This window comes from Salmo salar, chromosome ssa06 (genome assembly GCF_905237065.1).
Source record: "Salmo salar chromosome ssa06, Ssal_v3.1, whole genome shotgun sequence".
NCBI lineage: Eukaryota > Metazoa > Chordata > Actinopteri > Salmoniformes > Salmonidae > Salmo > Salmo salar.
Window position 1 is genome coordinate 63,896,348 of NC_059447.1, and position 144,179 is coordinate 64,040,526.

At 41.5% G+C, this 144,179-nt stretch overlaps 6 protein-coding genes across 15 annotated transcripts; 3 read left to right on the plus strand and 3 right to left on the minus strand.

Moving 5' to 3' along the window:
* Nucleotides 1–3,406: 3,406 nt before the first annotated feature.
* Nucleotides 3,407–16,923, plus strand: LOC106607816 (clusterin-like). Its single transcript, XM_014205188.2, has 9 exons — nucleotides 3,407–3,586; nucleotides 7,171–7,301; nucleotides 7,417–7,565; nucleotides 7,723–7,893; nucleotides 8,094–8,541; nucleotides 8,633–8,764; nucleotides 15,928–16,154; nucleotides 16,242–16,417; nucleotides 16,556–16,923. The coding sequence occupies exons 2-9, from the start codon at nucleotides 7,211–7,213 to the stop codon at nucleotides 16,566–16,568; spliced, it is 1,407 nt and encodes a 468-aa protein (XP_014060663.1). The 5' UTR covers nucleotides 3,407–3,586; nucleotides 7,171–7,210; the 3' UTR covers nucleotides 16,569–16,923.
* A 189-nt stretch (nucleotides 16,924–17,112) lies between these two features.
* On the minus strand, nucleotides 17,113–41,565 carry LOC106607814 (ralBP1-associated Eps domain-containing protein 1). Of its 7 annotated transcripts, none has more exons than XM_014205183.2 (19): nucleotides 40,740–41,559; nucleotides 39,022–39,145; nucleotides 34,233–34,426; nucleotides 33,902–34,058; nucleotides 33,441–33,574; nucleotides 31,541–31,706; nucleotides 31,013–31,076; nucleotides 30,608–30,762; nucleotides 30,351–30,472; nucleotides 29,842–29,922; nucleotides 28,012–28,099; nucleotides 27,726–27,824; nucleotides 27,498–27,570; nucleotides 27,202–27,400; nucleotides 23,831–24,004; nucleotides 23,632–23,718; nucleotides 18,969–19,108; nucleotides 18,733–18,838; nucleotides 17,113–18,565 (listed from the first exon to the last, which is right to left on the minus strand). In XM_014205183.2, the coding sequence occupies exons 1-19, from the start codon at nucleotides 40,890–40,892 to the stop codon at nucleotides 18,497–18,499; spliced, it is 2,385 nt and encodes a 794-aa protein (XP_014060658.1). In that variant the 5' UTR covers nucleotides 40,893–41,559; the 3' UTR covers nucleotides 17,113–18,496. The 7 variants fall into 7 exon arrangements, with proteins under 7 accessions (XP_014060658.1, XP_014060657.1, XP_014060660.1 ...); XM_014205182.2 differs by having other exon boundaries at nucleotides 33,902–34,064; nucleotides 40,740–41,558; XM_014205185.2 differs by having other exon boundaries at nucleotides 33,902–34,064; nucleotides 40,944–41,553.
* Nucleotides 41,566–42,283: 718 nt separating this feature from the next.
* On the plus strand, nucleotides 42,284–56,025 carry abracl (ABRA C-terminal like). 2 transcript variants are annotated; one of them, XM_014204735.2, is made up of 3 exons: nucleotides 42,284–42,304; nucleotides 47,347–47,412; nucleotides 54,666–56,025. In XM_014204735.2, the coding sequence occupies exons 2-3, from the start codon at nucleotides 47,352–47,354 to the stop codon at nucleotides 54,848–54,850; spliced, it is 246 nt and encodes an 81-aa protein (XP_014060210.1). In that variant the 5' UTR covers nucleotides 42,284–42,304; nucleotides 47,347–47,351; the 3' UTR covers nucleotides 54,851–56,025.
* Nucleotides 56,026–56,232: 207 nt separating this feature from the next.
* Nucleotides 56,233–61,364, plus strand: heca (hdc homolog, cell cycle regulator). Its single transcript, XM_014205189.2, has 4 exons — nucleotides 56,233–56,875; nucleotides 58,167–59,261; nucleotides 60,364–60,518; nucleotides 60,789–61,364. The coding sequence occupies exons 1-4, from the start codon at nucleotides 56,713–56,715 to the stop codon at nucleotides 60,951–60,953; spliced, it is 1,578 nt and encodes a 525-aa protein (XP_014060664.1). The 5' UTR covers nucleotides 56,233–56,712; the 3' UTR covers nucleotides 60,954–61,364.
* Nucleotides 61,365–67,625: 6,261 nt separating this feature from the next.
* LOC100194707 (beta-taxilin) lies at nucleotides 67,626–90,023 on the minus strand. 3 transcript variants are annotated; one of them, XM_014205192.2, is made up of 11 exons: nucleotides 89,825–90,023; nucleotides 88,266–88,607; nucleotides 87,432–87,523; nucleotides 86,606–86,776; nucleotides 74,592–74,786; nucleotides 72,033–72,152; nucleotides 71,763–71,837; nucleotides 69,553–69,645; nucleotides 69,240–69,335; nucleotides 68,542–69,033; nucleotides 67,626–68,301 (listed from the first exon to the last, which is right to left on the minus strand). In XM_014205192.2, the coding sequence occupies exons 1-11, from the start codon at nucleotides 89,958–89,960 to the stop codon at nucleotides 67,984–67,986; spliced, it is 2,130 nt and encodes a 709-aa protein (XP_014060667.2). In that variant the 5' UTR covers nucleotides 89,961–90,023; the 3' UTR covers nucleotides 67,626–67,983. The 3 variants fall into 3 exon arrangements, with proteins under 3 accessions (XP_014060667.2, XP_014060666.2, XP_014060665.2); XM_014205191.2 differs by lacking the exon at nucleotides 71,763–71,837 and adding an exon at nucleotides 71,650–71,724 and having other exon boundaries at nucleotides 67,626–69,033; XM_014205190.2 differs by having other exon boundaries at nucleotides 67,626–69,033.
* Nucleotides 90,024–92,990: 2,967 nt separating this feature from the next.
* Nucleotides 92,991–95,786, minus strand: LOC106607818 (cbp/p300-interacting transactivator 2). Its single transcript, XM_014205193.2, has 2 exons — nucleotides 95,615–95,786; nucleotides 92,991–95,268 (listed from the first exon to the last, which is right to left on the minus strand). The coding sequence occupies exon 2, from the start codon at nucleotides 95,258–95,260 to the stop codon at nucleotides 94,556–94,558; it is 705 nt and encodes a 234-aa protein (XP_014060668.1). The 5' UTR covers nucleotides 95,261–95,268; nucleotides 95,615–95,786; the 3' UTR covers nucleotides 92,991–94,555.
* Nucleotides 95,787–144,179: the final 48,393 nt, after the last annotated feature.

Below are 144,179 nucleotides of genomic sequence, written 5' to 3' on the forward strand. Positions count from 1 at the left end.
CCTAGGAACAGTAGGTTAACTGGCTTGTTCAGGGGAAGAACGACAGATTTTAACCTTGTCAGCTCAGGGATTCGATTTTGCAACCTTTCGGTTACTAGTCCAACGCTCTAACCAATTAGGCTCCTTTCGCCCATAGAATGTCTCTGTGTCCATTGCCTGTGAATGTCAGTGGATATGTTGGAAAAACATTGACCAAGGCTATCATTTTACATCAAATTATATGTCTTTCATTGAGCATGATATTGGCCTGAAAAGTAACCTAACTGCACATCGTTGCCCTGAGGCAACAAAAAGAGAACTACATTTTTTGAATATATCTAAAAGAAAAATATGTTCATAACCTATCAAATATGCTTCTTAAGATGTTCCTACACAAGTGCATATGTTTTTATTGTCAAGTTCTTTATTTAAACCTGCAAAACAATCAAATGTATCTTACCCTTTGCTCACACCATGCGGTCATGTCGCTCCGTGATTGATACATCACATTAACTTTTGCACCTCATTGGATTGTGTACAGACATGTCATCATATATTGTTTAAGCCATACTATACAATCTTTGATTGAGCTTTACAACAATGTTACTGGCGGCCATCTTGTAATAACCTAAATTCCAATCCAGTTTCATGACTTTATAAACAGGGGCCATTTTGTTTCAATCCATAGCAGTTTTATGTTGATATAATTTGTTATCAAATAAATAACCCGGCCACTGATTAATGGGAAGATCATGACTGCTTTGGTTTTTCAGTGATGCAGAGAGATGCCATCTTGGCTCTAGTTTAGAGGCCACTATTTTTTTAACACTTTCAGTGTTTACATCCATACAGATGTTGATGCCTGCATGTTTCTAATAGCGGCTGTAATTCAGCTGTTTGTAGAGAGATCTTTTAATGATGTGTCTAAAGGTCAAAATGCAATCACCCCTGAGGTTCAAGAGCAATTACTGAAGTTGTCATATAAACTATGTAAATAGGACATTGACTTCCAGTTATGTAATGTTATGCAGTAGTATTGTAGGCTACATCAAAAAAGTGGTAGCTGGTAACACAATATTGAGCTAAACTGAGGGCATGTGGTTCTAAAGATTGAGAGTGAATATCAAGTTAGGATGTTGAGTCTTCCATTAGCAGATTAAGAAGCCCCAACAGCATTCAATTTGTGGAGTTGTGACTTGGGATAGACTATAATGACTTCAAAGAGATTTTGATCTCGATGCCAAACTTCAGAGACAGTGAAAAAAATTGCCCATGCAGTCATAAGGGACTAGGCTACAACCCAGAATGGTTTAAATGACTTGGAAGATAAAACAGAACAATGACGAAACAATGAAAACATTGAGAACATTGCTTTACTGAAAGCACTGAAGATTACATTTTTGACAAATTTTGGAGCATCTCTAACGTTTTGTATCTGGACTGCATCTATTTATCACACTGCAAAGATAATTGATCTACGTTTTGACACACCCAACATGTCCAGTCCTTCGTTTATAGCAGCAGCTACTGAGAACATAAACATCTCAGCATTTCTTACGTCAGATCTACTGCCACCCAGTGGACACTATGTAAAATTACTAGGAACCTTCTTGATTAATACTGCAGGAGGATACATTATGACGCCGAGAATCAGCAGAAAATATAGATTACTGTCATTTTTCATTGTCCTAAAATATTTTTTTGCCTTACTGTACATAGACCCTGATACTGATGGAAAACATCCTTGCCAAAGGCACTTGTATCACATAGACACCAGCCATCATAATAATCTTACATCCATCGAGCTTAAAGGCATTCTAAACCCACTGCTGTGGTCAGCAAATGTATAACAAGGCATGAACAATTAAAGTGATACAAATCAATAGCATGATTTGCAATCAGTGTTATTTTGAGAGTAATGCAATAGAACATTTCTCAGAGGGAGCAGCTGTTGTCATTCCCAGCAGCAGTTTATCACTGTGGGAGAGTTTCTACTGCATGTCTCAAGAGATCCCTGTAGTCACACGTCTGCCTCTGACTGTGTCTCAGTCTGTGAATGACCTTGACTGGTCACATGCACTTGGAAGGAAGGGAGGAGAGGAGGAGAAGGATGGAGGATGAAAGATGAGAGGAGGGAGGAGAGAAGGGAAGAATGGAAAGGGGAGAAGGGGATGGAAATGGAAGAGGTAGGAGGATGCAGGCCCAGGCACGTCTTGCTCTGCCCTGGTCTGGGCCTGCTGGAGGTCTGCCCATAGAGGGGGAGAGAGGAGGAGTGTCTGCCTGACTAAACACAACAACAGCATCTCTCACAAGGGCCAGACACCATCACAAATCAACCCTGAGCTCGTCTGGATGTGGATGACAAATCATGTCTGTGGACTTGAGCGTAGACACTAAACTTGGCTGAGTCCTTTTCTATTCTTCACAAAACCGAACATCAAGCCATGAGGACTGATGCCAAGGGCATTATTCAAGTTTGTTTATATATGATCTCATTTATATCCTTCAAACTGGTGTGTCAAGTTCGTACCCACATTCAAAATCAAAATCTGTCTTTGCATGAGAATAACACAAATATGAGAGAATTAATATAAAACTGGACCAACTGAGGTCTTGTTGCTAGGACGCTCCAGCTGTAATGTCCTGCACAAATGAACTTTCACCTTTCCTCTTATTTGAAACCACAAATCAGCCCCTAAAGACTGCTGACACAGTGCCAAGGTATGAGTGTGTGCACACAGTAAATATCACCCAAGCAGACATTCAACATTAGGGCCCAGAACTTGTTATTCTCTGTGTGTTTTAGGTGGAGTGTAGTCAGGAATCTAGCTTTTCCATTTCCTCCTTTTATCTAGTTTTATTTCTGAATGAGTTTATGTAATGATCTTGCGTCACAGGAAAAAATAAAGTATACTCCTAACTGGAGACATCTGGCCACTGGCCTGGCTGTAGAGCTCAGCTTGGCAACAGGATGATGAGAGCATAAAGTAAGAGGTTTACATTTGCAGGGCTCATTAAAGAACCCTTTTATAACCTGTTGGATTCAGCAGCAACACATCATCAACATTCCTGTACCTGTGCTTGGTCATGAATTTGTGTGAAGCTGGAGCCTGGGACAGTTGTGTTTGAGCCAAGTGTGGAGTTTAGGGATATGTTTTGAATTAGAGCTACAAGGTGTTACCATTATAACTTGAATTTGACTCCTTTTGGATGATCCATGTGTGTGCTTGTAATGATGCGTAGATGCACTGAGTCATGGAGATGTGTGATAATATAAGGATCGATCATCTTGAAAGCCCCTTCCTCCATGTGCCCAGACCATGTTCACTGACCCACAAAAATGACACAATCCTCCCTCTAGTTACATTGTCTCCCAGGAGCCAGAGAGTAGCCAGAGGGAGCTTAGTGACACACGGTGCGACAGTGCCCACTCCTGGCTGCTCCAGGAACTGAGCTGTGACTGGGAATTACACAACTTCTGGAAAAGTCCAAAGCCACAGGGCGTGAGTCACAGTGTCAACATCACCGCTAGGTTCTGTATAAATACCTAGCGGAAGACAGCCTCACTGCAATTCATCCGCTCTGAAGAGGCAAGATCAACAGGGAGGTGAGTGGTCCTCTTCTGCCTGGCAGCCCGGCTGGCTGGGAGGAAAATGCATATTGTGTGTCTTCAGGGTATCAGCCCTGTGCACAGCTGCCTTCTGCTACGCTAGACAGAACTGCAGTAGGAGTATCCTTGAAATGCTTGATTTGTCTTTAGAATTGTACCTGGGGGTGATGCTACTATTTTTTTGCCATGTTGTTTATTATGATAAATATTGTTTCTATTTGATTCTGCAGAAATTCTGCACAGTGATGATACTGTTATTCCTCATTCTTACTCATGGGTGACCTCTGTTCAAAACTGCTGCTGCCTCTGCCTGTGAATGACCCAGATATGTACTGCGTATATCGCAACATTTTAAGGCTGCAAGCTTTATCCAATGCATTTGCTATAAAGACTACACAATTGGATAATTCAATTCAACATCCTCAAAGGCACAAAGTCTCTCTGAGTTAGAGTGCTGTTATTGTGTTGATATTGTAGCTGCACAGGGCATGTTTGAGTGAGATGGACAGAGCAGAGAGCAATTAAGTCTGGACACTGCAGTTCTCAAGCCCCATTTTTTCCCCCTTGTAGGAGTATATTGGAATGTGAAAATCCCTTCTAATACAGAGCTCTGTCCATCTGCTTGATTGAGCAGAAATGTGGGTTCTACTTCTGGGTTCTATTAATGGTGTTCTACTTTTTCCTGCAAGTCATACAAGTGCTATTGGACCTTATTTATGAGTAGGACATTGTTTGAACTTGTAATTGACTTCTTTTTCTCCCATTATTATTTTCCCTTATATCCACCCAGACCTGTAAAATATGTAAGGCTAGTCCTGTGTCTGAAAATGTCAGCATTATGACGGTATCTTGCCATTTCCCTTAATGGCAAGATATTTCCTTCAATGGTGACATTTCAACTGAATATCTGGTACCACAATTGGAAGGATGTGTAATGGTTTCCAAATCTAAACATTGGGCTTTATTTTTTTCCCAACAATTCAGTGTTTTCTGGGAAGTTGCACAGTGAGCGTGTTGAATACACAAGGGATTATAGGGCTTCCTGGAATAATCACAGAGATTAGTGGAGAAGAATTTGTGTTTGTTTCGGTTCTATTCCAACAGGGATATCTATCAGATAAACGCCCACTAGGGGTGGATTCAATCTCTAGCGCCGAAGATCAGCGTTGTAGCGTGATTTAAATTTATAGGCAATGTTTCTGTGTTTGAGGAGACTGCATTCACAGTAAACGCTGCATATGTTGACTCAATCGAAAATGACCTTTACATTTCAACCGCGCTACAACGCTGCTCTTCGGCGCTAAGGGTTGAATCCAGCCCCTAATCTCCGCATTGTATCTGTGTCACAGGGCTTATCTTGAGCCTAATGTCAATACTTATATCAAATTTAAAAAGTATACAATAGGAGAAATGTCTATGATGTAATGCAGTATAATCCCACTTTATCGTTTGGAACAAATCAGCAAATGTCAGCATTAAAGGAAAAGGTTTCAAATGATGCTGTGTCACAGTATTGTCTTTGTTATATAGGCAACATTACCCTCTAGTGGGTAATATCAACATCACAACAACACCAAGGTCAGACGTGGACTATACAGGTATTCCCAAACTGGGGTAATACAGGTATTCTCAAACGCGCAATTCCGTCGGTGGTACGCCAAATAAAAATGTGATTCACATCTATTTTACACATTTTGAAACAGTCTATTTATATTTTCCAACGGGGCTATACATTTGGGTGTTTTTTTTCTCGCCTGAGTAGCCTCCTTTCACTTCCAAAAATAAAATGAAACCATCTAGTGTTCAGCGAAATAACAACACAATGTCAAATACAGGTAGCCTAGTCAAATAATTAACATCCAATCACATTAACCGTTACTCTCTCGGGGGAATTCCACTAACGGTCCGTATGTAGCCAAACGTAGCTGCTGCTCATTCCGTTTACTCGAAAAAGGATACATGGTTAAAGAAAAGTAAGGCCCGCGTCCATAGAGACACATACCAGCTCTACTGGTAACGTTAGCACCTGTCGACGACACAAGTTGTTCTGTTCCACGAGCACATCCAATGCTAGCATCAGTAATTCTACATTTGTTGTTAGCCCAGCTAGCATGGACACTGACAGTTGTGAATCCGATGCAGCCGAAAAGCTACTGCCCCCTTACCCGGGAAAGCACCGAACAACAGACAGGGACGTTGGACCATCGAAGAGGCGCAAATATGATGAGAAATATATTGATTTGGGGTTCACTTATATTGGGAGTAGTGCCTTTCCTCAGCCACAGTGTGTTATATGTGCAAAAGTACTATCTCACAACTCGATGAAACCTTCACTCTTGCGCAGACATTTAGAAACAAAACATGCCAATTTGAAAAATAAGCCATGGGAGTTTTTTGAGCAAGAATTAAGACGACTTTCGAGTAGTAAGACATGTATAAAAGCAACAGATACCATTCAAATGAGCTAGAAGAGTCATATGGTGAGCCCCATACTATTGTGGAGGACTTAATTCTCCCTGCTGCCGCGGATATGGCTGGGACAAAGCTGGAGGAAAAGGCCAAAAAAACGATACAGACAATGCCTTTATCAAACAACACTGTTTCACGACGCATCAGTGACATGGCAGGAGATGTTTTGAAACAATTACTGCTTCGCATACAATCCAGTGAATTCTATGGATTACAGCTGGATGAGTCAATACACATGGCGGGCCTGGCACAGCTCCTGTTATATGTCCATTACGTTTATGGGGGGTCAATTAAGGAAGACATCCTCTTCCGCAAACCACTGGAAACCAGGCCAACAGGAGAGGATATTTTTCAAGTACTGGCCAGCTTTGTGATATCAAATGGACTTTGGTGGTCAAGATGTGTTGGTATCTGTACTGACGGCGTAAAAGCCATGATAGGGAGACATAGTGGACTGGTAACGCGGGTGCAAGCAGTTGGTCCCGACGCCACTTTGGTACACTGCAGCATCCACCGAGAGGCTCTTGCTGCCAAGGGAATGCCTGACAACTTGAAAGACGTTTTGGACACTACAGTGAAAATGGTTAACTTTGTTAAAGCAAGGCCCCTGAACTCTTGCGCATTTTCTGCACTATGCAATGGTATGGGCAGCGACCATGTAACACTTTTACAACATACAAGACATGGACATGGACGTGGGCTGGTTATCAAGGGGCAAAGTATTGACACGTTTTTGTTTTTTTTTAATTAAGAGACGAGCTTCAAGTTTTCTTTACTGACCATAATTGACACTCATTCTTATGTTTAATAAATGTATCGTATAGTGTGTGTGTGGCAGGCTTACAATGATGGCAAAAAAACAACATTTGAGAGTGCGCTGACCCTGGTGCTAGAGGGGGTACACAGCTGAAGGTTAAATGTTTGAAGGGGTACGAGACTATAAAAAGTTTGGGAACCACTGGACTATGAGGTCATTTTGTAGTGCTTTTCATAAGAGGCGTTATGATTACATCCGAAATACCCTAAGCCCCAAGTAGCTACCATAGACGTTTTCCCCCATAAATGTTTTAAATCTCGGTTTTGCCAGATATTGTATCATGTCTGTTTTTCAGGTGTGTACTGCATCAGTCGCTTGGTATCTAAGAAACAGTAATGATGAGAGTCTTTGGGTCACTAGTGGGCCTTGCTTTGCTTCTGGTATCTACTGAGTGTCTGCTGCCTCCATCCAAGGAGGATCTAAGCCGTAAGCCATCATATAACTAAATATCTTCAAATTGTTCAGAATAGCGGTATACTGTATAATGCTGGATATTTTTAAGTCGCTGTGGAGATTTATTTTGAGCGATTGTTCTCTGCAGAGATTTCTCTCCTGGGGGTGAAGTACCTGGACAAGCAGATAGAGAATGCCATCAGTGGGGTGAAGGAGATGAAGACAGTGATGGAGAGGTCTGGAGATGATCACAATAAGTTCCTGAGTGCCCTGGAGAAAACTAAACAGCAAAAAGAGGTGCAGTGCATTTGAGCAACGCACTGTACCATGAGCTTTCATCACTGTTTTGGACAAAAATAAGTTAAAGATCACACTACATTTTGTGTTCAATTCATCAGCTATAGTCACCTAGTTCTTTTTAACCACTGACTCAGTTGCTGTGTTTGTTTCCCAGGATGCTCTGAAGGCAGCTCAGGAGATGGAGACTAAACTGAGTGAGGAGCAGGAGGTGTGCAACGGCACCATGCAGTCTCTGTGGGAGGAGTGCAAGCCCTGTCTGAAGAACACCTGTATCAAATACTACTCCAGGACCTGCAGCAGTGGCGCCGGACTGATCGGCAGACAGGTACCGCCTCAACTACACAGAACTATCATCAATCAATCTCCACATTGGTTTGCAATTGTAGTTCAAATATGTTGTGTGAGCTAGACGTACACAGAGACATGCAGGACAGCTGATCAATGTGTTTAAGCTATTGTTATACAATCCTTCCAAATAAAATAGGTTACTGTTGGTCTAGCTGCTTTCTCCTGTTTCTCTCTCAGCTGGAGGAGGTTCTGAACAGGACCTCTCCAATCTCCATCTGGATCAACGGGGAGAACATGGATGTTCTGGAGAGGGAGGACCAGGAGCAGAGCCAGAGGTTCCAGAACCTGGAGGAGCGTTACTCCGACGTGGCCGATGGGGTGGACAGTATCTTCATGGACAGCTTGAGGGTGTTTGACCACATGCGTTCCCTCAACCCTCCCATGTTCTCCAGCCCCTTCCACATGCCCAGTATCTGGGGTCAGAGTGAGAGGGCCAATGAGAGAGCAGAGATGGCAGAGGCGGGCGAGGTGCGCTCCCGTATGGTCAGGTCCGCTTTGCAGGACCCAGACTTCCATGGGTTCCACAACATGTTCTCTCCTATGATGGACATGGCCCGGAATATCTTCAGCTCCATGGGGCCTGTCATGGACGCAGACGCTAACTTTGACATCAACCCCTCAGAGGGTATACCTCAGTCCTAATTAGACAACTGTTATTATACAATAACATGGTGTTAACGTTTACATAAATGATCTTGGGCTTCTTTTTTCCACAGAGGGGAGTGTGAATGAGGATGTTGTTGTGACAAAGCCTTCCGGTATGACCTGCAGAGAGATACGTCGCAATTCTGCTGGCTGCATTAAACTGCGAGGAGAGTGTGAAAAATGCGTAGCGATCCAGGATATTGGTAAAGCTCATCAGATTTGTTGGTATTTTCTCTTTCGCACAATTCTGCAACATTCATATAACCCAGGTGATTCATAACTCAGAGGTCAGAACAGGTCTGAACAAAAACATGTAAAATTATCATTGGCACATCATAGGGAGTAGCATTCATCATGCAACAAGCACTGGCTTGTACACCTACACTTTCAAGTGTCTACGATACCACAAAGTCATGCCTTGGCTGAGTCAGGTATTTTTTTAATTTAACCTTCATTTAGCTAGGCAAGTCAGTTAAGAACCAATTCTTATTTACAATGACGGCCTACCAAAAGGCAAAAGGCCTCCTGCGAGGACAGGGATGGGATTAAAAATAAAAATATAGGACAAACACACATCATGACAGTAGAGACACCACAACACTACATAAAGAGAGACCTAAGACAACAACATAGCATGGCAGCAACACATGACAACACAGCATGGAAGAAACAACACATGAAAACACAGCATGGTAGCAACACAAAACGTGTTGATGACGTTGTATTGATTGTGACGACTGCTGTTCATCTAATTATTAACTGTTTATAATTACGTGATTCAATTAATCAGGTAATCATTAACTCAGTGACCTGGGGCACCATGGGAAAAGTTTGTTTTTATTGAGTTTCCGTTTCCCAAATTAACTCAAAGAATATCAGAATATAGATTTTACAGCAGTCGCTAATTAATTAATTTCCTCTACAGTCTCATCCTGAACGTCGCATAATTCGTAAATCTGCACAAACCCGAGTCTCACTAAATGATTCCGTACGACACCAATTGAGTTTATAATGTATTTACTAACATGCTAAAGGATAACATAAGATACACATACACAAACACACAGTCTAGCCTATTGATTAAAAATGTGTACAATGAAACAGGTTCCCATTTCACATGTTACACAAAATGGGGATTTTAGAAAGAGAGAGAAAGAGAGTGCACGAGAGAAAAGCACACTTGGATACATTTGTAAACTATGCTTAGTTTAGCCCTAACACCTTGCCCCGAACTGCTGCTCTTATGGGTCAGAATATAATAATCTCTTCTCTGATGGCGGCACTTATTTCGTTACTGGGTGTAAGTCTCTGATTGTCCACACGATGTCAGTGTCCTTTCTCTTAGTTGTCTGTTTCCTTGCCCTCGTTCTGAAAAAGGGTCTTCTCTTCTCTTCTCTTACTATTTCCCCCCTCTGGTGGGTGTGAGAGATATCTCTGTAGGACTGTGTTCTATGGTAACCTGACCCGAACAGGACAGTCATGACACATGGTACAAACGTTATTGGGCACAGACAACAGCACAAAGGCAAGAAGGTAGAGACAACAATACACATGTGAAGCAGCCACAACTGTCAGTAAGAGTGTCCATGATTGAGTCTTTGAATGAAGAGATGGAGATAAAACTGTCCAGTTTGAGTGGTTTTTGCAGCTCGTTCCAGTTACGAACTGAAAAGAGAAGTGACCCAGGGATGTGTGTGCTTTGGGGACCTTCAACAGAATATGACTGGCAGAACAGGTGTTGTATGTGGAGGATGAGGGTATCTCAGATAGGGGAGAATGAGGCCTATAAATAAGCATCAACCAATGGGTCTTGCGATGGGTATACAGAGATTACCAGTTTACGGAAGAGTATAGAGTGCGGTGATGTGTCCTATGAGGAGCATTGGTGGCAAATCTGATGGCCGAATGGTAAAGGACATCTAGCCGCTCGAGAGCACCCTTACCTGCCGATCTATAAATTAGGTCTTCGTAATCTAGCATGGGTAGGATGGTAATCTGAATCAGGGTTAGTTTGGCAGCTGGAGTGATAGAGGAAACCAAGTCTAGATTTAACCTTAGCCTGCAGCTTTGATATTTTCTGAGCGAAGGACAGTGTACCGTCTAGCCATACTCCCAAGTACTTGTATGAGGTGACTAAGTCTACTTCTAAAGCCTCAGAGGTAGTAATCAAACCGGTGGAGAGAGGGGCATTCTTCTTACCAAACCACATTATTTTTGTTTTGGAGCTGTTCAGCACAAGTTTAAGGGCAGAGAAAGCTTGTTGGACACTAAGAAGTCTTTGTTGTAGAGCGTTTAACAATCAGAGTATGACTGTATCATCTGCATATAAATGGATGAGAGAGCTTACTGCCGAGCTATGTTGTTAATGTAAATTGAGAAGAGTGTGGGGCCTAGGATCGAGCCCTTGGTGACAAGCAGTGGCTGAGACAGTAGATGTTCTGACTTTATACACTGCACTCTCTGAGAGAGGTAGTTAGCAAACCAGGCCAAAGACCTCTCAGAAACACCAATACTCCTTAGCTGGCCCACAAGTATGGAATGGTCTACCGTATCAAAAGCTTTGGACAAGTCAAAATAATAGCAACACAACATTGCTTAGAATCAAGGGCAATGGTGACATAATTTAGGACCTTTAAGGTTGCAGTGACACATCCATATCCAGGGTGGAAACCAGATTGCATGTCAGAGAGAATACTATAAACATCAAAAAAGCCAGTCAGTTGATTATTGACAACTTTTTTCCAACACTTGAACGCAGAACGAGGGGGAGCTCAGTATTGTTGTTTTTAAAAGTTTGTTGTTTTGAAAGTGTATTAGTAGCTAGCTACCTTTTTTAGTTTGGATCCCGCAACGCAGTTGGCATCAGTTGCTGGGACTGCTAGTCTCTGTCCAGTGATCCTGCCGACCAAGGACTGGTCTGAGGAGCTATTTGGCATAGCAGCTAGCCTATTCATATGAAATGGCGCCGACAGAAAGGGCTGCCGTGCTTCTAGCTTCTAGGAAACTTCGCAGTATTTTGTTTTTTTATGTATTATTTGTTACATTATTAACCCAGAAAATGTTTTGTGTTATTACATACAGCCGGGAAGAACTATTGGATATCAGTGGCGGTAACTTACCAGCACTACCAGCATTACGACCAGGAATACGACTTTCCCGAACCGGATCCTTTGTTCGCACCCCCCAGGGCAATTGGACTGATTCCAGAGGCCGACCCAAAACATTGCCGGCGGAGGAGAGGTACTCGGAGTGGTCTTCTAGTCCGACTTAGTAGGCGCGCACAGCACCCACCGCTTCGGAGTATATTACTCGCTAATGTTCGGTCTCTGGATGATAATATTGACGAGCTCAGGGCGAGGGTTTCTTTCCAGACAGACATCAGGGATTGTAACATACTCTGTTTCAAGGAAACATAGCTCTCTCGGGATATACAGTCTGAGTCGGTCCAGCCAGTTGGGTTTTCAGTTCATCGCACAGACAGGAATAAATATCTCTCTGGGAAGAAGAAGGGCGGGGTTGTATGTTTCATGATCAATGACTCATGGTGTGATTGTGATAACATACAGGAACTCAAGTCCTTTTGTTCCCCCGACCTAGAATACCTCACAATCAAATGCAGACCATATTATCTCCCAAGGTAATTATTTTCGGTTATAGTCACAGCCGTGTATATACCCCCTCAAGCCGATACCACGACAGCCCTCAAAGAACTTCACTGGACTTTATGCAAACTGGAAAAAACATCCAAGGCTGCATTTATTGTATCTGGGGATTTTAACAAAGCAAATTTGAGAAAAAGGCTGCCGAAGTTCTATCGACACATCGACTGTAGTACTCGCACTACTAAAACACTCGACCACTGCTACTCCAACTTCCGGGGATGACCACAAGGCCCTCCCCCGCCCTCCTTTCGGCAAATCTGACCACACCTTCAGTTTGCTCCTCCCTTCCTATAGGCAGAAACTCAAACAGGAAGTAGCCGTGCTAAGGACTGTTCAATGCTGGTCAATCGGAATCCACGCTTCAAGATTGTTTTGATCAGGCGGACTGGAATATGTTCGGGGTAGCTTCCGAGAATAATATTGATGAATATACTGATACAGTGACTGAGTTTATCAGGAAGTGTATAGGAGATGTTGTACCCACTGTGACTATTAAAACCTACCCTAACTAGAAACCGTGAATAGATGTCAGCATTCACGCAAAACTGAAGCATGAACCACAGCATTTAACCATGGCAAGGTGACTAGGAATATGGCAGAATACAAACAATGTAGCTATTCCCTCTGCAAGCCAATCAAACAGGCAAAACGTAAGTATAGAGACAAAGTGGAGTTGCAATTCAATGGCTCAGATACGAGAAGTATGTGGCAGGGTCTACAGACAATCACGGACTACAAAAGGAAAACTAGCCATGTTGAGGACACCAATGTCTTGCTTCTGGCCAAGCTAACCACCTTCTTCGCCCGCTTTGAGGATAACACAGTGCCACTGACGCGGCCTGCTACCAAAGACTGTGAGCTCTCTTTCTCCGTGGCCAATGTGCGTAAGACATTTAAGCGTGTTAACCCTCGCAAGGCTGCCGGCCCAGACGGTATCTCCAGCCGCGTCCTCAGTGCATGTGCAGACCAGCTGGCTGGTGTGTTTACGGACATTTTCAATCTCTCCCTATGCCAGTCTGCTGTCCCCACATGCTTCAAGATGGCCACCATTGTTCCTGTACCCAAGAAAGCAAAGGTCACTGAACTAAATGACTATCACCCCGTAGCACTCACTTCTGTCATCATTAAGTGCTTTGAGAGACTAGTCAAGGATCATATCACCTTTACCTTACCTGTCACCCTAGACCCTCTTCAATTTGCTTACTACCCCAACAGATCCAGAGACGATGCAATCGCCATCGCCCTGCACACTGCTCTATCCCATCTGGACAAGAGGAATACCTATGTAAGAATGCTGTTCATTGACTATAGCTCAGCATTCAACACCATAGTACCCTCCAAGCACATCATTAAGCTCATGGCCCTGGGTCTGAACCCCGCCCTGTGCAACTTGGTCCTTGACTTCCTGATGGGCCGCCCCCAGGTGGTGAAGGTAGGAAACAACACCTCCACTTCACTGATCCTCAACACTGGGGCCCCACAAGGGTGCATGCTCAGCCCCCTCCTGTACTTCCTGTTCACCCATGACTGTGTGGCCAAGCACGCCTATAACTCAGTTATCAAGTTAGCAGACGACACAACTGTAGTAGGCTTGATTACCAACAATGACGTGACAGCATACAGGGAGGAGGTGAGGGTTCTGGAAGTGTGGTGCCAGGAAAATAAATTCGTACTCAACGTCAACAAAACCAAGGAGATGAATCGTGGACTTCTGGAAACAGCAGAGGGAGCACCCCTCAATACACATTGACGGGACCGCAGTGGAGAAGGTGGAAATCTTCAAGTTCCTCGGCGTACACATCACTGACAAACTGAAATAGTCTACCCACACAGACAGTGTGGTCAAGAAGGCACAACAGCGCCTCTTCAACCTCAGGAGGCTGAAGAAATTTGGCTTGGCACCTAAAACCCTCACAAACTTTTACAGATGCACAATTGAGAGCATCCTGTCGGGCTGTATCACCGCCAGGAACAGTAACTGCACCGCCCGCAATCGCAGGGCTCTCCAGAGTGTGGTACAGTCTGCCCAACGCATCACCAGGGGCAAACTACCTGCCCTCCAGGACACCTACAACACCTAATGTCACAGGAAGGCCAAAAAGATAATCAAGGACAACAACCACCCGAACCACTGCCCGTTCACACCGCTATCACCCAGAAGGCAAGGTCAGTACAGGTTCATCAAAGCTGGGACTGAGAGACTGAAAAACAGCTTCTATCTCAAGGCCATCAGACTGTTAAATAGCTGAAATATATCATTCTCTCTACTATTATTCTGACATTTCACATTCTTAAAATAAAGTGGTGATCCTAACTGGCCTAAAACAGGGAATTTTTACTTGGATTAAATGTCAGGAATTGTGAAAAACTGAGTTTAAATGTATTTGGCTAAGGTGTATGTAAACTTCCGACTTCAACTGTAGTTAAGCTGCAGCTGGCTCAGAACAGAGCGGCATGTCTTGCTCTTCATTGTAATCAGAGGGCTGATATAAATACTATGCATGCCAGTCTCTCTTGGCTAAGAGTTGAGGAAAGACTGACTGCATCACTTCTTTTTTATAAGAAACATTAATGTGTTGAAAATCCCAAATTGTTTGCATAGTCAATTTACACACAGCTCTGACACACACACTTACCCCACCAGAAACGCCACCAGCGGTCTTTTCACAGTCCCCAAATTCAAGAAACCGTACAGTATTATATAGAGCCATTATTGCATGGATCTCCGTTCCATCTCTTATTGCTCAAATAAACAGCAAACCTGGTTTTAAAAAACAGATAAAGCAACACCTCACGGCACGCCTTTCCCCTATTTGACCTAGATAGTTTGTGTGCATGTATTGACATGTAGGGTACGTGTGCCTATCAATGTAGTTCTGTCCTTGCGCTGTTCTGTCTATTCATGTTCTGTATTATGTCATGTTTCATATTTTGTGTGGACCGCAGGAAGAGTAGCTGCTGCTTTTGCAACAGCTAATGGGGATCCTCATAAAACACCAAAAATACTTCTGATGAACAGGGAAAAATAGAAATTGGCCTATAAAAGTTAGGATCAGCTTGATCTCCGCCTTTAAATAAAGGACGCACCGTGGCTGCCTTCCAAGCAACGGGAACCTCCCCAAAGAGGAGACAGGTTAAAAAGGTCAGAGATAGGCTTGACGATAATAGGGGCTGGAACCTTAAAGAAGAAAGGATCTAAACCATCTGACTCTGTTTTTTTGGGGTCAAGTTTAAGGAGCTCCTTTAGCACCTTAGACTCAGCGACAGCCTGCAAGGAGAAACTTTGCAGCGGGGCAGGGGAAAAAGAGGAGCATCGGGTCTAGTCGCATTAGAAGGGGTGGGAGATGAGGAAATGTTGTACAGGCAATGAGGCATGGCTGAGTCAAATAGGAATCCTGACTTATTGAAGTGGTGATTAAAGAGCTCAGCCATGGGCTCCTTGTCAGTAACAACCACATCAACATTAAGGGACATTGGCAGCTATGAGGAGGGTTTATTCTTCAGGTCTTTAACAGTTTTCCAGACCTTCTTGGGGTTAGACCCACAGAAAGAGAACTGCTCCTTAAACTAACTTTGGCCTTCCGAATAGGTATAACAAGTTGCTATTACATCACACCAAAAGTTGCTGACATAGGGCTAAAGGGACACCAGTGACTCTGTTGACTAGAGTTGTGTATTACATGAAATGCGGTTCTCTCCTCCAGACTGCTCAGGGAAGAAGCCTCTGGCTGGTCCTCTGAAGAAGGACCTGGAGCAGGCCCTGGCCATGGCAGAGAAGTTCACTCAGGAGTACAGCAAGCAGCTGAGGAAGTTTGAGGAGCAGATGTCCAACACCTCCAGCCTGCTGGACCTTTTCAGCAAGCAGTTTGGCTGGGTGTCTGCCCTGGCCAACAACACCAACAACAAGGATGGAATCTTCAAGATCGAAACGGTGAGACTCCATAGTCTGCAATGCGTTGTATCCCATTTCTTTGTAACATGGTCTTATGAATAGACTTACGTCTTGAATTCCTCCAAGGTCATGTCCAAGGACACAGAGGACCCTGAGAAGCCAGGGGACACCAATGTGTCTGTCCAGTTGTTTGACAACCCTGCCATGACCTTCAGTGTGCCTGGAGACATCCCCTGGAATGACCCCAAGTTCTCTGAGGTGGTGGCACAGCAGGCCCTAGACCTCTACAAACAGACCACTGTGTGAGTGCTTCTGTGTCATTGGACCAATAATAATCGTACTAATCACACCAGGCTTCATAGCAAGTACATTTTAAAGTGAGATAGGAGACAAATGTCCTGAAGTGGGTTTAGATTTTTAATTGACCTTTTCCTTTCCAGAGTGGTGAAGTAGAAATCGGAGGACACCCCACCGTGCACGACTACACAAAGCAGAATGTTCAGGATGACTTCACACGGTCAACTAGAAATAGAAGTGAAACCTATCATCATCATCATCATCGAGCATATTATTACAAGTAATTGTATATTCTGTGTAACTAGAGCTCGTCCTGCTGTAAGAACCAAACAATAAATAAACACACCAAGTCCTGTTGTCTTGAGAAAGAATATAGTACTGCTGTTGCCCTTGAGTAAAACCTGCTCACGGCTTTTCACTTCATGTTAATTGCTACTGTTCCTTTTGTAGTTTTGTGCTCTTCTGCACAGCAACGTGCAATATAAATAAATGAGACCTGACAAAAACACCACCACTGTATCTCTGATTATTTGCTTGCCTAAGTTCTATGAAAAATGTTACATCAGCTGATGAAGGATCTTATCAGACTGGAATGCATAATTTTTTACAATCAAGAGTTAAAATGTATCAATACAAGGTATTCCTTGGGACTGCTTGAGTCAGTCACATCAACAATAACATTTGAACCAGAAAAAGGTGGTTAAAATATTGTCATTTTATTTTGTGTATAAATCACACAGCTGCTAGTTCATTCTGCAGAGATATATCCATGCAGTTAAACATCATCCCACAGCCATAATAAGCAATTAAATAGAATATTTGCTGTTAGTCAGCAATTAATGCAAATGTACATATGAGATCAAAAGGTGTGTATCATATACAATATACAACATAACCCTTTTACAGTACATCAACTTGAACAGCAGGGAAAAGAAGGTTCACCTAGGTTCAATACAGGGAGAATAGATTAAAGTGGAAACCTGAACACCAGGAGTAAGGTATTTGAGGACAGGTTAAGAAAAAAAACAGGAAGTTCCAGGAAAACAAAGACAGTTATACAATGTTTAGGTACCACCACAATGTCATACTAGGTAAGATATACAGGTAGAAATCAAGTGGTTTATTTTTAAGCGCAGTCTTCATACTAGATAAGAACATGAACAACATGCAGGTAAAAATACAAATGGTGTCAGAGGGGAAACAAAAATAAAAAACGGAGGGGGGGGGCAGTCTTTTCAGTCAGGTCTCACTTCCATAGTTGGTTATCATATCTCACAAGGACCTCTCTCACAGGCAGCGTCAGCATGAGCAACTACAGAGCCAGGAGCGAAAACTAAAAGGTGTTCCGTAATCTGGGGTTCGATCACTTCACAAGGTAATACAGCTCACTGTGTTAAGGATCAAATGGCAGAAGACTAGTGAAAAAAACTAAAAGAACACATACACTTGTTGCATTGTGCAGTTTGTAACCGTTGCCTGCCCACATACATCCACACACAGTAATAAACTGGAACATTAATAAATTCCTGTCACATGATCAGTCCAAGGTGCTCCAGGATAGAGCATCATCTCCCATAGACTCCTCCCCTCTCCTCACCCAATACCCTCGCTGGTATGATTATCTGTCCTTGACAGGGCCCGGGCGGCCAGGCCCACACACAGTACAGACAGACCACAATGTGCTCCTCTCATTCAGTGAACTGGGCACTTGTCATCATGGGGAAGAATGGGGAGGGAACTTGGCCTTCAGTACCCCATGACTCAAGTTCCAGTTCTATACCTGCCTGGCTGGCCTCGGGGGCCTGTCCATACCTGTTATAAGGGATTGACGTCTACAATAATCTTTATTTCTTTGATAAATAAAAGTGCCAATATCTGTGACATTCCCATCCCAGCCGCTCTGGTAAGACTGTACTCTGTCTGATGAGGGCGACTCAGGGTGTGTTGTTGTAGTCAGTCAGTCGGTGACAGAGTCCGTTTCCCACAGTAGAGACAGCAGAACACAGAGGGAGTGGACATCGGGAGAACAACATGTGCATCTCTCCTATCTGCTCTCATGGACTTGTCCTCCTCACACAAACAGGTTACAAATGGGAAAATGGTCTAAGCTGTTCCAGTTGAACCTCCAAAGATATCCTCTCTTCTAGCAAGTCCTATGAATGAAAAACAACAGGATAAACCAACTAAAATTAGGATTGAAGTTCAACCTTTTTAAAGGCTTTGATTTTTTTTTATGCCAAAATGTTCAAAATCAAGCCTCAGGTTCAGTTCACTAACAGATTGCTTAGTATGCATGTACTGTGTTCAAACACTCCCCTACCTTTAGCTGTTGCTGTAATTCACTATTGAGCCTGGCCAAGACTGTGTTGGTCTCCTTGTTTCTTCTGATAGAGGCTTGAATTGCTTTTTTATCTTTCCCAACCGACCTGCAATTTTTATTTTTTATTTAAAACTTAACATTTCTTCATTTCAATGCAATTAAGTGATCTAAGATATATAAAATCAACAATGAAAGACCAGTCACTATTCATATTCTTATGGAGCCCCTGTTCCTACCTGGGAATGGATGGCTGTGCAGCTAGAACAGTGGCTATGACGTTAGACTTCAGGGGGAGGGCCTCTTCCTGGAGTTCATCCTCAGACTTCAGTCTCCGGCGGACAGGCTTAGGTGGGGGGGCCATGATGGACCCTTTGGCCTGACAGGGAAAAAAATAAAACACACCGTATAAATCTGAAATTAACCATTTGCAGGAAAGGAGGACATTGAGGCCCCCAGTATTGGCATGAAATCAAAATGTTATTTGTCTAACGTGGTAAATACAAGTGCAGATTTTACCATGAAATGCTTACTTACAAGCCCTTTCCCAACAATACAGTTAAAAGAAAATGAACAAATAGATACAAATTAAAACAGTAACAAAATAACAAGTGCCTATCAAAAGTAGTCACCCCCTTGGCGTTTTCCCTATTTTGTTTCATTACAACCTGTAATTTAAATGTATTTTATTTGGATTTCATGTAATGGACATACACAAAATAGTCCAAATTGGTGAAGTGAAGAAAAAAAATAACTTGTTTCAAATAAAAAAAAATTTAAACCCGGAAAAGTGGTGCGTGTATACAGTTGAAGTCAGAAGTTTACATACACTTAGGTTGGAGTCATTAACACTTGTTTTTCAACAACTCCACAAATGTATTGTTAACAAACAAAATTTTGGCAAGTCGGTTACGACATCTACTTTGTGCCTGACACAAGTCATTTTTCCAACAATTGTTTACAGACAGATTATTTCACTATCACAATTCCAGTGGGTCAGAAGTTTACATACACTAAGTTGAGTGTGCCTTTAAACAGCTTGGAAATATCCAGAAAATTATGTCATGGATTTAGAAGCTTCTGATAGGCTAATTGACATCCTTTGAGGTGTACCTGTGGATATATTTCAAGGCCTACCTTCAAAATCAGTGCCTCTGCCTACCATCATGGGAAAATCAAAAGAAATCAGCCAAGACAACAGAAAATGTTTTTGTAGATCTCCACAGTCTGGCTCATCTTTGGGAGCAATTTCCAAACGCCTGAAGGTACCATGTTCATCTGTACAAACAATAGTACGCAAGTATTAACACCATGGGACCACGCAGCCGTCAATACCGCTCAGGAAGGAGACGCGTTCTGTCTCCTAGAGATGAATGTACTTTGGTGCAAAAAGTGCAAATCAATCACAGAACAGCAGCAAAGGACCTTGTGAAGATGCTGGAGGAAACAAAAGTATATCCACAGTAAAACGAGTCCTATAGGGGGAGGCTTGCAAGCCAAAGAACACCATCCCAACCGTGAAGCACGGGGGTGGCAGCATCATGTTGTGGGGGTGCTTTGCTGCAGGATGGACTGGCGCACTTCACAAAATAGATGGCATCATGAGGTATGAAAATGATGTGGATATATTGAAGCAACATCTCAAGACATCAGTCAGGAAGTTAAAGCTTGGTCACAAACGGGTCTTGCAAATAGACAATGACCCCAAGCATACTTCCAAAGTTGTGGCAAAATGGCCTAAGGACAACAAAGTCAAGGTACTGAGTGGCCATCACAAAGCCCTGACCTCAATTCTATAGAAAATATGTGGGCAGAACTGAAAAAGTGTGTGCGAGCAAGGAGGCCTACAAACCTGACTCAGTTACACCAGCTCTGTCATGAGGAATGGGCCAAAATTCACCCAACTTATTGTGGGAAGCTTGTGGAAGGCTACCCAAAACGTTTGAACCAAGTTAAACAATTTAAAGCCAATGCTACCAAATACTAATTGACTGCATGTAAACTTCTGACCCACTGGGAATGTGATGAAATAAATAAATCACTCTACTATTATTCTGACATTTCACACTTAAAATAAAGTGGTGATCCTAACTGGCCTAAGACAGGGAATTAAATGTCAGGAATTGTGAAAAACTGAGTTTAAATGCATTTCGCTAAGGTGTATGTAAACTTCTGATTTCAACTGTATGTATTCACCCCCTTTGCTATGAAGCCCCTAAATAAGATCTGGTGCAACCAATTACCTTCAGAAGTCAAATAAATAGTTAAATAAAGTCCACCTGTGTGCAATCTAAGTGTCACATGATCTCAGTATATATAAATATTTAGCTGTTCAGAAAGGCCCCAGAGTCTGCAATACCACTAAGCAAGTGGCACCATGAAGACCATGGAGCTCTTATAACCCAAAAGATCAGGGTTGGGTTATAAAAAATATCTGAAAAGTTGAACATCCCATGGAGCACCATTAAATCCATTAAATAAATTGAAATATGGCACCACAACAAATCTGCCAAGAGAGGGTCGCACACCAAAGCTCACGCACCAGGCAAGGAGGGCATTAATCAGAGAGGCAACAAAGAGACCAAAGATAACCCTGAAGGAGCTGCAAAGCTCCACAGCAGAGATCGGAGTATCTGTCCATAGGACCACTTTAAGTCGTACACTCCACAGAGCTGGGCTTTACTGAAGAGTGGCCAGGAAAAAAAATAAGCAAACACGTTTGGTGTTCGCCAAAAGGCATGTGAGAGACTCCCCAAAGATATGGAAAAAGGTACTCTGGTCAGAAGAGACTAAAATTGAGCTTTTTGGCCATCAAGGAAAACACTGTCTGGAGCAAACCCAACACCTCTCATCACCCCGAGAACACCATGATGCTGCCACCACCATGCTGTGGGGATGTTTTTCATCAGCAGAGACTGGGAAACTGGTCAGAATTGAAGGAATGATGGATGGAGCTAAATACAGGGAAATTCTTGAGGGAAACCTGTTTTAATCTTAAAGAGATTTGAGACTGGGACGGAGGTTCACGTTCCAGCAGGACAATGACCCTAAGCATACTGCTAAAGCAACACTCGAGTAGTTTAAGGGGAAACATTTAAATGTCTTAGAATTATCTAGTCAAATCCCAGACCACAATCCAGTTCAGAATCTGTGGTATAACTTAATCTTACATCTAGACGTTCCGCTTGCGAAACACCTGCTCCAATATCCAATGATAGGCGTGGTGCGAATTACAAATATTTTTTTTTTTTTTAAACTTCCATTTTTCAAACATATGACTATTTTACACCATTTTAAAAGACAAGACACTCCTTTATCTAACCACACTGTCCGATTTCAAAACGGCTTTACAGCGAAAGCAAAACATTAGATTATGTCAGCAGAGTACCCAGCCAGAAATAATCAGAAACCCATTTTTCAAGCTAGCATAGAATGTCACATAAACCCAAATCACAGCTTAATGCAACCTTTGATGATCTTCATCAGATGACAATCTTAGGACATTATGTTATACAATACATGCATGTTTTGTTCAATCAAGTTCATATTTATATCCAAAAACCAGCTTTTTACATTAGCATGTGATGTTCAGAACTAGCATACCCCCCGCAAACCTCCGGTGAATTTACTAAATTACTCATGATAAACGTTGACAAAATAAAATAATTTATGTAAGAATTATAGATACAGAACTCCTTTGTGCAATCGAGGTGTCCGATTTTAAAATAGCTTCTCGGTGAAAGCACATTTTGCAATATTCTGAGTAGATAGCCCAGCCATCACGGCTAGCTATTTTGACACCCACCAAGTTTAGCCCTGACCAAACTCCGATTTACTATTAGAAAAGTTTGATTACCTTTGGTGTTCTTCGTCTGAATGCACTCCCAGGACTGCTACTTCAATAACAAATGTTGGTTTGGTTCAAAGTAATCCATAGTTATATCCAAATAGCGGCGTTTTGTTCGTGCGTTCAAGACACTATCCAAGGGTGACGAAGGGTTACGCGCCCGACCTGTTTCGTGACAAAAAAATTCTAAATATTCCATTACCGTACTTCGAAGCATGTCAACCGCTCTTTAAAATACATTTTTATGCCATTTTTCTCGTAAAAAAGCGATAATATTCCGACCGGGAGTGGTGGTTTTCGTTCAAAGAGAGAGAAAGTAAACATAGAGTCGACTTGTGCACGAGCCTCAGTCTCATAGTACTCTGACCGGCCACTATCCAAACGCGCTAATGTTTTTCAGCCAGGGCCTGCAAAGCCACGATTCAGCTTTTTGCCGCCTTCTGAGAGCACATGGGAGCCGTAGGAAGTGTCACGTAACAGCAGAGATCCACTGTTTTGGATAGAGATAATCAAGAAGGCCAAGAAATGGTCAGACAGGGTACTTCCTGTACAGAATCTTCTCAGGTTTTGGCCTGCCAAATGAGTTCTGTTATACTCAGACACCATTCAAACAGTTTTAGAAACTTTGGAGTGTTTTCTATCCAAAGCTAATAATTATATGCATATTCTAGTTTCTGGGCAGGAGTAATAATCAGATTAAATCGGGTACGTTTTTTTCAGGCCGTGAAAATACTGCCCCCTATCCATAACAGGTTAAAGATTGCTGTTCACCAGCGGAACCCATCCAACTTGAAGGAGCTGGAGCAGTTTTGCCTTGAAGAATGGGCAAAAAAGATATGCACGCTCAAGTTCTGTTTTTGTCTTATTTCTTGTGTGTTTCACAAAAAAATGTTTTTTTAATTCCAGGTTGTAAGGCAACAAAATAGGAAAAATGCCAAGGGGGGGTGAATATTTTCGCAAGCCAGTGAACAGGTACCGAGTCAGTGTACTGAGGTACGAGGTAGTTGGGGTGATTGATTGAGGTGCATCATGGTCTAAATAAGTCAATTACTTACAGAGTTCACAGTAGCTGCAGCTCGCTCTTCCTGGTTATCACTCTTCACAGTTCTCAAAGGCCCAGCACCTTCTGAAGACTTCTCTACCTGTGAACGGAGAATGAACAGTCTGTCTTATTATAACAGGAGTACAGATGATATAACCGGGTTAGGTTCACCAACTGCAAGGTGGTTCTGTATTTTACTGTGTTTGACTTACCGGCAGACTCTCTGGGTGCTTCTCCCCATCATCGCTGGGCTGATCTGAGGCAGCAAACGCCTGGAACTGACTGAAGTCAGCAAAGTTGGGCTGCTCCGGGATCTGCTGGGGCGAGGTAGTGGAATGAGCTGCCAGGCCCTCATCTGAGCGATGCCCACTATGGGGACCCGAGGTCTGGGGACAAAGGGGATAAACACAGGGTTCAGACTTAACACTGCATATTGAAAAACAGAACACAACCTTGAATTGGAGATTACTTAGTCAATGACTTAGGGGTGGATTGAAATTTACTGAATAGGTACCTGGAGAAAAATGGGGGAGGGTCATGGTTTTTCAATTTCACTCAAGGGGAGTGTTTAGTATTTTTTTTAAAGTTAATTAGTGGAATTTCTTTCCTTCTTAATGTGTTTGAGCCAATCAGTTGTGTTGTGACAAGGTAGGGGTGGTATACAGAAGACAGCCCTATTTGGTAAAAGACCAAGTCCATATTATGGCAAGAACAGCTGAAATAAGCAAAGAGAAACGACAGTCCATTACTACTTTGAGACATGAAGGTTAGTCAATACGGAAAATCAAGAACTTGGAACGTTTTTTCAAGCGCAGTCGCAAAAAACATCAAGCACTATGATGAAACTGTCTCATGAGAACCGACACAGGAAAGGAAGACCCAGAGTTACCATCAACTGTTCAGAGGAGACTGTGTGAATCAGGCTTTCATGGCTGAATTGCTGCAAAGAAACCACTACTAAAAGGACACCAATAATAAGAAGAAACTTGCTTGGGCCCAGAAACACGAGCAATGGACATTAGACCAGTGGAAATTTGTCCTTTGGTTTGATGTCCAAATTTGAGATTTTTGGTTCCAACCACCATGTCTTTGTGAGACGCAGAGTAGGTTAACGGATGATCGCCGCATGTGTGGTTCCCACCGTGAAGGATGGAGGTGGTGGTGTGATGGTGCTTTGCTTGTGACAATGTCCGTGATTTATTTAGAATTCAAGGCATACTTAACCAGCATGGCTACCACAGCATCTGCAGCGATACACCATCCCATCTGGTTTGAGCTTATCATTTGTTTTTCAACAAGACAATGACCCAAGACACGCCTCCAAGCTGTGTAAGTGTTATTTGGCCAATAAGGAGAGTGATGAGTGCTGCATCAGATGACCAGGCCTCCACAATCACCCGACCTCAACCCAATTGAGATGGTTTGGGATGAGTTGGACCGCAGAGTGAAGGAAAAGCAGCCAACAAGTACTCAGCATATGTGGGAACTCCTTTAAGACTGTTGGAAAAGTATTCCTCATGAAGCTGGTTGAGAGAATGCCAAGAGTGTGCAAAGCTGTCAAGGCAAACTGTGGCTACTTTGAAGAATAAAATATATTTTGTTTAACACTTTTTTCATTACTACATGATTCCATATTTGTTATTTCATAGTTTTGAGGTCTTCACTACTATTCTACAATGTAGAAAATAGTAAAAATAAAGAAAAACCCTTGAATGAGTAGATCTGTCCAAACTTTTGACTGGTACGGTGTGTGTATATATGCGCCTGATGCTGCCCCTCATCGCTGATTCTCCGCCTGGCATGCAATATCAAGTGCGCCTACAGGCTGTTTAGTGTAGTCTCAATCAAATTATCCATAGCTTATAGGCTACGAAGTGCATGGTCGGAGAAGCACAGATCAAAGTTATATTACAAAGATAGCTGCTGGGATGGTATAAATAAAACTAGGCTGCATTACACACTGCAATGGATATTCCAATCCTGAGCCCCGGGCTGCTCTGCTCTTGCTGATCAAAACCTTTTTTGTGTGAAGTCTCACCAATGCTGTGCAGGCCTACAGTGGCGGCAGTTCAGGAGGTGAGTCAAAGGCTTCTTCCAAAAATTACTTCTGATTAGGCCTAGTCCAAAAATGCAATATCTTGTGCGCGGACTAGCCTATAACCCATGTTCCGTTCTGTTTTTTTTTTTCTTTCTTGCCCATGATGTTTTCAGAGTTATTGATTTGAGTAACATTGTGGTGCGGAAACTTGAAGCAGCAGCACAACCAACGGACAGTAGGCATTATTAATATAAAGTTTTAATTCGACTTTTGTACCAACAAGAGGACTGTGTTGGAGCCTATTTCTTCCTATTTAAGAAAGAGTTGGGCCTACCTGTTTGACAGACAAAATTAGGCTATTAGGCAAAGTTAGGCTGCTATATCCATAGATTTGCCATAGGCCTACCTTTTATTAAAGAAAATGGCAAAAAGCACAGGCCTACACATTGTTATCTTAAGATTTAGAGAGGGAAAAAATTACAGATCCCATTATATAAAGTCAACTATAACAGTGCTTTGGTCCGTGACGCTTTATGATAGAAACAAGTGGTAAAATACCCGGGATATCATTGAGTTTCTACAGCAGATACAAAAATGTACTTTGCTTGGGAAGTAATCAAATTCTGTCACTATCAATTGATTAAGGTATTCACTTTCTGTACAATAGAAGATATTTAAACCCAGACAGCTTTTAGGGAAACACTTGTGACCTTCTCTCGTTGGGTTAAGCCACAGAAGAAGAGTAGCCAGTAGTTAAAGCTTACATTTCAATGCATCGGTAGGGCTACTCTGTTTGGGGTGGAAAGGTAGGCTTCACTTTTGAAAGTACCATGCTCAGATTCCTAATGATTATTTGCAAACATGAACAGTTTTGTTGCAAACAAAACACACTGATTTGGTATTGGAGAAATGTGACAAGATGAACACACATCTGTCCATTCTTAGCCTGTAATTTCAGTAATTTATGTGGTATTAAAAAAGATTCTGCTAATATGTAAAATGATGTAGAATTGCATGAAATGTTTCTAAAATGCAATTTCTCTCTCTGACCTGCAAATATGATAGATTTTACTATAAAGGAGATCTGTCCACAGTTGTCTCTGAACTCACAACCTTCTGGCCTGCAGCCCTGTGCCAAAAAATAAATCAATCCTGCGTTGCCATGTAATGCTTACAGAAGAACAGTTTCTAAAACTGCATATCTAAGGCTATGGTGTGTCCAAAAAGTGAGGGTAAACAGTAGACGTGTTCTCTGCTATCCACTTCGTTTTAATTATTATTTTGGGTGTGTGTATATCACTTTTTCCAAGGGAAGGCTATCCATTTTCATTTCAGAGGTTCGATTTTCTCCATGTAACCCTTATTATAAATAACGTTCACTCCCTTAGTAGTAGTAGTAGTAGTAGTAGTAATAATAATAAGTCTGTGTAGAGTGAATAGAACAAAAAGGAGATTTCAGCATTTAAATATGTACATTTCCTATTAAAGACTACACAGAGGCGGCAACATTTTGATAAGTCTTCAGCTCTGTGCTGATAGTTCTACCTGTGTGGGTAGTGGTCTAGGAGGCACGGCTGGAGGGTAGGCCACGACTCCAGCCAACTGTGGCCCGGTGGGGACAGCCGCAAAGCTTCTGTTCATGTCTAGAGAGGAGGAGCGGGAGTGGGAGGCGTGTGGTCTGGGGGGTGGCGGTGGGGGGGCAGCCACCACCTTCAGTCCTTCAGGAGACGTCCCAGAATGAGACCTACAACACAGCTAGTGAGCTTACCATTCAAAAACTCTTCAATAAACAAAGCATGTATTTTGACATCGAATATCTCTAGATTTTGAGACCAACTTACCTTTGTCTTGTTACAACACTTGTAATTGGGTCTTGATCTGAAGTATAGGAATCTGAACTGCTATAACCATCACCTTCAGGAGAGAAATTAGTATTGTATCTTTAACCATGCCTCAAGGAAATGCAATATAATTATGGTCACAGATCTATTGTAGGAAATATGGCCTACCTAAAAATTGCAACTGTCCTAAATTCTTTATGATAATGGCACATCCCTTGAGACACTTACCAGAGTTAGCAGTTACAAACTTCATAGAGGTGGCAAGCTTGGTTTCTTCAGAGAGGTCAGGTGGTTTAGCCATCAGGGGACTCGTAGGATGTGTGTGGTCTTCAGGAATGAAAAAGACGGTCAATTCCCTTAACAGTATTTAGAAAGAGGTACAACGCATCCCTTCACTACTTCTCAGTAAAATTCTTGAGAGTTGCTAGTCTCTCCAGTCTCCACTGCTTTAGAAGACAGAGCTCGGTCTTCTGATATGTTTACGTGCTCTTATCATATGGGGAAAGTATCTTACCACTTCCGGTTCTCTTCAGCTCCATCTCTTGCATATGGATCTTGCTTGGGGTCATCCGGATGGGGACAGGGTGGACAATGGCTGTATCCTGTAAGGACAGAGGTGTCTTAGTTTGACCATTAGCCCGTATACTGCCATTAGGATTGAAATCTTTCATAGTGTCAAAACAGTTTGTAAAAGGCTAGAAAAGGTTTCCATTCATGGCAATTATGCAGATTGAGAAAACTGAAGATCTACAGTACCAGTCAAAAGTTTGGACACCTACTCATTCAAGGGTATTTATTTATTTTTCAAAAAAAGTGTTAAACAAGTCAAAATATATTTAACATTTGAGATTCTTCAAAGTAGCCACCCTTTGCCTTGATGACAGCTATGCACACTCTTGGCATTCTCTCAACCGGCTTCACCTGGAATGCTTTTCCAAAAGTCTTGAAGGAGTTCCCACAAATGCTGAGCACTTGTTGGCTGCTTTTCCTTCACGCTGCGGTCCAACTCATCTCAATTGGGTTTAGGTCGGGTGATTGTGGAGGCCAGCTCATCTGATGCAGCACTCCATCACTCTCCATCTTAGTCAAATAGCCCATACACAGCCCGGAGGTGTGTTGGGTCATTGTCCTTTTGAAAAACAAATGATCGTCCCATTAAGCGCAAACCAGATGGGACGGCGTATCGCTGCAGAATGCTGTGGTAGCCATGCTGGTTAAGTGTGCCTTGAATTCTAAATAAATCACGGACATTGTCACTAGCAAAGCACCCCCACATCACACCTCCTCGCTTCATGGTTGGAACCACACACGCGAAGATCCGTTCACCTACTCTGCGTCTCAAAAAGACATGCCAGATTTCCACCGGTCTAATGTGCATTGCTCGTGTTTCTTGGCCCAAGCAAGTCTCTTCTTATTGGTGTCCTTTAGTAGTGGTTTCTTTGCGGCAATTCGACCATGAAGGCCTGATTCATGCAGTCTCCTCTGAACAGTTGATGTTGAGATGTGTCTATTACTTGAACTCTGTGAAGCATTTATTTGGGCTGCAATCTGCAATCTAACGAACGAATCCTATGCAGCAGAGGTAACTCTGGGTCTTCCTTTCCTGTGGCAGTCCTCATGAGAGCCAGTTTCATCATAGCACTTGATGGTTTTTGCAACATTACTTAAAAACTTTTAAAGTTCTTGAAATGTTATGGATTGACTGACCTTCATGTCTTAAAGTAATGGACTGTCATTTCTCTTTGCTTATTTGAGCTGTTCTTGCCATAATACGGACTTGGTCTTTACCAAATAGGGCCATCTTCTGTTTACCACCCCTACTTTGTCACAACACAACTGATTGGCTCAAACGCATAAAGAAGGAAAGAAATTCCACAAATGACTTTTAACAAGGCACACCTGTTAATTGAAATGCATTCCAGGTGATTACCTCATGAAGCTGGTTGAGAAAATGCCAAGCGTGTGCAAAGCTGTCATCAAGGCAAAGGGTGGTTACTTTGATTTGTTTACCACTTTTTTGGTTACTACATGATTCCATGTGTTATTTCATAGTTTTGATGTCTCCACTATTATTCTACAATGTAGAAAAGAGTAAAAAAAATGAAGAAAGACATTCAATTTTGCTAACATTTAAAATATCCCAGGACCTTGTAGGGCCCACAATGTCATATTCTTAATCATAGTATGGGACAAAAAAAAGCTAAGCAAGCAAAAATCACATGGGCACTGCAGTTGCGGTGGATTCAGTAGCACTAAGTACATGCAGTCAGAGCGAGATCTCAATTAGCCCTTGGGTTAATTTCATCATTTATACTAAAACAGGCATACTAAGTGATGGACTTACAGGGTCAGCTGGTGCAATGTTAGAATCAAATTGGGTCAGAGTTTGTGAGCTGGAGGAGCGTTCACTAAAAGTCTCCCACTGCTAGAGAGACAGAGCAGAAACACATCAGCACACAGGATACAAACCCCACTGCCAGTTACAAACCCCACTGCTCTCACACAGGAGGGGTGAGGAACTGCATTTACTATCACTTATCCATTCATTATAGTGAGGAAGGGATGGATATTGACTGGAACCATGATAACTAGCTTAACAGAAATGGAGCAAACTGACTGATTGAGAATATCAACAATTGTAGCTTTCTGTAAGTACTAATCTGTGTTTCTCAAAAATGGATTAGAAAGATACTGAATTAAGAAATTACTGCAAGCGGACAGCTACTAAAACCGGGCAATGGAAAGATCCTTATCGATCACTTAATTGAGAAGTAATTTGCAAAATGCTGGAATGGCAAAAGTTCAACGATGTCCTATTTTACAGTGACAACATGTGGTGGTTCGGTGTCCAACCTCATTGCCCTGGTTGAGATCAGGCCAGGTCTGGTTGAGTGAGGGCATGGAGGGGGACTTGTTGGGTGTCACCTCCACGGGGGAGCCCGAGTAGCCCACGTCAGGGGCCTGGTCTGGAATCTCTGGAACATGGAACATTTATATCATCAGGATGACGGTTCCATTTCTCTCAGTGTTTCATAAATTAACTGTCTGCAGCAGACGGTCCCAAGGCCAGGTTTGGACAGATTATATAGCAGGAGAGCACCAGCTTTTACCTGCCGAGTCATCCAAGTCAATAAGCTTTGGCATAAGACTCTCCGGCAGCTTTTCGGGAAGATCATAGCTGTTTTTCCTAGCAACAACCAGATGAAATGCAGCACAGAACTCATCCAGTGTCAACGCCCCGTCTTTATCGAAATCTGACAGCTCCCTGTAATACAAAAAATGTGAGTCAGCAAAAAAGACTAAACACACTCGTGAATTTTAAACTGCTCGAATCCCTTGTGAATTCAATCACTGGACAAGAGGTATCCAAATTCATTAACTGAAGAGTTATGTTTTCCATTCTTTGGTATTTCTTCCTGGATTAAGAATAAAGCAGGTGGTTCATAATATAATTCCATCATAACATATGAGGAGCATCTCAACTAAAGCCAATAGCCCTCTTTCTAATAACTTACCAAATGTGGGACAGTTCAAGAATAGGTAGCTTTGATTTTGTGAAAAATTCTTTTGCGGCAGAACCTGAAATGTAGACGATGGGAAAAACTGTTTGTGCAGGGTCAATCACTGTAGCATAACAGCCAGTCCCTGTAACATTTAAAGGGCCAATCCTTAATTGAAACAATAAAGTGGTTCCCCGCCTCTGTTTTGGTAAAAAGCTGAGGCATAGGCCTGGAGAAATGTAACCACTAAAATTGAATGGGCAGAGCAATGGATACAAGGACTGACCAGCCAATATATTAAAGATAGTTTGTAACATGTTGAGAGGCTATAAACATGTTTGTTTACAACCATTGGTGTAAAACAAACATATTTTGGGTTCTGATGGAGTATGACAGTTTAACTTAACTTATTAGGCATTTCTAATGTATATACCCTTTGATTCTTGAATAAAATTAATTTATTAGTCCAAAAATGGATGAAGCAACTGCAGATTGAAGGTGAATATGTGTAAAAGGTGGTTTCACACAAAGCTCACTACTCACCAGGAATGAAACCGTTGAGGTCTGGTTGGATGGTCTTGAACTGATTTATGTAATACTGTCTCTGCTCGTCTGTGATTTTCCAGGGGTCGTCATAACCACCACTGGACTGTCTTTGGGTTTCATTGGTTGTTGTCGCAGATGCAACCGTTCGTATCGAAGAGTTCTCCTAAAGCCAGTCATGTGAAACATTTAGAGAGAAAACAACAGTTCCTGACTTATCGCAGTAGTTACAGCGCATTCAGACCCCTTGATTTTTTCTTGGTTACAGCTTTATTCTAAAAAGGATTCAATATTTTGTCCTCATCAATCTACACACAAAACCCTTAATGACAAAGCGAACAGGTTTACACATTTTTGCAAATGTATTAAAAATAAAACAGAAATACCGTATTTACATAAGTATTCAGACCCTTTGATATGAGACTCGAAATTGAGCTCAGGTGCATCCTGTTTGCATTGATCATCCTTGAGATGTTTCTAGTTGTGGTAAATTCAATTGATTGGACATGGAAAGGCACACACACCTGCCTATATAAGGTCCCACAGTTGACAGTGCATGTCAGAGTAAAAACCAAGCCATTAGGTTGAAGGAATTGTCAAGCTCCAAGACAAGATTGTGTCGAGGCACAGATCTGGGGAAGGTTACCAAAACATTTCTGCAGCACTGAAGGTCCCCAAGAACACAGTGGCCTCCATCATTCTTAAATGGAAGTAGTTCAGAACAACGATGACACTTCCTAGAGCTAGCCGCTCAGCCAAACTGAGCAATCGGTGGAGAAGGGCCTTGGTCAGGGAGGTGACCAAGAACCTGATGGTCACTCTGAAAGAGCTCCAGAGTTCCTCTATGGAGATGGGAGAACCTCCCAGAAAGACAACCATCTCTGCATCACTCCACCAATCAGGCCTTTATGGTAGAGTGGGCAGACGGAAGCCACTCCCCAGTAAAACGCACATGACAGCCCACTTGGAGATTTCCAAAAGACACCTAAAGGACTCTCAGATCATGAAAAACAAGATTCTCTGGTCTGATGAAACCAAGATTGAACTCTTTGGCTTGAATGCCTAGGGTCTCGTCTGGAGGAAACCTGGTACCATCCCTACAGTGAAGCATGGTGGTGGCAGCATCATGTTGTGGGGATGTTTTTCAGCGGAAGTCTCTGGGAGACTAGTCAGGGCTGAGGGAAAGATGAACGGAGCAAAGTACAAAGAGGTCCTTGATGAAGACTTGCTACAGAGCGCTCAGGACCTCAGACTGGGGAGAAAGCTCACCCTCCAACAGGACAACGACTGTAAGCACACAGCCAAGGCAATGCAGGAATGGCTTTGGGACAAGTCTCTGAATGTCCTTAACTGGCCCTGCCAGAGCCTGGACTTGAACATCTCTGGAGAGACCTGAAAATAGCTGTGCAGCGATGCTCCCCATCCAACCTGACAGAGCTTGAGAGGATCTGCAGAGAAGAATGGGAGAAACTCCCCAAATACAGGTGTGCCAAGCTTGTAGCGTCATACCTAAGATTTGAGGCTGTAATAGCTGCCAAAGGTGCTTCAACAAAGTACTGAGTAAAGTGTCTGAATACTTATGTAAATGTGATAGTCTTTATTTTTATAAATGTGCAAACATTTCTAAAAAACAGTTTTCATTTTGTCATTATGGGGTAATGTGTGTAGATTGAGGGGGAAAAACACAATTTAATACATTTTAGAATAAGGCTGTAACGTAACAAAATGTAGAAAAAGTCAAGGGGTCTGAATACTTTCCGAATGCACTGTATGTAGTTTTATGAGGGGGAAACATTAGCCAATGAAATAGAGCATCTAGTGAAATAGGCCATCTCCATCTCTATGCCTTTAAGCCATTACGAGAAATATGACAGGTCCATAGAAGCATTTGCTGCACTACCTGGACCGGTGAGGAATGTATTGCTGGGAGTGTGCTGGATGAGGGGGGATGAGCATCTTTCAAACTGACCCAGCTTTCCTGAACAGGGGGAGGAGAGTTGGCAGACCACATCCCATCACCTGACACCACAGGTCCTGTAGAGAGGAGAGTTACACAGCCTCAGGACAGGGCAATTAGATTACACAGAGCTCCTTCTAGCTGATGCAGTGAGCATACTCAAGCATTGAGTGAGTGGACTAGAGACACTTATGTCATCAATATTCCTATTACCAATAATCATGTTCTGTTTATTGGCTGAACCTCACTTACCTAGCAAGCTATGTAATAGTTGTATGACTGGCGAAAGCCAAAACGATGCATGACAACTGTGTACAGATGTTAATACACATCTACATCTGAAACTGTAAACCTTGTCAGACTAACATTCACAGAGGATACAGGTTGTTGTGTGGAGTGTGTACCTGCTTGTGCCTCTCTGAAAGGTGTCCAGACAGCACCTGCCACAACCACAGGTTGTCTCTCTACGTTCCCCCCGCTGGCCTGACGTTTGTGCTTTCTCCAGTGGGGCGAGGTGGGAGGGGACTGGTGAGGAGACACCACAGGGGACGTGGTGTCAGGCTGCAGCTTCAAAGAGTGGTAAATAACATCAGATTAAAACCCAAATGTCTATCAAAGTTTGAATTGTAATTCTGACAGATCAATCTGTCAAGAAACTAGATCATTCAAATAGTTTATCATATATTTCTCCACTAGAGATCTCTTAATAAGAGAAACGCTCAGAGGGGCAATGACCTGTGGTTCTACTGTGGGCACGCAGGGCTGGATGACCTCATGGGCAGACAACTTCTTGACCTGCCCTCGGCCTGGGGGTCGTGGGATTACGCCCTGGTAAGACCCCTGGTTCTCAGAGTCTGGGTACATGGCTGTGTGTCTGGCCTCCTGTTCATTCTTGGCCACAACAAAGCGAGGCAGAGGCAAGTCCTTGACTGTAGATGAGAAACTGTTAGATTACAACACTGCCTCAAATTCCTTCTAGCTAGCTAGTTGTTTCAACTAGCAGGACTTGACTAGTCAGTTGCTGTCGTCTAGTATGGCCTATTACAACATGGCCTACAAAAGTGTTGAAAATGATAACCACATTTGTTTGCAGCTGCATCAACCACATCAGTTAAGTATTACCCAATTTACTTAAGTGATGTATCAAAAAGGTGCTTTACAAAGCCTAATGTTCAGGTTTTCAAGAAGTACTTTGAGTCTTTTCCTCCAATATCTCTGGCCCAGCTTCCTGTTTAGGCTGTGCAATTTCATGTTGAATTTGTTCTCTATTCTTTCTTCGCTTGTACACTACATTACCAAAAGTATGTGGACACCTGCTCATCGAACATCTCATTCAAAAATCATGGTCATTAATATGGAGTTGGTCCCCCTTTGCTACTATAAGAGCATCCACTCTTCTGGGAAGGCTTTCCACTAGATGTTGAAACATTGCTGCAGGGACTTGCCTCCATCAGCCACAAGATTATTAGCGATGTTGGGCGATTAGGCCTGGATTCGCAGTCAGCGGTCCAATTCATCCCAAAGGTGTTCGATGGGGTTGAGGTCAGAGCTCTGTGCAGGCAGTCAAGTTCTTCCACACTGATCTCGACAACCCATTTACGTATGGACCTCAACTTCTGCACAGGGGCACAGTCACGCTGAAACAGGAAAGGGCCTTCCTCAAACTGTTGCCACAAAGTTGGAAGCACAGAATTGTCTAGAATGTCATTGTATGCTGTAGCTTTAAGATTTCCCTTCACTGGAATTAAGAGGCCTAGCCCGAACCATGAATACAGCCCCAGACCATTATTCCTCCTCCATCAAACTTCCCAATTGGCATTATGCATTGAGGCAGGTAGCTTTCTCCTGGAATCCGCCAAACCCAGATTCGTCTGTCGTACTGCAAGATGGTAAAGCGTGATTCAACGCTCCAGTTTCCACTGCTCCAGAGTCCAAAGGCGGCAAGCTTTACACCACTCCAGCTGACGTTTGGCATAGCACATTGTGATCTTAGACTGGTGTGCGGCTGCTCTGCCAAGGAAACCCATTTCATGAAGCTCCCGACAAACAATTATTGTGCTGACGTTGCTTTCAGAAGCAGTTTGGAACTCGATAATGAGTGTTGCAACCAAGGACAGACGATTTTTACACGCTGCAGCACTTGGCGGTCCCGTTCTGAGAGCTTGTGTGGCCTACCACTTCGCGGCTGAGCCGTTGTTGCTCGTAGACGTTTCCACTTCACAATAACAACACTTAGTTGAGCAGGGCAGGTTTAGCAGGGCAGAAATTTGAAAAGAAAAAAATAAGACTTGTTGGAAAGGTAGCATCCTATGACGGTGCCACATTGAAAGTCACTGAGCTCTTCAGTATGGCCATTCTACTGCCAATGTTTGTCTATGGAAATTGTATGGCTGTGTGCTCAATTTTATACACCTGTCAGCAATGGGTGTGGCTGAAGCAGCCGAATCCACTGATTTGAAGAGGTGTCCACATGCTTTTGTATATACAGTACCAGTCAAAAGTCTATACACATCTACTCATTCAAGGGTTTTTCTTTATTTGTACTATTTTCTACATTGTAGAATAATAGTGAAGACATCAAAACTATGAAATAACACAAGGAATCATGTAGTACCCCAAAAAAGTGATAAATAAATCCAAATATATTTTTAATTCTTCAAAGTAGCCACCCTTTGCCTTGATGACAACTTTGCACACTCTTGGCATTCTCTCAACCAGCTTCATGGAGGTAGTCACCTGGAATGCATTTCAATTAACAGGTGTGCCTTGTTAAAAGTTAATTTGTGGAATTTCAGTTGTGTTGTGACAAGGTAGGGTTGGTATACAGAAGATAGGGCTATTTGGTAAATGACCAAGTCCATATTTTGGCAAGAACAGCTCAAATAAGCAAAGAGAAATGACAGTCCATCATTACTTCAAGACGTGAAGGTAACAGTACATCAATATGGAAAAGGTAAAGAACTTTGAAACGTTTCTTCACTGTGCAGTCGCAAAAACCCATCAAGTGCAATGATGAAACTGGCTCTCATGAGGACCGCCACAGGAAAAGAAGACCCAAAGTTACCTCTGCTGCAGAGGATAAGTTCGTTAGAGTTACCAGCCTCAGTTTCCCCTCAAATGCTTCCCAGAGTAACAGCACATCAACATTAACTGTTCAGAGAAGACTGCGTCAACCAGGCCTTCATGGTTGAATTGCTGCAAAGAAACCACTACTAAAAAGGACACCAATAAGAAGAAGAAACTTGCTTAGGCCAAGAAACACGAGCAATGGACATTAGACCGGTGGAAATCTGCCATGTCTTTTTGAGACGCTGAGTAGGTGAACGGATGATCTCCACATGTGTGGTACCCACCGTGAAGCATGCGAGGTGGTGGTGTGATGGTGCTTTGCTGGTGACACTGCCTGGGATTTATTTAGAATTCAAGGCACACTTAACCAGCATGGCTACCACAGCATTCTGCAGTGATATGCCTTTCCATCTGGTTTGCGCTTAGACGGACTATCATTTTGCTTTTCAACAGGACAATGACCCCAAAAACACCTCTAGGCTATGTATGGGCTATTTGACCAAGAAGGAGAGTGATGGAGGGCTGCATCAGATGACCTGGCCTCCACAATCACCCGACCTCAACCTAATTGAGATGGTTTGGGATGAGTTGGACCGCAGAGTGAAGGAAAAGCAGCCAACAAGTGCTCAGCATATGTGGGAACTCATTCAAGACTGTTGGAAAAGCATTCCAGGTGACTACCTCATGAAGCTGGTTGAGAGTGTGCAAAGCTGTCATCAAGGCAAAGGGTGGCTACTTTGAAGAATCTCAAATATATATATTTTTTATTTGTTTAACACATTTTTGGTTACTACATGATTCCATATGTGATGTTTTCACTATTATTCTACAATGTAGAAAATAGTAAAAAAAAAAAAAACACCCTTGAATGAGTAGGTGTGTCCAAACTTTTCACTGGTACTGTATAGTGGTCTTCATTTCCCGTAAAATCACACTCCATCTCTGACCCATCCATATCTCTGCATCCTGTTACTTATTAATGGACTCAGATATGAAACTTGGGTGACATATCCTCTATGTTGACAGTATATGCATTTAAAAACAGCTCATCTCTAGGGAGCACACAGGGCATTCGGAAAGTATTCAGACCCCTTCCCTTTTTCCAGGTTTTTAAACATTTTGGGTAATGTATATAAAAACAGAAATACATTGACATAAGTATTCAGACCCTTTGCTCTGTGACTCAAAATTGAGCTCAGGTGCATCCTGTTTCCAATGATCATCCTTGAGAAGTTTATACATCTTGGAGTCCACCTGCAGTAAATTAAATTGATTGGACATGATTTGGAAAGGCACACGCCTGTCTATATAAAAAGGTCCCACAGTTGACAGTGCATGTAAGAGCAAGCACCAAGCCAAGAGGTTAAAGGAATTGTCCATAGAGCTCCAAGACAGGATTGTGTCGAGGCACAGATCTGGGGACGGGTACCAACAAATGTCTGCAGCAATGAAGATCCCCAAAAACACTATGGCCTCTATCATTCTTAAATGGAAAAAGTTTGGAACCATTAAGACTCTTCCTAGAGCGGGCCTTGGTCAGGGAGGTGACCAAGAACCCAATGGTCACTCCGACAGAGCTCTAGAGTTTCTCTGTGGAGATTTGAGAACCTTCCAGAAGGACAACCATCTCTGCAGGACTCTAGCAATCAGGCCTTTATGGTAGAGTGGCCAGACGGAAGCCACTCAGTAAAAGGCATGACAGGCACTAGGATCTCAGACTGGGGAGAAGGTTCACCTTCCAACAGGACAACGACCGTAAGCACACAGCCAAGACAACACAGGAGTGGCTTCGGGACAAGTCTCTTAATGTCCTTGATTGGCCCAGCCAGAGCCCGGACTTGAACCCAATCGAACATCTCTGGAGAGACCTTTAAATAGATGTGCAGCGACACTCCCCATCCAACCTGACAGAGCTTGAGAGGATCTGCAAAGAAGAATGGGAGAAACTCCCCAAATACAAGTGTGCCAAGCTTGTAACGTCATACCCAAGAAGACCCGTGGCTGTATTCGCTGCCAAAGGTGCTTCAACAAAGTACTGACTAAAGGGTCTAAATGAATACATAAGTAAATGTAATCAGTTGTTTTTTTGTTTTTTTTTAACTGCTTTTGCTTTGTCATTATGGTTGGGGGTAGATTGATGAGGGAAACCCACAATTGAATTTATTTTAGAATACGGCTGTAACGTAACAAAATGTGGAAAAAGTCAAGGGGTCTAAATACTTTCCGAATGCACTGTATTCAGTTTTTTTTAAAGTCAAATTAGTGCCATTGTGAAAAACACATGACTATGCTACTCTCTCTTCAATATAGGTGACTGAATTTAACTGAAACTGCACCAAAGGCAAACATAAAAATATATAAACATTGTCCGGTGTGCCCCCAGGTGCTAATACCCTCTCTCATACATTAGTGGTTAATTCCTAATAGATGGAGCATTCCAGACATGTTTACTAACCAGAATTGAGGCTCTCTACTCGGAGAGGCAGTCCGGACTGGGCTACAGCGATGAGTTTCAGTGCAATGTAAAACTGGCTCCTTCCAAAATGGCCCAGGCGAGTGGCTCCACAGAGCTCTGTGATCTGAGACAACAAACTTACATTTCAGTCTTTTTGAGGGGGATTATTTAAGATACTCTTTGAAGAGGTAGGGTTTCAGGCGCTTTCAGAAGATGGGCAGGGAGTCTGCTGTCCTAGCTTCAGGGGGAAGCTGGTTCCATCCTTGGGATACAAGGACAGAGAAGCGCTTGGACTGGGTTGAGTAGGAGCTGCCGTCTCGTAAGGGCCAAGAGACCAGAGGTGGCAGAACGGAGTGCTCGGGTTGGGGTGTAGGGTTTGAGCATAGCCTGAAGGTAGGGAGGGGCAGTTCATCTTATTATCAACATACTGTAGGTCTGTAGAGTGATATAAACTCACTATTGTGTTCACGCCAAATAGTTGATAATGGAAGGGAATGTTGCAGTCTCTCACAGAGAGAATTCCAAGGACATTGCTTCCAAACTAACGCAGGAAGACAGATGTTGCTTCGTGTGCTCACTGAGCAATGTGACTTGTGTCGTCATAAAAGAAAATGGTCTGACATTTCTACAAGGATGCATCTGAATTAGATGTATATGGCAAGTTGAATACCTATTCCCTGAGACTTTGCCATTGCGGTGCTATAGGGTTGGACCAACGTTGGTAAGAAATATAACTACCAGCCAAGGCCTAATGAGTCTGCATCATTTCAATGGGAAATAGACCACAGACAGACCCAGGCAACATTTCACATCTCAGATTTATGGATCATGGATTAGGCCTATTCTTCAGAATAATGAACAACCATAACAGAAACCTTTAGTCCTGCATTAGGGAGGAAATAAAAGCATACATCATGGCCCACAAAAGAGCACAGTAACTGTTGAAACAAAAGTCTGAGTCACACCCCTTCCTATCACATGAATTCTATAGCCTACACCAGTACAAGTGGCCTAGGAATTAGACTGAGCAGGTCAATAAATGACACTTTGAATGAAAGACAGCCCAGCAAACCTTCAACCGTAACAGAAATGTTGGTGTCAGCCCACAAATTGATAACAGCACGAATATACTAAAAAATAGCTGAACATGACTATGTTCAAGTAACACAGTCGTTGCTACAATGCACATTCTACTGGCTTCACATATTGGATTGGATTAATGTTAATCAGTCAAATGAGCACTATGACCTTCGAATAGTATCGAGGTGATACAAATAAGAGTGTGTCTATACTGTACATTTTGTATCCAGTCCAGCAAGCAACAAAGTATTAAATACACAAGAGAGGAAGTGGGCTGTCGACTTAAACTGGTTAGCTACAAAAACAAGTTGGGATAATTAAGATAGTTTATGATTCAAATTGCAAGAATATCAAGCAGAAAGACAGCTAGAAAAACATTGAAAAAAATAGCTGTGGTGTTGAGAAAACATGTGGCTATGTATAAAATGTAACGCTAGCTACTTAACTATATTCTTGGTAGCATGCTTTGCTAGTTAGCCTGATGCAGCAAAGACCTTTTCACTTCGCTAACTGGCAAGTATAAGGTGTGTCGTCACGTTAACCACTGTCAACATGAACGCCACATACATGACAAACACACCTCTATCACATTTGACAGATTGATACGTTTAGCTGGCTAGTTAATTTAGGTAGCCCACCTGCAGGACAACCTCGCTGGGTAGCTGGGCCGCCCGGAAAAGGTCAAGAACTCTGCCATTGGAAGCCACTTTCTTTGTGTTGTCCGTATCGCAATAAACGAACAAATCAGAGTAATACTTCTGCTCTCCATCAGTTAATGTTAAACTTTCCATTATGGCATAAAAGGTACCCGTTTAGCGAACTAGCTGTTTCGTTATCCTTACTTGCCTGAACTGGACCCAAAAAGTGCGAAAGAGCGATGTTGCTGGTTAGCTTTGCTAAATAGCTTAGCTAAATGCTGGTTATGGCAAGAAGGGGTCTTGGATGTCCCCAGAAACTAGCCCTGTCGCAATATTACGTACCGACTGGTTAGAACAATTGACTATTTCGGATAATTACTTTGCTATTTATCAATGGATAAAGTTAGACTATCTGGCCTCGCTACTAACGTTACAAGCTGTTAGCAGCTAGCTAACGTAGCTGGCTAGCCAGGTAGAAAACCAGCCTCAAGTCAGCAATAGTCAACTTCCGAGACTGGGTGTCAGTATTCAACGGTAAATGAAACGGAGTTCTTCCGGTTCTATTCGGTTGCCGTATGCTTCAATCAAGTCTGAATAATTCAAAATGATGTTAGACGTAAAGTTTCAGGGTCTTCTGGCTCTTTTCTCCATCAGTCAGAGCCACCAGTCCTATGCCCCGTGATGTCATCGTACAGACGTTGCGAGTGAGCGGCGCCCGGATCATAAAAAATGCCATAGTTAATGTATAATATTTCTTTGTAATATCTGATGCACTATCACCACTAGAATGTCATGGCTGTGATTGACCAGGCATGGGAGGTTCATTGCGGAAGGCGCAGCCTTTATAAACTGCTGTTGTTTCCCTCGCGTATGATGAGGAGACAACGAGAACCTAGCCTTACAGGAGACATTGATACAGGGACTTCACAGAAAGCATTCATACCCCTTGATTTGTTCCACATTTTGTTGTGTTACAGCCCGAATTCAAAATGGATTAAACTGATATTTTTTCTCTCACCCATCTACACACAATACCCCATAATGACAAAGTGAAAACATATTTTTAGAAATGTTTGCAAATGTATTGGAAATTAAATACAGACACTCCAAATTCAGCTCAGGTGCATCCAATTTCCTTTGATCATCCTTGAGACGTTGATCAAATCAAATGTTATTTGTAACATGCGCCGAATATAACAGGTGTAGACCTTACTTGCTTACTTACAAGCCCTTAACCAACAATGCAGTTTTAAGAAAAATAAGTATTAAGATAAACTGAAATTTAAAAAATAAATTAAAAAAGAAGAAAATACAAAATAACAAGTAATTAAAGAGCAACAATAAAATAACAGACGTGAGGCTATATACAGGGGGTACCAGTGCAGAATAAATGTGTGGGGGAACAGGTTAGTCAAGGTCGAGACAACTTGATTAGAGTCCACCTGTGGCCAATTCAATTGTTAGGACATGATTTAGAAAGAAACCCACCTGTCCCACAATGTCAGTCAGTTGAGAAGGCTTGGAACACTAATCGTAAAGAAGGTTGAGTTGGCTTTGTTCATTGTGTAAGTAATTCATAGTACAGGACAAACTAACTAAAAATCAAAGAAACTGGAAATCCTTGAGAAGGTGATTAAAAGGTTCTTGGATCTCCAGGACTTCACAGTCAGTATACTCAATTGAACTGTTGGCAGTTGCGCTCCAGTGGGTGGGGGACATTTAACCTGTCAGAATGATAGTATACTCAGATTCCCTGTCTGTATTGAATAGTTTATCATCTAGCAAATCTAATAAGAATGACTTACTATTGGAGGCATTAATGTTATGGTGAATTGAGAGACTGGGTGTACTGTAGTAGTGAGATTATGTTGGGTCCCAGCCCATTTGGGTGTGGAAGGGAATGGCCATCGTTTCTACAATTTTTAAACGGGCTTTAAAATGACTTGATCATTTCCCACTGGGTAGAGGTGAGGCCAAATGTAACATCAGAGCCATTTTGATAGATGTGTGGCAGAAGAGATGGGATGCTGAGCCCAAGGGCTGGCATTTATATGCCCTCAAAAGAAAAGGTTGGTGGACCAAGATTCAAAGGTCAGATTAAGGAGCAGGTGGTGTTTGTTTGATTGCACCTAGGAACATGTAAATTGAACTTGTCATTACATTTGGTTGGCAAGCATGTGTATGGTTGATGAAACGGTGGCGCATGTTGTTATATTGTTGTAAGTATAGTATGTTGAAGAGAGGGAAAGATATAAGTATAGGATCGTTGGGGGAGTTGGAAGGGATTTGGGCGAGGGTCTGTTAGTAGGGCTCTTTTATTTTCTCAGAAGTACTGAGTTAGGTAGAAGGATTTAGAAATGTGGAGAATGTTTTAAGCTGTGATTGACACACAGTCCAGCATAGTAAGTGGTGGTATGCACCTTTTAAATTTTTGTTTGCAGACTGCCATTATATAATTGGATTTCGCAGCTGAAACATTGCAGGGAATACTGTCCGAAGATGCTCCCCCTCTCAGGCCCCAGAGCCTGTGTGAGAGCTGAGTACATTTGACAAAGTGAAGGCGTATGTTTTTGTTTCTGTTTTGTGAAAATGCTAGCGCTCTGTTCAAATACCCATACTGTATACTATTAGTTCATTTTACTATACTGTTGATGAGTGGTGTCTTTCAGTTGCGTGTACTAGCGCTTTGCCTGTGTACCGGAAGTTGATGCTATGCAATCTCTTGTTAGCATAACAAATGACTAGCTAGACTTGTGTTTGTAAATTCAATATGGAGTGCCAGAGTGAGCTCTGGGCGTTCATAAATTCAGGGTGTTGTCAGATTGTCCGTTCATGAATTCAAAGTGCTTTAGCTGAGGAGTAGCGTTGATCTGAGTGAGTCAGGTGTTCTGACTCTCAATGGCACTGTAAATAAGAATTTGTTTTTAACTGTCTTGCCTAGTAAATTCAAGCACTCAAGCTAACTTACTAGCTACTTCCAGACATAAATGAGAACCTCACTATTTTACTCGCCCTAGCAGAGCTGGTTAGGCTGTTTTCATGTTCTGAGAAAAGAAAGGCTATTCCATGTGAGAAAATGCCAAGAAATTGAAGATATTGTACAACGCTGTGTACTACTCCCTTCACAGAACAGCGTAAACTGGCTCTAACCAGAATAGAAAGAGGACTGGGAGGCCCTGGTGCATAACTGAGCAAGAGGACAAGTACATTAGAGTGTCTAGTTTGAGAAACAGACGCCTCACAAGTCCTCAACTGGCAGCTTCATTAAAATAGTACCCGCAAAACACCAGTCTCAACGTCAACAGTGAAGAGGCTACTCCGAGATGCTGGCCTTCTAGGCAGAGTTCCTCTGTCCAGTGTCTGTTCTTTTGCCCATCTTAATTTTTTTTATTAGCCAGTCTGCGATATGGCTTTTTCTTTGCAACTCGGCCTAGAAGGCCAGCATCCCGGAGTTTCCTCTTCACTGTTGACGTTGAGACTGGTGTTTTGCAGGTACTATTTTAATGAAGCTGAAGAGAGTCCTCACTGTCAATTGCGCAAACTTAACATGTGTAAATATTTGTATGAACATAAGATTCAGACATAAACTGAACAAGTTCCACAGACAACTAACAGAAATTGAACAATGTGTCCCTGAACAAAGGGGGGGTCAAAAGCAACATTCAGTATCTAGTGTGGCCACCAGCTGCATTAAGTACTGCAGTGCATCTCCTCCTCATGGACTGCACCAGATTTGCCAGTTCTTGCTGTGAGATGTTACCCCACTCTTCCACCAAGGCACCTGCAAGTTCCCGGACATTTCTGGGGGAGAATGGCCCTAGCCCTCAGCCTCCGAGCCAACAGGTTCCAGACGTGCTCAATGGGATTGAGATCCGGGCTCTTCGCTGGCCATGGCAGAAGACTGACATTCCTGTCTTGCAGGAAATCCCGCACAGAACGAGCGGTATGTCTGGTGGCATTGTCATGCTGGAGGGTCATGTCAGGATGAGCTTGCAGGATGAGTACCACATGAGGGAGGAGGATTGCTTGCAATGACGACAAGCTTAGTCCAAAGACGCTGTGACACATCGCCCCAGACCATGACGGACCCTCCACCTCCAAATCGTTCCAGAGTTCAGGCCTCGGTGTAACGCTCATTCCTTCGACGATAAAAATGAATCTGACCGTCAACCCTGGTGAGACAAAACCGCGACTCGTCAGTGAAGAGCACTTTTTGCCAGTCCTGTCTGGTCCAGCGACGGTGGGTTTGTGCCCATAGGTGACGTTGTTGCCGGTGATGTCTGGTGAGGACCTGCCTTACAACAGGCCTACAAGCCCACAGTCCAGCCTCTCTCAGCCTATTGCGGACAGTCTGAGCACTGATGGAGGGATTGTGCGTTCCTGGTGTAACTCGGGCAGTTGTTGTTGCCATCCTGTCCCGCAGGTGTGATGTTCGGATGTACTGATCCTGTGCAGGTGTTGTTACACGTGGTCTGCCACTGTGAGGACGATCAGCTGTCCGTCCTGTCTCCCTGTAGTGCTGTCTTAGGCGTCTCACAGTACAGACATTGCAATTTATTGCCCTGGCCACATCTGCAGTCCTCATGCCTCCTTGCAGCATGCCTAAGGCACGTTCATGCAGGGACCCTGGGCATCTTTCTTTTGGTGTTTTTCCAGAGTCTGTAGAAAGGCCTCTTTAGTGTCCTGAGTTTTCATAACTGTGACCTTAATTGCTTACCGTCTGTAAACTGTCAGTGTCTTAAGGACTGTTCCACAGGTGCATGTTCATTAATTGTTTGGTTCATTGAACAAGCATGGGAAACAGTGTTTTAAACTCTTTACAATGAAGATCTGTGAAGTTATTTGGATTTTTACAAATTATCTTTGAAAGACAACGGCCCTTTCAGGACCCTTTCTTTTTTTGCTGAGTTCTATTAAACAAATTTTTTTAATTCTAGTGCAATTTGTATTCAGTCAGAAAATTCTCTGATTCAGGCAGATATTATTTTTGTTATTCACTAGGGATAATGTCTTAAATATTAATCAAATATTTGCAATTTTGGTATAGAATTCTGGAATTTGTCTTGTTTATCATTTAGATGGTCTTATTGCAATAGTAACATATCATTTGTCAACAACATGGGTGGTGTTCAAAAAGGTAAACAAGTTTCTGCAAGGTTTTTCCCAAAAATCTATCAGTCACATTCCTAGAACAAGTGAGTCAAACGTTCACTTTTTCGCAGATGTCATCAATATCTTATGTACAATCTTAAAGTGCACTTCCTTAAATGTGTTTGCTATACAATATTTGTAATGCATCAACCAGGATTTTTTCCAGGCAATGTCAGGAGTAAGCATGTTCCAGAAAAAATGTACCTCTATGCGTAAATTGGTTCCGGAACATTTTGCCTTATGTACGTATTACAACAAGATCTTTGAAGTAAGCCTATGCCTTCCAAACTGAGCTCTGTATAAACTCTGATCATCACCAAATCTAAAATGAGTTTAAGCTCCCCCTCCCTTTAGCCAGAGAAGGAGGGGTCATGACGTCAGCAATACTGCCTTTTATGGTACAGTTTTAATTTGCTTCGACCCTCTTCTCTTCCTGTTGAATTCTACTCAGGCATCGTGTTATATCTGGATATCGCTCTTACTCAGGTAAATACCGCAACATAATAACAATTCAATGTGAAATAGAACATGCGTATAGTCTGTTGGGTTATTAGTCTACATTTAAACTCTATCATCACTTTAGCCGGCATCCTCCCGCATTTCCTTCCATTGTCTGCCATAGCCGTGTTTATGTAGTCTATAATCAATTGATTATTTTTTTTAATGATCGAAATAGTCAAGTAATGGGTCTCGAAACGGATTCACCGTCTCTTTCAACGTAAATGATTCTAAATTCCATTAGGTAGTGATCGGTCGTCACTAGTTACCACAGCAACAAAGTCATAAACCTCGCCTATTTCTACAATTTTCGATTCTTAAAATGTGACTTTAACCCAAACCACACTGCTAATTTTCTGCTTAACCTTACATTTAGACAAAGGGTGTTTTTTGTCTTCATGAATTGTTACGTACAGCCCATTTTGATTTTGTGGCTGTGGTAAATAGGTTAAACCCTACTGATCCCAGCTAGCCTACTTCCGCATTGATAGTCTTAAAAAAAAAAAGTAAACCTTTATTTAACTAGGCAAGTCAGTTAAGAACAAGTTCTTATTTATAATGACGGCCTAGGAACAGTGTACAGTGACTTGTTCAGGGACAGAACGACAGATTTTTACCTTGGGGATTAGATCTAGCAACCGTTCAGTTACTGGCCCAACGCTCTAACCACTAGGCTACCTGCCACCCCACTTTTCATATGGAAGGCAATTTTGTTGCAATGTGAAACTGACTTGTTTCTGCTGCTGCGTAGGCTACATTTTTGCGACACGGCCTATCTTTATAATACTGTGGTGGTGTATCCTGTGTTAGTCAGCTGCCCTTTTATCCTATAATACATTACAAGGGATGTTATGACACAAATGTCTACATTATGACACCCCCTCTCCCTTGCTATTGTTTCTGGGAATGCCCATATAATATTGGCATGTGACACTATTACATTTTGTTACACTTCTAGTGGCAATGAACGTCCAACATGAAGTATCTCTGCTTGTTGGCGAGATCCAACGGCTTGGCAGTAAAAGTAAGTATATTCTTGTATTACAGTGTACTTTGCTTATAACAAATAACCAATGCTATCGGGGTTGCCCTATTGACCGGGGCAAGTGACCTGAGTTGTGTCATAAGTTGAGGTTGCTCCATTAGGCAGGTGATTATTATTTAGAATTTTTTTCTTTTTTTCGACTTATAACCAAAATGCTAATAATTCCAGTAGTCTGGTCCTTCTAGTTCTGTATGTGAAGATGAAAATAGATACTTAATTCAGGCACGTGATCATAATCTTCAGGCGGCCTTTCAGCCCTTAATGTCAATCCCAAGAATGAAACCAACCGGGTGAAGTGCTTAATCAATGTACTTTGCAAGACAATATGTTTATAATAATCAAATCAGCAGGGATAGGTGGCGTGATTCCTGTAATAGAGGTTGTGCTGTAATCTGAAACTTCTACAATTCTCTCCAAATGGGGTGTGCAGACTTTTTTTTAAATTTATTTTTGTAATATTTTTATTTTTTTTCCAGCTAAATTCTAACTAGTGCTGAGCCATTAACCACATTTTCAGGGGGTTTTCGGTTATTAGACAACAAATTTCCAATGTCGGTTCAATTACTTGAATTCCATTTAGTTTCTCTAGAGAAATCAAATCATGAGAAATTAAGTCAAGAAGTACAGTATATGGGATGCTGGTCCTAAGGGAGTTGTAGTTTTCATTAAGCCACATTTCAACCTATACTGAACAAAAATATAAATGCAACAATTTAAAAGATTTTACTGAGTTACAGTTCATATACGGAAATCAGTCAATGGAAATAAATTCATTAGGCCCTGATCTATGGATTTCAGATGACTGGGCAGGGGTGGAGACAGGGTTGGGTCTGGGAGGGGATAGGCCCAGCCACTGGGGAGCCAGGCCCAGCCAATCAGAATTCGTTTTTTTGTTTGTTTTTTTCTTCCCACAAAAGGACATTATTACAGACAGAAATACTCCTCGGATTCATCAGCTGTCTGGGTGGCTTGTCTCAGACAATCTCGCAGTTGAAGAATCCGGATGTGGAGGTCCAGGGCTGGCATGGTTACAGGTGGTCTGTGGCTGTGAGGCCAGTTGGATGTAGTGCCAAATTCTCTAATGACATTGGCTTATGGTACAGAAATTAACATTGAAATTATCTGGAAACAGGTCTGGTGGATATTCCTGCAGTAAGCATGGCAATTGCATGCTCCCTCCACTTCAGACATTTGTGGCATTGTGACACAACTGCACATTTTAGTGGCCTTTTGTCCCCAGCACAAGATTATGCTGTTTAAACAGCTTCTTGATATACCACACCTGTCAGGTGGCTGGATTACCTTGGCAAAGGAGAAATGCTCATTAACAGAGTAGTGCACAAAATTTGAGCGAAATAAGCTTGTGCATATGGAGAATATCTGATATTTTATTTCAGCTCATGAAACATGGGACCAACACCTTACATGTGGTGTTTTATATTTTTGTTTAGTGCCGAAAAGTGGTAATTAACTGCAATAACCATAATCCATTGCACCTGTTCTTTACCGGCTCAGACACAGATGCAGTTGATAAACTACCTAATTGTCATACTTGAGTTAAAGTGAAGATGCCTTTAATTGAAAATGACTCAAGTGAAAGTCACCCAGTAAAATACTAGTGTCAAAGTATTTGGTTTAAATATACTTAAGTATCAAAAGGAAAAAGTATAAATAATTTCAAATTTGTATACCCAACACTCAGCCATAATTTACAAATGAAGCATGTATGTTTTGTGAGTCCACCAGATCAGAGGCTGTAGGGATGACCAGGGATGTTCGCTTGATAAGTGTGTGAATTGGACAATTTCTGTGAAAATGTAACGAGTACTTTTGGGTGTCATGAGTAAAAAGTACATTTTCTTTAGGAACGTGGTAAAGTAAAAGTTGTCAAATATAAATCGTAAAGTATAGATGCCCCAAAAACAACTTAAGTAGTATTTTTACTTAAGTACTTAACAGGCATAAAAGCAGTGGTGTATTGTTTAGATGCACACAGACCCTATACGCCACTGTATAAGAGACAACCCAAAGACAAGAGGAATAGAGTTCTTGAAAGTATGCCTGATCTACTTTGAAGAACTAGTCAAATTATTTCTTCAGAGAGCAGCATAATTAGGCAGGCTTACCTAGCTTAATGGGGTGACTAAAGACAGTAGCCTACAGTATGGGAAGAACAGATGTCTGGCTGCCTGAGATGATGACTTTAAGTAATGAAAAATTATAAAGCCATCAAGTAAAATAAGTAACATAAATCTTAAAATAGTTAATTACTATGTGGACCTGACTGAGACAATGGAATATTTTCAATGTTTTGGTAATTGCATGTTTTTGGCTTTGGCATTTCCATTAAAAAGCTCGAATCATTTTAATGTCAGTATTTCATAATGCAGTTTTAAAAAAAAATATCAAATCGAAATCCATGATTTTGTTTTCTAATATCCATAACTGAACCGACCTCAAAGCATTAATTGCTCAGCACTAGTTGCAACAAATGTTGCGTAGAGGCATGTTTGTTCTGTAACATTTCTATCCAAAATGTTGTCCTGCTGAATGCTCCCCTAGTTCAAGGGCTTGGTGGATAGTTGAGTTCATTAGCACTGGGGTGGAACCAAAGTCTACATACCATGTGGATCCCCAGCACCATCATGCAATTAATGAGATCCATAATTAATTGGTGCACTGAAAGTAAGCCTGTTTTGTCTTCATTTGGACACTAACTTTATCCTCCGGCAGTGGACTCATCTCAGACTTTTCCAAATAACCACCTCATATTAGCTCCACTACCTCATGCTCTCTCCTGCTGTTGAAAATCCCCTGGCTTTAATGTTTGTTTACAGAGCCATGCATCCCCCTTATTTGCTCCTCAGCTGCTGCAGCCTATTTGGGAATGGCTAGTTTCAGTGTCATCCCCTGCCAATACTGTGCAGTGCTAGAGGAAACACTAAACATATGGTACCAGTCAAAAGTTTGGACACACCTACTCATTCAAGGGGTTTTCTTTATTTTGACTTATCTACATTGTAGAATAATAGCGACGACATCAAAACTATGAAATAACATATGGAACCATGTAGTAACCAAAAAAGTGTTAAATCAAAATATATTTTAGATTGTTCAAAGTACCCACCCTTTGCCTTGATGACAGCTCTGCACACTTGGCATTCTCTCAACTAGATTCACCTGGAATGCTTTTCCAACAGCCTTGAAGGAGTTCCCACATATGCTGAGCACTTGTTGGCTGCTTTTCTTTCACGCTGCGGTCCAACTCATCCCAATTGGGTTGCAGTTGGGTCATCTGATGCAGCACTCCATCACTCTCCTTGGCCAAATTGCCCTTATATAGCCTGGAGGTGTGTTTTGGGTCATTGTCCTGTAGAAAAACAAATTATGGTTCCATTAAGCGCAAACCAGATGGGATGGCGTATCGCTGTGGTAGCCATGCTGGTTAACCTGTTAGGGCTAGGGGGCAGCATTTGCACGTCTGGATAAAAAAAATGTACCCGATTTTAATCTGGTTACTAATCCTACCCAGTAACTAGAATATGCATATACTTATTATATATGGATAGAAAACACTCTAAAGTTTCTAAAACTGTTTGAATGGTGTCTGTGTATAACAGAACTCATTTGGCAGGCAAAACCCTGAGACATTTTCTGACAGGAAGTGGATACCTGATGTGTTGTATTACCTTTAAACCTATCCCATTGAAAAACACAGGGGCTGAGGAATATTTTGGCACTTCCTATTGCTTCCACTAGATGTCACCAGCCTTTACAAAGTGTTTTGAGTCTTCTGGAGGGAGATCTGACCGAACAAGAGCCATGGAACGATGATGGCCCATTAGACACCTGGCGCGCGAGTTCATGTTGGGTACCCTCGTTCCAATACGTTATAAAAGAGTATGCATTCGTCCACCTTGAATATTATTCATGTTCTGGTTAAAAAGGCCCTAATGATTTATGCTATACAACGTTTGACATGTTTGAACGAACGGAAATATATTTTTTCCCCTCGTTCATGACGAAGTCCGGCTGGCTTAGATCATGTGCTAACAAGACGGAGATTTTTGGACATAAATGATGAGCTTTTTTGAACAAAACTACATTCGTTATGGACCTGTGATTCCTGGAAGTGACATCTGATGAAGAGAATCAAAGGTAATGGATTATTTACATAGTATTTTAGATCTCCCCAACATGACGTCTAGTCTGTATCGCAACGCGTATTTTTCTGGGCGCAGTGCTCAGATTATTGCAAAGTGTGATTTCCCAGTAAGGTTATTTTTAAATCTGGCAAGTTGATTGCGTTCAAGAGATGTAAATCTATAATTCTTTAAATGACAATATAATATTTTACCAATGTTTTCTAATTTGAATTATTTAATTTGTGGTGTTGACTTGACTGCCGGTTATTGGAGGGAAACGATTTCCTCAACATCAATGCCATAGTAAAACGCTGTTTTTGGATATAAATATGAACTTGATAGAACTAAAAATGCATGCATTGTCTAACATAATGTCCTAGGAGTGTCATCTGATGGAGATTGTAAAAGGTTAGTGCATCATTTTAGCTGGTTTTATGGTTTTGGTGACCCTGTCTTTGAATTGACAAAACATTACACACAACTCTTGTAAATGTACTGTCCTAACATACTCTAAATTTATGCTTTTGCCGTAAAACCTTTTTGAAATCGTAAAACGTGGTTAGATTAAGGAGATGTTTATCTTTCAAAGGGTGTAAAATAGTTGTATATTTGAATTTTGACATTTATTTGGATTCAAATTTGCCGCTCTTGAAATGCACCTGCTGTTGATGGAGTGCACCACGGGTGGGACGCTAGCGTCCCACCTAGCCCATAGAGGTTAACCTCTCTTGGGCGGGTGGGACGCTACCCACGGTTCACACTATTCAACAGCCAGTGAGAAATCAGGGCGCCAAATTCAAAACCACAAAATGTCATAATTCAAAGTTCTCAAACATACGACTATTCTACACCATTTTAAAGATGCACGTCTCCTTAATGTAACCACGTTGTCCGATTTCAAAAAGGCTTTATGGCGAAAGCATAAAGTTAGATTATGTTAGGATCGTTCCAACACAAGAAAAACCACACAGCCATTTTCCTAGCAAGGACAGGCGTCACAAATAACAGAAATTCAGCTAAAATTATGCACTAACCTCTGACGATCTTCATAGATGACACTCCTAGGACATCATGTTACACAATACATGCATTTTTTTGTTCGATCAAGTTGATATTTATATCCAAAAACAGCCTTTTACATTGGCGTGTGATGTTCAGAAAATATTTTGCCTTCAATACTGCCGGTGAATCAGCACAACAATTTACAAAAATACTAATCATAAACGTTGATAAAATATTAAACTGTTATTCAAAGAATTATAGATGAACATCTTTATGCAACCGCTGTGACAGATTTCAAAAAAGCTTCACGGGGAAGGCACACTTTGCAATCTAAATACTGCGCTCAGAAAAATACACTAGGCAATACAGAACTGCCATTTTGGAGTCATCTAAACTCATAAATGGCATTAGAAATATTCACTTACCTTTGCTCTTCATCAGAAGGCACTTCCAGGAATCCCAGGTCCACAATAAATGTTGTTTTGTTCGATAAAGTCCATAATTTATGTCCAAATAACTCCTTGTAAGCTACTTCAAGTGTAGGAAGCACGGCCAAAATGTCACGACGAAAAGTCAAAAGTTCTATTTACGTTCGTTCAAATATGTCAAATGTTGCATAGCATCAATATTTAGGGCCTTTTTAACTTAGAACTTCAATAATATTCCAACCGGACGATTCCAATGTCTTGAAAAACGTTTTGGAACACCGCTAACTCTCACGTGAATGCACGCCAATGAACTAATTTGCTTTCCTGAGTCAACAACTTCAAACTTCCTCTGTTCGCTCTCTGTTCATCATAGACGCCTCAAACAACTTTCTAAAGACTGTTGACATCTAGTGGAAGCCTTAGGAAGTGCAAAATGAACCCTAAGTCACTGTGTTCGATAGGCATTGACTTGAAAGGACTACACGCACCAGACATCCCACATCCTGGTTAGATTTTCTCAGGCTTTTGCCTGCCATATTAGTTCTGTTATACTCAGACACCAAACAGTTTTAGAAACTTCAGTGTTTTCTATCCAAATCTACTAATAATATGCATATTCTAGTTCCTGGGCCCGAGTAGTAGGCCGTTTAATTTGGGTACGTTTTTCATCCGGCCGTGAAAATACTGCCCCCTACCCTAGAGAAGTTAAGTGTTGAATTTTAGGTAAATCAGTGTCACCAGCAAACTACCATCACACTTCCTCCATGTTTCACGGTGGGAACCACACATGCGGAGGCCATCCGTTCACCTACTCTGTGTCTCACAAAGACATGGCGGTTGGAACCAAAAATCTCAAATTTGGACTCATCAGACCAAAGGACAGATTTCCACCGGTCTAATGTCCATTGCTCTTGTTTCTTGGCCCAAGCAAGTTTCTTCTTATTGGTGTCCTTTTGTGGTTTCTTTTCAGCAATTTGACCATGAAGGCCTGATTTGACCCTGTCTCCTCTGAACAGTTGATGTTTGTCTGTTACTTGAACTCTGAAGCATTTATTTGTGCTTCAATTTCTGAGGTGCAGTTAATTCTAATTAACTCATCCTCTGCAGCAGAGGTAACTCTTTCTGGATTGACTGAGCTTCATGTCTTCAAATAATGATGGACTGTGGTTTCTCTTGGCTTATTTGAGCTGCTCTTGCCATAATATGGACTTGGTATTTAACCAAATAGGGCCATCTTCTGTATTCCAACCCTACCTTTTCACAACAACTGATTGGCTCAAACGCATTAAGAAGGATATAAATTCCACAAATGAACTTTTAACAAGGCACACCTGTTAATTGAAATGTTTTCCAGGTGACTACCTCATGAAGCTGGTTGAGTGTGCAAAGGGTGGCTCCTTTTGAAGAATCTCAAATATAAAATATTTAGGGGGGGGTTACTACATGTTCCCATATGTTATTTCATAGTTTTGATGTCTTCGTCAATTGTATTCTACAATGTAAAGAAACCCTTGAATGAGTAGGTGTGTCCAAACATTTGACGTATTGTTTATGTGATAGACATTCACAGGTGTATCAGGAATGTTTTTTTATAAAAACATTTCTTATTGAAGGAATACAGGATTCTCTTTTAATACTACCTTGCCTTGTTTTACAGATGCAGATGGACAAACTTGTGTAAAATTTGGTGTCCTGTTCAATGACGATAGGTGCGCAAATATCTTTGAGGCTTTGGTTGGGACTCTGAGGGCTGCCAAGAGGAAGAAGATCATCGCATTTGAAGGGGAGCTGCTCCTGCAAGGTGTCCATGACAATGTTGACATCACACTCCTACAAGAATGAAGCTGATAGCTATCGTTATTCAGATGAAAAGTCAAGTTTCTTTGAGGCGTTACTATTACATCTACCAACCAGGGATCACAAATCAACATTTTGATACATTTTTAGGACTACAAATGTACAGGCTGAGAATGTAACATTTTGTATACCACATTAGGAGAATATTGTTCATAAGGAGTATATTCTAGGGGACGAAATACATCTAGATGTTTTAGGAAACAAATTACCTTACAGTAACAGGAATCACCAAATGGCAACTTCATTTATTGTTTACATGGTCATTTTGGTACCTCTTGTGGACCTCCTTAGAACAACTAAGATGGCAGTGCTTCAAGAGAGGCTTTTGCACATATAGATTTTTTTTATTCATGCTAATGTTAAGCATTTGAGTATGTAATATTCAAGCTTTTATGTTCGCAAGACTGTCTTTTCTCTATCGACCACTCGCAAACCTTTTGCCTTTGCTATAACCAAGGGGGATTAAGCCAATGGATTTTGTGTGTGATTCTTAGTAGTATTTAATTACAGGGTGATTTGTGCCAAATAAAAATTTGGTTTTGTAATGTTCCTCAGGACCAAATGTGTTAAACTGACCTTTGAAATTAGATTCGTTATTTAGAATACAAGTTTGCCTCATTCCAGATAGTGTTGTCTATTATGCAAGCATAGAATAGTCTTAAGAGACATATTGATAAAGTACTCAATGTTGATTATGTTGTAGATGGATAGAAACTGTAAGATGTTCTCTATTTTACAGGCTAGGGAGTTGTAGGACACATTTCTATATCTGCAACGTGTATGTTGTGGCTTACTTAATGTGCCCTATATCATGAATAAGATTCTGTCATCAAATTATTTGTGGGTCACCATGAACTCTGAATATAGGCTTATCATGCATGGTGTTAATGTTCAAAGAAGAAACACAATGCTTAGTATTGTGTCCTGGTAGGAAATACATTTGAAACTTGACATGGGAAGCAATAGTAACTCTTCAAAAAAAAAGTGGTTTAACAAGAAAAAATAAACAATTTACAAATTGAGCACAATACAATGCATATATGATCATCAAAGTGCAGTTCCTTTCCAAAGTCCAATAATTTTCTAATTATTGACAGTAATATATTCCAAAGAAAGCCTTCTGAGGATGAAATACTCAGTTAATAAAGACCAAACCTTCACTTTGCAGCCTGATTTTTTTTTTTTTAATCTATAGGCTCCATACAACAGATGTATTGCATACAGAATGGTCGTGTATCTACATTTTTGTAACCTTATGCTGTGCTATATAACATCGCATTCTGACTATTGTATTAGTGAAGAACATTTTAATGTATTGTGAAAAGGACAGTAGGCTATACTACGACCAGCCTATTAAGTCTGCACTGATGACTGCACTTTTAGAAGTAATCATTAGATAGCTGACAATGCCATAGAAGAGTATGACTGCAATTGTTGCCACAGATAACCCAAAGAAAGCATTGACTTGAACCTGAGGAATTACTTGCGATTTCCCTTCCTACCAGGACCCTTTGCGTGGGACTCCCTTGTTAAATCGAATAAGAATGTACAGCAAGGTTCGGGGGGCGGAGCCGTGTTTCGTCATGGCGGCAGGAGGAAAACAGAACAGCGCCTGACGGATCTACATTCAGAGCAGGAATCAAAACAAGAAACGGACACGCCTTCTTCGTAGGTTACCTTTGCTGTCACAACTGCATAGACCTGGATGGAGATAATATATCTGTAAACAATACCACCTGCAATCAAGAAGAGAATCATTGCATCTCTCAAGTAGGATTCAAATGGAATCCGCAGAAATGTCAGCCAGCCGTTGATGGGTTGAAAGTATTAATATCTGGATCAGTAAAATGCCCAACCAGAAAAGCAACAAGGGGAAGAGAAATAAAAGGACTAATAGTAGTGGAGATGAACAAGAAAATGGAGCCAGTGCTGCCGCAACAGGAGGAGCACCAGGGGTAACAACAACATTATTAGGGGCTACAGCTGCACCGTTCAACGAGCATAGAACTGGTAAGAGTGAAATTGTGTCAAAACATGCGTGACCGAAGTTATTGCAATGGATTTTATTTTATTATTGCCTATGAGACAACGTACGCTTTACGGTGGTTCACATTTTGTTGTTATCGACTGTAGGCTTCATAACTCACGCGTTATAGTGTAATTGCCAACGAGCATTATGCATTGATCATTTAATAATGCGTCGACATGGAGCTCTATGCACTGTCATATCACGACGCACACATGTACAGTTTTAGTTGTGGCCTTGTTCATGGGTAGTGCTGGCACCTCACCGCTTGCCTGCTCAAGTTCAACTTAATTTGATACATTGTCGGTATTGGAACGTCTGTGTCCTGAGTCGGATAAAGTAACAAAAAAACGATATAAGTAGGCTGTGCATATAGGCTGCATATACATTATAGTTGGCATCAAAGTTATAACAGGCCTAACTTACTATCTGAATGAAACATATTTTGTCATGTAAAACATATTCTGGTCGGGTTTTTCTAAACAAAATTTGACCAATGAATAAAATGTGATGGGGTAGGCACATAGCTGAACAATGATGGAATTCATTGTACAGAGCCTCAGGTTTATGTTTGAATCACCCTGGCAGCCTGAAGTTGGTGACTCATAATCATGTTGCAGAGGCATAGACTAGTCCTGTTCTTCTTATTTCATTTTCTTCTTCACTGAACTGAGTTTTGATGCAGGTATAGCTAGGCACATTACAGTGTATGCATGGGATTGTTTCTGATACACTGTCTAGAAACCATGAGGGCTGAGAGATGACAATGAAGTACAGGAAATGAAAGGAGGAAACTCATCTACCATACCCACATGCACACAGACAGACAGACACAGACAGACACTGAGGGTTTCCCTGTCTGACGGGTATTCAGGCACCACTTCTCAGTGATCCATACTCAATAATACTCAATGATGGCTCTTATGTTGGAGGATAAACCCGGATCCCATTAGCCTTCTTCTTATTATTGAATGTTCACACAGTCCATTACCGTTTAAAGTTAAATTCCAGACAGGCTGTGCATTGATGTTTGAGTCCTGAATCGTTCAGTAACAGCATGGAATATTGTCAACATTGCAGTCCAAGGAGCTAGTCCTGATAGCATGAACTAAAATCTATTCTGTTTAATATCGTTTTGTTGCTCTGTAATATGTCCAAAGTGAATGTTGTGCCTCAAAGCATGTTAGTTTTTATTTTCAAGTCATATTTTGTATGGAGATGTTATAATATGTTTATGAGTGATATAGTAACTCTGTTTTGTTTTGTGTGCTGCAGAGGCCCCCTGTGCTACCCCTCTTGTGTGCAGTCTGGCCAGAGACATTGACCTTGACAAGGATGACTATCAACGTGTGGTGTGTAACAGTGATAGCTGCCCTTATGGCAACTGGATGCACTTGCAGTGCTTCTACGAGTGGGAGAGCAGCATCCTGGTCCAGTTCAACTGCATTGGAAGGGCCCGCAGCTGGAATGAGAAGCAGTGCCGGCAGAACATGTGGACTAAGAAGGGATACGACCTGGCCTTCCGCTTCTGCTCCTGCCGCTGTGGCCAGGGCCACCTTAAGAAAGACACAGACTGGTACCAGGTGAAGCGCATGACAGAGGTGAAGAAGAAGGTGCCTCTGGAGAAGAGTCTAGGGAAGTTGAGCAGCTCAGCTGCAGCTGGAGGGGGTGCATGTGGAGGTGGGCTGGATCCCCCTGATGATCCTAAAAGGGGCAAGCTGCCTGGGGGCAGTAAGCTGGCTCACAGAGCATCCAGTCAGGAGCTGCCTCGCCGACAGTCAGTGGACCGGCAGAACTCTCAGGAGAGGGGTCACGGAGGCCTATTCTGTGGAAGCAGCCTGGGGCCCCGCTCACCCTGTGACTCCCCGGGTCAGTCCCCTCCGTCAGGCTTCTCCTTCTTCTCCCCGCCTGCATTCACAGGGCCCCGCAGCTCCCGGCACCTGGGGGAGTTCCTGAAGAATGCGGTGCACATGGAGAGTCACCGGAAGCACATGCTGGCAAGCGGCATGCTGGGTCGCGGAGGCCACCTCGATCACACCATCCTGCCCCTGCCCAGACTCACCCCAGGGGACAACCCAGTGCAGTTCTTGCGGAGGCTGGACCTCACAGAGCTGCTGACCCACATACCCAGACACAAGCTGAACACCTACCATGTCCGTATGGAGGATGACGCCCAGGCGGGCCAGGGAGAGGACCTGAGGAGGTTCATCCTGTCGGCTCTGAGCGCCAGCCACAGGAACATGGTCAACTGTGCCCTGTGCCACCGCACCCTGCCTGTCTTTGAGCAGTTCCCCCTGGTGGATGGGACCCTGTTCCTGAGCCCCTCCAGACACGATGAGATTGAATACGATGTGCCGTGCCATCTTCAAGGTAGGTCTTTGGAACAATGTCCATCTCTGAGAAACAGAATTTGAAACACTAAGGCTATCAAAACCAGCAGACTGCCGCAACCATTGCGCATGCATCATCTGTATGTTGTGACTGGGTATAAACTCAAATATTGCAAACTGGAAATTACATCATTCTTTTTTAATATTCTATGGACATATTTTCCCACAAACAATCTCAGTTGACCTGTAATTAAAACATGTAAAATGATTGTCTTGAACCTGAGTTTAAGAGAAAGATCATTTTATTGGTAAATTGCACACGTTCCATCTGAAGTGTGACTTTGAACCCAACCCTGCAGAAAAACACACATACATACAGGTTTTTTAGAGGTGCTGCCACACTGGGCCCCCAAGAGCTGTTGTTGTTGGGGGGTTAAGTTCCTTGCTCAAGGGCACAATGGAAGGCAATGTCATCTAGGATTTGGTACCGACAGCAACCCTCTGGTTGCCAGCTCACTTCCTAACAGATTTTTCCTCGTCGGACCTGGGATTCAAACGGACAACCCTCCGGTTGCTAGCTCTCCTCTTTAACCTCTAGGCTACCTGACACCAATATGCTGGTTCCTGTTGTGGTAGAACAAATGTGGACAGTGAAATGTTCAGGCTTACTGTTGACAGCTGATCAGGCCCCAGGAGTTACAGTATGTTGCTGCAAGCAAATGATTTGGACCACAGCTGTTTCCAGATATGCGTGTTTTAGTGTATTTCAGAATAACTCGTTTGGTTGTGAATTTTCATAATTGTTATTTTGGTCGGCAAGGGTGTTATCCCTTGCATATATTTGAGATAAGAACACACCATATTTAACCTGGCACAATAGAATTCATTACTTTCATGGAGAACTAAACAAAATTACTATGGCACATGAATGTGATCAAGCATGACATGCATATCAATCAAGTCAATCTATACTGTTTTCCACAAACAGGTTCTTAGTAGCTATTCACCACATGGATAAGAATTAAATCAGTGGATGAATGATGTTGCTTTGATCTTCAGGCTTTGTAATGCATGATTATTTTTCACGCTTTAGGGATTATTTGTGGAATCTATTAAACAACCCTATTGTCTCTCTTGTAAAGGGAGGCTGATGCATCTGTATGCAATATGTGTTGACTGTCTGGAGGGAGTCCACAAAATTGTCTGTATCAAGTGCAAGTCCAGGTGGGATGGGAGCTGGCACCAGTTGGGGACGATGTACACCTACGATATACTGGCCGCCACACCATGTTGTCAGGTGAGTAGGCTATTAGTATTTATCAATATATCTTTTTTTTTGTCATGATGAGTTTGAAAGTCATATTTGAGTTAGCATCCAGATGGTCCAGGGGTGTCATTTAAATATGGCAGGCTGCCATAAGGTAGCTTCATGGGCCAAAGTCAGTTAAAAAAAATCAGGTTTTGTGTTGTGGCTGGATCTCTTCCTATCAAATCGTCTCATTGACATTATGCATGGCAAAGTCAACTACTGCAGATCCTTAGCCATTTCCTCTATTTGTACCCTTAGGCCCGTCTGAACTGCAAGCACTGTGGCAAGCCAGTCATAGATGTCAGGGTGGGGATGCAGTACTTCTCAGAGTACAGCAACGTGCAGCAGTGCCCCCACTGTGGGAACCTCGACTACCACTTTGTCAAGCCATTCTCCTCCTTCAAAGTCTTGGAAGCTTATTGACAAATGTGCATGCATGCTAGTGCTGTTTCTCTTGTTTCTGTTTTTTATCTAGGCAACTTTATTTTTGGCCCTTAAATACTTTTTTCTGGGCTTTAGTTATTGTTTTATTTTTTATGTATAGAAAGAATATGACTCGACTAAAAATGTCCAAGACAGCATCTATATGATTTCAGAAAAAGTTATATTCATAAGACTTACAACGGTCGGAACTGTCTGGCACTTCAAAAGATGAAACACATATACTGTGACAACAAGTGAATGTATCTGTATGCCAAATTAGCTTTTTTACAAAAGGATGACAAATATATAATAAAGGAGAGAAAGAAATGTTGCATGCTCTTGTTCATCATAATTGCCTAACAGCAAAGAGTAGGCAGAAATGTGTCAATATAAATTACACTATGAATCTCATTGTTTTTTTTATTTCACCAGTTAAGTTGACTGAGAACACATTCTCATTTACAGCAACAACCTGGGGAATAGTTACAGGGGAGAGGAAGGGGGATAAATAAGCCAATTGTAAGCTGGGGATGATTAGGTGGCCATGATGGTATGAAGGCCAGATTGGGAATTTAGCCAGGACACCAGGGTTAACACCCCTGCTCTTACGATAAGTGCCATGGGATCTTTAGTGACCACAGAGAGTCAGGTCACCCATTTAACATCCCATCTGAGAGATGGCACACTACACAGGGCAATGTCCCCAATCACTGCCCTGGGGCATTGGGATATTTTATTAGACCAGAGGAAAGGGTGCCTCCTACTGGCCCTCCTCCAACACCACTTCCAGAAGCATCTGGTCTCCTATCCAGGGACTGACCAGGACCAACCCTGCTTAGCTTCAAAGCAGGCCAGCAGTGGGATGCGTTAAACATTTTTGGGGTGCCGGACAACGTGACCAGGAAGATTTTAATTGACCAGACATTTCAGAAATGTACTGACCGTCCATATCCATTCACATCGGACTAAATGAGGGATATTGGCCAAAACTTTGTAGCCAATAATTTTTAATTTTTTTGGGCTGCTTTCCTAAAATAATAATTGTCCGCCTCACGATTCAGCTGTCGGAGATGTGAGCACTAAATGCATCAGGGCATTGCATGCATAGGCCTATAGGCTTAGGTGTCCACTGTATGATATTAATCTAAAAAAATATAGCCTATATAATGGAAGAGAAGGTTAGGCCTAGCCCCAGAAAGATAGAGATATGCCCGGCAGGATGCTAGGACACCAACATACATTTCTTTGAGTGATGGCTATAGAGATATAGATGTACAGAAGGAGGCTAATTCATTCATTTTTGATCAGAATATTTTTTATAAAGATAAGCGTTATAGTGTAAGATTATATGAGTAACTCTAATAGGCCTGAAACATTCTTGCTCATCTCAAGTTCAACTGTTGGAGTTGTTTGGAGCACCAGTGCACACTGCCTTCATATCATAGGCTTGCAGTAGCTAAAAATGAGTAATAGCCACAGCAAACCTTCACAAATGTTTCTAAACTTTTTTTAGGGTAATAGCAAAAGTAAGTCAAGCCATTGTTTATAGGAAAAATAAGAGCAGGCTATTATATTGCTGCAAACACAGCATTACAGTTTGATCGTTTTAATTTGTTTAACCCTTACTTAACTAGGCAAGTCAGTTAAGAACAAATTCATATTTACAATGATGACCTACCCTGGCCAAACCCTTACCTGGACGACACTGGGCCAATTGTGTGCCGCCCTATGGACATCCCAATCACAGTTCTTAAACGCTGTGTACTACTCCCTTCACAGAACAGTGCAAACTGTCTAACCAGAATAGAAAGAGGAGTGGGAGGCTCCGGTGCACATCGGTTGTGATACAGCCTGGAATCAAACCAGCGTCTGTAGTGACTCCTCTAGCACTGAGATGTAGTGCCTTAGAATACTGCACCACTCAGGAGATCATTAAATTTGGCCAAAGAAAATGGCTCAACAGAATGAAACAAAACACTTCCAAACTGGTTAAACCTTTTGAACAGGCTATATTGCAGCAATTTCCAACAAAGGCAGGTGCCTACCATACCCAACAAATTACAGAAATAGGCTAAAGGCTAATTATGTTAATTTTACAACAGACCTACCTATAACCTATCTAAAACTAAATACAGAGCACACAATTAAAAGACAGATCAAAGTTAATTTAGCCAATGAAAATGCCTCAAGAGTTAAACAAAACAGGTTTTGCATGTTTAAAGAACTGGTTTTGCATCTCAGTCTCTCATGGATCAAAGTGGAAGAGAGATTGACTTCCTCATTACTTGCTTTTGTAAGAGGTGTTGGCGAGCTGAAGGTACCGAGCTGTCTTTTTAAAATACTAGCACACAACTCGGGCACCCATGTATACCCCACAAGACATGCCACCAGAGGTCTCTTCACAGTCCCCAACTCCAGAACAGACTATGGGAGGCACACAGTACTACATAGAGCCATGACTACTACTCTATTCCACATCAGGTAACTGATGCAAGCAGTAGAATCAGATTTAAAAAGCAGGTAAAAATACACCTTATGGAACAGCGGGGACTGTGAAATAACACAAACATAGACACATGTACACATGGATTTTGTGTTGTAGATATGTGGTAGTGGAGTATGGGCCTGAGGGCACACACGTAGTGTGTTGTGAATTCTGTAAAGAATGTATTGTAATGTTCTTAAACGCTGTGTACTACTCCCTTCACAGAACAGTGCAAACTGTCTAACCAGAATAGAAAGAGGAGTGGGAGGCTCCGGTGCACAACTGAGCAAGAGGACAGTTTGCGCTGTTCCGACTCCGGGATGCTGGCCTTCTAGGCAGAGTTCCTCTGTCCAATGTCTGTGTTCTTTTGCCCATCTTAATCTTTTCTTTTTATTGGCCAGTCTGATATATGGCTTTTTCTTTGCAACTCTGCCTAGAAGGCCAGCATCCTGGTGTTTTGTGGGCACTATTTAATGAAGCTGCCAGTTGAGGACTTGTGAGGTGTCTGTTTCTCAAACTAGACACTCTAATGTACTTGTCCTCTTGCTCAGTTGTGCACCGAGGCCTCCCAGTCCTCTTTCTATTCTGGTTAGAGCCAGTTTGCGCTGTTCTGTGAAGGGAGTAGTACACAGCGTTGTACGAGAGTTTCTTGGCATTTTCTCGCATGGAATAGCCTTCATTTCTCAGAACAAGAATCGACTGATGAGTTTCAGAAGAAAGTTATTTGTTTCTCGCCATTTTGAGCCTGTAATCGAACCCACAAATGCTGATGTTCCAGATACTCAACTAGTCTAAAGAAGGCCAGTTTTATTGCTTCTTTAATCAGAACAATAGTTTTCAGCTGTGCTAACATAATTGCAAAAGGGTTTTCTAATGATCAATTAGCATTTTAAAATGATAAACTTGGATTAGCTAACACAACGTGCCATTGGAACACAGGAGTGATGGTTGCTGATAATGGGCCTCTGTACGCCTATGTAGATATTCCATAAAAAATCTGCCATTTCCAGCTAAAATAGTCATTTACAACATTAACAATGTATTTCTGATAAATTTTAATGGATGAAAAATTTGCTTTTCTTTCACAAACACTGACATTTCTAAGTGACCCCAAACTTTTGAACGGTAGTGTATATTACATTTCACTGTAGGCGTACTCTTTTTCATCTAACTTTTGTTTTACTTCAATGAAAAAGGACTCAATCTTCACAATCAACAGTAGCCTAGGCTAAGGCTCTTTGGTTGCTCTCTCTCTCCTCAGCTGCAAGCGCATTTGCACACAAGGTGTGAGAGAATGGTGCCGAAGACGAATTCAGGGTATAGGCTATGATAGACAGCATCTCCTGGACAACCTGGCTTGCTGCAATTTTATTTATTGGCTTTTTATTTTTTTTATCAGCCAATTGCCTGCAATTACCAGCTGAGGTAAACCCTGGACCATTTTCTCATCAGAGTTGTGTTTCCATCAAATTCAAAAGTTTGTGCGGTAAATACGTAGTGCACATAAAAAATACCTTTTGAGGTTAAATTCCCATGTACTGAATAAAAAAATACAAGTTAAATGCGTTTCCATCGCATTTTCAACTCTAAGCATAAAGATGGTTTTGTCACAGAAAGTGTTGCATAGCTATAGCGAATATGCCCACTCTGGTATTGGCACACATGCTCTAGCTAACAGCTTGCAGATACAGTCCAGGTATATTGTAGCCTACTACATGATGAGATTATTATGGACAAAAGTGCAAGATTATTTTTATTTGTCAAATAGCAGCCAAGCATCGATCATCATGTCACCAGAATAAGACCCTCAATATTTATTGAAAGGAGCATGAAATAAGTTATGATGAAATAAGTTATGATGACTTTCACAGGGTGGTGAAAGTGCACAGTGATGAGGTTCATCACCCTGCGCTTTCACCACCCTGTGCAGCTCATCATAACTTATTTAATCTGTAGCCTAATAAACTGCATGCTTTCCTATGATGGGGTGACATTAATTTATTTTACCCCCTTTTTCTCCCCAATTTTGCCATATCCAATTACGATCTTGTCTCATCGCTGCAATTCCCGAACGGGCTCGGGAGAGGCGGAGGTCGGGTCATGCATTCTTCGAAACATGACCCCACAATCCGCTCTCCTTAACACCCGCCCGCTTAACCCTGAAGCCAGCCAACACAACACCATTCAACTGACAACCGTTGAACCCTGGAATTATATTTTGGAGGAATGTGCGCATGCCTACAGGAGACTTTTGAAGTAGCCTAATCAGATTTAAACATTGTGACTGGTTGTGTTTATGCCACATGTTATGGTAATTCCTTTTAAAAAGTGAAATGATAAATATTTGGACTGTATTGAAGCGGTAGGTTCTAGGTGTCAAAGGAATAGCCGCTCAGATTGGAGAGGAGGCAGAGCATGTGTTAAGCTTTCCTGAATAACTGGGCCTGCGGGGAGTATGTGGTCACATTATTATAGGATGACTTGGGAGAGTGATGATCTGCAACAGACAGCGCATTCAGTATCAGAAGTAAAAATACAGCTAGACTGGAGTGCTACTGTGCCTTTCTAGACCTTATAAACTGAGAGTAGACCCACAGCTGATCCAAATCGAATGAAACATTCAAATCACAGGGCTTTTGCGCCGTTATTCAAATGACATTTTCACAGCAGAATTTTGTACTCATTATTCTTTGCAATTATTCATTGCATTGTGGTGTTGTAGGCTAGTCTATGTAGGATAATTATATTGCCCCTAAACAAGATCAATAAGGGAGATTTTTTGAGCTGTGTGCCTCATATCTTCACTGTTCTTTCATGTGCAATGATGCAACTGGCCTCTCCGCTGCCTATCAGCTATTTGTTCTTGAGATTCATATGAAAAATTGAGGCAGCTTTGAATATTTTTATGTGAGGTATGATTACTAGTTAGCCTATTGCAGGTCTGGACAAACGATCCAGCTACTGCTATTTTATTCTGTAATCTCACTCAGCTATCATATTCAAAACTGCACATTTTTCTCTCTGCCCCATGGCAAAATGTGTAGAATTAAATTAACTCTAAAACGTACATGTTTTCTCTCCACTGTCAAGAGGGGGACTGCTAAAATGTTTTGCTCGCAACAACATTTCGTTTAGGGCCATCAAAAGACTATGGCCGGCTCTGATTGCATGACATACTGTATAAATCCACAGTAATGTGCATGGGATTACAAATGAGAGGGAAGTCAGTGTGGAGGTTTTGGTGGAATGTGAATGGTTCCAAAGGCCTCATCTGGTGGTCACAACCATGAAGTAAAAGCCTTGAAGCTTTGTCATCCTCTTGGTGAAACTGTATTTACTTACATCACTTGTATGTTTGCAGAGGCTATTTCAGGCATCAGGATGACTTCCATAGGTTGGTGTAGATATGATCATAAAGTGGGACATTGGATAGGACTTGAGTTTCTACTACTTTTGTCAGTTTCTTTATTGAGTGACAACTAGGTGTTTTGTTCTAATGGAAGATATTGTATACAATTCTTGTGCGGTGTGCAATCTGCTGAACCAGTAATACAATCCAGAACATAAACATGATATTCACAGTGATCAGTGGCAGGTCTAATTTGTTTTCCCTGGGGCACTCAACACTGATCTGTATTTATTAAAAACTCAGGGTCCTCTGCACTATTATTATCATGCACACATTAATGTCCTCCTCAACGGATAAGCAGATGGAGTTGCCATGGCGACTTGGTGCCTGTCATTCTAATGTTGTGTGCTTGGTGGAGGAGAGTTTGTGTAACTTCGTTATTTTCCCAGAACACAGACAGACCACGGCCTGGCCAAAACAACCCACTCTGGGGATACAGACTGTCTGATACAGATTATATTTTTTAAAAAAATGTGCACTGTCCTCTTGGCTTTTTTGGTTGGGTTGCCATGGAAACTACTGTAAGGATCCATCCCTAAATTATTGTGAAAGAGCGGCCGTGTGTCTTCTGAGCCGTTTGTGATGTCCAGTTAACAATTCATACAGAGAGAGAGAGAGAGAGACTGGTCCAAGTAAAAGGGACATGTAAGCATTGTAGGGCATTTATCTAGCTACATTGCATCTTTCAATATTTGGTCATATTAGATATGAGTTTTTATTGTGTAAACCAGAGAAGTGGGCCTATAAAAACATTCCAAAGAGCACCGACATGTCTACATAATTTTCAATCAGATGTTTATTGAAGTTACATTATAGGGTTCAGATGGAAAAAAAGACAGTGGCTTTTATGATGCTGTTTTGCAAACCACATTTGGCATTGAAAGGTTTTTAGGCTGCAATGTCCTGAATAACCTTGCTGCCCATTCTTTGGTTATGCCAGTGTATTTCTAAATGGTATAAAACAGTAAATCTCTGTCTGTCGTCATCTGCTATACAACTTAAACATACTTCTACTGCACGCCATGACTTTAGATACGCCAGTATATAGACACACCAAGCTGGATTAGATATCTCAACCATAACACCAGGCACAGGCACTACAGTACTAACGATCACACAATGACACATTTGTCGGTTCAGCTGGGCTTCCTTGCATTCTTCTTCTTTGGTGTCGGCTTCTTGGCAAAGGGCTCTGGCTGTTTTGGGGGCTCTGGCTGGACTGGTGCTTCTACTTGAGCTGGAACCTGTGCTGGTGCTTCTACCTGTGAGGGAGCCTGTGCTGGTTCTTCTACCTGTGAGGGAGCCTGTGCTGGTACTTCTACCTGTGAGAGAGCCTGTGCTAGTGCTTCTACCTGTGAGGGAGCCTGTGCTGGTGCCTCTACTTGAGCTGGAGCCTGTGCTGGAGCTTCTACCTTTGAGGGAGCCTGTGCTGGTGCTTCTACCTGTGAGGGAGCCTGTGCTGGTTCTTCTACCTGTGAGAGAGCCTGTGCTGGTGCCTCTACCTGTGAGGGAACCTGTGCTGGTTCTTCTACCTGTGAGAGAGCCTGTGCTGGTGCTTCTACCTGTGAGGGAGCCTGTGCTGGTTCTTCTACCTGTGAGGGAGCCTGTGATAGTGCTTCTACCTGCAAGGGAGCTTGTGCTGGTGCTTCGACCTGTGAGGGAGCCTGTGCTGGTGCTTCTACCTGTGAGGGAGCCTGTCCTGGTTCTTCTACCTGTGAGGGAGCCTGTGCTGGTGCCCTTGCATGTGCTGGTTCCTCTGCCTTTGCTGGTGCCTCTACCTGTACTTGTGCTGGGGCCTGTGTTGGTTCGGAGATCTTCTGGGCCTCAGCCAGTTCTGTAGACTCTGGCTCTTCCTCGCTGTCAGAGTCATCGTCATCATTGTCTCCTGTTGACGGGGCCAGTAGAGAGGCGGCAAACTCCGCCAGCCTGTTCTGCTCAGCTCTCAGACGGGCCATCTCCTCTGTCATCTCTGGCTCCTCAACAATATCCATGAGGCTGTGGACTGGTTCAGGGGCCTGCTCCTGTGTCTCGTCCTTGGGTGTCTCCTCGGGGGCATTAGGGGTTTGACGGATGCCTTTGATCTTGGAGTACAGGATCTTCCTCTCGTCCTGGAGTGCTCGGCAGAGCCTCTCCAGCTTGTCAATCTTCACAACGAACATCTCATACTCATTCTCCTTCAGAGTCCTCTGTGGGAAAAGAGAGTGGAACAGAGAGTCAGGGACACTTGTTCATGCAGTTAAATTGTAGGCCGTCATTGTAAATAATAATTTGTTTTTAACTGACTTGCCTAATAAAGGTTAAATAAATTTTGACAAATTCAATTAAATAAACTTGTTGTAGCTCATTTGAATAAAGGCTGACTCTTTTTTATGTGTTTCAGATAAGTAGTTACCTCTTCAATCATCTCAGAGAGAGCCTTGTTAGTGCTCTCAAATCTGGTCTTCCAAACATTTGACTCTTTGTCTAGTTTCTTCATCTTCTTTGTCATCTATGAAGCAAAATGTTTGTTAGGTTAAAACGTATCTGAAAATAAATGTAACCTTCATCATTCTGAACATGTTTGATAGAAGCTTCTATCCCTCCAGAAAATAGTTGTTTTCTCATTTCAGGATTATGCTGACCTTCTATCACCTCCGAGCACTTGGCCCTAAAAATACACTGTATATTTTAAGGATCAATGATTTTATTTTAAGGATGCCAAATACCTTCTCCATTTCATTTTTGAAGCTGGCATACACATCGTTGCTCTTAGACAACGTAGTCTGGAACTCTTCAAACTTCTGGGAGTACAGAACAAGCTGCAGAGAAACAGAGAAATTGATTTCAGGAGATTGCATGTTGACTTCACATGTAGCAATAATATGCATCTATTCACCCCAGGAAGAATCAGATCTATGATTTTAACATGATTTCACACCAGAAACAAATGTTCTAAACTTTAAAGGGAGATGAGAGAGAGAAAGAGCCAGGGGGGGTTCAGCAAACATTTGGTCATTCATGAGGGGGCTGACAATTCTTTTCCTCTGTGTATATTTTCCCTGACAAATAAGGACTTCCAATAAGGCCACTTATTGTTGGTATGCCTTGCCAGCTAGAGTTAACAGGCTAATCTCTGGAGGCCCTCAGGGGAAAGCAGTATTGCAGACACAGTCAGTCTCCAATATTCAAACATGTCTCTGCTAGCCACCCTGTTGAGATCAACTGTCTTTATTTGGAAGCTACTGGTTTGGCACAAAAGCAAAACAAATGACTGGACACACTTTATAAAAGAGGAAAGGCTTTTGATTGAATATGTTTTGTATTTCATAAAAGCTCACTTAATACAGATCAGTTTCTGTCTGAAGGCTGATTCGGCCATTTCTTTGTGTGATCTAAATCTATGTCTGTTACTGGACAGAGAAATTACGTTTGACATTCCCCGTCAATTAGATTGGAAATGTGACATGGCTTGGTACAAATATGTAATGAATCGTATGGGTACTGAAATGCAATATTAACTTAATTTATGTTTTAATATTACTTTGTCATTTGATTTAGTTGGGAGCCAGGCTAAGGTTTCTATTGAGAAAACCCAAGGCTTTACATAATGGCAAGGTTTCTCTGCAATTAATTATAACCATATGAACTGTCAGCTATAAATGCTTTTCGGCTGGATTCATAAATTATTTTTGTATGATTTATCATTTAACATAGTGTGTGTCAGCCCAACTAATTTCATTGTATAATTTGCTTGCACCCATACAATGATTGTACCACATCCAATAAACATAGCAATTGTGATTTTATCATAATTTTCAAATGGAATAATCAATGGTACTGGAGTATGCACTCAATGTTCCAACAGAAAAACAGTGCTGTATTGCATTGATGCAATCATCACTTTTATTGACTCCATGTCATATTAATTGCAAAGCAAGAGTTTTTTTTGTATTCCCATGATGCAGTGGGTCATCCTGCTGGTTCAGGGAGAGAAAGTTGCTCTTGCCTTGCCTGCTGCTATCATGGGAATTATGACTGCTCTCTTTGCTGGTTTAACCATGTACAAAGAAAAATGTGTACAATAGCTCAGCTAACAGGTGTTCCTTCCTTTCATATTAAGTGCTATGTACATTAAACCATATAGTTATAAGAGAGGAGAAATACGATTTGGGATTACTCTCAAATGAGGGGGTCACTTTGCCAATGTTTGGGGGGATATTGAAGGGCTTTAGATCCCAATGGACAAATACACAGAAATAGATTAGCTCTCTTTTAAAGGCCCAGCGCAGTCGGAAATCTGTTTCCCTGTGTTTTGTATCATATTGCACAACAGCTGATGAAACTAACAATGTAAAAGTGTGAAGATATGTTATCAGCGTTATTTCATAATAGTTGCTGGTTGAAAATACAATCTACACAGGACCTTCTAATCAGCAGGATTTGAATAGGTGGAGTTTTGGCTTGCCTGGTGACATCACCAGGTGGTTTAAGTTAATATAGACCAATAACAAAGAGAGTTCCAAACCTCTCTGCCAACAACAGCTAGTTTTCAGATTGCATATGCCTCCCACGCCCCACTCAGATCACTCCCAAACAGTCTTAGCAAAATTCTTGCTTAAGATTTTACAATTTTAATGGAAAAGTTTTACAGTAAGGTGCTTAATTGTAACCAATAAATTATTTGAAATTAAGATAAAAATGTCTGTATTGGGCCTTTAAAACACATTGAGCAATCCAGAGGACCTTAATGGGACTGTGCCTGCCTTTGACCTGAAATAAATGGTTTGAATAAGAGTGCTTGACACCATATTGGATATATTCACCTGAGCCTGCATGACTGTCTCCTGCTCTCTCAGAAGTTTAGCTTGTAGTTTCCACTCAGCTGCGTGTACCAGTAACTGGTTAAAAACAAAACACACGCAAAGCACAAATGTACCTTTTTCTTCAACTGCAACTCTTGCTCCTTCAATGTGTAGCATTTCTTTGTTTTGTCAATTGCCTCCCTAAGCAGCTAACAACAGAGACAGTGAATGGTTACAATACTCATTTGTGTGAGCATCATATGCACAGTAAGACTTATTGGTTGTATACTTGAAAGTAAACCAGAATTAGAATGTAAGGCAAATGATTCTCAACTATATTGACATTGCTTTACAGTACTTTGTGGGTAAGGTCAGTAAAAGTTGGTTAAAGTATAGTAACTCACGTATTCCTTCTCTCTCTTGTGCTTCTCATCAGCCTCCTGCAGCTGTGCGTTGGCTTGCTCCAGTTTGGAATCAGACAGTTTCTGCTGCAGGTCGTGGTGCTTGAAGATCTTCTCCAAGCTCTGAGTGATAGACAAGGTGAGATTAGACACTTTGGTTTGAGAAGGGCCTCTGAGACATTCTGTACAGGTTATGACTCCATCAATTAGGATACATTTCACACTTTGTATCTAGCTAAAACCACCACCGCTATCCTATGTCTGTCTATGAGAAATGGTCATAAACGTGTGCCTTGATAAGTAATTAAGACCATTGTTGTTTGCCTACAGTATTTCATTGGAAAGTTCAGACACTTTTTATGATGCCTGTGAGAACAGACAAAATAGTGGGTGGAGAACCAATTAAAACCCAGGACAAATGCAAAAGCCTTAGTAAATGGTATAAAGTATTGTCTTCACCAGGGTTTTTATTATTATTATTATCATCAGGGCACACATTCTGATGAGAATACTGACACAAGATTAGTTCAATTGGGGAAAATAATTGTTTCTATACATATTGTTTATTTTCTGCGTAAGACTAATCTATTTTCTTTACTATGGGAAATAACCATATGCATAAACAGTGTGGCATAATCCACAAGTTTTCTGCCAAAAACAGCAGAGTTAATTTATGTCCATCAGCATTTAGCCAACTATCAAAGGTCAACTTGTATCCATTTTATGTCATAATTGCTTGTTCATCATTGCAATGTGTGGATCTAATCACATATTTTAATAAGACATTTTAGATGTTATTTGGATATCAAATAATCATGTCTTTCTGACAGTTAAGTGTGGTGTCAGGAAAACAACCTCTCACTCAACGTCAACAAAACAAAGGAGATGATCGTGGACTTCAGGAAACAGCAGAGGGAGCACCCCCCTATCCACATCGAAGGGACAGCAGTGGAGAAGGTGGAAAGTTCCTGAGCATACACATCACAGACAAACTGAAATGGTCCACCCACACAGACAGTGTGTTGAAGAAGGTGCCAGAGCGCCTCTTCAACCTCAGGAGGCTGAAGAAATTTGGCTTGTCACCCAAAACCCTGATAAACTTTTACAGATGCACTATCGAGAGCATCCTGTCGGGCTGTATCACAGCCTGGTACAGCAACTGCATCGCCCTCAACCGCAAGGCTCTCCAGAGGGTGGTGCGGTCTGCACAACGCATCACCGGGGGCAAACTACCTGCCCTCCATGACACCTACAGCACCTGATGTCACAGGAAGGCCAAAAAGATCAACAAGGACAACAACCACCCGAGCCATTGCCTGTTCACACCGCTATCATCCAGAAGGCGAGGTCAATACAGGTGCATCAAAGCTGGGACTGAGAGATTGAAAAACAGCTTCTATCTCAAGGCCATCAGACTGCTAAACAGCAATCGCTAACTCAGAGAGGCTGCTGCCTGCATAGAGACCCAGTCACTGGGCACTTTAAACAATTCCACTTTAAATAATGCCACTTTAATAATGTTTACATTGCTCATATCACATGTATATACTGTATTTTATACCATCTATTGCACTATGCCTATGCACTTTTGCACTTTGCCTATGCCTCTCGACCATTGCTCATCTATATACTATATGTACATATTCTCATTCACCCTTTTAGATTTCTGTGTATTAGGTAGTTGTTGGGGAATTGTTAGATTACTTGTTAGATATCACTGCACTGTCGGAACTAGAAGCACAAGCATTTCGCTACACTCGCATTAACATCTGCTAACCATGTGTATGTAACCAATACAATTTGATTTGAAGTGTTTATACTGACTACAACCAGCAGATGGCACTCAAGACAAATTATTAGAAACTCCACAAGTAAAAAAAAATATATATATAAGAAATTGAAATCTTCTTATGTTTTACCACACCAGCTGCAGCTGTGTGTGGGCAGCAGAAGTGGTGCAACAGCCTCAGTGGCAACCAACTGCATGACAGATCCTGTTTTTCGTGCGTCACTTTAGGCTTGTCATTTTCCTGGTGTATTGTTGTGTGATTACATATGACATGCTATAGTGTTATTCAATGAGCGCCCTTTGCTGGCTATATCTCTGACTGTTGATGTGCGTAGGGAGCAATAATACCTCTAAGTGTCTCTATTCAAAGATCTGACTCAATTCTTTTGTCACAGCTATCTCACACATGACGTACAAGTGTCTATTTCCTGTATAGACTTTTGTTCCTTTTGGGGACAGATGAATTATGATCAATAACAGCTTTGGTTATCAAATGACTCCATGACTGGAGCCTGCATGCATGGTCTTAGTAGGCCAGGGATTTTATTTAACCTTTATTTAACTAGGCAAGACAGTTAAGAACAAATTCTTATTTACATTGACGGCCTAGGAACAGTGGGTTAACTGCCTTGTCTGCTCGGGGATTCGATCCAGCAACCTTTCGGTTACTGGCCCAACACTCTATCCACTAGGCTACCTGCCACCCCAATGAGGGTGTACAGACATACAGACATATAACAGTGAGGTTAAGGTTATGTATTCCTGTTGTGTACCTCCTCTCTCTGCTCGTACTGGCTGATGATGTGTTTGAGTTTGTCTGCCAGGTTGGCGTTCTCCAAACACAGCTTGTTGTTGCGGTTACTGTGCTGCTCGATCTGAGCCTGGATGTCTGTCAGTGTGCTCTGGAAGTGAGTGGTGATCTCCCTGCGCTTCTCCTCGTCCTCACGACAACGAGCTAGGGTCTCCTCCTGAGAGATTAAGGGAGGGAGAGAGGTAGAGAGGGACAAGGAAGGGAGAGAGAGAGAAAGAGAGTGGGAGAAGGCGGGAGAGGGAGAGAGAGACATTCAGAAGCAGGGGCGGATTGGCCATCTGGCATTTCGGTCAAATGCCAGATGGGCTGGTCCATTTCTATCCCAGTGGGCCTGTCTAACTTGTTTTTTTGTGCAAAATGATAATTATCTGGCTAATAATGGCGGCCTCAAGGAAAATAAGGGGCCAGTTTGGGTGCCTCAGGGAAAAGAATGGGCTGGTGTGTTAGAAATGCCAGGGTACATTTTTGGTCCCATACTGCGCATAGTATAGAGCACATACATGCTTACAGAAAAACCACCCAAAAAATTCCTTTAATACAAACTGAGGGCACGTCATGTTTAGGGTAATTTAGACCATATTGCTAATGATAATGGATCAGGAGCTAATGCTTCCACAGACATCCTGTTTGACTGTTGAGGCTTGTATTTCTGTTTTGCCTACTTTTTTCCCTTATCTCTCCTTTTTTTCTTCATTAGCCTCCCTAATTCATCAAGTCTGCAAACTTAAATGTAAAGGTCTGAAGGGGTAAATGGTTATTTATTTATTTCTCAATACCTTAAAACTTCTTAGGGCTAGGCGTTCCGTCAGCGGGACACCTGTCGACAACTTCCGGTGAAATTGGAGGGCACGCAATTCAAATAAATAATCATTACAATTATGGATATTAAACATCTAGGTACATACAAGTGTCTTATATCAGTTAAAAGCTTAAATTATTGGTAATCTAACCGCATTGTCCGATATAAAATAGGCTTTACAGCAAAAGCATGCCATGCGATTGTTTGACGACGGCGCCCCACATCAAAATATTTTTCAACCAGCACAGGCTTCGTAAAATCACAAATAGCGATTAAATATTCACTTCTATTCAATATTCAATCCTTCTTTATATCCCAAAAAGTCAGTTTAGTTGGCGCCATCGAGTTGAGTAATCCAGTCATTCAACATGCAGAGAAAGGAATCCAAAAAGCTACCGCTAAACTTTGTTAAACGAAGTGAAACTACGTTTCAATTAAATCCTCAGGTAGCCTAAAATGTAATTAAACTACAATAATTCATACGGAAAGAAGTATGTTCAATAGAAAAGCAAAATTAGCAAGTGCACGTCCTCTTCGTCACGCGCCACCAGACTGATTTCCAACTCTGACTCCCAGTACCAAAACTCAAAATTCTTCCTCGTTTGGGAAGAAACAAGCCTGAAACCTTGAACAAAGACTGTTGACATCTAGTGAAAGCCATAGGAATTGCAATCTGGGAGATGGAATTGCATAGGACTCAAAGCTATCCATTGAATGAGCATGGGCTCTCTTTGGATTTTCTCCTACCATATCGATTGTGTTATAGTCTCATACATTATTTTAACATTTCTACAAACTTTAGAGTGTTTTCTATCCAATGGTACCAATTATATGCACATCCTGGTTTCTGGGCCTGAGTAACAGGCAGTTTACTTTGGGCACATCAGTCAGACAGGAAGTGGATAAAAATAGACCCTAGCCTGGAGAAGTTTTAAGACCAAAAAAAGATGTTGCTTAAGAGATTTCATAGGTATGCTGCAATACTGTAAAGGCATCAGCATGCTTCAGTTCGGCTGGTGCCTAGCCAAACTATGCTAGCCGAACCGAACAAGTGTGCTTGCATACTCCATTAAAAAGCCCTCGCTTGAAAAATAAGAAAAAAGCGGCAATAGCACTGTTTCTCCATTTTGAGACGCCATAGCCAGTATACGCTTCCTGAAAATAGTCTGAATTAATCTAACATAAGAAATCTGTCATTAATTTTGACGTTTTTGCTAAATAGATCTTAATCGCGTTTCGTGGAGTATTTTTCAATGAAAAAATTTGCATGAAAACAAGTCATCTCTCATTGAATGACAACAAAGACTTTATTGAAGAATCCCTACTGTTGACCAATCACCGACGAAGGGGCGTAGACTTCGGCTCCGAACTTCGGCTTGCCTCCAGAAGAATGTTGTGTGCCACCAAAACCCAATTTTTTTTCACATCCATGGGCTTATTAACACTAATGAAAACAATTACATTATTAATAAAACATTATTTTGGTTTTAACAATGGCAATGCTAGCTATTCTCTATTGGAATTTGAAAGTCCTAAACTGTCCTATTAAACATTCCAGTTTTCTTGATATCCTAGTAAGAAATCAGGTTGATACAGCAATGCAACACACTTGATCCAAAAGGACGTACATAGAATAGAGAACCATTTGTACAAACTGACTGCTTTTTCATAAGCCCCAAACATAACTAAAGGTGTAATCATTATGATACATAAGAAACTAAAAATTACCATCTTGGTTAAAGGCGGAGACCAAGAATGCATTATCACTTTACTTAAAGGTATCCATAATGGATAGAAAATTGCCTTTATTAATGTGTACGCTCCAAATTCATATGATCCTATGATTTTTGATTCTCTGAACAGCATATTTTTAGAATTAACTTAATTCCATCTGGTTATTGGGAGAGACATGAATGCCATTTTGGACATGTGGGACAACTTTAATAAGACCAAATACAATCCATATGCAACCAAGGCTCTCCAGCATATACTCCCTGATTAGAATGTCATTGATGTCTGGTGAGCACATCATTTTAAAACAAAAGAGTACAATTCAGAGGGGTTGGGTTAAATGCAAATGGCACATTTCAGTTGAATGCATTCAGTTGTACAACTGACTAGGTATCCCCCTTTCCTTTTTCCTTTCCTTTCTACTCAAACAGGCATAAATCATTCTCACAAATCGATTTCATACTATTATCTGCACCTGTATTTTCTTTAATTAAGAAAATGGACATTAGACATATGCGCTTGTCTGACCACCACGCTTACTACTGCCAACTTCAAATTTCTGAATCTCCTAAAAGAGCCACAAGATGGCGTTTCAACATTTCAGTACTTCAAAATCCTACATTCTGTGATCAATTTGAAATTGAACAAAATTCATAACGATCTATAAAAATTTAGTCGATGACCCCTGGATTCTATGGGATGCCACCAAAGGTTTTATTAAAAAGAATGCAACCGCATTTGTATCTGGGTTAAATAAATCACAATTAAAGGAAATATATTTGGAAGTGTTGTAACTGTGTTAGAATGTTTTCAACAAACACTCTTTTCAGACCAGGTAGCTATTACGCTTTCCAAAGTCAAGACAAAACTTAATTTATTGATACGACAGAGAGCAGAATTTGCCATCCATTGAGTTAGACTCACCATTACTTCCATGGTAATCGTCCCAGTCGTTTACTAGCCAACAAGCTACGCAGTAATGATCAATTAGCTGATATAGTAACTATTGCATCTAAAACAGGGGAATTATGATCAGAACTCAGATTAATCCATCAGAGATTCTCCCGCTTCTATAAAGAACTGTACACTCCTGATTTTAAATCCACACCAAGCAAGACTAAGTCATTTATAAAATAATGAAGAACTCCTCTTCTCTCATCAGAGGAAACCACCTCGCTGGGAGCACAAATCTCTCTCAATGAACTCAAAGGGGCATTGGATATCATGAATAAAGGCTAATCACCTAATTACAATTAGGTCCACTATTGCGCGAAATGATTAATACAGCCGTTCACAAAGGTTCATTTGGGAGAAATGTGCATACAGCACTAATTTAGCTTTTATTAAAAAAGGGTAAGGATGCCACCCAGTGTTCTCATTATTGCCCCCTTTCTTTGATAAACACATATATTAAACTGTTTTCTAAAATGTTGTTGTCCTATCTCGAGACGTTCTCACCCAAATTGGTTCAAAGCGAGTTTGTGAAAAAGTGTTTATCCTCAGATAACCTCCGTTGACTATTATATCTTAGATGCTTCATCAGAAACAACAACTCCTTGGGCTGTATTATCTCTCAATGCAGAAAAAGCTTTCGATAGACTAGAATGGTCATATCTCTGATCTGTCTTGGAACATATGGGAATTGGCTCCAATTTCATTAATATGATTAAAATACTATATGCCAATCCCTCAGCCATAGTTATTACAGGCAATATCTGTTCTGCTTCGTTCAGAATCATTAGAAGCAGCAGACAAGGCGATCCAATTTTGCCTCTGCTATTCTTATTATCCATGGAACCCCTGGCCCAGGCAATTCGTCTATCAATGGAAATAACATACATTTCCTTAAAATCTGATCACTTCGTCACATTATTCGCAGACAATATTTTACTTTATCCAGCCAATGTATCTCAATTGTTCCAAAACAAATTGAAACTCATGGATAAATTCAGCTTAATCTCAAGCTATAAAATGTCTCTACCCAAATCATCGCTACTGCCTCTCAAGACTCCAATGGAGGACTCCATCTCTACTTACGGAATCCCAATTGTTTCCCATTTTAAATATTTGGAAGAAGATACATTTCCTTCCTTAGATAAAACCATTGCCAGAACTTTAACAGAACGCTCAAATCAATTCAATCCGACCTCAGTAGATGGAATAATATCCCAGTTTCTTTAACTGACAGAATATCTATTGTCAAAATGAATATATTGCCAAGGCTGAATTTCTGTAGTTCAATGCTTCCCATGGCTTCTCCTTCTGGCTATTGGGATAAAATTCACAGTGCTGTTTCAAAATGTATATGGGAAGGTAAATGGTCCCGGATAAAATTAACACATTTACAAAGAGGGAAATATGTAGGAGGACTATCTGTACCAAACTGTAAATTGTATTTCCAGGTACTAGCATTTCGCCCCATCCACAAAATTGAAAAAAATAAATGTAACTGGAATCAAAATGGCATGCCCATATTCTAATATGTTACAATAATGCCTTGCGATCTGGAGGGTGGCCTTTTGCATCCCCCCAATGGTCCAAATGTGGAATCCGTACCCTTACCGATATCATGGACGGTAATGGTTTGAGAACATTCTAAGATTTGAAAGACACACACATTACCAGGCAACTCCTTTTTTTCTATATTTACAACTATGGAGTCATTTTAAGGTGGTTCACAGACTGTATTTAACACCAAGGAAACATTTTACGATTAAATTGGCACCAACTCTCTATCTGTTCACTGTGTCCTCTAAATCAGGTAGACACATTCCTTCATATGATGTGGGAGTGCCCTGCAGTTGAAGGCTTCTGGGGCAAAGTTACAAAATGAATTTCGAAGTGCATGAATTTAAATATTCAATGCTTTGCTTCTATTATGTTGCTTAATGATGATAGCGCCTTGAACCTCTCAATCAATCAGAGAAGATTACTGCTGGGAGACAGCACTCACTCTCTCCCATTTAACCAGTGGATACAATTACTAATAGAAGTTATAACATCAGAATTATCGACAGCAGGAATGAATGGTGCTAGTCAACGAACAATTGAGGCCTGGACAAATAGACTTGACTCTGTAAAGAACAATATAATGCGTTGATGTTTTATATGTCGGTATTTATTTGATTGTTTTTTGGTACCTGTAAACCCCACTCGAAAAAAAATAAAATATAAACGAAACAAAAAATGTGTCACAAAAAACATTCAGTTGCTGGGGTCAGGATTGTGAAATGCCAGTTTCCAGACTTAGCTTACTGAGAAGCGAACCAAGCATTGCCAGAGTTTCTATCTTAAGACATGGCTGTTTATTTGACTGTGTTTACAAATGACACAGGCATAAGCTCCAACATGGGAAATGTACTGTAACTCAATTACACCCACCGATAAGTGCACAAATACAGAGCTCTTACAACTAAAGGAGCAAAGCACATTAATGCCAAGCCTCCTCAGACACTCTCTTACATAATGAGCTACCAGATGACAAGACATGATCTTCCACTTTCAGCAGCTGTCACATTCCAATTCAGATGAGCACATTTTGATTTACTTTTGTTAGCATGTAGAATTCTTGTTCAGATTTTTGCACATTGTTTGTTTGATTGATTTAGGATGTATAAAGAGCTGGCTATTTACACAAATCTGCATATTAATCGATTATACCCAACAGTCAAATGATCATCCTAACTCTGCTTTATCTCTGATTTCCTGTATCTTGAAATGTGAAGATGCTAGAAGGAGCAGAAAGAGATGGGTCAAGGCATTAGAGTCTCTTTCTCTCGCCTTTGATTTATAGTCGAAGAGCAGATGCCACAAAAGCCCAATGAAACCATCCCTCTTGTCAGAGAGCCGCGTCACAAGTGCCCTGTGTCTGAGGGGTCTCCTCTCTGAGTGGGAATCACACACACACACACACACACACACACACACACACACACACACACACACACACACACACACACACACACACACACACACACACACACACACACACACACACACACACACACACACACAGTGACTTGTGGCAGTGAGAGACGAAAGAGGGAGGAGACATGGAGTCCAATTACCTCCCAAGGGGAGCAGAACAGGAGATTCAATACGTCCCAGAGATTGTGTAAGGGTTACACAATAGATAGGACACTGATCCAGTAAAAAGGGACTACTGTATTTGTTTATAGATCATTGAGCATTATGCCGTTGACTTATAGGGTGATTTATGATTCATAAACAAATCAAATGGCCAAACTGTGTACATAACTATTGGCTGTGAATCAAATGATAAGTGAACAACGGTTTCATTTATGTTGATTAAGGCATAAACTTTATCAATACCTAGAGTTTAGCTGAAGAGGTTTCACCTTTTGAGGGGAAGAACAGCAGTGGCAATGTGCCAACTCACAATAGAAAGCTTTCATTGTGCTAAACCTGTGACCTTTGCTAAAATTAGGTAGAGCCATTGGTCATGCTCTTTCTTTGAAATGTTACGCACGAGCCACTTATAATGGGATGACTAAACATACCGTATGTCAATCTATTATTTATAGATGTAACAGGACACTCAACCGTGTAAGGCCTAATTGAGCTATGACCCCCTCACATTGAGATCCCTCTGACTCAGGGTAGAGAGTCTTGGCGTTTTGGGAGTGGCGCCTTTAAGCATCCAACTTTTCGAATGACAATACCAGTAGAATGTATTTTTTAAGCACATTTCTACAGTGGGGTAAAGACATTTGAATTCAATCACTTTTTTGTCAGCACCCCTTTTAATTTGAATGAAACCTTCCATACGTATTTGCCCATGCCAAACCATTCAAGAGATAAAGCTGCTCAAAGTTGACCTATTTTGCATATCCCACCATATGATGAGACATCCATGTCTTCATCATTGGAAAATAGACTGATTGAAAAACATATTTTTTATATACATTTTGTCATATTTTTACCGTTAACGCCAATTACTTAAAAAAAAATGGAAACTCAGATTTTTCATATTTACAGATGTTGTAGCTTAGACCCTATTTGACATAATCTGAGTTTTTTGTTATTGTGTCTGCCATCGGTTGAGACACAACATGCTTTTGAATACAGGGTGGCTGATAAATGTACTAAAATTGGAATAAAATCGAAATTGCAACTTTCAAATGGTACTACAAAGATGGGTGGATGTCTACACATCAGATAATGTAGCCTTGAATGCGAATATGTGTTGTTTAAAATTATACTGTCAATCCTCCATAGGAAACCTATTGAAATCATAGAAATATAGATTTAAGTTGAAATTGGATGGTGGGTGGACTGGTGGCTATCTTTGTGGTTGTAATTAGAAGTTAATTCAATTTCAATGGTGTACCAGCTAAATTACAGTGGTCTGAAGGGATATATCCATTCTATTAATTATATTTCTATGAATGAAATGACACCCAAGAGCATGTTGTGTCTCAACCGATGGCGGGCACAACACAAAAACCTCAGATGACGTAAAGTAGGGTCGAAGCAACAACATATATGATTAGAACAATTTTATTTTTAAAGAAATTATAAAATAGTTTGACAACCCTGTTTGTAAGTGTTTAAGTGATATCACACTCAACCATTTATATTTTCCAATGATGGAGACATGGATGTCTCATGGTATGGTGGGGTTTGCAAAATGGGTCAACTTTGAACACCTTTATCTCCTTAATGTTTTTGGTATTCAGGTCCAAAAAGTCACTTTCTGACCTCTTCTTCCATTGGCAAACATGTACGAAAAGTTTAGTATAAATCAGAAGGGATGCTGTAAAAAAGTGTTTGAATTCAAATGGATTTATCCAACGAGTATAGTTGACAGGCATTGGCAGTAACATTTTCACTCTCCTGCATTTGATGTCTTATCTCCCTCATCAAGTCTATTTGAGTTTCAATACTCGCAGCTACCACCAGCAAGACATTAATAGAAACTTGATGGGTAATGGGCTTTTTCCATTAATGCACCAGTGTGTCACCAGTGATTATCTTAATGTGAGCTCTAGTGTTATTTTTGGGGAACTGTGTTTCCATATAGCTAGGGCTGTAACGAGTGCGATGAGAGTCGGGAAGAAAGTTCAGGGAGTGAGTGTTTTAATAAATAAACGTAACATCATACAAAACAAGAAAACACAAACAACGTAGACATGACACAGAAACAGAAACAATGATGCCTGGGGTGTCACATCTGCTCCTGCCACAACCCATAGTGGTCATCCGGTGTCTGCTTGACCTGCAGCCATTCCCCCAGTACACTCTCTCTCTCTCCCCCTCCCTTTCTGTTTGTGTGTGATTGTGTGGTTGGAGATAGGTGTGCTGGAGTCAGAGCAGATCCCTACCAGCTGCAACTCGTTCCATTATCAAGACCTCTACAAATACTCAGTTCTGCCACTTCCACTCTGCCAGATCGTAATCTCTGCTCAGTCAGTTTATGCTTCTAGCCATTACTATTCAAGATCCTGTTACCCTGCTGTACCTGCTTGACGCTGTTTATCCTCTCACTGCAGTTTTGCCGCCCTGATTCTGTCTCCTGTTCCACATCTCACCACCCTGCTACTCTGTTCTGGACTCAACTCACCATCACTCCCTTGGATTCCCCTCCGGACCTGTTTACCCTGTCCCAACCGAGCTCACTCCAACCTCAGCCTCCACATCTGGTTTCCCACAACTCATCCGAACTTCCCTGGATCTGCACTTCATCTCTCCCTGTTACAATAAATATCTTGGTTCATTCATCCCTGTTTTCTGGTCTGAGTCTGCTCTTGGGTTCCTCTGTGCTGCTCTGCTTATCATGGGGAAGGAACCAAAGGGAGTGACATATATAGGGAAGGTAATCAGGGAAGTGATGGAGTCCAGGTGAGTCTGACGACACGCAGGTGCGCGAAACGATGGTGACAGGTGTGTGCCGTAATGAGCAGCCTGGTGACCTAGAGGCCAGAAAGGGAGCACACGTGACAAGGGTTGACACTAGGGGGTTTTGAAGAGCAGAATTATTAACCTCTGCATCATCAGGACAGTTATTTGTGAGAAGGTGTTAACTGTGGACGGTGTTGTTAACCCATGTTCACAGTAATCCATTGTTATGTTAATGCCAGCCAAAAAGTGCCAGTGGCCAGAACTTTGGCACACTGAGACACTGGGGCCAGGCCATAGAGGTGGAAACACAAAAGTCTGAGCCTTTTGGGTAAACACTGGGGTAAGTCCTTAGTGGAAATACGCCATAAGAGTTGATAAACAGAGCTATCTGGACCCCTGACATTCAACAATCTAGGGTTGGCTGAGGTTGAGCTGTAGCAGAGTGGGTGTGTGCAGTTAAAATTGACAAAAGAAACAAGTTTCTTTCCACAAGGCTGTGGGGTGAGACAGGGATGCAGCATGAGCACCACCATCTTCAACATATATATCAACGAATTGGCGAGGGCACTAGAACAGTTTTCAGCACCCGGCCTCACCCTGCTAGAATCTGAAGTCAAATGTCTACTGTATGCTGGTCTGGTACTTCTGTCCCCAACCAGGGAGGGCCTACAGCAGCACCTAGATCTTCTGCACAAATTATGTCAGACCTGGGCCCTGACAGTAAATCTCAGCAAGACAAAAATAATAGTGTTCCAAAAAAGGTCCACTTGCCAGGACCACAAATTCAATCTAGACACCGTTGCCCTAGAGCACATAAACAATATCTACCTCGGCATAAACATCAGCACCACAGGTAACTTCCACAAAGCTGTGAATGATTTGAGAGACAAGAAGGGCCTTCTACGCCATCAAAAGGAACATAAAATTCAACATCAAAATCCAGGAAAGAGCTGTTAAATTCTACAACCACCTAAAAGGAAGCGATTTTCAAACCTTTCATAACAAAGCCATCCCCTACAGAGAGATTAACCTAGAGAAGAGCCCCCTAAGAAAGCTGGTCCTGGGGCTCTATTCACAAACAGACCTCACAGAGCCCCAAGGATAGCAACAATAACATAATTAGACATAACCAAATCATGAGAAAACAAAAAGATAATTACTTGACACATTGGAAAGAATTTACCAAAAAACAGAGCAAACTGGAATGCTATTTGGCCCTAAGCAGAGTACACAGTCGCAGAATACATGACCACAGTGACTGATCCAAAATTAAGGAAAGCTTTGACTATGTACAGACTTAGTGAGCATAGCCTTTCTATTGAGAGTCCGCTGTAGGCAGACATGGCTCTCAAGAGAAGACAGGCTATGTGCACACTGCCCACAAAATGAGGTGAAAACTGAGCTGCACTTCCTAACCTTCTGCCAAATATATGACCATATCAGAGACACATATTTCCCTCAGATTACACAGACCCACAACGAATTTGAAAACCAATTAAATTTGGATAAACTCCCATATCTATTGGGTGAAGTAACACAGTGTGCCATCACAGTGTGCCATCACAGCAGCAAGATTTGTGACCTGTTGCAACAAGAAAAGGGCAACCTGTCACAGATCCCTCCGTAACTTTCATTACGCACACCTGGCCCCTATTCCCAGTGATTAGTAATTGTATAAGTGTGTCCTTGGTTTACCATTGTCCTGTCGATTATTGTTACAATGTCAGTTGGTACGTGTGAGTACCTGTGCTGTGTGTTTTGGCTTTCGTGCCATTGTGGATTGCGCAGATGATTACGGGTCTCGTCCCGTGTGTTAATCATTGTGCGCTTGTGTTATTTATTCGAGGTACTCCTCGCTCTTTTGTTTGGGTTTCTACCCTGTGTTGTGTATAGTGTTTGTTTGGTCTTCATCCCTGTGCCTTTACACGGCACGCCGCCATTTGGGTGTAATAAAAAACCTTATTACGCATTCCTGCGCCTATCTCCCAAATCAATCATACCAATGTTACACAACCAGAGAAGAACAAACACCATTGTAAATACAACCCATATTTATGTTTATTTATTTCCCCTTTTGTACTTTAACTATTTGCACATCGTTACATTGCCATTATATGACTTTTGAAATGTCTCTATTCCTTTGAAACTTTTGTGAGTGCAATGTTTACTGTTAGTTTATTGTTTATTTCACTTTTGTTTATTATCTATTTCACTTGCTTTGGCAATGTAAACCTGTTTCCCTTTCCAATAAAGCACTTTGAATTAAATTAAATTAAATTTAATTGTGGTGCGTAATCTTGCTTGAGACCTGATTCATGCTTTCTTTCAGAGCTAATGCCTATAGGCTTTAGCTCAATGTTTTAACATAGTCTTACGTCATGTGGATAACCCGGGTTCAAAACCTAGTTGGTCTTATGAACACCCACCCCGACGGTGTTGAACCCATAATGTTGAGTAGATTAGTGTAAAGTGGAGTTAGACTGGGCTGTGAGAACCCACCTCGAGGGTCTTGAGCCCATTATGTTGATTAGATTAGTGTAGTGTTAATTGAAGCTCTAGCTGAGCAGTGCGCAGTGATCACACACCTTGAGGGTCTTGTTGTGCCTCTGGAGCTCCCTGCAGAGGCCCTCCAGTTTGCTGCGGGCCAGGATGGCTCTGCTGTGCTCGTACTGGAGCTGGTCCCTCTCCTTCCCCACGTGGCCCTGCTTCCTCTGCAGGAACCTCAGCTGCTTCTGTTCCCCCCGACGCTCCTCCAGCTGTGGACCATGAAGACAGATGTGCTATATACATTACACTGGATCACAGCCTCTGCCCTCTGTACAGACTTGGGCTCTTTAAGCTGCTTTTGGCTAACAACCGACTAGGTGACTAAAAGCAGAAAAAATGCCCAAAGTGGATTTGGTATGGCTGGGTGGGTGGGTGGATATGGATGAGTATATATTTGTTTAATCTCGACACCCAACATCTATTTATACGTTCTGTTATCTTTTTCCTGGTGATACGATGAACTGTATATTAGGATGGCCTAAGGAACTATCCATTTATTAAACATGAAACTGACTGCGAGAGCCGATGTCTTTGATAATATTATTCATAATGCATAGTGTTCTTGATATCTCTGTCGAGGAATTAGAGAACCATGTTATAGCTAGCTGTATCACATGGCATATGACCTTGTGTTCGGATTAGCTTTTGCTGCCGGAGGCGAAAAATATTTAGGTCATCACGGTATGAGGCTGAACCCCTTCCAAGATCTCACCAGGCACTCTCTGTTTTCCCCGTTGATTCATTTGTGTGTTTTTATTTGTTTCCTTTTAACTTTCCCTCGTCTGTTTTATTGCCGCTGGTTACTGCTGTGCTGAAGGACTCTACTCTCTGGTGTGCTGATAGAGGGGAGAAGAGAACACTCACCAGTTCGGCATACTTCTTGAGGAGAGCATCCAATTTCTCCTGTGGTGTGTGCAGCTTGTTCAAACTTTGCATTAGTAGCGTGCCCTCCTTTCCTGTGTGGATAGAGATAAATCAGTAGGACTGATATTAAAAAAAGAAGGATGGAAAAAGCCCACCAGGGATCATTCTATAAATTTCTTCAAAATAAATACTCTTCTGAAGCCATTTCCTCAGCATGAAAGCCATTGCTTCTTGACAACTATGGCTTTGGAAAAGCAAATCAAATCAAATTGCTGAAAATGCGCAAGGAAGATGTTTATAACCCTCCGTTGCTGGCCTGGTTTCATGTTGTGGCAAAGAAACCAACTGTCTGCTATTGGTTAGAAAATACATGTTTGTGTTGCATCTGCCCAGGACTTGTGTAACCTGTCCTCAAAACAGAATCAGACCATGGGGCACAACCTTGCTGTCATGTTAAGATACAGTAACAGCATGACTAGTCTACTCTTCCCTGTGTGAAAATGGGATGATGAATGGGATTAAGTGTAAACTGACATGCACTTTGTCTTAGATTGGAAGGGAAAGTTGTTAAGTTGTGACTAGAATAATTCCTCTGGACTATCTCATCAGCACACTGCTCTGTCTTTGCCCTCACAGCAACTGCTGTCAAACAACAGATTACAGCACAGCTGTGTCGAAAAACAAAGCCATTCTCCTGCTGAATGCAAGGCTAAGTGAAGACTTGACTGTATGTTTTCAATATAAATCAGTGTGGATGTTGTCTTTAAAAGCAAAACTGCACAATACAAAAAGGGAAGGGAGAAACAAAACAAAACGGTGACACTAAGCCCTCACCTAAGGCTTTCAGCAACTTCTTTGTATCCTTGTCCGTGCTGGCATCCTTGGTGGCTGTGACTTCATCACCTTGCTCTCTGCTGGCCTCCTCGTCCACCTCCTCCGTTTCCAGGACGATGCACTGTTTCTCTATCAGGCTGGCTGCGGAGCCATAGGTGTTGATGATCTCCTCCAGCTGACGACCAAACTCCTCCATGGGGTCCATGTGCTGGGCCTCCTGGGCCTGGGGTGGAGGGACCTGGGTCTCTGTGGTGACTGGGGACTGTGGTGGAGTCACCCTGGTCTGGGCTGGAATGACCTCTGCAGCAGACTGGACATTGGTCTCCATTTTCACAGATGTGGCTGAGATGGGACGGAGATGTTAGATACTAGTACCCATGTGGCAGATACAGAGAAACAGTGTAAAACAAACAAACTGAAAAGTATACTAATCAATGGTACCTGTGTACCACCTGCCACCTACATCTAAATCAAAATCTCCAAACTGCAATATATTTTTGTTAGACTAAAAGGTCAACAATATTTGAAAGAAATCTCATGTATTTAAATGTCTAATGTTTATTCTGATGTTCAAGCCCCTGTTCATCCTCATACTAGTCAGAGTATTACTTCCAAGCAAAGTAACTTTCAGTCTGATGCATGTGGTACAAATCACTAGGGGTGGTGAAAAATAGCACAAAACCCAGTAGCCTGTCAGGAGTCAGGACACAATACCACTGTGAGGATTTAAAGCTGCCCTGTCACAAATAGACCTCAGACGCAGCAGGCTCCCTTCCCACTTCTCCATTTCATTTAATATGGAATGAACTTAAAGTATCCAGAGGTTGTTTATCCCCCAGCTCTATTGCAACATGATTGCCCCCTGCTTATCAGGATAAAATTATCCCTAGTCCCCCTCTGCAGCCCTCTTCCCCCACCCTGCTTCCAGCGGGCAGGCACATGGCACCTGTTCTGAGGCTTCACTCTATTTTAGGAGCGTCTAAATATGGTCAAGCTATTTTGTATTCTAGACACGTATCTACTGATGTCAATGACGACGCTTTTACGTAGAAGTGGGAAAAACAGAGTTGACATTTTGTTCTGAATGTCTGCATTCATTCTTTGTTAGCTGTTATAAAAACCTGATGAGATGACATGTATTTTCTAAATGACAGTGTGCTTCAGTTGATTATTTGGAGCAGCTAATCACCTCCTCTGATAATGTTGAATTAAGAACGCACATCAAAAAACACTTGTCATCAGTGTTTGAATAATTTAGTGTGACTTCAGGCCAAATCAACAAGGCAGAAAACTTCCCCACCAACTCAATGCACCACCATGGTAGAGAACATGTATCTTTGCATATGTCGCACTAGCACAACACATTTGTCACTATGGCTTGACAGTAACGCCAAGAAACTTTGTCACCACATATCATGAAGCAGGTTTTTTTTTTTTTTACCAACCATCAGCTCTAAACGGTCCAGGAACACTTAGCACTAAGACCAACAAAAACTCAAACTTAACATGTCATTTCTGTACCTGAACAGTATGTAAAATAGTATGGGACAGCCACTTACCAGGTCCAGCGGGGAGAGAGAAGTGAAATGGGTCCAACAGGACTCTGGTGACTGAGACAACAACTGTGACAGGCAAGCCCCTTAAAATAACTTCCTGCAACTCAACTCGGCTCACACCAAGAGGATGTTGGCCCATCGAGGGGTGGGGGGTGGAGGGTACAATAATAGCCTTTCTGATCAGGCTTTCCAGAGGGGGGGCAGCTCCGAGGCCCACCCTTGACTGTCCTTTCTGGAATCTCCAGGGGCTGTTTTTAAATAAAGGTTTGGTTATTATACCTCTTGTTTAGGGCACAGAGTTTTTCCTGACCATATCACCTGGCTACGAAATACTCTGGGCCCTAGATAGCTCATAAGTAGTGCCCAGTTTTTTTCTGGTCATGTCATGTGGCCAGGATAACCCCCTGGCCCTAGTCAAAGCTCATGTTGTGTTGTGACTGCTGTAAAAACGGTAATGTCTCATCATGTTACGTTGAAGTATTTTATAGAGCTGTTTGTAGGACTCATAAAATCTGTACACATTTAATCCCATGGAATATGTGAATGTTAGCTATCAAAACTTAAAGGAGGCAGCCAAAATGGCACTTGGCCATTTAAATGACCTCTTTTTAATTAAAACTTTATTGAATGACTCGCTATGATGAGCATTTAACTGCTCCAGAGTGCATTTTGTTACTGCGCTGGCTCCCTGATTTACCACCAGCTGCAGTACTACTTCAACTTCTTGCCAAGTCATAAATGTTAATTATTTAACTTCATGGATTTCATGTGGAAGCTTTTCCTCTGCCCCATCTATTTCATAGGTCAACACTGAACTGTTTGTTTAAAATAAATTGTATGTAGCTACTGACCCCAAACCCTCTATATGGTCAAAATTAAATGACTGGCTAAACGTATCTGATTGGTGTGGATTGAGCAGGAGAATATGTTGAATCCCACTGCTGGACTGGGATTATAATCCTAAATCTAGTAATTCAGGACGTGACTGAGGTGGCCAGTCAGAGATTGGGGGTGGGGGATGGGGTGCTGTCTCCGTTTCAGCCGCTGTAAATTGGGGGTTGATAGTGAAAGCTATGGTTTGTCTGTTGTAAAGTATCCTACTGCACTAATGTAGCTATCAGGAGAGAGCATCAGCGACTCAACCTAGACATTCATTCACATGTACTTTCTAAATGGGAGATAATTAATACAGCATTACTGATCTCATACTTTTTCTTAGTTGGGGATCCTTTAACACACAACACCATAGATAAACACTAAGATTATGCCCACACATACATATTTGAGTAAAAACTGTTGGGGTGTCACTCCTTGCATCAATAAGTTTGTCTGTACATTTGAGAGTGGTTACATCGTCACAGCCTCATCTGTCAATTTCCAAACAGCGTTAGGGTCAGGTTTTGAAATTACAGATTGGGCCTTTAAATGGTTAGGATCAAGGCTTCAACAAAAATCCATGCACACCTGTTAGCAAAATTAATCACTGAAAGCATTTAGCCTTTTTTTAAGGACAGGTAATTTTATTCCTTCTTCTAGACACTGTAAACATACAAATCAGGGTTTGTTTGCACACTTGACAAGGTGTTAATGGCACACAGACTGACCAGCAGAGCAGCATCTATGTTTTTTGGCACAAGGATACTCTTCGTCACGGTTATACGTCCCTGCCAACTGTCCCTAAGACAGTTCTGTGTCTATGATCGGGCTGAAGCCGAGGTATATTAAAGTAAATATTTAATGTTTATGGAAATACTATTTTTAATGTCCTTCTCTGTCATTCACTGTATATTTTATTTATTTGGGAGCCAAGAGAGCATATCATTTTGTCTGAGTGAAATTAATATTTTCAAGGGTTTGCACAGCACACTTCACAAAGACAAGTGTCTCTATTGCTAAGCTACTGTATTGGTGTGTCAATTTGGTTTTCTATAGTCAAGGACAACAATTTCAGGATTCATTGCAATTTACTGATAACCCTTCAAGTCTTCAGAACATTTTCTTGCTAACAATTCAAGCTTCTTTTAAAGTGTCTCTTTTTCTGAGAATCTAATCCCTTTTCCCATACAAAAAGGGATGACTGAATCGGAGATAAAAATAAGAAACTCAAGGACAATACAGGGTAGTATGCCTCTTGGATAATTGAATCTCTCTACCTTCATATTCAGTGAAAATCTCATATGGGACTCATCTTCCACACTTTTCATTAGTATCAAGTTTTGATTTAAGATGTGTTTAAAATTCGCTTCAAATTTACTCCTTGTAACAGATACATAAATTAGGAGTGAATCTTCACTATTATAACTTCCTTCGCTGAGAAACGGTTCAGGTCTCATCAGACGGTGAGAAAGAGCTCAGCACATGAAGCTGCTGAACATTAGCATGGTAAAGGTTAGATGCTTACAGCGTTACACCTCAGGGTTCACGCCATTATCTCATTGAGCACTTCCTTTTAGTTAAGTGTTTGGTTCCTCACTCTCCCTCTCAAAGAGAGACAGCTGGCTGCAAATATCCCCATTATGGATCCATAAAAACAGGTATTATGGGCAGAATAGTCCAAATGTAATTTCATAGATCTTATGTCAAAGTGTTAAGTTTGTTATATTTATTACAGTTTGGCTAAATTAATCGTATTAACTACTATCCTATATCTACTAGAAGTGTTACGTTGTCGGGTATTTTGAGGCTTTATGCATCACCAGTGGTAAGTCTCACCAGTAGTATTTCCTCATAACAACCCTAACTTTGGATCCATGTAAACCAAACTGTTGTCTGAATGTAAAAGGATTATCATGGGCAATTCCACTGTAACAGAATGATGCACATTTACTTGAAGAACAGTACATTGGTGACTGTTATGTCATACTGTTACCAAACTTTGCATCTGCACTGTTCAAGTAAAATGTGTTTTTGTAAAGATGCCAGTGTAAATTGTTAAAAATAGTCCTTGTGCGTATAGTTGTATGGTTTGTTATCTTTGCCATCATTGGTTTTTGTTTGACATACCTTTTAAAAGTGAAAAATCGGAGTCTCAGCATCATTCTGTTACGGTGGAATTGCCCTCATTCTTTGGCCTGCAACTGTGCAAAAGTGTGCAACAACAAACCCCACAAATTGAAAACACATGGAACGGATGCCAACACCCACAATGACACCATGATCACTTCAGTAATGCACTTCAGCTGCTTTATTCATGTTTGCAAATTAAAATAGAATAAATTAACAATTTTCTTCTTCTAAAAAAAAAAAAAGAAATGTACAAAAATACTGTCAAACTTTCCTGGAAAGCTTCAACACAGTAGTATTGCCTTGTATCGCATACACTAAATAAGCACAGTGGTGTCAATTCTGAGGACTGATGAGGAACAAGACGTCCTGTGAAATTATACTCTCTACCTTGACAACATTCCACACTGTTTATTGTCCACACATGAAAGAGCAGGGGGGAGGGGTCGGATATTTAAGCGAGGAGTATCCCTTTTCCAAAGACTAATTTTCTCTTTCTTAAACAGACATCGTTCCCATTTAAGCATGTGGAAAATACCCACACATCACCCCCTCTGTTATTGAAGGATCCACATCTCTGTAAAGACATTTCCATTCCTACCATTAACCTTTACAATATCAAAGAAAACCATGTTAACTCACAGTGCATCCTGGCTGTGATACAAGCAATGTTAAAAAGACATTTGCAGCAGATGAGGAAAATAAAAAAACAAGCACAAGTTGCAGTTTTCCTCCATGATAGACAAATCATTTTAAAGCACAGATATCTGGTAAGTATATGGCCACAACATTGTACAGTATAGTATTGTAGGGAACAATTACACAGTACTTGTCTACAAGCATGTTTCTTAACCACTTCGAGCATTTTGAATATGGTTCATTTGCAATTCATAATTATTCAACATTTTCTGTCATCCAAAATGTTTGAATGAGGCAGGAAAATAAATATATCAAGCAGACTATTGTACGGCTCTATTTTCCTCCAGAACCAGGCCTATTCAAATAAGCAGACAACTCTACTCATCTAAAGGTTTTCTTGATTTCACATGTTCTGTTGTCCAATTAAAGCTAGAATCCTTAATTGAAACAATAACAAAGTGGTCACCCCCACTCTGTTTTGGTAAAAAAAAAAAAAGCTGAGGAATGGGCCAATAGAAATGTAACCACTCTCAAATTCATAGACATAGCTATTGGTGCAAGGACTGACCACCCATTATATCAAAATTATAGTTAACCATGTTGAGGCAATACAGTGTTTGTTTAGATTAACATTGTTTACAAAAAAAGGGGCTTCTATTTTTCCTTTGGGTGATGGGGTATCACAGTTGAACTAAGCTCATGAGGCATTTATAAGTTATTTTCTTCAAGAATCTCAATTTTATATATATATATATATATATTTAATTTCTAAGTCCAAAAATGGATGTAGCAACTAAGGATTCTAGCTTGAAGTAATGATGCATAGCATGGATGTAAAGATTTGTCTTTCTGACAAAGATTCAATTGAGATTGTAGTGCATTCCTACATCAAACAAACTCATTTCCATTATGTCTGCAGTATAAGTCTATTACCCCAAAATATTTGAGGAATATATAATCTGGTATAGTACATGTTTGAATGGTTCTCCATTGGTATATTGCAGATCTTCTCTCTCAACGTTCGAGTTTAGGGGACAACAAGGAATGCTTTAAAGTCTGAGTAGATGACTGTATAAGTCCACTTAGTGAGATTTAACAACTCACTCGGCTTGGCTGTTGCTTACATACAAAGTCTGTCATGAAATCAAACTCGTTCTGTCCTAACCACAGCTCAGGTAGCTCCTTTATTCGGTCCAGCCCCATCTCAATGACCAGAGACATCAAGACCTCCTCATCAATAAAATCCGTGTCAATGACGTTGGGGGGCAGTATTGCTGCAGGCACATGATGCGCTTGTTGAGGCAAACTGGACGTGCTATGTTTCGCGTTGCTGTCTCTGAACTGTTGTCCTGTCCCGTTAAGTTGATGATTCGCAGGATGCAAATCATGCATATAATGATGGTGAGAGGGGTGGGTATGGTGGCTGTAGTACTGCGTGTTGAGCTTTTGTAACTGCATACTTGCCGCGAGCTGTCCTTGAGTGGGGACGGCGGCGGCAGGTCCCACAAATTGAGAGCTGTAGCGCGCTCCGGGAGGCATGTTGCCGTTTGGGTGTCCAGCGTTTACATTCCCCACAGAATGCCGAATTCCGTGGTTAGCTGTTACGTTGCCCCCTCCGTAGTGTAAATGATCTCCCATTATACCAGTAGTGTAGCCATGCTGCTGCTGTTGTTGCTGATGGTGTAGTGGGTTCGAGAACTGCCCCATGCCCATTCTGCGCGCTGGGTGGTGATGGTGGAGACCATTCACAGCTTCAGGGAATCGTCCATGGTTCATTGCCATCATGCGGTCTACCATTCCCCAAGCTGTCACAAATTAAAATACAAACATTCAATTTGCATCGACTGGATAAGAAAAACAGTCTATCCAATCATTTACGCACAATGAAAACGATTATCACCCAGTAAATAGTTTTGCAGTTAAAGCCTCCAAATTATTATATTAAAAACTACTTAGAAACAAATCCCAATGCAAAACATGAATCTTAGACACTATGTATGTATGCAATGTAACTGCAGAATGAATCACAATAAACAGAGCTGCAAGGTTCTATCAAATGTCTCCGCGACATTGTAATTACTTTCCTTTTTTTTCAATGAATCAATTTCCGCAGCTCACTACACTAATCCAAACACAAAACTCGTTCTTTACCTCTTTGACGGGATCCCTTGGATGTGGCTCCGCTGTCAGCACAAGGCGAGTGACTGTATCAGTCCAGTTTATGCAATCCCAACTCAGTGAATGCTGTGCATTCTGAAAATCAAGATGGTGTACTTTCAAACTCAGCTCCAAAAAAAATACAAAACTGTTTCAACCGCTCTCATCCAGTGCTGATATACAAGCAGTCAGGGGCGGAGCAACCGAATCTTGACTCTGACGAGACAAAAGTCTGGATTCAGGATCGCGCAAAACGTGGAGGAGAGTCTTCGCACCAAACGTCTCCCGCGTTCACAGCAGCAACACCGAGGCACACATTACCTCATTGCAGCTATTTCTGTTCAAGGCAAGTGTGGCAAAACGTGGATTCACATTTCACAGCTTTGGAAAGATCAACATGCATAGAAGCTGTCCCTCACTTTTGCGCATAGAGGTAAAAAAATGACCTAATGGACAGAGTATAATCAATTTACTCTTGTGGCAGAGGTCCAGACCTTAACGTGTATCAACTCATAAAACAATATAATTAGGATAAGCATAGGTGTATCCACAGTTGATCAACCTTTTGGGACAGTGACACGTTTTGTTGTTTTGGCTCTGTACTCCAGGTGAACCGTTTACAAATCACATAGTCCCCCCCATTTTAGGGGACCAACATTCTTGGGACAAATGAATTTATATTTGTATTAAAGTAGTCAAATGTTTAGTATTTGGTCCCATATTCACACAATACATTTTGGGGGGTATGATATTTGTGCATCTATCTCTCACTATGGATGAAAATACCCTATATAATCTGTCCTGGAAAAGTAGGCTATACAGAGGATACACAGCATACAGCCCTTTAACAGTCTACTAGTTCATCTGCATGACTTAGTATTTTCAGTATTTACAAATTACATGTGAAGTGACACATGAATCCATATTGAACAATGGAAATCTGTCCGCTGCCCCGTACTCCTTGCACATTCCATGTTTTACGCATATCCAAACGCCTCTGTGGACTTGCACTCTGCTTGAAGCAGTTGCCACCAGTGTCTTGAACAGCCAAACTTCTCCATGCTCTGTAAACAAACCTGATCACCTCAACCCTGATGGTGCCCACTGCTGTACACAAACACATCTACCATGGCTTCTCCTGAGAGTAAAAAGCCAGCTCCATATTACACAAGGCTCTTAAAGTGACCTTGCAGGGATTTGCCTGCCAATTACCAGTGTCACACTGGAGGCAAATTAGCAATGCATGATTGTACACAGCGTTTTATTTGCAGAATATTATGTAAATACTAAAGTGATGGTGGTTCATGCATATGATGATGGCATGATATGTGTGAATTTAAATTCATCTTGGAATTTGCTTGGGTGCAGCATCATTTTAGCCTGGTTATAATGTAGTAATAGAAATGTAATTCATACCTAGAATATAAAACTGCTACTCTGAGTCACCATCTCCAATGCGTTTGGATGTACCATATGACATTTTTTTCACCTCGTCATGACAGAGTGACTAACTGTTCTCTTGAGTTCCATTGAGTGTGTTTGGAAACCAGTGTTGACAGAGAGTGAGGGAAGAGGAGCGCGGCATGTGAGTGCACTCAGCTGACTGTGTGAAAATGAAAGGGGCTAGTGAGTGGAGCACACAGTGTGGAATGGGTGGATTCTGTTTCAGTTAGCCATGCTTGGTTAGAAAGCATGGCTCCTAGCTGGAGGGAAACTCTTTAACCATCGTGTGAAAAGTGAGAGCTGGGGATTCGGAGACCTCGGCAGGCGGCGTCTTTGTGAAATGCCATTTGAGTCACAGATCTGGAAAGTGGCTGAGGGAAAATAGAAAACCCGTTTAAACATTTAGGGTTGAATCAATGTTGTTTCCTCTATAGAAGCACCCAGGTCTTCATTGACACTTTTCTTCTAAAAGCGAGTCCTAATAGTTATGATACTGTACTGTCTCTGGCTACAACTTAAAAGGCATTTGTTGTATTTGCAGTCTCTCACCACATTCCTCCAAGGGATGTTGCATATTCTGTTTGGCAAACAAACCACATGCATTTTACCACCTTAGTTGATATGACTGATATTATTATAAAGTAGAACCCACAATGGTGAACTATTGACTCTCAGTCACTGTAGACTAATACATAATACCTGTAGTGCAGTTCTGTACATAATGATAAAAGAGACTTTTAATGCCTGGCTTTTCCCCCAGCCGGCCTGTGTCTTGTATACCCATGCTTCTACCCTTTTACTAATTGGTCTATCCTTTTCAAATGTACAGTTTTCTTCCCCTTTCCAACTGTTGAATGTGGAGGGACAATAGCATTCCTCAGTGGTTTAATCCCAACGTCATGCCTCACTCAACCCCAGTGGGGAATAGAACTAATGAGCCTACACCCACTAAACCATACAGTATGTTGGAAACCTACTGCACATTTGTGCCACTAGAAATCACTCGGGTGCTCTGGCTGGCTCTCTTTGTTTGAAAGGAAATGCGACCTGCTTTATTAATGTTTTAATGGGCTGTTCACTGTTTAATTCAATGGGCATATTTTATTTCCCTTCCTCTTCATCCGTTGCAAAAGAATATTAGACTCAAGAACCACACCATCCCCCCTAAATCCACTGTAGTGTGACATTATACTCATCTCTTTAGAAGCCCCTGTGTTTTTATTTACTGCAGTGCAACCAACCAACCAGTAAACCCATTGGGGCCATTATGATTTCAATGAATTAGAAAGTACTGCTTTATGCCTCTTAATAAATCAGAGAAAGAAGGTTGCAATAGTTTCCAATAGCACAATTCCATCATTAAGCACAGTAAACTAGTATCCAGCTGAGCCCTCTGGATAAGATTTCCATACAGCCAACCGCTGTGTGGTTTTAGCTAGGCCTGCACATCCAGGTGTTAAACCTCAGTCTTACAGGTATTAAGCTCTACTGTTGTGGTCTGTTCTGACTGCCCATATCCAGCTATATTAAACCCGCCTGAGGATACGGCCCTCCAAGGCACTTGATCAGTCTGAGGGCAACCAGGAGTAGACCGAATCATTGATTTGGTTGGGTTTAACGTGTGTGTGTTAGAGGGGGAAACTGTGTCTCTCCGTGTGTCTGTGTGTGCATGCATGTGTCTTTAAGTACAGATTTTAACACTATTCAATGGATTTCGTTGATTGAAAGATTGTTTTTTTTCCAAACCATGTTAATGTGTGTTATAAATATATTCTCACTAGATAATCTCTTCAACAAGGGATGTAAAATGATGATAAATGTCAAAGATCATGAAGAGATGCCGTTTTAAAAGGCTTATTTGTAATCGTATGATCACAGGCTGGCAAAACAATTCCATTCTATTTTATTTCCCTTGAAATAATGGTACATGAGGGAGACTTCCCATTGGACAAAAACTGGTTGAATCAGCGTTGTTTCCACATCAATTCAACACAAAAATTCAATGTGATGACATTGAATCAACGTGGAAAACCGATTGATTTGAAAAAAGTAATCAACATAAGGAAACGTTGGCCTTTTTTCACCCTACTTTTAACCCCATTTTCTTTTTTGATTTCATGTTGAATTGATTGATATTAGTTGACAACTCAACCAAATGTAATTCAAAACAAAATGTTGAACTGACGTCTGTGCCGAGTAGGTTCTCATTATTACATAGTGAACAATATTGAACAGTCACTAAACAGTTACAACTCTAACCTCTTTACATGATATGCTTACAAGCAGCATAGCCAGCTCATTTCCTCTTGTTCACAACCCGTTAGCTTCACTCCCTTGCACTAAGCAAAAAAGTTAAAATATTAGCCAAGCTACAGTATGTGATCAGCAACTCTGCTGTAGCAATATGAGTGCGTGGACACCAGACTGCAAGCATGTGAAGAAACAACTTTTCTAAAATAAACACTCTCAATTGGCCTGCGATGCTGTAACGCTTTCAACGATTGGGTGGCAGGGCTTCGCTCAAATTTCACATTACCGTTGCTACTTACTACAGGCTGTAAAAGAGTCTGCTCTGTGTTTGTGCTACGTGGGCTGGCTGGCCACTTCTCCCTCTACAGAAAGGTTTTATTCTCCGGCTGGAGTGGCATAAACAAATAAGCGGCCAGATGCACCTGCCGTAATCTGAGGTTAAATAGTAAGGTGAAAGTGAAAGTTGCCACGGCAAAGGGGCAGAGCCAAGACAGCAGCACATGGATAAACCATGTCTCTCTTCCGCTCTCTCTCTCTGTCTCTCAACATCAGGAAAACTGTCTGTCGGCCACAGAAATAACACTATGCATTTTTTATTGAGCCTCATGGGTGTGGTATATATTGTACTTCCATGAATTATATATTATCTTTATTTCTTTATTAGCTGGCTGTCTCAAGCTCTTATGAAACTTACTGTGGGAAAATATTGTACATGTTCAGATGACACATTTGCTTGTACTGTATTTACAGTTCCTTGTAGGTATTGGTATACTCTACTTGTGATTTTTGACTCAAGACTGAGACTATACATTAAGGTTGAAGAACGTCAACCTACAGAAGCCTATATTTCTTTAAACCTTGGACTGCTTTCATTACAACGTGTTTTTTGTTTACTACCTCACCCTTGTGTGTCACCAGAAATGGCTGAAGCGGGGGGAAAAAAACTGTCAGTCATTTAGCCTAGATATAAAATGTCAGCATTTGAAAATAAACCCAACACACTTTCAGTCATCTTTAGTTGTGTTGTGGATAAACAGGCCCATTTATATATGGTCATAATGAGAGAGAAGAAGCTGCTTTGAGTCATTTTCAGTCAGCTCTAATTAAAGAGTGAGTTTGAATGTTAGATGGATCTGTATCTGGTGCTGTGGCTGAAAGGGCTTTAGTTTTTATAAAGCTCACAACCACACAATACTTTAAAGCATTGATTGTTGTCTACTGGAATATTGCCTACCCTGTGCTGCTATTTGACTGTAAAATGTAAAATACACCATCTCTAGGTCATCCCTCATAGAGGAGGACTCTCCACTTGACTAGGTGGATTATCACTGCGTCCGTCATTCATCAAATGATTGTATTCACATATAGGAGCGTAAAGTAAACACATGGTCTTTTTACTCTCATAAACATGCTGTACAATCAATTCCATCACTTTTTTTTAACCTTATTGGTGCTCCACCTCACACGGCTCCCTTCACCCCTCATTTGTAAAGTAACTTACATACTTCAAGTCAACATGCATCAATCAAACAGAACTTGTTCCTATCTGTCCTTCCTCTAAGTTAATTGTATCCCTCAGCTGACTGGTTCACTGTGTATTAGTGTCCTTTCATGCTATTCCACATTTCAGTGTGCATGCTGTTAGGCCAGAAGGTGTTTCTCTGTTGGGGTTTTGCAGCAAGGCTTTGCACTCCTTCCCATGAGGTCCCAGTCCCACCCCCGTGATATGAGCTCTGTGCTCTAAAACAGCCTGCAGGGTCAGGGGGGTCAGGCGCACCAGGAATGTGTGCATGTGACCACCACGCTGCGCTATGTTCGGCTCTGCTCCTCTCTCTCTCTCTCTCTCTCTCTCTCTCTCTCTCTCTCTCTCTCTCTCTCTCTCTCTCTCTCTCTCTCTCTCTCTCTCTCTCTCTCTCTCTCTCTCTCTCTCTCTCTCTCTCTCTCTCTCTCTCTCTCTCTCTCTCTCTCTCTCTCTCTCTCTCTCTCTCTCTCTCTCTCTCTCTCTCTCTCTCTCTCAGTGAGACGCGGCTGCTGGCTGGGGACTTTCATTTGTCTCATTATGCAAAGACAGGATGTTTACACACTCTAGAGCCAATTCACCCCCAATGTAACCATAAATCAATTCACTTTGGGTTTGAGCTGGGCTCTGATCATGGACGTGCAGAGGGAAGGCTTGAGGAGGAGCAGCGCAACACCTCTGCTCCGGATTGCTCCAGAGCTTTTTATTATTAATGGGTTTATGTTGTTTGTTGATGGCATCATTATGGTGGTCCCCCTCCTGTGCTTGTCCTTGCAGTGTTGGGCTGTCAAAGGAGGCTCTGAGGGAGAGAGCTTGCATGTGATTTTATATCCATACAGAAAAACTACAAAGAACCTGTGTAGATAGAAAACTGGGAGTTTATTGTAGATTAACAACGTTATATGATTCCTACCTCCCTGGATTGGATCACTTATTATATCAATTACTCGTAGTCAGCTACTTCTCTAATGATCAGCATGCTGCCATCACTCTCCCTTTGTGCTGAAGCATTAGTTCCTTTTCAATGTCCTCTTCTCCCTCTTTCCCCATTTTGAAATAGCTTATTGCATTTCAGATACAGCATTCAAGACAGAATATGTAAACTACTGACTAGCATATGTAAATATATTTGGGGTTATTCTCACATTTTGGCCTCACATGAATGTAAGATTAACACTTGCAGCATCTATAAAAGTAAAGAAAAAAATCTGTGGCAAATAAACAAAATGTGTTTGGATCATGTCTTCCTGTTACTACATGACTGTGATGCTGTCTGATGGCTGTGTAACTCAGCGTAGCCAAACGATCATGGAATTCCAACAGACTGGCAAGACCAGTCCTGTGCTCGATTCACACTGGCATAACAGAACTGCAGGGTCAACACCAAAATTCCACATGGCTTGACAAATTGGACTGCGGTCCGTGAGATTGCAGCACAACCTATATTGTGCAGTTGTTACCTCACACTACTAGTGCTATTTCAGAAAACTCACTTAGCTCAGGCACTAGATTTATTTTTGATCTATGTATGTATGTAATGTTGGGTAGCACTTTATAATAACTCCACGTAATAAAGAATTCACAATGTACATATTTTATTAATAATTTATTCATCATTACTCTTTTCATAAGATGTTGAATATAGGTTCTTATAAACCATTTACTAATCATTAGTTAAGTCTTTTTGTGTGGCTTCATCTAAAGTGTGGGCTATTTATACTTTATAAATACTTTATAAGGTTGATTTTGCAAATACGGGCACTTTTGGATGTTAATATTTTGCATTATTTTAGGAATTATCTTAAGAACAAGCATATAAGGGAAAGCATGGGAATTTAATACACCTTGGCCTCAAAAATATGCACCGTGGTGATAATGACTGTGGTGGAAATTATATTTCATAAAGTACCAGTCCATGTTTGGACACACATACTCATTCAAGGGTTTTTCTTTATTTGTATAATTTTCTACATTGTAGAATAATAGTGAAGACATCAAAACTATGAAATGACACATGGAATCATGTAGTAACCAAAAAAGTGTTACAATTGTATATTCTTCAAAGTAGCCACCCTTTTCCTTGATGACAGCTTTGCACACTCTTGGCATTCTCTCAACCAGATTCACCTGGAATGCTTTTCCAACAGTCTTGAAGGTGTTCCCACATATGCTGAGCACTTGTTGGCTGCTTTTCCTTCACTCTGTGGTCCAACTCATCCCAAACCATCTCAATTGGGTTAATGTCAGGTGATTGTGGAGGCCAGGTCATCTGATGCAGCACTCCATCACTCTCCATATTGGTCAAATAGCCCTTACACAGCCTGAAGGTGTGTTGGGTTATTGTCCTCTTTAAAAACAAATGATAGTCCCACTAAGTGCAAACCAGATGGAATGGCATATTGCTGCAAAATGCTGTGGTAGCCATGCTGGATAAGTGTGCCTTGAATTCTAAATAAATTACAGACAGTGTCACCAGCAAAGCACCCCCACACCATCACACCTCCTCCTCCATGCTTCACGGTGGGAACCACACATACGGAGATCACCTGTTCACCTACTCTGCGTCTCACAAAGACACTGTGATTGGAACCAAAAATCTCAAATTTGGAGTCATCAGACCAAAGGACAGATTTCCACCGGTCTAATATCCATTGCTTTTGTTTCTTGGCCCAAGCAAGTCTCTTCTTATTGGTGTCCTTTACTAGTGGTTTCTTTGCAGCAATTCGACCATGAAGGCCTGATTGTCACAGTCTCTTCTGAACAGTTGATGTTGAGATGTGTCTGTTACTTGAACTCTGTGAAGCATTTATTTGGGCTGAAATTTCTGAGGCTGGAAACTCTAATGAATGTATCCTCTGCAGCAGAGGTAACTCTGGGCCTTCCTTTCCTGTGGTGGTCCTCATGAGAGCCAGTTTCCTCATAGCGCTTGATGGTTTATGTGACTGGTGGACTGTCATTTTTCTTTGCTTGTTTGAGCTGTTCTTGCCATAATATGGACCTGGTATTTTAGCAAATAGGGTTATCTTCTGTATACCATTCTTACCTTGTCACAACACAACTGATTGGCTAAAATGCATTGAGAAGGAAAGAAATTCCACAAATTAACTTTTAACAAGGCACAGCTGTTAATTGAAATGCATTCCAGGTGACTACCTCATGAAGTTGGTTGAGAGAATGCTAAGAGTGTGCAAAGCTGTCATCAAGGCAAAGGGTGGCTACTTTGAAGAATCTCATATATGAAATATATTTTGATTTGTTTAACAATTTTTTGGTTACTACATGATTCCATATGTGTTATTTCATAGTTTTGATGTCTTCACTATTATTCTACAATGTAGAAAATAGTAAAAAATAAAGAAAAACCCTGGAATGAGTAGGTGTGTCCAAACTTTTGACTGGTACAGTATAAAACAACTGATGAAAAATACCATTAAACATTTTAATGTCACAGTTGTACATGTTTAATTTTATTGTAGATATAGAACAGACCATTCGTTCCAATTCATCCCAAAGGTGTTCGATGGGGGTGAGTTCAGAGCTCTGTGCAGGCCAGTCAAGTTCTTCCACATTGTACTCAACAAACCATTTATGTGTGGAACTCGCTTTTTGTGTGAGGGCATTGTCATACTGAAACAGGAAAGCGCCTTCCCCAAAACTTTGCCACAAAGTTGGAAGCAGAGAATCATCTAGAATGTCATTGTATGCTGTAGCGTTAAGATTTCCCTTCACTGAAATTAAGGGGCCTAACCCGAACCATGAAAACATCCCCAGACTAGCTTTACATCATTCCAGCCGACGCGTGGCATTACGCATGGTGATCTTATGCTTGTGTGCGGCTGCTCGGCCATGGAAACCCATTTCATGAAGCTCCCGACTAACAGTTATTTTGCTGTTGTTGCTTCCAGATGCAGTTTGGAACTCTGTAGTGAGTGTCTCAACCAAGGACAGACAAGTTTACACGCAACGCACGTCAGCACTCAGCGGTCCCGTTCTGTGAGCTGTGTGGCCTATCACTTTGCGGCTGAGCCGTTGTTGCTTCTTGACGTTTCCACTTCACAATAACAGCACTTACAGTTTACCGGGGTAGCTCTAGTAGGGCATAAATTTGATGGACTGACTTGTTGGAAAGGTGGGATCCTATGACGGTGCCACGTTGAAAGTCACTGAGCTCTTCAGTACGGGCTATTCGACTGCCAATGTTTGTCTATGGAGATTGCCTGACTGTGTGCTTGATTTCATCAATGGGTGTGGCTGAAATAGCAGAATCCACTAATTTGAAGGGGTGTCCACATACTTTTGTATATATACTGTATTTGCTTGTCCTCTACTTGGTTGATTTAGGGGGCATCTTATAGAAAAATCTAAAATAAATAATTTAAGTCAGTAATAACCATAGTAAGTCACATAAATAGACATCAATATCACTCAATCATCCTAACATAATACAAAACATAATGGCCTTCATTAGTAAATAAGTGTTACATTTCACTTAACCATGATCATATACGTAATTCGTGTGTCCTTTCAGGTCTTAAGGTACGTAAAAATGTATACATTTTGTCATTACCATCACATTCTGTCCTTGCCATCACATGTCATTATGTGGTGGTCATGACGTGTGTGGGAATGACATTTTTACAGTATTTGGTCATAAATATCAGGGATTCTAGCATACTAACTCCAGTTGAACAGCCAGCATACAATGTATCCTAAATACACATAATTAAAACATGTATATATATATATATATATATATATATATATATATATATATTTTTTTTTACCCCCTTTTTCTCCCCAATTTTGTGGTATCTAATTGTTAGTAGTTACTGTCTTGTCTAATCGCTACAACTCCCGCACGGACTCGGGAGAGGCGAAGATTGAGAGCCATGCGTCCTCCGAAACACAACCCAACCAAGCCGCACTGCTTCATAACACAGCGCGCATCCAAACTGGAAGCCATCCGCACCAATGTGTCGGAGGAAACACCGTACACCTAGCGAGCTGGTCAGCGTGCACTGCACCAGGCCCGCCACAGGAGTCGCTAGTGCGTGATGAGACAAGGATATCCCTGCCGGCAAAACCCTCCCTAACCCGGACAACGCTAGGCCAATTGTGCGCCGCCCCATGGGCCTCCCGGTCGCAGCCGGCTGCGACAGAGCCTGGGCTCGAACCCAGAGTCTCTGGTGGCACAGCTAGCACTGCGATGCAGTGCCTAATTAAAACATATTTAAAAAAATATATCTATTATAGCCTATTTGGTAATGACTTACAATAAAAATATTATCTTCCCAAGTCATATTTAAACAGGTGTATTAAATATTTTCTTATTATAAATACTTTTGTACGTTTAATACATAGCAGAATGTCAAAAGTTTGGGTGTAAAAAATGTTTATTTTAGTCTCAACTTAATGGATGTGAAATAAAAAAAAATCTAAATTAACCTTTTATCTTAAAAATCTAACCTTGAGACTCAAAAAGGCCCATATTTGCACACCCATAAATGTTTTGCCTGACCAGTGAAATTTCTCACAAAAAGACAGACATGCCATTGGTAGACATTCCAGCAGTACCTGATGCTCCTTAAGCTTTCAAAATAGGAGGTTATATTCACAAAAGCTGTTGTTAAACAACTTTTGCAAGGAATTGAGGATAAGTTGTAATGTTAATGTTTTGGCTGAGAGTTTCTCTTTGCAAGGTAGAGACGTCGCAGACCGGAACCCCCAATTTCTATCACATATGGATGAGCGGCGGCCGCTGATTGGCTGAATACCCAGGGTGCGAAATGGTTGGAGTTATCAACAAAGCTGAATGACAGAAATGTGATGCCAAGTTCTTAAACTACCAGAAGTTTCTTTGAGAAGATACAAAGCGATCTGTGCATTTGAACAACAGCATAAATACACCTGTTTATTTTTTGCATGTCAAACACTGAATGACCACTGTTGCACATGTTGCCACTGTTTTGAACAAAATAGATTATACTATTTAGAACAAGCAGCCAGCTCACAAACGAACGAGTGCACCAGGGAGAACGCAACAAGCATAAGAGGCAATAAGTGAAAACACATAATCTAACTGGGGATAGCTAGTTAACATAATGTCACAAAGCATGCGCTAGCCAGGTACCGTTTATTCTGAAGTAATGTAATATTTCTGAGTTAGTCAGATAAGAGTTTAGAAAGACTGTCCTTGGACTCTTGTTGGATGTAGTTGTCCGGTTTATCAGGCCCCAGGCTCCTATGACCGTTATGATTATTTATTTGCAAGATAATTACAATTAGCATTTTGCTTTAGTGACATCAGTACCTGATAGAGCAGATCTACTATAGTCTCAGGTGTGGAAGTAAGCCGACTCATTGGGAAGAGGAGACTGGAGCCGACCCAGAAGTTGTGACTGAACGGACATTTGAGCAGGACGGTCCATTTGCTTCTGCTGTTATAATTAAAGATATGAAATCCTCCTGCCATTTCATTGTGACCATTCCCCCTCACAGCAAATAGCTGGCAACGCAATCCAGGCAATGTTTGCACTGCCTGTGCACCCAAGGAGGCGGATCTGCCGCTGCTGGCAGTCACTGAGGGGCAGAGTAGTAAATAACTGAACAGCTTGTTTTAAACAACATATTTTTGAAACAGGAAAATGTACACATTTCCACACTTTTTTTGAGCATTTAAAACATAATCAATGAACTATATAAAATACATTTTTACCAATCACAAGTGGGCGAGCCGCCGCTGCCGCTGGTATGGACCCAGAACTTAATTACGCAGCTGACCAAATTATTCAAGATTTTAGTTCTGGGTTAACAAGATTAGACTGCTCTAAAGCAGTGACTGCAAACACTTATTTTGGTTTTGGTAGAAAAGTCACTGCCAAGAAATGTTAGCATTTTTAAACTAAAAGCTTTATTTTACTCAGCATAGAGTGTGTCTGAAGTTACAAATCACACTATCAGTTGTTTATACATGTGTGAATAACTAGGTTACTAAGTCACTCTGGATAAGAGCATCTGCTACATTACTAAAATGTAAATGTGATTTACAAATATGGGAGAAATGATGACTAAATGATGAGTAAACTATTTAATAATCCATTATAAATGATTTATTAGGTGGAGTTATTATAAAGTGCTACCGAACGGGGTAATGTTTTTTGCACCATGGAATTTATGAACCAAAATGGAAATAAGTCTATGACTTTTTTTGTGATATCCTGTCACGTTTTAAAGACGTATGTACTGCGTGTGTATATGGGTGTTTTTTAACTGACAAATAAAATCAATCAATCAATCCAGCTCATGCATGGGAGGAGATCCCCGAAAGAAAAGGGAGGAATTGAGTGAGGTGACATTAGGTTGAATAGAAGATCTGAAGTTGTGTCCTTGTATAACCCACAGTCGTCATGACAGTGCAGTAATAGCTTGGTTTGTTTTCCCTTCTCTGTTTTCTGTTTACAGTAGTGTAACCTATGAACACCCTATGAAAAGCGCCCACCTCCAAAGAAGTGCTGAGCTTTCGTTTAGGGAATGTGGTTAATATGTTATATTAACATATACAGTGGGGTGTGAAATTGACAGCCTTGATAAAGATGAGCAATAATGACTGTGTAAAATACATAATTCAAATCCTGAGCTATATGGTAAGCTCACATTTGTGGAGGGAAAATATATTATTTTATACTAATACAATTGCTCATAGAAAGAGATTTTGTTTAACAAGTAATATTTTTCTCTCAAAAAGGCAGGGGTCAAAATTGTTGACACCACTAAAGAGTCTTATAAATGAAGTAGTCAAAAGTGTAATATTTGGTCCCATATTTCTAGCACATAATGACTTCATCAAGCTTGTGAAACTACAAACTTGTTGGATGCATTTGCAGTTCGTTTTGGTTGAGTTTCAGATTATTTTGTGCCCAATAGAAATGAATGCTAAATAATGTATTATGTAATTTTGGAGACATTTTTATTGTAAATAATATGTTTCTAAACACTTCTACATTAATGTGGATGCTACCATGATTACAGATTTCACGATTCATTCAGGACATAATGACGAGTGAGAAAATTACATAGGGTCAAATATCATAACCCCAAGACATGCTAACATCCCCTGTTATTGGTAATGGTGAGAGGTTAGCTGTAACGCTTGTCATTTGTAGTTGAAGGAGAAGTGGACCAAAACGCAGCGTGGTAAGTGTTCATGATATTTACTTTCAAGAAACACTCAAACAAAATAACAAAAGGGAAAAACGAAAACACACAGTTCCATCAGGCACATAAGCTAAACAGAAAATAACTACCCACAAAACACAGGTGGGAAAAAGCTGCCTAAGTATGATTCCCAATCAGAGACAACGATAGACAGCTGCCTCTGATTGGGAACCCTACTCGGTCACAACAAAGAAATATACAACATAGAATGCCTACCCCACATCACACCCTGACCTAACAAATAGAGGAATAAAACGTCTCTCTAAGGTCAGGGCGTGACAGAACCCCCCCCCCCAAAGGTGCGGACTCCCGGCCGCAAACCTGAACCTATAGGTGAGGGTCCGGGTGGGCATCTACCCTTGGTGGCGGCTCCGGTTCGGGGTGTAGCCCCCGCTCCGCCCGCTGATCCCTCCGCTTTTGTGTAACTGGACCATGGATCGTCGCCGGAGGAACCGGACCGTGGATCATCGCCGGAGGCTCTGAACTGGGAACCGCCACTGGAGACTCTGGACTGCAGACCGCCGCTGGAGACTCTGGACTGCAGACCGCCGCTGGAGGCTACGTGACATGGATCATCACTACAGGCTCCGTGCCATGGATCATCACTGGAGGCTCCGTGCCATGGATCATCACTGGAGGCTCCGTGCCATGGATTATCACTGGAGGCTCCGGCCCATGGATTATCACTGGAGGCTCCGGGCCATGGATTATCACTGGAGGCTCCGGGCCATGGACCATCACTACAGGCTCCGGGCCATGGACTATCACTGGAGGCTCCGTGCCGTGGACCATCACTGGAGGCTCCGTGCCGTGGACCATCACTGGAGGCTCCGTGCCATGGACCATCACTGGAGGCTCCGTGCCATGGATCATCACTGGAGGCTCTGGGACATGGATCATCACTGGAGGCTTCGTGCCATGGATCATCACTGGAGGCTTCGTGCCATGGATCATCACTGGAGGCTTCGTGCCATGGATCATCACTGGAGGTTTCGTGCCATGGATCATCACTGGAGGCTTCGTGCCATGGATCATCACTGGAGGCTTTTTACGTGGAGCTGGAACAGGTCTCAACAAGACTGGGGAGACGCACTGGAGTCCGGGTACGTGAAGCAGGCACCGGACGTATCGGACTGGGGAGACGCACTGGAGACCGGGTGCGCGGAGCTGGCACAGGATATACTGGGCCGTGGAGGCGCACTGGAGGTCAGGAGCATAGGGCTGGCACAACACGTCCTGGCTGGATGCTCACTTTAGCCCGGCAAGTGCGGGGCGCTGGCACAGGACGAACTGGTCTAGGATTTCCTCCCAGGTCCATTTATCCTGACCACGCTGCTTGGTCCTTTGGTGGTGGGTAGCTCTGTAACGCTTGTCGTTTGTAGTTGAAGGAGAAGTGGACCAAAATGCAGCGTGGTAAGTGTTCATGATATTTATTTTCAAGAAACACTCAAACAAAATAACAAAAGGGAAAAATGAAAACGCACAGTTCCGTCAGGCACATAAGCTAAACAGAAAATAACTACCCACAAAACACAGGTGGGAAAAAGGCTGCCTAAGTATGATTCCCAATCAGAGACAACGATAGCCAGCTGCCTCTGATTGGGAACCCTACTCGGTCACAACAAAGAAATATACAACATAGAATGCCGACCCCACATCACACCCTGACCTAACAAATAGAGGAATAAAACGTCTCTCTAAGGTCAGGGCGTGACATTAGCATGTCTAAATGATTACTTGTTAAACAAAATCTCTTTCTCTGAGCAACTGTATTAGTATAAAATATAATTTCCCAATTTATTTGAGCATACAATATAGCTCAGTATTGGAATTATTTATTTTATAAAGTCATTATTGTTCCTCTTCATCAAGGGTGTCAATAATTTTGAACCTCACTGTATATACATTTATGGACTGACGTTATGCATTGGACAAACAGTAAAGCAAAGTCTGTATGACTTATACTGAGTGTATAAAACATTATGAACACCTGCTCTTTCCATGACATAGACTGACCAGGTGAATGCAGGTGAAAGCTATGATCCCTTAAGGTGTTCCTAATGTTTTGTACACAGTGTATATCTCACAAAGACACAATGCTTAGAACAAAACATACTTCTAATTGGCTGCATTTATTTCACTGTCTACAATCTACCGCACATCTCGAACAAAAGACAGCAAGATAAGGCCTGACCACTTTGTTTTTCTCCCACTAAGCCATGAGCGTTTTTCTCATCCCAAGTACATACAGAATATTTTCCCCATCACTTGGCTGAGAGCAGCATGATAAGTAAACATTGAGGTAATCCACAGATAAAAGAGAGAGAGAGAGCAACTTTCCCCTGGTCTCCAAGCAACAAGAGCCATTGGAAATTAATACTCCATCCGACACTCTGGAATTGACAGTGTACTGGTAGCTATCGTGAATGTAATTGCCAACTTCAAGGTATTAAATTAAGCTGTGTGGCTCTAACTGAAATGTTGGTGATATTACTTAACTTTCCCAGACATCAAGCACTCAGGCATTTCACACAGTATCCTACACATATGCACATTTTTATAGCATCTAATAATGGAATGATTAACTATCCTCTTAGGCTACTGTAAATACAGAGCAATTAACACTCCAGCACACTTAGGCATTCACACAAAGTACATGGATGTTGATTGTGTTTTGGTGGCCGTATGGTGTGTCAATATGCAGCAGTAACATGTCATGAGCCACCACTTTAGAAACCCATTGACATACACACGTGAGATAAGGGCCGCTAAGATTATAGTTTGCTTTCCTTTGATTTATGTGATCAATTGATTTCAGTAAGTGTGGATTTACAGTGGAGGATCCTCGGGGGAGAAAGGGGAGGACCATTGTCCTCAGTGAATTTAATAAAAAGAAAAATAGTGAAACATTAAAGAAGTTATTCTTATTAGATACCTAATATTCATTTCCCCAAATTAATGATTAAAACACAATGTTTTGCAATGAAGGTCTACAGTAGCCTCAACAGAACTCTGTAGGGTAGCACCATGGTGTAGCCAGAGGACAGCTAGCTTCCATCCTCCTTCGGGTACATGGATTTTAATGCAAAATCCAGGAAGCTCATACTTCTCACCCCCTTCCATAGACTTACAGTTATTCTGACAACTTCTGAAGGACATCCTCCAACCTATCAGAGCTCTTGCAGCATAAACTGACATGTTGTCCACCCAATCAAAGGATCATGGAATTAATCTAGTATTGAAAGCATAAGCTACAGCTAGCTAGCACTGCAGTGCATAAAATGTGCTGTGTAGTTGACTCAAAGAGAGAGAAAGAGAATAGTTGAACAGTTTTGAACAAATTATTTAGCTAATAAAGTGACCATTTTTTAAACAATTTTAATTGAAAACAATCACAGTATATTAGACCTCAGGATAAGACCCAGATGCAGAGAGTTCGAAGTAACAAAAGTTTATTTCAAAAACAGAGGGCAGGCAAATGACAGGTCCAGAGCAGTGTCACAAGGTACAGAACGTTAGGCAGGCTCAGGGCAGGCAGAATGTTCAAAACCAGGAAAACAAGAAGACAGGGACAAGAACGAAAACAGGAGTTTGGGAAAAACGCTGGTAGGCTTGACGAGACAAGACGAACTGGCAACAGACAAACAGAGAACACGGGCATAAATACACAGGGGATAATGGAGAAAAAGGGAGACACCTGGAGGGGGTGGAGACAAGCACAAAGACAGGTGAAACAGATCAGGGTCAGACAGGTGAAACAGATAATTTAGCAGGTACAACATTGACATTTAAATGTAATTGAAACTTTAACTTCCAACTACTACAGAAAGATGGCTGCCTGTCCACCCACCGTCAAATATTGACTTGAATGTCTATTCTATTATATGTATTTATATGACTTCAATAGGTTTCCTATGTTTCATTTAAAACAATGGATATTCCCACTCAAGTCAACATTCTCTGATGTGTGGACCTCCAACCATGTCTGTGGTACCATTTGAAAGTTTTGTATTCACATTGTAGTACATTTATCAGTCAAAACATGACACGCACCCTGTATTTTAGAGTATGCTGTGTCTCAAAACAACACAAAAACCTCAGATGGTGTAAAATAGGGTGTAAGCCAAAACATACATGTAACTACCAGAATAAAGGAAACACTTGCGTAAATGAGGGATACAAAGTATATTGAATGCAGGGTGCTTCCACACTAGTGTGGTTCCTGAGTTAATTAAGCAATTAAGATCCCATCATACTTAGGGTCATGTATAAAAATGCCCAGTTGCCCATTATTTTGACTACAATGTCTAGAAGAAGATATCTCAGTGACTTTGAAAGAGGGGTCTCAAAGGAGCATAGGGGGTTTAAAGGGGGTTTGTGTGTGTGTCTCAGGAGCGATTCTGATGCCACCCGAGACAGCGTTTTCCAACACCATCAGATGGAATTTCTCGTGGAAGAATGGTGTTGCATTCCTCCAATAGAGTTCCAGACATTTGTAGAATCTATGCCAAGGTGCATTGAAGCCCTATTAAGACACTTTTTGTTGGTGTTTCCTTTATTTTGTTACCTGAACATGACCAAATCTGAGTTTACAAATTTTTTTATAATTCAAGTTAAAAGTATTTTTTGTTTATTTGTTATAAATTATAAAACAGTTTGACAACACTGTTTGCAAGCTTTCCAATGATGTTAAACTCAACCATTTATCTTTCCAGTAATGACGGCATGAATGGGTGGGGTAGGGTGGGGTATGCAAAATAGGTCAACTTTAAGCACCTCTATCTCCTGAATGTTTTGGTATTCAAGTCCAAAAAGTCCATTTCTGACCACTTCTACCATGGGCAAACATTGTATGGAAGGTTTCATTCAAATCAAAAGGGGTGTAATCAGAAAGTGACAGAAATCAAGTGTAACAACCCCCGTGAGTTTGTTCTGCTTACCCAATCCCCCTTTAAGAAGCTATTGGACAACAGAGAGTTCTATAGGAAAAGATAATGTACACAATGACAAACTGACTGCATAGCTTATTGCGTTCCCTGTTTAACATAAGACATTTGACATTTCACAAACTTCTTGCTATCTAATACCAAGCAGACAGAAAATGCTATTGTTAAAGGGTTGTTTGATTCGCCTTGGAAGATTCCAGCGTGGCATTGTAACTCAGCTTGAGGCCCAGTTTGAGTTAATGAGATTAAGGAGTTTTTTGTCCTTAATTTTACCAGAGTAATAATTAGCTTCATCTCAGCAGCTTGATTGGAGCAGTGTGGGCTGCTTTCCCATACTTAGCCCTCGCTGCCTGCCTGTCGCCTCTCCTCTCTTTCTCTCTCAAACGTTGCCAGGCAACTGCAGCAGAACATCATGTCAAATGTTTACTGCAACAAAACTTGCAGGATGACTCACTTCTCTTTTGCTCATCAAATAGCAGGTGAAAGGTATTGTTTGGAGACAATTGGGCTTTTTACTTGTAAACATTTTTCATTTGTATTTTGTCGGTCAAAGCTGAGAGGCTCTTGTTCTTGTGAAAAGCACAGATTTATTTGAGTGTCTTAAAATATATAAATAATAAATAACATTCACATGTGATACCACAGACTCCAGAATATTTCAAAATCATTGTCTGCTTTATTGGCTTGAAGGTACTGTATTGGTTGTAGTGCAGCCATGAACAATATGTCCAGTATACTAAATGGATTGTTTTGTAGTATGTGATTTTATGAGGTTGTCATGATCAGGCCAGTAACGTTTAATATTGGAACAAAATGGACTTACTACAAGCTGGAGAGAGGATTCCTAAGGCTCCCTGTTAAAACCTTGAGAGGCCATGTCCTGTATCTAACTTCCATTGTGACCTCAGGCATGCTGTTGCATAAGACGGAATATACATAGTCATGTAAGGACTTCCTTTGAAGCATTGGCTAACTCCAATATGAGTCAATTTCATGTTAAGCTCTGGATTTATTGAAAGTCAAAGTTCAACTCACTGTTAGACCACAGTTTCTCAGCTGGTTGGCATTTCTCTAACACTTCAGAAATACAGTTTCTGTTGTTGTTATGAATGGGGTTCCTCACGGGGGGAAAAAAGAAACAGAGTGAGAAAAAGAACAACATTTTGAATAGATGGGGAAGGCATGTCATCCAAGATGACTTCTGAATACTGCAACGATTGCATTGCATGCAACACATTTTCACACTGTTAAGTAAAACAGTTCAGTGAAGTTTTGTATGAGGAACATTTCACCCATGGTATTGAATAATAGAGTAAAAGTTCTGTCAATTATAAGGAAAAGTCCATGTACCTTTTGGAACCCAATCAGATCCCATCAGCTGTCCTTGTAGTAACTTCAACTAATGTGAACTACTGATTTGATTTATGACCGTATAAGTGGAATACAAAGTTGTCTGGTTTAGCAGATCATGAGAGAGGCCTAGCGCTTAATGAGCCACAGAGTTGGCCCGGGGATCAAGACCTTGTAAGCACCAAGGTCAGTGAAGAAAAACACCTCCTAATCAGGCTTCCCTCAGAGCTAGTGTTTCCCCTGGCACCACGCAGGGAGCACTCTTTATTCATTTCACAGCTCAGCCTTTCTGACATCACAGCATGATTCTCTGACATTCTCTCCATCTTGAAACATAGTCCTCAAAAGGAGCCATTTTCTCATTTTTTCACTGCCCTGTGGTCATGCTGCGTGACACCATATTTGGATGTGTGTTTATTTGCTGGGGAGGGAGTGTGGACTATCACCTCAGCTCCCAGATGAAGTCCTAGTCGAGTTGAGGCACTGTGTCTTTAAAAAGCCTCTGCCAGCTGTCTGGTTCGTGTGCAGGCAGGGCCAGTAGAGAAAGAAGGGGGAAGGGAGAGAGCAGAGACACACTACCATGGCTGCTATACTGACTGTTTTCCTACTCACTTATTTTTTTATTTTGCTGGCCGGTCGCTGTCCATGTGTCAATTGCATGCCAGTTTCTGAGGTGGAACCGGTTGGATCCTCTTGTACTATTAACACCATCTTGTTGTCATTGCAAACTTGCTTTCAATTAGAGAAAGAGGCTTGTTTTCTTTCCATGTAGAGCTCTATGTGGTCCCACGCACTGAAACAACGCCCCCCCCAAACTTCCCAACTGCCCAACACTGGAGCTAATTAAGGAGGAACATTCTGGTATAAACAAACACAGACCATGTTTCGCAGCCAGCCTATGTCACATCAAATAAATCAAATCAAATTGTATTTGTCACATGCTTCGTAAACAACAGGTGTGGACTAGCAGTGAAATGCTTACTTACTGGCCCTTCCCAACAATACAGAGAGAAAAATAGAAAAATAATAACACAAGGAATAAATACACAATGAGGACCGATAACTTGGCAATATACACGGGGTACCAGTACTGAGTCAATGTGTGAGGGGTATGTGATGTAATGTGTTTGTCACCTTTGTACCGGTAAAGGCTGCCTGCCTGTGTCATGATGAGCAGCTCCCCTCAGTGGCTCCAGATACTTGTGGATATACACTGAGTGTACAAAACATTAAGAACACCTACCTAATATTGAGTTGCACCTCCCCTTTTGCCCTCAGAACAGCCTCAATCCTTCAGGGTATGGACTCTACAAGGTGTCGAATGCGTTCCACAGGGATGCTGGCCCATGTTGACTCCAATGCTTCCCACAGTTCTGTCAACTTGGCTGGATGTCCTTTGATGTGGTGGATCATTCTTGATACACACAGGAAACTGTTGAGCATGAAAAACCCAGCAGCGTTGCAGTTCTTGACACATTCAAACCGGTGCGCCCTGGCACCTACTACCGTACCCGTTCAAAGGCACTTAAATAATTTTCTTACTCATTCACAATCTGAATGGCACACATACACAATCCATGTCTCACTTTTCTCAAGGCTTAAAAATCCTTTACCCTGTCTCCCCCCCTTCATCTACACTGATTGAAATGGATTTAACAAGTGACATCAATAAGTGAATATAGTGAATATTTCACCTGGATTCATCTGATCAGTCTATTTTTTGTGTACTTTTTACCCCTTTTTCTCCACAATTTCATGATATCCAATTGTTAGTTACAGTCTTGTCCCATCGCTGCAACTCCACTACGGACTCGGGAGAGGCGAAGGCGGAGAGCCAAGCGTCCTCCAAAACACGACCCCGCCAAGCTGCACTGATTCTTGACACACTGCTCGCTTAACCCGGAAACCAGCCGCACCAATGTGTCGGAGGAAACACCGTACAGCTGGCGACCGAAGTCAGCGAGCATGCGCCCAGCCGTCACAAGGAGTCGCTAGAGCACGATGGGACAAGGACATCCCCTCCCCTAACCCAAACGACGTTGGGCCAATTGTGTGCCGCCTCATGGGTCTCCCGGTCGCGGCCGGCTGCGACACAGCCCGGGATCGAACCCAGATATGTAGTGATGCCTCTAGCACTGCAATGCAGTGACTTAGACATCTGTGCCACTCGGGAGGCCCCCACCTGGTCAGTCTGTCATGGAAAGAGCAGGTGTTCCTAATATTTTGTACACACAGTTTATATTGTGTCCATCTTTTGACAAGACAAGAGCTGTCACAGTGCTAATGCAATTCACGCCAGTGTTGTGTAAACAGTACATAAATCACAGCCATCTAAATGTGATTTTGTGAATGGCTTTGTATGGACACACATTTCTAAATATTTTCAGGCAAGTTATCTGTAGACGTATACAGCAGTTTTAATAGGTAGACTATGTGTGGATTTTGCACCTTTATGTATTATTCAGAAACCAAAAGGATGTGAAGAGTTAAAACCGGTTGGATATAGCACAGCAGTTTGTTGCTTTGTTGTTCTGTTAGCAGACTGCTCATCATGTCAGAAGGGGTGATAAAACAAAACGGCCATAAGGCAATTTGTTTGCAAACTCACGCACGCACTCACTCACTCACTCACTCACTCACTCACTCACTCACTCACTCACTCACTCACTCACTCACTCACTCACTCACTCACTCACTCACTCACTCACTCACTCACTCACTCACTCACTCACTCACATAAAGAACAGTAATGTATTCTGTATAATCTTGGCAAAAGCGAAATCTACTTTATTGAGCTTCATTAAGCCCCTTTTGCATATTGAAGAGCTCCTCATAATGTTGACTTAATCTGAAGTGAGGACACACTCAAGGTTCCCAGTGACACCTGGTCCCAAATAACATGCCAAAAATGAAGCGCTGGAGTTAACAAGGGCAGGAGGGGGCTGTATCAATAGAACCTACTTGTGCCTGGAACAGAGAGTCAATAAATGGTGGCTTGAAGGTCAGAGGAGCCAACAACATTGGAATTTCTAAGAAACTCACCCGAGCAGAAATGGAAATGTATTAAAGAAAACTATATTGCAACACATACGTATCTCCAGACTTGTATAAACAGCAGGGAGCTAAGCAGGGAGCTAAGCAGGGAGCTAATGTAATGCATTTTACTCGTGGATGGTGAATTCATCATATTTCAACTATTCACATTTTCCCACATTGTTTTTGTTAGGTTTCTTTATTAGTGCTTTAGTCTTTGTTGGCATTGGCCCCCCTTTCATTCTTGACACAAAATCGACCTTTGGGTTTTCTAAAAGATACCTCTCGATTAAATGTCAGGGGTGCACAATGCATCCAGCGTGCTATTGACTGTGACAGGTGAATACGAGCAGGCAGAGTATATTGTTAGTAAATAGAATGTGGAGTGAGACAGAATGCAGACGGAATGCACTGGAACACTAAGCTTTGACGAACCTTCCTATGACCCCTAAAAACCGCTACCAGATGGTATTCATTCTCAAAAGTGAATATGTGGTAAAATATCCCGTTTCCTGAGGGCAAGAGGCAGCAGTGAAAAGAGGGGGCAAGGTAGGAATAAATCAGTGGGGACTGGATTATAAGCTAAGTTATAATGAATAATTATAAGCAAAGTTGTGACACAGCACACACTCACATCCTCTGTGGTCACCACTTCTTATTTGTACGGGTTCTCAAATCCACAAAGACCCCTGAAATATGTCCAACGATGCACTCAAAATGCAGGATACATTTTTTTTTAAATTCAGGGTAGCAGTGTCTACATGTCATCAGTGTAAAGGCCACAGGATCTGTGAATGATATGAACCACAGCAAGTGGTCTGTATAAAAAATGTAGGCTATTTTTAGTATGTGTTTGTTTGTGTGTGGGATATGTAATTTCATGCACACAAAATCTATGATAATCTACATTAGGAAGGATTTACAGCATTGCAAATATGAGCTTCTATGTCAGTGTGGCTGATGAGGCTTGTCATGAACAGTCATGGAATTTGCCTGATGATTAATCATAGGCGGATATAGTGAGAGAGAACATAGGAAAGATCACCGTAATTCCTACAGTCCCCTCAGTTGAATGTCAATGGGCTGTATTGGGCTGTATGACACCTACAGTTTCTATGGACCGCATATGAACTAACATCACCCGCTATGCATGGTCAGTATTTGTTTGTTTATTTGGATCCCCACTAGCTTTTGCAGAGGCAGCAGCTATTATTCCAAGGGTCCACAAAAAACACAGAACATGACAACAAAACACTGATACACTGATAGACAGTCACACAAATGTTAAATACGATATACAAGCAATACAAAAACAAAAATTCGATAATAATACAAACAATACAACAACAAAAAAGTATGTGTGTGTCTGTGTGTGCGTGTGTTTGTGTGAGTCCCCTCACAGTCACTGCCATTCCATGAGATGTTTTATATTTTTAAATGTAGTTTTTCTGTTTGCTTGAGTAATTGGAGATGGATGGGAGTTCCATGTGATCATGGCTCTGTATAATACTGTGCGTTGCCGTGAATTCGTTTTGGACATGGGGACTGTGAAGATACCCCTGGTGGCATGTCTTGTGGGGTATGTATGGGTGTCTGAGCTGAATGTTATTTGATTATGCAGACAATCTGGAATTTTCATTACAGTAATGTTTCTCGTCAACCTTCAACCAGGAAAGACTGGCATGCATGTTGTTGATGTTAGTTCTGTATGTGCAGTTAAGGCGTGCTGCTCTGTTTTGAACTAGCTGCAGCTTTGCTAGGCCTTCCTTTGCTGCACTGGACCATATTAAAGGACAGTAATCAAAATGAGACCAGAGCCTGAACAACTAGTACAGCTGATTCTTGTGTAAAAAACGCAGAACATTTTTTTTTAATATCAAACAGACATACTCCTCCCCATCTTCACAACAACTTTGTCAATATGACTTGACCATGATAACTGACCATCCAATGTTATACCTAGGAGTTTAACTTTGTCAACTTGCTCAATGGTCACACCCTTTACACACAACTCCAGTTGAGGTTTAGGTCTTAGAGAATGTTTTGAACCATATACAATGTGTTTAGTTTTAGATATATTTAAGACCAGTTTATTATTAACTGTAACTCCTTGTTTAGAATGTCAGTGAGCTCACTTGCTTTATGTACTGACATTTAGAGTGGGGAATCATCCACATACAAAGTCAACCTAGTGTTGTGTAAAACCAGTGGCAAATCATTTGTAAAAATAGAGAAGAGTAACGGCCCAAGGAAACTGCCTTGAGGGACATCGCACTGTACATATCTGATGTAAGAGAAGCTTCCATTGAAGAACACTCTCTGAGTTCTTTTGGATAAATAACTCTCCAACCATGTGATGGCAGGTGATGTAAAGCCATAGCAAGTGAGTAATGCTTAGAGCCAGCAATTTCTTACCTCCCTGAAAATTCATCAAGAATATACAGTACATTCGGAAAGTATTCACGCCCCTTCACCTTTTCCACATTTTGAGCTCTTATTCTAAAATTAATTAAATAAATAAAAAATCTCATCAATCTATACACAATTCCCCATAATGACAAAAGCTAAAAACAAGGTTTTAGAAATGTTTGCATACAGAAATACCTTATTTACATAAGTATTCAGACCCTTTGCTGTAAGACTCGAATTTGAGCTCGGGTGCATCCTGTTTCCATTGATCATCCTTGAGATGTGTCTACAACTTGATTGGAGTCCACATGTGATAAATTGATTGGACATGATTTGTAAAGGCACACACCTGTCTATATAAGGTCTCAAAGTTGACAGTGCATGTCAGACCAAAAACCAAGCCAAGAGGTTAAAGGAATTGTCCGTAGAGCTCCGAGACAGGACTTTGTGTCGAGGCAGAGATCTGGGGAAGGTTCCCAAAAAATGTCTGCATTATTGAAAGTCCCCAAGAACATAGTGGCCTCCATCATTCTTAAATGGAAGGAGTTTGGAACCACCAAGACTCTTCTGGTGCTGGCCGCACGGCCAATCTAAGCATTCAGGTGAAAACGGCGTTGGTCAGGGAGGTGACCAAGAACCCGATGGTCACTCTGACAGAGCTCCAGAGTTCCTCTGTGGAGATGGAAGAAGCTTCCAGAAGGCAGGGACTGGGAGACTAGTCAGGATCGAGGGAAAGATGAACAGAGCAAAGTACAGAGAGATCATTGATGGAAACCTGCTCCAGAGCACTCAGGACCTCAAACTCGGGTGAAAGTTTACCTTCCAATAGGACAACGACTCTAAGTACACAAGACAATGCAGAAGTGGCTTCAGGACAAGTCTTTGAATGTCCCTGAGTGGCTCAGCCAGAGCCCAGACTTGAACCCAATCTAACATCTCTGGAGAGATCTGAAAATAGCTGTGCAGCGATGCTCCCCATCCAACCTGACAGAGCTTGAGAGGATCTGCAGAGAAGAATGGGAGAAACTCCCCAAATACAGGTGTGCCTGTAGCGTCATATCCAAGATGACTCAAGGTTGTAATCGCAGCCAAAGGTGCTTCAACAAAGTACTGAGTAAAGGGTCTGAATACTTATGTAAATATGATATTTCTGTTTTTGTATTTTTAATACATTTACAATAATTCAAATAACCAGTTTTTACTTTGTCATTATGGGGTATGGTGTGAAGATTGATGAGGGAAAAAAATATTTAATCCATTTTAGAATAAGGCTGTAACGTAACGAAATGTGTAAAAAGTAAAGCGGTCTTAATACTTCTGAATGCACTGAATGCAAAATTTGAAATTGTGTTTTTTACATTGGATAAAAGTAGAGACTCAGAGCTAGAAAATGGTATATCATATACTGCAGTTGAAGAACAATGGGAAAGTAATTCTGCTTTGAAAGTTGATAAACCACTATTGAGAAAATGGCCCTTGAATACGTTTGGTACACCTACTGGAGAGCTCTTTGTCTACACCCATTCAGCATCGTTCACATCCTCTAAGACTTAGCCCCACCAATCTCTTTCTTACAAGCCCTTAACCAACAATGCAGTTCAAGAAATAGTTAAGAAAATATTTACTAAATAAAATAAAAAGTAACACAATAAAAGTATATTTTTTATTTTACCAGGCAAGTCAGTTAAGAACAAATTCTTATTTTCAATGACGGCCTAGGAACAGTGGGTTAACTGCCTGTTCAGGGGCAGAACGACAGATTTGTCCTGGAGGGGGTGGAGACAATCACAGAAACAAGTGAAACAGATCAGGGCGTGACACATAGATAATAAACAGAAAGTGTCCAGATAAAAATATTGTATAAATATTTTATCATTATTAGATGCCGCTTACGCGACACACTAAATTGATGGGTCATGTGAAGGAAATGCTATTACCACCCAGCCACATGCCACCCCCCAGCCACATGTGTGGCTCAGTTGGTAAAGCATGGTGTTTGCAACACCAGGGTTGTGGGTTCGATTCCCACGGGGGGCCAGTAAAACAAAAAAATGCATGAAATGGATGCATTCACTACTGTAAGTCGCTCTGGATAAGAGCGTCTGCTAATTGACTAAAATGTAATGTAATTTTTTTTATTTATTGTCTAGACATGTACACATGTTCATGAAATACAATAGATGGTCGTAATCACCCTCAGACACATCTAGCTAATTTGATGGGTCATGTAATAATCTGGCCAAAGTGGAGTCTTTTGTTTAGAGATGTAGCTAGCTAAACAATGAACCGGCATAATACCAACTCATACTACTGCCAATACAAACATTGTCATAGCTGTAGAATGAATCCACAGGTAGCTAAAGCTAACAAAATAGGTGTAATGTTAGCTAGCTTACATTAGGCTATAACTAGCAATGCAAATGGATTTCTGATTTGAAACATATTACTACACAGATCATACACATAATGTTAGCTAGTGAGCCAGCAAGTTAACGTAGCTAATAGGGATAGCCCTCTTTTTTAAATTTTTGCCTAAATGACATACCCAAATCTAACTGCCTGTAGCTCAGGCCCTGATGCAAGGATATGCATATTCTTGGTACCATTTGAAAGGAAACACTTTGAAGTTTGTGAAAATGTGAATTGAATGTAGGAGAATATAACACAATAGATCTGGTAGAAGAAAATACAAAGAAAAAACCAACCAGTCTTTTTCTACCACCATCTTTGAAATGCAAGAGAAAGGTCATAGTTATAGCCATCACTCTGGTTGTAATTCCAATAGTGTCCACAGGATGGCAGCAGTGTATGGGCAAAGGTTCAGATGGATAACTTGAAGAATGTGTGAACAACAAGACTTTTAGTGTGAAGTCCCCAGGTACATTTGGGCAAATCGTGAAGGAGACATTCACATTCATATTCCATTTTTCTGCAAGAATATCGTCAAATCTATATACTTGGACTTTGATTTAGCTTTACAGGTATTAGTAGCCATATTATAAGTTCAACATTTGCAAAACAACCAGTTTTCATAACATCATAACTCTGAATATCCTTATAAGTTTTGTCCAAAATGACAAGGCATGCTGTTGTACAAGGCAGCTAGCTTTGTTTGACCCCGATTGGTGTTTATTTGACAAAGATACAGTCGTTCAAGTGATGGCCGCCCGCGTCATCGGCGTGCCATGAAGCTCTCTGACAAATATGGTGTCCTATAGGATATACTACACCCCTAATGAAATAGTGAAGTCTTGTTACCTTCTAGGATCTCTGAGGAATAGATACAAACTTGATTTGACTCGTTGAAACAGCGTTTAGGGTGAGATTTTCACAGATTCCTTTCTTTGCAAATTGAACAAGTGGAAATACAAAATCGATCGTGCATGCTATATGGATCTTTTTAGGATATGAAAAAGGATTTTATCTAACAAAACAACACTTCATGTTATCTCTGGGACCCTTTGGATGATAAATCCGAGCAAGATTTCAGAATGTAAGTCCACATTTCACCTTCAGAGGTGAATTTATCAAACCTATCGCGAAGAAAAAAGTGTTTTGTTGTTAGGAGCTCTCCTCAAACAATAGCATGGCATTTTTTCACAGTAATAGCTACTGTAAATTGGACAGTGCAGTTATATTAACAAGAATTTACGCTTTCAGCTGATATAAGACACTTATATGTACCGACATTTGTTGTTTCTCTAAAACCTGCGATCTTGACATAACGCACTGCATGATTTACAATTGTCCCCTTGACGGAACGCCGATCCTTAGTATGCTTTAACTTGCAATAAAAATGACTTTCTGACAAAATGTGAAACTTTTACCCATATACCTTGATGAATGCTTCAATGCAGACTGTAACCATTTAACTCTGTTTTGTTTGTAGCTACATCTTGTTTGGCTAGCGTTGCATCAAGTCACTCCGGTTCACACTAACCGTGGCGTGTGCAGAAAGTGTGCACTTTTTCCAACTATTCTGTCGATAGCACCTGCTAAATTCAGGGCATCAATGTTTTTGAGAAAAGTAGCAAAACTTTTGTAGTTCTCGATGGCTAACGTTATATGTTTCAAAAACAGCGCAATAGAAAGGACTGTCAACACATACTGAACAGCTCACATAATGGACAGAAGCCTGCTATATGGCAGACCAATCCATACTCATCTCCCGGCATGTCCAGCCCATCCATTATCTTAGCCAATCATGGCTAGCGGGAAGGTTCCTGTATTTTTCCATAGCTAAACAAACAAGGCTCGTAATCCTCTTGACGTTACCCTAGGATAGGGGGCGCCACAGCACATTTTGGAAAAAATTCGTGCCCATTTTCAATGGCCTACTAATCAAACTCAGAAGCTAGGATATGCATATAATTAATACCTGTGGATAGAAAACACCCTAAAGTTTCTAAAACTGTTTGAATGGTGTCTGTGAGTATAACAGAACTCATATGGCAGTCAAAACCCCGAGACCGATTGAAACAGGAAGTGGAATTCTGAATTGTGGACTCAACTTCACGTCGTTGCCTATTAATCACACCGTGAGCTATTGTTCATTGAGCACTTCCTATTGCTTCCACAAGATGTCGCCAGTCTTTACAAAGTGTTTTGAGCCTTCTACTGTCGAAACTCAGTGAATGAGACGCGTTGGAAATTGGTCACAGGGGGAGGGCCATCACCATTATGACGCCGGCGGCCCTGTCTACCCCCACCTTTGGAAACGTTTTGAAACACAATACAATCGTCCCCCTCGAATCTTATTGGCTCTCTTGTTGAAACAGGCCCTGAAGATTTATGTTATACAACGTTTGACATGTTTGAACGAACCTAAATGGGAAAAAAAATATATATTTCGAAACGGCTGTCCCGCGACCGGCAGAGCATTTGGATACAGCATTCAGACGCGCTAACAACAGCAAGCTAATGGAACATAAAGGATGGACTTTTTCGACCGAAAATACATCTGTTGTGGACCTGGGATTCCTGGAAGTGCTTTCTGATGAAGACAACTAAAGGTAAGCGATTATTGACAATATTATACAAGATTAGATGTGATATGCGATTGTTCCAAGATGGCGCCGAGCTCGGTTTACTAGCTAATTTTCTGAGTATCGCATCCCTTTTATCGCTAAGTGTGATTACCCAGTAAAGTTATTTTCAAATCTGGTATGACAGGTGCTTTCAAGAGATATTCATCTATAAATCTTAGAATGACAATATTACATTTTAAAAATGTTTTCGAATAGTAATTCAGTAAATTGTAGCACTGTTTCCCTGGATGCATTTGACGGGAAAATAGTTAGTCAACGTCAGACGCCGATGTAAAATGCTGTTTTCATATATAAATATGAACTTTATTGAACAAAAGAATGCATGCATTGTGTAACATGATGTCCTAGGTGTGTCATCTGATGAAGTTTGTAAAAGGTTAGTGCTGCATTTAGCTGTTTTTTGGTTATTTGTGATGCATGTGGTTGGTCGGAAAATGGCTATGTTGCTGCTTTTACGATGGACTCCTCTAACACAATCTAATGATTTGCTTTTCCTGTAAAACCTTTTTGAAATCAGACGACGTGGGTCGATTCAGGAGAGGTGTATCTATAAAACGATATGAGACAGTCCTATATTTGAAAAAAAATATATATTACATTTCGTTATGCTAATGTCGCTAGGAGTTTTCCCTGGATTTTGATCCCGCAGACGGGACGGGACGCTGGAGAGGTTAACAATTGTTTTCATATTTATGGTTGGAATACAAGTTTGTTATTAAGGCACATGAAAGTTTACATGTTCCAGAAGGAATTTCTGGCCAAAAAGGTATTTTGATAAAAAATAAATGTTTACGTTCAAATGGGGCTCCTGTGAAGTAGGGAGGTGCGACATATGCCTAGTTTTCTGAATCAATTCACATATGGCTCTTTTGAAGCTCTCTTTGTGTTTTCTGAAGTCCATAGATAAAAAAACATTAAAAAATAAATAAACGCAACATGTAAAGTGTTGGCCCCATGTTTCATAAGCAGAAATAAAAGACACCAAAAATTTGATACGCACAAAAAGCTTATTTCTCTAAAATGTTGTGCACAGATTTGTTTACATCCCTGTTAGTGAGCATTTCTCCTTTGCCAAGATAATCCATCCACCTGACAGGTGTGGCATATCAAGAAGCTGATTTAACATTATGATCTTTACACAGGTACACCTTGTGCTAGGGACAATTGTAACGATGTGTGCTGAAAGTCGGGAAGCAGTTCAGGGAGTGAGTGTTTTAATAAAATAAACGGAACATAATACAAAACAAGAAACACTAACAGCACACAGACAGGAAACAGAAACAATGACTCCTGGGGAAGGAACCAAAAGGTAACCAAAGGTAATCAAGGAAGTGATGGAGTCCCGGTGAGTTTGACGACGCGCAGGTGTGCGTAACGATGGTGACAGGTGCGTGCCATAAGGAGCAGCCTGGTGACCTAGAGGCTGGAGAGGGAGCACACGTGACAACAATAAAAGCCCACTCTAAAATGTGCAGTTTTGTCACACAACACAATGTTTTGAGCGAGAGTAGAATTGGCATTCTGACTACAGGAATGTCCACCAGATCTGTTGCCAGAGAATTGAATGTTCATTTATTTACCATAAACCGCTTCCAATGTTGTTTTAGAGAAAAGATCCAACCGGCCTCACAACCGCAGACCACGTGTATGGCATTGTGTGGGCTAGCGGTTTGCTGATGTCAATGTTGTGAACAGAGTGCCTAATGTCGGTGGTGGGGTTATGGTATGGGCAGGCATAAGCTACGGACAACGAACACAATTGCATTTTATAGAAGGCAATTTGATCGCACAGGAATACCGTGACAAAATCCTGAGGCCCATTGTCGCGCCATTAATCCGCTGTCATCACCTCATGTTTCAGAATGACATTGCACGGCCCCATGTCGCAAGGTACGTACACAATTCCTGGAAGCTGGAAATGTCCCAGTTCTTCCAAGGTCTGCATACTCACCAGACATGTCACCCATTGATCATGTTTGGGAGGCTTTTGATGGGCGTGTATGACAGCGTGTCCCAGTTCACGCCAATATCCAGAAACTTCGCACAGCCATTGAAGAGGAGTGGGACAACATTCCACAGGCCACAATCAACAGGCTGATCAAGTCTATGCGAAAGAGATGTGTCCCGCTGAATGAGGCAAATGGTGGTCAAACAGATACTGATTGGTTTTCTGATCCACAGCCCTAACTTTTTTTAAAAGGTATCTGTGACCAACAGATGCATATCTGTATTCCCAGTCATGTGAAATCCATAGATTAGGGCCTAATGAATTTATTCCAATTGATTTATTTCCTGACATGAACTGTAACTCAGTAAAATCTTAGAAATTGTTGCATGTTGCATTTATATATTTTTTCAATATATGTAGGAATATGAACTAAAACCACACTCAATGAGCTGTATTCCGTCAGAAGCAAACAGGAAAACGGTCATCCAGAGGTGGCGCTCCTAGTGGCCGGTGACTTTAATGCAGGGAAACTTAAATCAGTTTTACCAAATTTCTATCAACATGTTAAATGTGCAACCAGAGGGAAAAAAATTCTAGACCCCCTTTACTCCACACACAGAGACACGTACAAGGCTCTCCTTCGCCCTCCGTTTTGCAAATCTGACCATAACTCTATCCTCCTGATTCCTGCTTACAAGCAAAAATGAAAGCAGGAAGCACCAGTGACTCGGTCTATAAAAAGTGGTCAGATGAAGCAGATGCTAAACTCCAGGACTGTTTTGCTAGCACAGACTGGAATATGTTCCAGGATTCTTCTGATGGCATTGAGGAGTACACCATATCAGTCACTGGCTTTATCAAGGACGTCATCCCCACAGTGACTGTACGTACATACCCCAACCAGAAGCCATGGATTACAGGCAACATTCGCTCTGAGCTAAAGGCTAGACCTGCCGCTTTCAAGGAGCGGGACTCTAACCCGGAAGCTTAGAAGAAATCCTGCTATGCCCTCAGACGAACCATCAAACAGGCAAAGCCTCAATACAGGACTAAGATCAAATCGTACTACACCGGCTCCGATGCTCATTGGATGTGGCAGGGCTTGCAAACTAGTACAGACTACAAAGGGAAGCACAGCTGAGAGCTGCCCAGTGACACGAGCCTACCAGACGAGCTAAATAACTTTAACGCTCGCTACCGAGGCAAGTAACACTGAAACATGCATGAGAGCATCAGCTGTTCCGGATGACTGTGATCACGCTCTCCGCAGCCGATGTGAGTAAGACCTTTAAACAGGTCAACATTCACAAGCCCGCTGGGCCAGACGGATTACCAGGCCATGTACTCTGAGCATGTGCGGACCAACTGGCAAGAGTCTTCACTGACATTTGCAACCTCTCCCTGTCTGAGTCTGTAATAGCAACATGTTTCAAGCAGACCACCATAGTCCCTGTGCCCAAGAACACTAAGGTAACCTGCCTAAATGACTACCGACCCATAGCACTCAGGTCTGTAGCCATGAAATGCTTTGAAAGGCTGGTCATGGCTCACTTCACCACCATTATCCCAGAAACTCTAGACCCACTCCAATTTGCATACCGCACCAACAGATCCACAGATGATGCAATCTCTATTGCAGTCCACACTGCCCTTTCCCACCTGGACAAAAGGAACACCTATGTGAGAATGATATTCATTGACTACAGCTCAGCGTTCAACACCATATTGCCCTCAAAGCTCATCACTAAGTTAAGGATCCTGGCACTAAACACCTCCCTCTGCAACTGGATCCTGGACTTCCTGATGGGCCGCCCCCAGATGGTAAGGGTAGGTAACAACACATCCGCCACGCTGATCCTCAACACAGGGGCCCCTCAGGGGTGCGTGCTCAGTCCCTTCCTGTACTCCTTGTTCACTCATGACTGCACGGCCAGGCACAACTCCAACACCATCATTAAGTTTGCTGATGACACAACAGTGGTAGGCCTGATCACCGACAATGATGAGACAGCCTATAGGGAGGAGGTCAGAGACCAGACCATGTGGTGCAAGGACAGCAACCTCTCTCTCAATGTGATCAAGACAAAGGAGATGATTGTGGACTACAGGAAAAGGAGGACCAAGCACGCCCCCATTCTCATCGACGGGGCTCTCGTGGAGCAGGTTGAGAGCATTCAAGTTCCCTGGCGTCCACATCACCAACAAACTAATATGGTCCAAGCACACCAAGACAGTCATGAAGAAGGCACGACAAAACCTATTCCCCCTCAAGAGACTGAAAGGATTTGGCATGGGTCCTCAGATCCTCAAAAGGTTTTACAGCTGCACCATCGAGAGCATCCTGACGGGTTGCATCAATGCCTGGTATAGCAACTGCTGGGCCTCTGTCCGCAAGACACTACAGAGGGTAGTGTGTACGGCCCAGTACATCACCGGGGCCAAGCTTCCTGCCATCCAGGACCTCTATACCAGGCGGTGTCAGAGGAAGGCCCTAAAAATGGTCAAAGACTCCAGCCACCCAAGTCATAGACTGTTCTCTCTGCTACTGCACGGCAAGCAGTACCCGGAGCGCCAAGTCTAAGTTCAAGAGGCTTCTTAACAGCTTCTACCCTCAAGCCATAAGTCTCCTGAACAGCTAATCAAATGGCTACCCAGACTATTTGCCCCACCCCCACCCCCCCATGCTGCTCCTACTCTCTGTTATCATCTATGCATAGCCACTTTAATAACCCTACCTGCATGTACATAATTACCTCAACTACCTCGACACCAGTGCCCTTGCACATTGACACATTGACTCTGTACCGGTACCCCCTGTATATAGCCCCGCTATTGTTATTTACTGCTGCTCTTTAATTATTTGTTTTTCTTATCTTTTAGTTTATTTTAAAAAAAATTGGGGGGTGGGGAGTATTTTCTTAAAACTGCCTTGTTGGTTAAAGGCTTGTAAGTAAGCATTTCACTGTAAGGTCTACACCTGGTGTATTCAGCGCATTTGACACATTTGATTTGATTTATGAAGGAAAAATATTATTCACGGGCAGGGAGATGTGAAATAATTTTCCCTTGTCAGTCAGAAATCCATATCTTCCACTCTACTGATGTGAACAGTGTGATGGGTACTGCTGTACTTGTCAAGGATGTCTGGAGCAGGTTGTACAGACCAGGGACAATGTTTGTACTGAAATGATCACTGGTGCAGAACTAAACCTACAATTTCTGTCCTTTTCTGTCCCACACTCTGAGTTCAGTGGTGTGCACACACATTTTGTTCCAGGTGAAAAAAGTCAACTCAACAAGGAATGAATGTTAGTTATTAGATGACTGAATAGCGGACCACATAAGAGGAGAGCTCCATAACCCGTGGCTACGTGTGTCAATAAAGCCAAAGCAGTAGTGATTATTTTCTCTGCAAACACCCAGCTATGGGAGAAGTGCACAGCGATAATGATGGAGAAAATTATTTGGACCATGCTTAATTAGCTGTCCGTCAGGGAAAGCCATAGGGGATTGAGCCAGAGTAAGAGCTGAGCTTTGAGAGGGAGCGATCCTGGCGCCAAGCATACTGGAAACAGCAAGCAGAGGAGCAGGCTTAATTTGATATTCAGATCAGTGGGCTTAAGGGCTTGTCCTGGCCCTGAGCAGAGCAGAAAGGCTTCAACAGACCTGCCTCAGGAGGAACACTTGGCCTGTCTTGGCTAGTCAACTTTTTACCCTTATAACAGCAAATACCTCCTCAAACAGATTCAGCCCATGTAATGTCTGGAGAGTATATCCACATAATATTTGTAATGGTTTTTGTTTTGTTGTCTTTTTATTCTATTTATTGAGTTGTGCTTGGCTCCTCCAGTAAAAACCAGGTTACATGGTCTTATGCTGGATGCCGTGTTGACTTGACTTAAACAAAGATACAGAGATGGGGAGAAACAGGCGCCTGAAGCATCGCAGACTTTTCAAAGGGAACACTGGGGATGGGAGGGAGGACAGACTTTGTAGAGTATTGTTCACCTGGAGCCAGCTAGAGTCTCAAAATTCTGTAAAAAAAAAGTGGAGAAAGTTGAGAGGCTGCTGGAAGGAATGCTGTTGTACTAAAACATATGGCAGTAAAAAAAAAAACTCATAAATGGTAAAACACATGGTTAAAATAAACGTGCCTTGTAAATAAGGAAAACAAACATCCCTCCACTACTTTTTCCAATCTTCCACTATACAATATACTCAGTCAGGGATCTCTGCTATTACCAAGAATAACCTTTACTCTTTCACTGAAATAATTGTTATTTTGAAAGTGTATAGATGTGGTTAATCTTAACCTAATTGCATGATATCTAGTAACAAGATGACACGGGTTGGAAATGTTCACGTTAAACAGCACAGCACTGACAGTGAAGAGCATGTTTGCCTAGAGCACTGTGATGATGCTGGTCTGCTGCGTATGTCTTGTGAAAGACACAAATTACATTACTAATCTCTGCAAAGAGCACTCTGCAGTTTCAATTACAACTACAGACTGCAGACTCTCATTCTGACTAACCATCTGCCCCCACACACTTGAAATGGTACGCTCCAATGATGTCTGAGAAATTGTGTACAAGTTGTAACCATCTATTTCTTATTTAAGACTCTGGTAAGCACCCTCACTGCTCTCTGGTAAGTAACCAAGCAATACCAGAGCCAACAAGGGCTGTTTGTTACAATAAGTGTTGCCATTTTAATGCCTGGCATTTAGCACTGTCAGCAGGAAGTTGCTGTGTAGGGTCACAACCTTTGAAATGCAGGGAAGAAAAGCCTCCCCTCCCCAATTCTCCAAACAGGCTATTTGTAGCAAAGGCTTACAAACCATGCCAAATGAATCATATCTCAATCTGCAAAAACTGGTTGAATCAACATTGTTTCCACGTTATTTCAACACAAAAAAATCTATGTGATGATGTTTAATCAATGTGGAAAACGTTGTCTTTTTTTCATCCAACTTTTAACCTAATCCAATGACATGGTGACTTTTTTTGTTGATTTCATGTTGAATTCACGTTAGTTGACAACTCAATCAAAGGTAAATCAAAACTAGTGGGATGGTATGGTGCAAGACACTGTCAAATTCCATGCTTTGTTCGAATCAGCTTGTTTTGTTAGAACCAGCTTGTGATGCGCAAGCCAATACAAAGAGGTTTATTAGGTGTAATATTCCAATAGCTTACTAGTGGATTTTAGAGGAAATGTCAACAGCAAATTTAATTTAAATATTATCACATGTGTTGGAGGAGACTACAGATAGAAGCCAGTGGATTTGTCCAGTGGATCCCCATAGACAAAAATGTCAGGACAGTGCAAATATAATCCCTGTTGCAACCTAGAGAAATAAATGACCATCTGTCTTATAAATTGTAGAAGTGAACCATCACTTTGGCCAAAGACAGAAAGAGAGAGAGAGAGAGAGAGAGAGAGAGAGCAGAGAGTTGAAAGACCTGTGCCTGAGCAATAACAGAGGCAGTCTGCAGCCGCAGCAGCCCATGGCAATTAGAGGCAGGGTGAAATATTTGTTGAGAGAAAGGCAGAGAAGAGAGGTGAGAAACACCCAGGAGATTCACAGCTCTTAAGGAGGCACATGCAATTGTGAAGGTGTGGGCAGTGGTGTAAAGTACTTAAGTAAAAATACTTTAAAGTACTACTTAAGTAGTTTTGGGGGGTATCTGTAGTAAAGTATTTATATTTTGACAAATTTTACTTTTACTTCACTACATTTCAAAATAAAATTATGTACTTTTTACGCCATACATTTTCCCTGACACCCAAAAGTACTCATTACAGTTTTAATGCTTAGCAAGACAGAAAATGGTTGGTAAATAATGGTTGGTAAAAAATGTATTTGTAAATGTCTGAGTGTGACCCTGGCTATCTGTAAGTAAAAAAAAAACAAGACAATTGTGCCGTCTAGTTTGCTTAAAATAAGCAATTTTAAATTATTCATACTTTTACTTTTGATACTTAAGTCTATTTAGCTACTACATTTACTTTTGATACTTAAGCATATTTAAAATCAAATTATTTTACTCAAGTAGTATTTTACTGGGTGACTTTCACTTTTACTTGAGTCATTTTCTATTAAGGTATCTTTACTTTAACTCAAATATGAGAATTGGGTACTTTTTCCACCACTGGTTATGGGAAGGAGGATGGAGACCGCTTAGTATCTGGACCAGGGGCTCTCCCTCCCCCTGTCCACAGTGAAACAGACCTCCAGAGGATCTGCCAGAAAGCCTTGCCCTCAGACTGCCAGGGAGTTGAAAAGACGCTGCAAAGATAAGTGAGAAAAATCTTTGGGCCATAACTACAGGCAACTGTACTTATTGACGTTTAACTGATCAAAGGAGCGGTTAGATAAAGAGCGTGTTACTAAGGAATGGGTTTGAGGTAGGAACATGATTTGAAAAATAGGCAATGGAAAACAGACTTGACCAACTTTATATGAGTTTCAGATTTGTCGTAGATAAGTCTTAAGTGATTTATTGTAGATTCATATTAAGTGTCTGGGGCCTTGATTCTTACTGACATCATCCAGAGGGGAGTATGTAGGTCAAAGCATATCATCTGGACATGCCAAGGATATCTTAGTCAAAAACACTTGTTATCTTTCCTGCTGGGTAAGGAAGGTATGGGAGGATTTGAAATGTTACCGTCCAACTTTCCTATAAGTAATAGTGAACATGTAAAATTGCTTTAAAATATATTTGCATCTTCAGCCCTTATGTTCATATGTCAAACATTGTTTACACAGTGTAATCAGTGTTGTAATCAGTGCCACAAGTTTGGATACAAAAATTAGCAGATATTAATTTGGATGACCATAAATCAATATAATATCTTCACATATTTTCTTCTTTTACATTTTCATTTTATATTTTTGAATCTAGGCATATGCCCTGCTTTACAAATTCTAACCTCGATAGACTACTGTGCAATAAAAATGAAGGCATAAGCTGTAGGCATCATTCTGCTGGAGGTATCCAGGGCAGCTGGGAGAGAGAGAGAGAGAAAGGGGGGATAGAGGGAGAGTGGGATAAGGGGGAAAGAGAGAGAATGAGAGAAAGGGAGAAGGAGTGGTATGTACATCAATAAGCAGACAGGCAGTTAGAAAAAAGCCTTTACCCATAATGCTTGACTGGGCCCGACAAAAATAGTCTGGCCTAAAGTTAGCACAGCCCAGCTCTGCATGCGCAAGACAACTCTGCTGCAGTTTGGAATTTGTTAACACTTGACTAACAATTAGAGCTGGCCTCCAGTGGAACCAGAGCAGACATACGTATATTTCATTGGAGCTGACACATTCCTCACTCACTGTGTCATGTTTCAGTTCACATCGCTGACTGATCTGCTAGTTGCATTATTCTAACATCGTCATAACATACATGTTTTGTAGCCTATGCATTTGTTTACATGTTCTGTACAAGGTTACATAATAATCTCTACCTTATGTTATCCTCTTGTGTTGCACAAATGATGATACATTTTTATAGAAGTATTTTTACAACACGGGCATTTACAAATCTCATCAACCTTTCTCCTATATTGTCTCCGCATGTTTGCGGCTTTTCTGATTGTAAATCTAGATCGAGGCTGCACGGACAGGACTAACCATGTAAATTAGACGTGGCAGGCAGCTGTGGCCATTGCCATACTATTTGGCACACCCATTATGAACTCATTGTGACTGTTAAACAACAACACAGACTGGTATAAAGTAGCCCATGTTTCCTGGCACTCCATGGTTAACCATTTCCTGGTCATTTCAACACGGGAATTGTGTTATTCTCTGTGATTGATGTCCCAGGCAAGCAGGTAGCCCTGCAGTGGTCTCTGTGACAGGACTTCAGTCACGTCTCCTAAGACAAGGTGACACAGTGATTCTCAGATGCCGCTCTCTCTACCCACTCGTCAACTAGGGAAGGGAGGAGAGGGCTCTTCTAGGAAAGAATCTGCAAGGCATGACTGTCTGCCAGTAACAAGCTGTTGAAATCCCCTGACAGTTCTGACAGTAAACTGCAATGGCAGAGGACAGATTCCTCCCTGAGAGGCAATAGTTTATAATTTCACAGAAAATAGTAAGAGTATGGAAAGAGTATGGCCCTTTTCCAAAATCCAAACATGATCCAAGCAATTACAGACCACAAACCCACAAAGTAGCCAGGGAATAATTTAGGGACAATCCGTTATTGTTCTTTCACAATGCAGAGCACAGAGAAGGTTAATGCACCATGTGCAAGAGATTCATCTGTATTCTGCACTTCAGTAAACAAACCAACAAGGAAGGAAGAATCTTTCATTTTCCCTGGCCAGCCTTGATTCCATAATCAGACCAATAACAGTGATGTATAAGGTCAGGTCGTGTGATGGGGACATAACAGGGAAGCGACAGCAGACTTGCCGCTCCACCAATCGCTTCTGTCACTCACTGCACTGCACAAACCAAAGAGATCATTCCACCCAGCAATCTTCCCCAATCAGCTGTGAATCATTTCTCTGTGTTGCTTGGGGACTGTAGAAGAAAACAAAATGGTAAATGGCATCATCCCCCCGTCATCAAATAATAACAGATCAGTTTCATCCTTAGTTCTAGTACCACTAGAGTAATTAGAGAGGGCAAAGACAAGTTGTCGTGGTGACTAATGGCTAGTTATCACCTACTATAGGCATTATACAGATGGCTTGACAAATTCTACAAACTGCTTCAGTGCACGATCACCCCGTTCATTCCCAATGTTTCTCTCCCTACATTTTCTCTGCATTCCTTCCCTTCAGCCTTAGTTAAAGTGTATTTGACAGAGATAAGGGCTGATCAGAAAGAAGGGGATACCAAACGAGGTGCCTCAGAGGACAGAGACAGTCGCTAGCATCACTCAGCCCTGGTATTGTGATTATATTGTCAAAAAGAAGAAGAAGACTGATGCCATTGCTATTATTAGCATCTAGGTTTTTCCATGAAAAGAGTGCCTATTTTAAGTAGAAATTGTGCACCAATATTGAATTTAAAACCTGTATACTAAATGAAGTGCCCTTTAATATAGACACCTCAGAGAATAAAATAAGTCTGTTTTTATATGAATAAAGAAGACTTGCTAAAGTGCCAAAATTCAGCATTTTGACATGTCTCTCCATGCACCTTCTGAGACTTATAGGAAGACTTTTACTCACTGCACACCAACATTCCTCCAAGTTTCACCATCATTGTAAAGACCTAAAGTACCAGTCAAAAGTTTGGACACACCGACTCATTCAAGGGTTTTGCTTTATTTTTTACTATTTTCTACATTGTAAAATAACAGTGAAAACATCAAAACTATGAAATAACACATATTGAATCATGTAGTAACCAAAAAAGAGTTAAACAAATAAAAATATATGATATATTTTAGATTCTTCAAAGTAGCCACCCTTTGCCTTGATGACAGCTTTGCACACTCTTGGCATTCTCTCAACCAGCTTCACCTGGAATGTTTTTCCAACTGTCTTGAAGGAGTTCCCACATATCTGAGCACTTGTTGGCTGCTTTTCCTTCACTCTGTGGTCCAACTCATCCCAAACCATCTCAATTGGATTGAGGTCAGATGATTGTGGAGGCCAGGTCATCTGATGCAGCACTCCATCACCCCTCCTTCTTGGTCAAATAGCCCTTACACAGCCTGGAAGTAGGTTGGGTCATTGTCCTGTTGAAAACAAATGATAGTCCCACTAAGCTGAAACCAGATTGGATGGTGTATCGCTGCAGAATGCTGTGGTAGCCATGCTGGTTAAGTGTGCCTTGAATTCTAAATAAATCACAGACAGTGTCACCAGCAAAGCATCCCCATACCATTACATGCTTCACGGTGCTCCATGCTTCACGGTAGGAATTATACATGCAGAGATCATCCGTTCACCTACTCTGCATCTCACAAAGACACGGGGATTGGAACCAAAAATCTCAAAATCGGACGCATCAGACCAAAGGACAGATTTACACTGATCTAATGTCCATTGCTTGTGTTTCTTGGCCCAAGCAAGTCTATTCTTCTTATTGGTGTCCTTTAGTAGGGGTTTCTTTGCAGCAATTCGACCATGAAGGCCTGATTCACACAGTTTCCTCTGAACAGTTGCTGTTGAGATGTGTCTGTTACTTGAACTTAGTGAAGCATTTATTTAGGCTACAATTGGCTGGTAACTCTAATGAACGTATCATCTGCAGCAGAGTTAACTCTGGGCCTTCCTTTCCTGTGGCGGTCCTCATGAGAGCCAGTTTCATCATTGCGCTTCATGGTTTTTGCGACTGCAGTTGAAGAAACTTTCAAAGTTCTTGAAATTGTCCGCATTGACTGACCTTCATATCTTAAAGTAGTGATGAACTGTCATTTCTCTTTGCTTATTTGAGCTGTTCTTGCCATGATATGGACTTGGTCTTTTACCAAATAGGGCTATCTTCTGTATACCACCCCTACCTTGTCACAACACAACTGATTGGCTTAAACGCATTAACACTTTTTTGAGTAGGTGTGTCCAAACTTTTGACTGGTACTGTAGTTATTTTGTTGATTTGACAACCATTTCTGAATATTATTATTATTTATGTCTGTCCCTCATTTTAAGGACAACCCTGTTACGTGAACTGAACTCTCATTTTAATACGGTGAAACTATTCCTTTAAAAAACAAAATACAAAGAAACATTGCACATCTGGTAGTCAAATCACAGTTTAAAAGGTGCTGGCTCTACTCTTTTTGGCCATTTTCTGGTGTTTTGTGGTGGGAAACTGAGCAGGTCGAGGATAACACGTCAACCCTGTTACCCATAGATAGCCAGACTCAAAATGTTTTAACATTGTTCATTTTTTGCAACTCCTTGTTGCACACAACACGCTTCTATTCCACCTTCCACAAGGAGATTTATGTCTGATTTAAGATGAAATTGTCAACGCTGTTACTTTATTTGGCACTTACTAGGCACTTTTTAAAAATTTAAAGGTAGACTCAGCAAAATTACATTGCCACGAGCAGCACCGGAGTTATTGAGATGAGCGAGATTCAAGACTCTCACACAGTCACACACAGTATCTGTGCATGTGCACGGGTTCGCTTCACAATGTTACGACGTGGTATGCAGGACACGAAAACAGCGGAGAAGTTGAGCCTCGTGCTTAAACGTCATATCGAGTCTACCTTTAACTTCTTGAGATGGGAAAATGTGTTTTGTATGACAGAATATAAAAATGTGATGACATTAAAAAAAAATTGGTGGTGACCAACTAGGTTCACTTAAGGTTTGATTTAACTGACTGGAAGGTCTATGTAGTATTTCATATACTTTTTCTATTTTTAATTAGTTTGATGTTTTTGCTTGGGAATTCGCAGTATGTAACTACTTAACATGACTGTGGCCCAGGCTTGATGTGCTGGATTGCACTGGGCAAAATATTCATTGTGAAATCAGGCATCCACAGGGCAGCAACCTTTGTCTCGTGCCAATATAGGAATATGCTTCTATACAATGGCATTGGCCGCAACACAAATTATCCTCAATGAACAGGTTGGATGTGTGCTGGTATGTCAATTATCCATCACGGACCGTTTTGGACGCCGATCTTTAATAGTAGTGCTTTTGTGTTAGCACCTTGTGCACAGTGTTTTAGTGTTCTAAGGGGTTGTTAGGCAAGCCTTTGTATGTTTTTTTTAGACTAGTAGGATCTATGACTGTACATTAGTGTCATAATAAATCAGTCAGATAGTTTGGTCTTCAAACAAAGGCTAATGTTATCAACTTTACATGTCAACATCAAGATTGTCACTTACAGTGCCTTTCGGAAAAGTATTCAGACCCCTTGACTTTTTCCACATTTTGTTACGTTACAGCCTTATTCTAAAATTGATTACATTGTTTTCCCCCCCCTTATCAATCTACACACAATAGCCCATAATGACAGCCCATAATGACAGGTTTTTTGAAATTGTTGCTAATTTCTAAAAAACAAAAAACTGAAATATCACATTTCCATAAGTATGACGCTACAAGCTTGGCACATGTGTATTCGCGAGTTTCTTCCATTATTCTCTGCAGATACTCTAAAGCTCTGTCAGGTTGGATGGGAACGTAGCTGCACAGCTATCTTCAGATCTCTCCAGAGCTGCTTGATCGGATTCAAGTCTGGGCTCTGGCTGGGCCACTCAAGGACATTCAGAGACTTGTCCCGATGCCACTCCTGCGTTGTCTTGGCTGTGTACTTAGAGTTATTGTCTTGTTGGAAGGTGAACCTTTGCAAGTCTGAAGTCCTGAGCGCTATGGAGCAGGTTTTCATCAAGGATCTCTCTGTACTTTGCGGTGTTCATCTTTGCCTTGATCCCGACTAGTCTCCGAGTCCCTGCCGCTGAAAAACATCCCCACAGCATGATGCTGCCACCACCATGCTTCACCGTAGGGATGGTGCCAGGATTCCTCCAGACGTGACGCTTGGCATTCAGGCCAAAGAGTTAAATCTTGGTTTCATCAGACCAGAGAATCTTGTGTCTCATGTTCTGAGAGAATTTAGGTGCCTTTTAGCAAACTCCAAGCGGGCTGTCATGTGGCTTTTACTGAGGAGTGGCTTCAGTCTGGCCACTACCATAAAGGAGACCAGATTGGGGCCGTCAGCTGTAGAAAGTCTAGGTGGTTCCAAAATTCTTCCATTTAAGAATGATGGAGGCCACTATGTTCTTGGGGACCTTCAATGCTGCAGAAATGTTTTGATACCCTTCCCCAGATCTGTGCCTCGACACAATCCTGTCTTGGAGCTCTACGGACAATTCCTTCAACCACATGGCTTTGTTTTTTCTCTGACATGTACTGTCAACTGTGGGACCTTATATAAACAGGTGTTTGCCTTTCCAAATCATGTCTGATCAATTGAATTTACCACAGGTGGATTCCAATGAAGTTGTAGGAACATCTCAAGTATGATCAATGGAAACAGGATGCACCTGAGCTCAATTTCGAGTCTCATAGAATAAGGTTTGAATACTTAAGTTAATTAAGGTATTTCTTTTTTTTCATACATTTGCAAAATGTCTAAAAACCCGTTTCGCTTCATCATTATGGTTTATTGTGTGTATATTGATATGGATTTTCTTCATTTAATCCATTTTAGAATCAAGCTGTAACGTAACAAAATGTGGAAAATGTGGAAAAAGGGGTCTGCATACTTTCCAAAGGCACTCTACAATACCTTGGGTTTATAGTTTTCAAATACTTATTCCTTATTCCTAGATCTTAACAAAATGCTTCGTGGTCTGGCTGATTGACTCATGAATGTATGTAGAGAAAGAGGAGGAGTAGAGTTACAGCAGCAGAACGCTGCTCATGTTCAGGATGTCAATCATATTTACACCATGATTCATATGTAAGGGAGCATTCTGGGACTGAAGATGCTGATGGACACACACACACACACACACACACACACACACACACACACACACACACACACACACACACACACACACACACACACACACAGCCTGTAAACAGTACTATCTGCATAATCTTATCCCCACCATGGAAGTGAGTCATAGCATACTGGGGTATGAGGACGCTATTGTTTGTTTGCAATTTCATGAATATTTGAAATGCCTGCTGAAAAAATACATTCCCTCTACATTCTCTTCAGAGGAATTAGGACCTGTAGCTTTGACAAAGTTTTCGCTAGCCTTCAGTCTTGAAAACCAGGAGCTGAATAATCTGAGGCAACTCTGGGTCTAAAATGAAAGGAACGAGAACACAGCGTGAAATGGCATGGAATGTGTATGGACATTTATTATTGAAAACGATACTGGTGGTTTGTTAAATTTTGTATCAATTTAGAACAATATAACATTAATCTTGCCTGTGTATTATCCAATGCACTTGCTACACTTACATAAACAAATGTATCTCTGTAAATTGGCACTATGATTACCCATAATGAATAGGGCTTGAAACACCCTTGATGTTTTGCAGAAGCTCTTACACTAAGAGCTTCATATTGACTAAGATGAGTAAATCAGATGCTGAATGCATGTTTGTGCCATTCAGCAGAGCTGCTAAGCAATGTTATTGTTCTCCACCTCAAAATGACATGTCTGGAGAACGGATTTAATCTACCAAAAAGGAAAAACAAGTAAAAGGGATTTCTTCCACTATTCTCAGTTGCATTATCAACAACATTAAAGGTCCATGGAAAACCTGACAGAAGACTAATTGTTTGGGATTACACACTTCCATTGTCTAATGTTCTTGTCTGTCTAGGCTTAATCAACTACATTTAGGACATTTCCTAGGTTGATACTCTGCACAAGCAAACAAAGCTTTTTACCCACAATGGTCTTCCTCTGGCAGTTGAAGATGTGTCACATCGTAAAAATGATTAACATGAGGACAATCATTTATTTTGATTTAATGTTAATTTTGAAATGCACAATTGCTCTCCTTTGTTTTTCTATAGGAATCGGACTAACAGCCCCTTTGAGGATTTTTGTTCTCCACTACGCTGTCGGTCTTCTTTTTCATATACAGTGAGGGAAAAAAGTATTTGATCCCCTGCTGATTTTGTACGTTTGCTCACTGACAAAGAAATGATCAGTCTATAATTTTAATGGTAGGTTTATTTGAACAGTGAGAGACAGAATAACAACAAAAAACCCAGAAAAATGCATGTTAAAAATTTTATAAATTGATTTGCATTTTAATGAGGGAAATAAGTATTTGACCCCCTCTCAATCAGAAAGATTTCTAGCTCCCAGGTGTCTTTTATACAGGTAACGAGCTGAGATTAGGAGCACACTCTTAAAGGGAGTGCTCCTAATCTCAGTTTGTTACCTGTATAAAAGACACCTGTCCACAGAAGCAATCAATCAATCAGATTCCAAACTCTCCACCATGGCCAAGACCAAAGAGCTCTCCAAGGATGTCAGGGACAAGATTGTAGACCTACACAAGGCTGGAATGGGCTACAAGACCATCGCCAAGCAGCTTGGTGAGAAGGTGACAACCGTAGGTGCGATTATTCGCAAATGGAAGAAACACAAAAGAACTGTCAATCTCCCTCGGCCTGGGGCTCCATTCAAGATCTCACCTCGTGGAGTTGCAATGATCATGAGAACGGTGAGGAATCAGCCCAGAACTACACGGGAGGATCTTGTCAATGATCTCAAGGCAGCTGGGGCCATAGTCAACAAGAAAACAATTGGTAACACACTACGCCGTGAAGGACTGAAATCCTGCAGCACCCGCAAGGTCACCCTGCTCAAGAAAGCACATATACATGCCCGTCTGAAGTTTGCCAATGAACATCTGAATGATTCAGAGGACAACTGGGTGAAAGTGTTGTGGTCAGATGAGACCAAAATGGAGCTCTTTGGCATCAACTCAACTCGTCGTGTTTGGAAGAGGAGGAATGCTGCCTATGACCCCAAGAACACCATCCCCACCGTCAAACATGGAGGTGGAAACATTATGCTTTGGGGGTGTTTTTCCGCTAAGGGGACAGGACAACTTCACCGCATCAAAGGGACGATGGACGGGGCCATGTACCGTCAAATCTTGGGTGAGAACCTCCTTCCCTCAGCCAGGGCATTGAAAATGGGTCGTGGATGGGTATTCCAGCATGACAATGACCCAAAACACACGGCCAAGGCAACAAAGGAGTGGCTCAAGAAGAAGCATATTAAGGTCCTGGAGTGGCCTAACCAGTCTCCAGACCTTAATCCCATAGAAAATCTGTGGAGGGAGCTGAAGGTTCGAGTTGCCAAACGTCAGCCTCGAAACCTTAATGACTTGGAGAAGATCTGCAAAGAGGAGTGGGACAAAATCCTTCCTGAGATGTGTGCAAACCTGGTGACCAACTAAGAGAAACGTCTGACCTCTGTGATTGCCAACAAGGGTTTTGCCACCAAGTACTAAGTCATGTTTTGCAGAGGGGTCAAATACTTATTTCCCTCATTAAAATGCAAATCAATTTATAACATTTTTGACATGCGTTTTTCCGGATTTTTTGTTGTTGTTATTCTGTCTCTCACTGTTCAAATAAACCTACCATTAAAATTATAGACTGATCATTTCTTTGTCAGTGGGCATACGTACAGAATCAGCAGGGGATCACATACTTTTTCCCCTCACTGTATGTTACATGTTAAAATATGTGAGGCTATTATGAATCATCTACAATGTTCCATAGAAGTACATGTTAGATTTTGGAAGATAAAGATCCAAAACATTGGAACATTTTGTCCCTCCATCAGAGGGAGGAAATGGCAAGGATAGACATGATACACATCGCCTTCTACTGACTAAATCATTCTTCATGAGCAATCAGAGCAATCTAGTCAGCTCAGCTCTGCTCTGCTATGACTGGCAGATATAGATCACC

Bases quoted from the DNA above. Each gene is read 5' to 3' on its own strand.
- LOC106607816 (XM_014205188.2), top strand. From the start codon at position 7,211: ATGATGAGAGTCTTTGGGTCACTAGTGGGCCTTGCTTTGCTTCTGGTA. The intron at 7,566-7,722 runs GTGCAGTGCATT...TTTGTTTCCCAG, and splicing joins AAACTAAACAGCAAAAAGAG to GATGCTCTGAAGGCAGCTCA. The intron at 7,894-8,093 runs GTACCGCCTCAA...TTTCTCTCTCAG, and splicing joins CCGGACTGATCGGCAGACAG to CTGGAGGAGGTTCTGAACAG.
- LOC106607814 (XM_014205182.2), bottom strand. From the start codon at position 40,892: ATGGAAAGTTTAACATTAACTGATGGAGAGCAGAAGTATTACTCTGAT. The intron at 31,707-33,440 runs GTAGTGCAGCAA...GACTGGCTTTAG, and splicing joins TACATTCCTCACCGGTCCAG to GAGAACTCTTCGATACGAAC. The intron at 27,571-27,725 runs GTAAGTGTCTCA...TCTCTCCTGAAG, and splicing joins GTTTGTAACTGCTAACTCTG to GTGATGGTTATAGCAGTTCA.
- abracl (XM_014204735.2), top strand. From the start codon at position 47,352: ATGAACGTCCAACATGAAGTATCTCTGCTTGTTGGCGAGATCCAACGG. The intron at 47,413-54,665 runs GTAAGTATATTC...CTTGTTTTACAG, and splicing joins CCAACGGCTTGGCAGTAAAA to ATGCAGATGGACAAACTTGT.
- heca (XM_014205189.2), top strand. From the start codon at position 56,713: ATGCCCAACCAGAAAAGCAACAAGGGGAAGAGAAATAAAAGGACTAAT. The intron at 56,876-58,166 runs GTAAGAGTGAAA...TGTGTGCTGCAG, and splicing joins GTTCAACGAGCATAGAACTG to AGGCCCCCTGTGCTACCCCT. The intron at 59,262-60,363 runs GTAGGTCTTTGG...TCTCTTGTAAAG, and splicing joins TGTGCCGTGCCATCTTCAAG to GGAGGCTGATGCATCTGTAT.
- LOC100194707 (XM_014205191.2), bottom strand. From the start codon at position 89,960: ATGGGCCAACATCCTCTTGGTGTGAGCCGAGTTGAGTTGCAGGAAGTT. The intron at 74,787-86,605 runs GTGTGTGATCAC...TTAATCTCTCAG, and splicing joins GGCACAACAAGACCCTCAAG to GAGGAGACCCTAGCTCGTTG. The intron at 72,153-74,591 runs GTACACAACAGG...TCTATCACTCAG, and splicing joins AGTACGAGCAGAGAGAGGAG to AGCTTGGAGAAGATCTTCAA.
- LOC106607818 (XM_014205193.2), bottom strand. From the start codon at position 95,260: ATGGTAGACCGCATGATGGCAATGAACCATGGACGATTCCCTGAAGCT.